The sequence below is a fragment of the Carya illinoinensis genome, chromosome 10, assembly GCF_018687715.1.
Source record: "Carya illinoinensis cultivar Pawnee chromosome 10, C.illinoinensisPawnee_v1, whole genome shotgun sequence".
Lineage (NCBI taxonomy): Eukaryota > Viridiplantae > Streptophyta > Magnoliopsida > Fagales > Juglandaceae > Carya > Carya illinoinensis.
Window position 1 is genome coordinate 9,894,299 of NC_056761.1, and position 142,990 is coordinate 10,037,288.

The following is a 142,990-nucleotide window of genomic DNA, read 5'->3' on the forward strand; positions in this document are numbered from 1 at the left end:
GGGTAATCTGAACCAAGATGGCCACCAACTATTTTGTGATAGTTTTCACAAAAACAATCGGCATTCTTGCTTTTGCAACCATTTTCTTAGTTGGGTTCCAGTCTTACACATTGTTGCCCAGATGACTAACACAAGAGGGGGGGTGAATTGAGTTGTATTAAAAAAATAACAATTATAAATCAAATATATAATATAAAATATAAACAAAATATGAAATAGCAATAAATATAAAGAGTAAGGGTAAGAGAGAAGCAAACTCAGTATGTTAACGAGGTTCGGCCCCACTGCCTACGTCCTCGCCTCAAGCTACCCCTTGAGGATTCCCAAATTCACTATTCAACCTCCTTCAGGTGGAGATAGAAACCTATTACACCTTTGAATAACACCGCTACAAAGGATCCGTGTAGAACACCCTCTACACTTGCAATCACCTTACACATGGTGATTTAACTATTTCTCGTGTAGAACACTTTCTACATGCACAAGGGTTATACACACCATTTTTCTGATACAAGAGCTGATAGTGGGTAGGTTATCAGAAAACACTCCTCAATGAGTGAAATAAGAACAATACAGCGCAAACTATATCTCTCAAAATGAACAAGGATTAAGGCTCAATGCTTAAAGAAAAGAGAATGAAAGCTTTGAATGAATGTTGTATGCTCTGGATGTTGTAAATGTGAAGCTCTCAAATGATCTATTTATAAGCATATGAGACTTCATATTCAAATTTAAAAAGATTCAAATGTCAAAGACAACATCATTCACTTTTTCAATAAATTCAAACCTAATCTTTTACTTTTGGCATATGACAAAAGGAGCACACTTTCATTTTCAAAAAATTCAAACCTAATCTTTTACTTTTTGCAAATGACAAAAGGAGCATACTTTCCTTTTCAAAAAATTCAAACCTAATTTTTTACTTTTTGTATATGACAAAAGGAGTACATTTTACTTTTTAAATATTTCAAACAAAATCATCTACCTTTTGTATAAGTTTAAAAAAGCATCAATCACTTTTGAAAATATTCAAATAAAACATACACATGTGAAAGATGACAATCAATCATTTTTAATATTTTCAAAGTTCAACTCTTTAATCAAGGTATGCACATGTGAAAGATGACAATCAATCATCTTTCAAAAATTTCAAATTTAATTTTCAAAATATTCATGCATATGTAGAAAATGTATTTTAATGCTTTATGATAAAATATTAATTTTGAGCCATAATCCTAATTTCGAATTTTTAAAAGATTTACAACATTACTCTATAACTTTAATGTGAATTTATTCCCTTCTTGCTCATGCTTGTTTCCTTGATGTGTTTGACTCTATTGTATAGACAACTTGAACTTTAGACTTCTTTATTCTTTGAATTCAGTTGTTATCATCAAAATCCATATGTAAATATATAATTACACAAAACTTGAAATTTTGGGTTCAACACACATGATGTAAATAATAAAACTATGTTGAGCCCCACAGAACACATATTCTTTGGGCCTTTCAATGCATTCAAAGACTTTTTTTTTTTGAGCATTGAGCATTGTTGTCTTAGAATTTTCATTCTCTAACAACCTCGGCTATGATGATGACAAAGTCTCATAGAGACATAAGAAATTTGGCACACACCTTTATGGCATGGTAATCCGGACGACCAGTACGTAGTGGCAACTAATTGTTGCATCCATTTTAGGGAGCATGCCAAATTTTTTGTATGCTACCATTCGATTCCTAAGCCAGCTACCAAAATAAGTAGACAAACTTTGTTGGAAATGCTCACTATTTGTCTACAAACAAGAAGCAAAACAAGAGATAATACTACCTAATTCATGGATCAAGTAATAGCACTACCAATATCTCACGTTTAGCAAACAATCATCGCAAATAATACCCAGTATGTTATTGTGATATTAAGGCATGTCAACGATTTGCTCAAACTAAGGATAATGAGAGGCGTCGATTTTTTAGTTGGGAAAACTATGAGGTTATTTTATAAGTTTTGTTGGTAGTCTTATTTGCAATAGATGTAGTTATACTGGTATGCTTACAGATTTCAATACTTGTCAATTGTGCAGGCTGGGCATGCTTGTAGGTAAAACTGTTGGTATGATCCAAAAATACCAACATATGGGCAAAAGACAATTAACTAATTAAAAACCGAATTTCATAAGATACAAGTCTCAATGGACATCCAAATCAGTAGACATTAACTAGAAATTGATTTAAAGAGGCGCAAGTGATAATTGGAGAAAACCATTTCCACTATTCTGATTTCGATGTTGTGGTTATTTGTTTTGGCAATTTATTTCGGAAAACTCTGATTATGGCGACATGCACTAAACTTTTGGATCCAGTATATAGGCATTTCAACAATTGTAATTATAACTCACTTTTATTGTTCACACATGACATTTGTGTTTTAGAACTAGTTTGAAAGGGCAATACTAGTACTTGTACATAGAATTGATAAAATAATATGGATGTATTTTTAAGTTTTCAATTTTGTATTTCTTCATTACAAATAAAAAACCGTTGTGAATATTTATTATTCGTATTAATTTAAAAACTATTTAAGTATCAGGATAAAACATTAGGTTCGTGTTTAAGATTTATGTAGACGCTGAAAATGTTCAATAGAGAAAAAATATAAAAGAGTGAGTAGTTAAAATTATAAATAGAGGTGAGAGAAATAAATAATAAATAAAGAATAGAAAATGATTATTTTAATAAAATAGAAAAATTATAAAAAATAAGATGCATGAGATTTTTTAAATATAAATAAAATTTAATAAAAAGTTATAAAAAAGTGTGATTTCTAAATAAAATTTTTAAAAAATTATAAAAAATGAGATGAAAATGCTTTTAAATGAGATATACTATAGCTAAGTAGGCTGGCCGTTGCATGCATTGAATGCTCTCAACGTGGACATGGACAGCTTGATAGGCTGCTTGTAGGATTTCAATTGGAAGTTTGGGCTCTGCAGCCCAAATTCAATAGTGAGAGAGAGGTCGAGGATGAGGATAGAGCCGTTGCATTATCCTTTTGTTGATCAGGGTAAGATTGAAATCCAAATATCTTAGCCATTACTTTAGTGCTGCGCTGCCTGCACTGCATAAGAATAATATATTCTATTATGGGTACGTACGGAGAGTACATTACTACTGTATCCCAAATAAAAGTAGTGAGCTAGCCCTCCTTGTCCTGTTGTTGGTGGCCTTTTGGAGATTTGGTTGTGTTTGATTGATAAGACTATTTCAATTTATTTTAAATTAATAATTGATGTTATTTATTATTTCGTTAATTTTTTATAAAAAAATTAAATTTAAACATATTTTATTAAAATTTTTAAAATATTACTATTTATAGATCAATTTAAATAATTTAATATCATCTCAACATTTAAGATCAAAAAGCTCTCACTTTTCATGACTTTGTATTGTTTGTTTACCTAAACTTAAGTTATCTCATCTCATTTCATTTTATTATTATAATTTTTTTAAATTTTTATATAAAATATGATAAATAATTCAATTTTTTCAAATCTTAAAACAAAATTAATAAGAAAAAATTATATTATAATAATATTTTATTTAACTTTTAATAAAATATCACATCTCATCTTATTTAAATTGTGTAATCAAACAAGATTGCAACACCACAATCATTCATAAAAAGTGATATTTAAAGCGACTCTCTTTGAATTATCTTTTATATCAATAGGTGTGGATCACTTTATTGATCTTGATTTCAAATTTCCCCCCTTTTTTTTGTATTTCTACTAGCTGTATTGATTATAGTAATGTGTTTGTTGGAGATCTGCACCTTGTTCCTGTTTTTTATTAACGAAAGTTTCCTTGAAAAAAGTTTTGATAAGGAGGATCTTTGTTTTTTTGTTTTTGTATTTTTACGAGGCAAACCTTTTAAGCATCGTCGTTTGCCTCTTAATGTATGAAACGATAAGTTCATAAGCAGAAGATGAGTGGTCCATTCATCAGATCAAAGTAGCGGATTAGGCGTCAAACCAGATGGAGACTCCGTGGAACCATATTAAGCTTAATCACTGTTTAAGAAACACAAAACCTACCTCCCAAATCTAGTAAGGTTAGGTAAGTGACTGAGACATTACCTACAAAGGGTACTGTGGCCTGATGGAGTTATGGTCACAGTTTGCCATGATAATAAGTGTGCACAAACACAAAACCTAACCACTCCCCACCATAAAGAGCAAAAATCATCACCCAAATCACCCATTTTTAAGGCTTTGTTTGGTAAGTGAAGTAGTCTCAAATTATTATTCATAAACAGTATTATTATTTATAAATTATTATTTATTTTTTTATTATTATTCACAAATTATTTGAAATTATCCCAGTATTCAAATATAGCCTAATTATTTTCCCTTTGTTCTTAGTTTTGGATCAAGTTCCCTGTTAGCTTTTACCCCGTTTCAAAATCTTAGGTGAGGGTCTTATAAACTGATAAACTAGATTTTATAATATGTATTAAATATTTAATGTTGTAAAAAAAAAAAATAACTTATAAAATAAGAGTGGTGCATCTTGTCTTCCAAATAGACGTATTGTCATCTTTTTCATTCCTACGTTTTACAGTAGGAACGATTCTCATGGAGTTTATAATATCTTCTTTCCCAATGGCTGTTTTACCTTCGTCATGTATCTCATTTTGTTTTAAGGTATAATTTAAAAAATTGAATACATTAAGATTGTGATACCGTTTTATAAGAGTATATGCAGAAACTTGTATCTTAATTTGAAGGATGAACGTAAGCCAGAACCTTTCCGCCATGGGAAAGAAAAATAGGACATTAATTCCACCGCCGCCTTCATTGATTGGAAGATTCAAGCCTCCTCTCCTCACCTTGTCTTGCTGCTCCTGTTTAGGAAGACATCTCTGCATCGATCTAGTAGTCTCTAAATTTCCAGAAAAGAAAAAAAGAAAAATTGAATAAAACATTCTCAAATGCAGAACCAAATGCGTGAAACTGGTGCCCACCATTAAATGCGCGAAAAAGGATCAAAAAAAAAAAAAAAGCCCCATTAAATGCACTTTAAAGTGGAGGATGAGCCATGAGTACCCTGCGTCTCCTCAAGTCATTCATTACTAGAGTCTTCGGCTTTGACTACTTGGCAGGCAGTAACTGAGCTAAGCTCCACCACCAAATATAAGCTAACTTTTTGTTTTCATTTATTTTTATAATCGAAGCATGAGCGAAGTTAACAAAAAATAAATGATGGAGAGCGAACAGGTTGTCTGTGCATTTAAGTAGTGCAAGTTTCTGCTTGTGGGGTGTTTGTGCACAGAGCTTGGGGGCTTGGTGTGGATGTGAGGGTTTTCTCTTGCGCTTCTGCCTCCTCTCTTCTGATCGTGGGTCTTGGGAAGGATGAGTTACTTGGGTGTTGGCGTCAGTCCAGGGAATGTCCCAGTGTATCATGGCACAAATGGGAGGCTTGTTGATAGGAGGGTTCGGGTGGCAGAGTTGGTACTGAGGTGTATGATTTGTGGTCTAGGAGTACTTGCAGTTGTTCTTGTGGGGACTGATACCCAGGTTAGAGAAATCTTCACGATTCGGAAGAAAGCTAGATTTGTAGACATGAAAGCTCTTGTGTAAGATCTCAAATCCTCCCCCCTTCTCTCTCTCTCTCTCTCTCTCTCTCTCTCTCTCTCTCTCTCTCAGGTTTACCATAATATAGTCCTGATTATCCCATGATTTTATGGAAATTTTTCATTTGGCATCCTCGTGTAGGTTTTTGGTGATAGTCAATGGTATAGCTGCTGCCTACTCGTTGGCCCAGGTACTGAGATGCGTTGTGAACATGGTTAGAGGAAATGCGCTGTTCAGCAAGCCCTTGGCTTGGGCAATCTTCTCTGTTGATCAGGTACATTGCATTCTGGACTTTTTTATTTTTTATTTTTATTTTTATGACCCTTTTTTCTGACCAAAAGAAAAATCTACACTACATGCATTTCTTAATCATTTTCACAAGGCATGTTGAAAACGATATGCCCTCCATTGGTCCATTTTATTTTCACTTGAGACATCCATATGCCTCATATTAAATAAGATTTCAGTAAAGCCATTATCCATGTTGACAAATAGCATATATTGATCTGGGATTTGAACCGTCCAATACGTGTGGACTAATCCGGCCTAATGGAACAACAGTCAATGGCCTTTGGTTGGTTTGATAAGGATATTATCATTAGCTATTTCATTTTCCCCAGTTGAGAGTAGAAGTAAACCCTCTATGATTACATTTGTGCTTTAATCATTATGATGGCAGTGACGTATTGTAATTCAAGATTTTCCAAATTTCATGTTGTGTTTAATGCTGAATCTCACTCAAATATCACCAAAATTACATTTAGCTATTTATCCCAAAAAGTAATATTTATTTTTGGAATGATTTGGAAGATAAATACCGAAACAAAATTGAGTGTGTACTAATATACAGGGTTCCCCTGTTTTCTATAATGTAAAAGGTTGAAAAGGAGCTTTTCTTTTATTTGGCTTCTTATTTTTTGACCCAAATTGAAGATTAATATCTGTAGAAACTTACAAAGGGGAAATACTTCACACTTACACTTATTGCAATTGACGATTATACCCTCACAAGTTACACTTATTACAACCGTGTCCTCTAACGATATCCAAACCAACAATTTATGTAATTGAAAGGTCTTAATCTTCCATATTTTTCCAATGGCTCAAATGTATTTATGACAACAGCACTACTTTCTAATGCAACGCCATAAATAGATTTTGGTCCCTGAATAATTTTTGTCTATATCTGCTGTATGAATGCCATGTTAAGAATGACATAAGAGTAGCTTGCATTCTGACTCAAGAGTCTCAGACCATGTCCCTGCACGTCTCTTCTTGTCACCTTTACAACAGTCCACTAATTCTTACAACCAGGGAGATGTCCATTAGATAAAATATCAGCAAATTTTGGGTCCTTTCATTTGACTCTCGTGAAGGTGCAAATTGGCACAGACGTAATGATCAGGAATGAAGACTCCCTGGCTAGCCAAGCTGCTTCTAACCAATTCAATCCCAACCATGACCGGAACTGATGGCTCTCATTCCCTTGGTAGCATTTAAAATGTGAAATAAATGGAGCCAGGCAATATTGTTAATGATCTCAGTTAGTGTTCTTCTCTGAGAAAAAATTGTTGAGACTGACACTCTGATGGACTTGACTAGGTGTGAGAAGAAGCTGTGGATATTCTATTTTATTGTATAGTTTTCAGACCAATAATTCACAAGTAGAGAATGCGATGTCATAAATACTTGTAGACCTGTTTTGGTTGGGAATCATGACTGCAGATAGAACAGCCAGCATGATATGTGGTCTAGGCTTGTCTGCAATATTTGACTGACCTCCTAATTATTATTTTCTGCTGGGGTCTGCATCAACAAATTTTTCACTGGACAACTGGTGCTGCTAGGTAGAGAAGGGTAATTCATATGTATGTTGAGTCATATAAAAAAAAGTGAGCGTGTGATGAATTTGATGCTAAGGTGTAGTATATCGTACACTTGAAATTGGAGAAAGCACTTCTCTATTCAATTGGCAGAGAGAGAAAATTGCATACTTATTATGTCATTTTGTCAATGTTATCTTGTTCGGGCAGGTAATGGCATACATGACCGTATCTTCAGTGGCCGCTGCTACACAATCTGCAACGCTTGCAAAGTCGGGCCAGCCAGAACTGCAATGGATGAAGATATGCAATATGTATGGGAAGTTCTGTAACCAAGTGGGAGAGGGAGTAGGAAGTGCAATATTAGTTAGCCTTAGCATGGTGGTTCTGTCTTGTATGTCTGCTTTCAGTCTGTTCCGCTTGTATGGTGGCACTAAGGGCAGGAGCAGAGGTGGTAGGTTTTAAAAAATCGTCTGATGTAAGTGTTTGAATTATCACTACTCTTTCAGCCATTGCCCAAATAATTTTGTAACTTGGAGGCAAATTCTGTATGCTATCGATGTAAAGTCTTGTCACTCTCTTCAAATACTACAATAATTTTAGGTTGTTGTTTCCATAAACTCGTTTGTGTTTTGGTTCATTCAAAATCCCAAAAAGGGACCTGTACTGAATTGGGGAAATGGCCAGTTAAGAATATATCTAAGTTGAGTAGAATCTTGTCACTTGTGCTAATATATGAACCAGGAGGAAAGCGATTTAAAAGATCACCAAGAAGACATGAACGGATATGGATGTGAAATGATCTATGTACAATATCAGTTTTTGGGGGTTGAGGTTGCAAAAGCCCAAGGAACCCATCCAAAACTACAAAGCTCCAGATGATGTCCTATATGTTGATGTTCTGGTAGGCTCTTGAATGCCCCCCTCCTCCCCAAACCCTTTGTCCTTCCTAAGAGGGAAATAAGAAGCCCCTCTCTGATTCCTTTCTTCGAAGTCCTCCCCTAGTCCTCACCTGTATTTCTCCCAGAGCTAATGAGCTATCTATCAGGTCGGGTTGGATCAACTCATTTGGGTTCACTCACTTTTTAATCAACCAAAACAGCAAAACTTGACCCCAATAACTAAATGAGTCAATCATCTTGAGTCTTGACCCCAACCGGCATATTTATTTCACAGGTTCATCTGACACCTGCTTGACCCATTAAAAAATAGAGACGCGTTACTGATATAAAATAATTACATAAAAATAAAATTTATTAACTACCGTAATTTTATATGATTTATTATATTTATTTTATAATAAAAATAATTTTATAATTTGATATACTATATCAAATCAAGTCAGTTTGTGAGTTTAGTTTTATATAAAGTATTTAACTAAAAAATAAAAAAGGAATAAAAAAAATTCACAAGTATTTGATCATTCCTATATTGGATAAGAAAGTGAAGTTTGTCAACGCCTAAAAATAGTACATAAATCTGGAATAAGAGAACATTCCTGACCCTGTTGAGGTTGTTTTGGGCCTAAATCGATGTTGTGTGGGCCCTCGACGGTGGTCTAGTTGGCTATACGGTACTCGTGTATACATCCATAACGGTGATTAGTAAATAAATGCAAGGAAATAAACAGAGGGAGATAAATAGATTTACATAATTCGGCATTGGACCTACGTTCATGGGAGTTCGGAGAAAGAAGAATCCATTATAATAAATTTGTTTTATAGTCTCTTATCCTCACCATATAATAGACGAAGGTCCGTCTTCTGGTGGAGATCTCATCACTAGAGCCCCAGTCATGAGGTTGAATAAGCATTCTTGAATAAGTTTGACAAAAAGTCCTTGAAGTTGTATGTGTTCGTACGTTTTATCTCATGCCCCCTTGCTTTAGGTCACATTACTCCTCCTTTATGTCTCCTCTCCTATTTTCCTCCTAACATCTTGACATCTTGCATTCCCTTGTCCATTTTCTGTCTCATTTTCCTTTCTCATCTTTTATTTTATAGTAATGGTCCTTTGAAGGATTGCGTCTTGAGAGTCATTTTGGACCTAGTGTATTTTATCCCTTACAAAGTCTATACGAGAAAATTCTAAAAAATTATTTAAAAAAAACCATATTATTCAATTTTAAACACAATTTGTAGTTAAAAAAAAATTTGGTGAGTCAATTGGGTGGCACTGGCATGTTGACTCAAATGGTTATTATTTTATTTTTTATTAGCTAGTCAGCATTTTAATGATGCAAATTGAGCCGAACCTAATTATGTTCAAGCCTAATTATATATTATAACGTGTTAAATCCACGATTCGGGTCAATTTTTTAAACTCCTAAAACCTTCTCCGTTACTGTTTTCTCCATTTTTTTTTTTTTTAAAAACAAACAAACAACAACCACCATTTAATAGCTCACAATTTTGGGGGGGAGAAACACCAAACAACTCAAGAAACAATACAAATAATTATTTACATATTATATATTCACACTCGATAAATAATATTTACATCGCAGAGGCCACGGATCATTTTTAAAAAAAAAAAAAATATAAAATTTATATAAAAGAAATTAATTTTTTAATAATAAATTTCATTTTTAAAAAAAAAAAAGAGTTCACGACGCTTGTATAATTCATGACTGTATTTAACATTATTCTTCACAATCAGCCTTATTCTGATTCTATGATTTGGTTTATCCATCAAAATATTTAGGTTCTTATTATCCTTATCAAGGCTTATCTTTGTTTGAGAATATAAGTATTCTCATATATTTAATTTCTAAACATCATTTAAAAATAAAATTTTTTTCAATTTTAAAATTTTAATTTTTTCATCTAATTATTATCTAATCATTACAACATTTTGAAACTCTCAAACAAAATAAAAAAATACAAAAAAAATCTAATTTTTTAAAAATTTTAAAACAAAAGTAATGGTCAAATAATTTTTTAAGTTTATAATATTTTTATTTATTTAGTTATTTAAAAATTTTAATAAAATATTTTAATTCAAATTATTTTATTATTATTTATAAATTATTTTACTATTAATATTAATATTATGAGCGTCAAATGGGCATTGAATCCCACGTGTATGGCTACTAATCGATCGCTCAGGTGGAATGTGGTCGACACGTGCCATAGGGGCTGACAAATGTAACAGTATGCTAGTATCTATAACAAGAGTCAAGGACAGCCAATCAACCTCAAATGATTTCTGTAGACTTTCTTTGTCAACAAAAACTCTTTGATTTCATTGGTCAACAGAGTGTCTTTTTTTTACTCTGGTTTACATGTGAACGCTGCCTCTTTCGTCTTCCTTCCTTTATAGCTTACTTTTTATCTCCTGTCTTTCGATTCGAAAGCTCCTCAGTCCTCAGCTTCCGAGCTTTAAAAAAGCCCTAATCTCCGCAAATATTAGACCACTAATAAATCTTTGGTTTTCTATTGAACTCACTGTTGTAGATTGCGATATCTGTACTAGTTAGCCCAGTTTTCAGGAATTCGTTCCTAAGAACAGTTTTGGCTATTAGAAAGGTGTGTGTGAGAGAGACGAACATGTCGGAGAAATTCTCGGCCACGCTTCGGATCGGAGATCTGAGTGATTTCATAGCACCGTCGCAGGCATGCATTGTGTCTCTCAAGGGGCTTAAATCCAACTCAACCAAGCCTGATAAAGCCGAGGTATTTAGCTCCAATTCCATCGATTTTTCAGTTGTCAACTCAAAGGCATGAAGTGGTTAAGGGTTTGCTAAAGTAAACAGGAAAGTTTGAAGTTTCTATTCGTTGGGTTTTATAATTTATTTCGATGTTTGGTGAAGGTTTCGACTTCTAACAAGCAATTGCAAAGAGACCCGGTTAAAATTTCACTCAAGGACTGCTTAGCATGCAGGTAATTTATCTCTCTCTCTCTCTCAATTATTATTTTTCTTTTTGTCATTTTTAGAAGCCCTTAACAAGCTTTATGTAACAAACTAACAATGAAAAGCGCGAAGTATGGGACAAAAAAGGTGTTGAGAACTTCAAATCTGTGAATTGATGTGTATTTACTATCGTTTGTGATCTTTTAATTCACTGTCGTTTCTTACTATAGTGATCTTTGGATGTTCACCAATTGTGGTAGTCGTGACTCATCCAAATGGCATGTTGAGCAATTGTCTCACCTGTTGGGGTTTTTTTTTTTGGGGGGGGGGAGAAGGGGGGGGGGGGGAAGGGGGGGGGGGTCACCTGCAGTATAAAGTAAAAGCAAGTAATAGGATAAAAAAGGTTTAGAAAGTGTTGGGCTTGTTGAGCATGCTGCATGTGTAGTTTCCATAATGCTATTTCTTGAAACTGGAAGGGGACCAAGTGCCACATTGTTCTTAGAAATTAAGAATAACATGCTTGAGATGCGTGTATCTTGTCCTTGCGTCTGCCACAACATTGCCTGTGGTAACCTTCAAGTGAAATGTGTTGTCTTGAAGATGGCAGGTTTGTATGGTTTTATAAAATGCTTAATGTTTATGATTTCATTTGACCATGCAGTGGGTGTGTAACATCAGCCGAGACAGTTATGCTGGAGAAGCAAAGTCTGGATGAATTTCTTTCTAACGTTAGTAAAGGGAAGCCTATCATTATTTCGCTCTCCCCCCAGTCAAGAGCATCTCTTGCTGTTCATTTTGGCATCTCTCCGCTACAGGTGACTGAAACATTGAAAAATTGTTTATTGAGAGTTTTCCGCTTTCCTTGTTTTCTTCTCATGGATGAGAGTAAAGTTAATTTACAAAGTGAGGGTCGCCATTTCTCTTTTTTGTGTTGAGATTCCAGTCTCAAATTTGATCTATGCCTTAAGTTTGAGATAGCGAGCAGTTTAGGAAAGTTCTTGAACTGCTCATCATATGCATTTTCATAAGCACTTTGTGGGTTCACACTGCCACTTCTAACGGCTGAAGTTCTCTTTTAATTTTCAGGTTTTCAAGAAACTCACAACATTTCTTAAGTCCTTGGGAGTGAAGGCAGTCTTTGATACAAGTTGCAGCAGAGACTTAACTCTTATTGAATCTTGTAATGAATTCATCACGAGGTACAGATATAGCCAATCAATGGACGATGAAAGCTGTAAATCATCCCTGCCCATGATTTCATCAGCATGTCCAGGTATATATGGCAGCCTCTAATTGTTCCAAAACCCTATGATAATCTCCCTCCACTCATCCGAAAAATAAAAACCCACCCGATATACAGACGGATTTTTTATTTTTTATTGTGTTTTTTTTTTGGGGGGGGGGGGATTTTGAAAGGGAAGTGCTAGGGACACCGAGAGGCGAGACGTGTCCCGAGAAGTTCTACCGATAAGTGAAAGTACACTTTCTTATTTTGTGTATTTTTTTTCAAACATTCTAAAATCACTTTAAATATTTTTTGAGAAAAGAAAAAAATTCACAAACTCATTTAAAAACACTTCATTAATCATTAAGTAAAAAAAAAAAAAAACACTATTGGTATCCTTCTCAGTGGCTATCCTTGGTGGGATAAGCATTTCCTGTTTTGAAATGGCATGTATGTGTCAGTTATGTCTAGCATGTGTTAGAAATCTCACTAGTTATGAGGTTGTGTAGACAGCTGTGGCGGGATGGAGTCTAGGGCAAAGGGTTTCCAATTTAATGCAGATGGTGATTTAAAACTTATTTAATTGTTGTTAAGATGTGAAATGTTAGGGTCTTCCTATTTACAGGTTGGATATGCTATGCTGAAAAACAACTTGGATCCTATATTCTGCCTTATATTTCTTCAGTGAAGAGCCCTCAGCAGATAATTGGATCTATTGTTAAGCATCATGTATGCCAAGAATTGGGCCTTAGGTAATATATCCATTTAAAAAGTCATCTGATTCCTATATTCAGATAATAATTGTCATTTGGAGCATATCTAATTTTGGAGTTATATGTTTATAGAATTTTTTGTTTTTTCACAAGTTCTATTGCAAGGCTAATTTTAACTATTTTAATTATCACTGGGAATAATTTAGGCTGGTGATAAAATTTTGGCATGTAAAATTAGGAGATACAAAGTCAGTTGTTGTGTGTTTGTAGCATTTTTTTGAGTATCTGATGGAATAGCCATAAGCTAGAGCAGATCTAATATCACCATATTAAGGGGACCGTGCCAACCATCTTCACCAAAGATGATACATATTTTCTGAGCTTCTCCAATCCTTCTCCCCCTCCATACCTTAGCCAAACTTAGAAAGGAGGAAAACTGCAAAGTCCTTATTGTATCCCTCATTGCTCATCTTTGTTTATATATGAAATGCATGAAGATTTATAACTTTTCTGCAAGTGTTCGATAAATTTCATATGCCAAGTCTTCTTCTTTTGGAATTATGGGTTGGTGTGCTAGTTTTTTCGATTGAAACCTTGATTATTATTTGATTGCTTAATAATTCACTCAACAGGCCAGACGAGGTTTACCACGTGACTGTAATGCCCTGTTATGATAAGAAGCTTGAGGCGTCCAGGGACGACTTTGTTTTTCAAGTGGAATCTCGAGACGAAACTTGTGAAAATGGTCTTAGGACTGTGGAGGTAGACTCTGTGTTAACTTCAGGGGAACTTTTAGAACTGATACAGGTAAGATTCTATGTGCACTTTCACAGTCGTTGCGTGTTCTCCTTAACAACAGCCTTCTATATATATTGAGTTTCTGGGTATGTTTGCAGTTAAAAGCAGAGGATTTTAAAGCTCTAGAAGAGTCCCCACTAGATAGAATGTAAGAACACCAGTGTCCTCAAAATTTCTGCTTCTGTCATAGAGTCATTCTGCATATAGTTTATTCTGATCTTCCTGCAGGCTGACAAATGTTAATGAAGAAGGGCATCTTTATGGGGTCAATGGAGGCTCCGGAGGTTATGCAGAAACAATTTTCCGATACGCTGCTAAAACGCTCTTTGGAAGAGATATCAATGGTCCTCTTGACTTCAGAACCGTTCGAAATTCAGATTTCCAAGAAGTGAATCTAGAAGTAAGTCCCGTCCAATCTCGTTTCTCTTTATATAAGCCCTGGAGTATGGACTGGACTGGTCATGCCTATATATTAAAAAGAGGATGGAGAGCTCATTATTAGAAACTAGGCTTTTCAACCACTAGTAAAATGGTAACCATATCCATTTTAACTGGAGATGGGCTTTAGAGTTGCCCTGGAGTAGGAGCTTTTTAATGATATGAACCCAATTGCACTTTGAATTCTTAACAGTCCTGACACTTGTTCTTATGGGCGGGGGTCATTGATTTTAGTGGACAAGGCTTGTTTGGGAAGTGAGATGATCTCATATTATCTCAAAATTTCTCATAATTTATTTTCCAAATATCACTCAAACACAAACATATTTTAATTTCAAATTTTCAACTTTTTCATCTAATCATTACCTAATCATTGCAGCTTTCCCAAACTTCCAAACAAATACAAAAAACAATACAACTTTTTCAAATTTTGAAACAGAAATATATTAAAAAAATGATATTCTAATAATATTTGAACTTTAATGTTTTTTTTCAACGTTTTTTCTCATATCTCAAAACCCAATAAAACATCTTAACTGAAACCATTTCACTACTATTCATAGAATTCTCATCTCATCTCATCTCATTATCCAAACATGCGCTAAATGTCCATGACTTTCTACTTTCGGTTGTAAACCCTAGTTAGGAACTTCTTATGAATATTTCCTGTTTACTTGAGCTATGCCTACTCTTCTTTTGAATAATTTTTTTTTTATTTATTGGCACCGGAAGTTCAGGAATAACGTCTTGACTAATCCCGGGGGTGCACAGACCCTTGGTAAAAAGAAGAGTCTTGACACTTCTACTCTTTAGAATGTCATATATTTCTCAAATTGCTCCTACTGTTTTCACTTTCGATTGCATTTCACCCTTTCTGCTTGTTCTGCATCTTTGTGCGGCCCCACTGGACTAATGCTGCATAGATTTGGAATTCTCTCGTAGAGCGTATTATGCATCTGCATTTTTCTGCTCAGTGGTATGATCATGCCTTTCTTTTAATATAGGTTGAGGGAAAAACTGTTCTGAAATTCGCATTGTGTTATGGATTCCGGAACCTTCAAAATGTTGTCAGGAAAATTAAAAGCGGAAAATGTGATTACCATTTCCTGGAGATCATGGCATGCCCTGCAGGTGTTTTCCATGTTTCCATTGCAAATATATTTTCAGTATTTTGTCTGATTTTGGGCACTACTCATTTTTACGATACTTTTGTGAAATTTGTGATTTGATTTATTTAAACAGGTTGCTTAAATGGTGGTGGTCAAATCAAGTCAAAGGCTGGCCAATCTCCAAAGGAGTTGATCCAGTTATTAGAAGCTGCTTACATGGAGAATGTGAGTGTTTTTGGAGTGTTGGAAGTAATTTCAGATGATTCTGTGGGGCTGTTAGACTCTCCTTGTAAATATGCCTTGGTTTGTTATATGGTGACAGCATCTACTATTGTCTTTGACGCTTACCCAACCAGATTTCATATCCAAGTCTTATCGAGCTGTCAACTTTGCTTATCTGTGATGACTCAGGTGTCAAACATTTTAGTGTCATCACCCCTGAACAAAACTTGAGGCTCGGTCACTAGCTATGAAATTTAAAGATCTCTAAGAGATCCTAAATGGAATCGTTGCATCTCTCTATCTTCAATCCATTCCAAGTACATAAACACATGAGCAATGATGCTCCATCTACTTTTGTGATTAAAATGAACTCACTAACAATGCTATATAAAACATTATGCTTCAAGGTTTTCATTGCATTGCACATGACTGTGCTTCCGTTGTTTTAGATGTTTTTGCTTTAATATCATACAGGTTTTAGTAGCTGATCCGTTCAAGAATCCCCTTGTGAAAAGTTTATATGATGAGTGGCTTGAGCAACCTGGTTCGCAGAAAGCTAAGAGATTCATGCACACAGATTACCACCCTGTGGTTAAAAGCATTACTTCTCAGTTGCACAATTGGTAAAAAGTTTTGCTGTCCTGACTTCTGATTACGGTATACTGTTGAAACTTTCCAACTTTGTCTCTCCACGTGGCCGACGCCTCAGATTGTGTGCCCATCGCCTGTAATGGGGAGGGCATTTGTGGAGTCCAGTTTTGATAGAGTAAACAGATTTGGTTTTCACTAAAATTTTTTCTCATGTATATATATATATACACTTTTTATTTGTGTTGTAGCCAGAGAAAGATTAATATGTGCTTATGTGATACCCCATATTTTGTTTGTGTTGCTGTCTTTTCCCATATTTTTTCATCCTCAAGTTAAGAGGTGCAATAAAAATTGCATCCATTCATGTATGTTTTTGTTCTTTGTTCATTCAACTCTTGTATCTGAATAAGAATGTCAAACGGGCCCGGGAATGATGGTGGCCCTAGTTCTGTAACAAACCTGTTGTCTTTGTATGTACTATTTTTTTTCCCCAAATAAAGTGTATATTGTTAACAATTGTGATGCGAGCATGAATGCCTTTGCCAGGATGGTTGTGAAATGGTATCAAAATCTTAGAGCTTTTAGGAGACCTTTATATTTTAGGTTCAAAAATGATTATATTTTATTAAATATGATACAGATGAGCAAAAAACTTGAAATAGAAAAATTCTATATATCACACTATCATCTTACTTTTATCTCATTATATAAGATGTGATATATTTATTAATATTAGATGATATTTTATTTCACTATGTAAGATGTGATATCATCTAATGGTGATAGATGTGTTACATTTTACATAATGGGATGAAAGTGAGGTGAGAGTGTAATGTATAGCATTATAAAATAAGACCAATGCTGGACAGAAAATACAGATTGATACTATTTAGGAAATGAAATACAATCCTAATAAGAGGTGCCCCTACAGAACAGAGACATTATATAGAAAATGGAATATACAGAAATATGATTCATCAGGATTTGGGCAACGGTATGATTTTGTTTTTACCACACCATAGCATCAAGTTTGGGGAAGGAATTGAATACGTGATTCCCTGCTTAACATTGATTTTATCAACCAGTGCTATCATTCATGGTTACAAATTTACATTCTATTGCAGTATTCATACCAAAGAATTATAAGCCTGTTCGTGATTATATATTGGTGTCCTTGGGGAACTGCCAGGACAGTGGAAACGTGCCCTTTGTGGATGTTTTTCTGCTTTCACCTGCTCAAAAAATCATAACAATCTCTTTTAATATTGAAAATTTGATGAACCTTTACTTTAAATGAAAGCAAACCTTGAGAGCAACACTAGCCATCTTAATTTCTCAACATGAATCTACAATAATACGAGATTCAATAGATAAATCAAATCTGATCATATAGGTGATATAAATAGTGTTCTTCACACCAGCTAATGCGACCAATGACCATGCATTTGTTAAAAATATTACAATAATAACTGTGCAAATTTTAGACTTATAGGCTCGAAATCTATACGTGGCATTATTCAAAATATTAAAAAATTATAATTCTTTAAGCCGAGCTAGTTTATTTGTGCATCTAAAAGGTTTGCTTATTTTATGGGCCTATCTAACAAAACTTTTTATTATGGTTAACGAGTTATGTTACATACAGTTATTTTTATATATTTTTTATGAATTTTATTGATGTGATTGACCAAAACTATTATTTTATACTAAAAATGTGATGCAGCCAATTATATTAATAGAGTGCGTAAGTAATATATAAAAATAACTGTATATAAAATTTTTATAAAGATGTAGTGGATGAAAATATTAAAATAATAATAATAATAATAATAAAGCTTCACTTGTGTTTTCCTAAAAGAAAATCCAGCATTTGTGATACCTTAGCCCTATTATTCAAAACAAAGAGGATAATATAAGCTTATCAGCCGAAGCCCAAATTAACTCCCAACTTTTTCGTGCTGGGCCCATTAGAAAGTTTTCCTGGCTAGTACAATCACTTTCTTCCCAAACAAACATAGTTTTCGTTTTTCTTCCTAGTGCAGTTCAGGTCCAAGAAAACACAAAACAGTTTTGTTAGAGCTTTCTCGCAGTAATATCTATTTATGCAACCACCGAAAAAAGAAAAAAAAAAGAAAAAAAAAAATTCATACGATCATCCAGTATCTGAGCATTTATGAGATGAACCAAATCCAAATCTACGTCAAAATCCAAAATTATCTAAAAGGAGTAATTATGTGCGATTTTGAGCTTTATCCCTGATTACCCATTTTGGAAGTTATCTAAAGGAACTCAGTGCCGGATAAATTTAGGGTTTATATTGGGCCCTTCAATCTGGTCTCCTGCTGATTCTTCCGTGTACCTTTTGATTTGTGCAAGCAGTGTTATATTACACAGGTGTTCGTGAGCTCGCTCAGCTTCAGAATTCAATGGGTCGCTCCCGTGGGAATTTCCACTCTGCCGATGAGGACCCCACCCAAAGGTTCTTATATGCTTTCGAATAATTTCATTCTTTTTTTTTTAAGTTTAGTTCACATCTGAGCTTGCATTGTTAGTGGGTGTTTTCTTTTTAGCTTTTAGGATATGCATTCCGTGTCCTTAGTTCTTACTGTTTCATATTTATAGGCGCAAAATATAAGGGAATCGTAAAAATGCTATATATAATTAGCGATATGTATTAATGTGAAAGTCAAAGAAAGGAATAAACATAAAATGGGTTTATGTCTAATCTCGGATATTACTAGTGGAAGCAGACTTATCAGCTGAAAGGGAACAACAGACGGGGAACAAAAAAGAAGCCTTATTGACAGCGTCTGTATATTTACTAAATAAAATACTCATAAGCTCTCCCTCTCTAGAAAAAAAATCTTGTCCCAGTGGTATGTATTTTGGTATATGCCTATGTAGTATTATCCTCTGTTGTTCTACTAAATTGAAGATTCTGAAGTAGTTTTATTTATTTACTCTGCTATGATTTCTCTGAAGCTTTGTATGTTTGTATGGATGTGTCATATTACTTGGTTCTTGGTTTTAAATTTCACACTGGTGTTGTTTTTATTTTGATACCAATTTTTGGCTTTGCAGATCAAGGAGAAAAAAACCTGCATCCAGTGGTGAAAATTCAGAATCTGCATCTGCAGGTACGTATTTACCATCACATAGCTTCAAACGTAATCTGGAAGTAAATTTATTAATGACTAAGCTGTTGCCCAGATCAGAATACATAGAATCGTTTCAGCTATTTTTCAAACTCAACCCCTACCCCACTTCTTCACGGTCCCGGGACACATACATGCAAACCCTCACCCCTCCTAGCTATGTCATAACATGCAATAAACATTTAATGAGAAGTATTTGTATGTGGCCTGCCCAAAAACCTCAACTATGTTAATGTTAGTTAGGTCATCTGATTGAGGTTTTGCCCTGGCACAGGCTTTTGTAATTTTTTTATTTTGTTGTGTCCTAGCTGATGTTGCCATATTGAGTTTGAGTACTGCCCACTATGGATGTCTTGGCCTCTGGTCTTTGGCTGAAATGGGGGAAGTTGGGAAGCTGGGGTAGACTCTGGTGGATTTGGATGATTGAGGGGTGGGGAAGTTGGCAGTGAGGCTTGTGTGAGGCAGTGGTGGGTGGAAGGCAATGAAACTGGACTATGAACTTGTTTGCAAAAGAGAGAGAGAAAAAAAAAAAAAAAAACAAAGCAAACAAGAAAGGGGTAACTGGAAGAAGGGAGGCCAGTAAGGAGGGGGAGGTGAGGAAGGGGCAGATCTAGCCTCCAAGATAACATTAAAATGAAATATAAAAGGAGAGATGGGAGGGAGAGAGGGAGTGAGGGAGGGGAGGAAAGAGAAGGAAGGAGTTGGGAGGGGGGGTGGATCCTTCCTCTCTCTTCCCGGGCAGCTCACAGAGGGGATGGAGCACACTCACAGTTGGAGAAGTGGGGTGCTCTCGTGGGGAGAGAAAGAGAACAACATGGCATGCTGTTGAAAAATGATATAGGCATCATAAAGTTCTTTGATATAGGATTTTTGAAACATGCGTAATGTAGAAGCTGCCGTAACAATATGATGGTGCTGATGATTTTCTAACGAAATCACATTGCTAGTAGCCTAGTACTTCCTGTTGCTATCTTTATGCTTTTTACCCATTTTTCTCTCCGAACCTTATGGTTATTCTCTTTGCATGTCTGTGTTTTATTTTCTCTTATTTCTTTCGAGTTAGGTCAAGGAGCAAGTGAAGGGAAAAGGGCTTTATACCACTGCAATTATTGCAACAAAGACATTACGGGGAAGATCAGAATCAAATGTGCCGTATGCCCTGATTTTGATCTATGTATAGAGTGTTTTTCTGTTGGAGCTGAGGTGACACCTCATAAGAGCAATCACCCTTACAGGGTTATGGTTAGTACGATCAATAAAATACTTTTCCGCTGGTACCATGTAGACTGAGTTTTACATGGCGTTAAGTTATTAATAGAGGCTGTTATTCAAAGTATTATGATGAGGATGTGACTTCGTGCCTGTTTCAGCATGATGATTGATAATACAGACTCAGGATAAAAGAATGAGAACCCATAAATTGTGCTTATGCTTTTATGTGTGTTCATTTCAACAGGACAATTTATCTTTTCCTCTTATTTGCGCTGACTGGAATGCAGATGATGAAATACTGCTTCTAGAGGTACTTTCCATCCTGGTTTAATCCCTTCACAGAGTTGACGGATCCTAATTATTTTTATCAGCAATATTTGGTACCTGGATTATTTTGCTGGTTTTGAAAACTTTCTTATTTCAGGGAATTGAAATGTATGGCTTGGGCAATTGGGCAGAAATTGCTGAGCATGTGGGGACTAAGAGTAAAGAACAGTGTATAGAGCACTATACAAATGTATATATGAGCTCCCCATACTTCCCTCTCCCGGTATGACATTTCAAACAAAATGAATTCTCTTCTGAATTGCAACTTCTTAGAAGAGTAAGTCGTGGAACATATTTTTTTATTAGGACATGTCTCATGTTGTTGGAAAAAATCGAAAAGAGCTTCTTGCCATGGCTAAAGGACACAGTGAGGACAAGAAAGGTGTGTAACTGTAATCATCTTTATGATAACTCTTTAATTCTTTTTCTTGGGTTATCATATTTATGCAATAGTCAAGAAAAATTATTATCATGTTTCTAGATGTAGGTAGCTGACGCTCTGGATAATTAAGGTATAGCCTTGTGATTATAGGATAATTGTAACTGAAGACCTGAAACGGTTTTCTTGACCTAGTCGACCTATCTGACCCAGTGAAGTAAAAGACTCAATTTGTAGTGAATTGGGAAGAAGAAGTTCACGTGATTGAGGCTATTTTATTCCTTTAGTGATGAGCAATTGCCGGTGACTTTTACAGGATTTCCCATGATCGGGGAGCTTAATTTGAAGGAAGAATCTACGTTTTCTCCTTCAAGAGTCAAGTATGCTATCATTCTCTTCCATGGATGCAATATAAAATTTAGTTGAGATGCCTTCCTGTATGATTTTTATTAATTTACTCAGAGTTGAAGATTCACATAAAGGTGGTTCCTCTGGACGCTTATTGTCTAACTTAACTGCTGGTGAGGCAAAATTTAACCCTGACTACTTTGGCATGTTTTAACTAACAGTTTGTTCAACTAAAAATTGGGCATACGATCCTTGGATTCTGTGCCTTTGTTTTCTTATGCTTCAGAGGTGGAATCTGGGGTTCGCTCTAGTGGCTCAAGTGCAGCATCAACAGCTGCTAACAAGAAGGCATCTAACATGGCCCAGGTTAAAGATGGCAATGGTGTTGTTAAATTGGAAGGTGTGAGACAATCTACAGATGGCAAATGGTTGATAGTTATGTATATCTTTTTGTCAATTTATGATTTCTATTAGTCTTTATGTAGTTAAAGGATTTCTGAGTGTGTGCAGCTGACAACATCGCATTTTGTTGTTTGTTGGCATCTATTACATTCTATGGATATACATTTCATTTACTACAAGGTTGAAAGCTTGGGTGGTGCGTTCATAATCTATATGGTTATGACCTGTGTACCTGGGCTTTGCCTATTTCTATGAATATAACTTCTTGATTACCTATCAAAAAGAAATAATCTATATGGTTATGATAACAACAGGATATTAAAGTACGTTCTTTTATGTTCTTGCCAGATCCCCAAGCAGATAGGAGCTTTGGAGGGAAGAAACCAAATTCTTCTGGGAATAAGGGTCCTTCTTTAGTTGAGTTGAGTGGCTATAACCCCAAAAGACATGAGTTTGATCCTGAGTATGATAATGATGCTGAACAGTTATTGGCTGAGATGGAATTTAAGGATACAGACACAGAAGATGAACGTGAGCTGAAGTTGCGAGTGTTGCGTATCTATTCAAAGAGGTATGTGGCCTTAATAATTTGATTTTCACACTTATCAGAAGATCCGTAAATTGAAACTTGTTAAGTCAAAACTTCAGGTGTCACACCATCCTATCCTAATGTACAGATGAAAAAAAAATTATCTTTAATAAATTCATTATGAGGACAGGATGACGGTATTCTGCAGAATCTCTAGTATACTACAAATCTCTCTCTCCTTCTCTCTCTCTCTCTCTCTCTCTCTCTCTCTCTCTTCTGAAAAGCCATATTCTTCAAATCTTTTGCAAGCTTTCATTCTTTGGACGTTTTATTTACACTATTTAATAATATAGCATATGCCTGCTAGTTCATACTTAAATATTTTTGATAAGTTAGTTCATACTTAAATATGTTTAGTCAGGCACTCACTCTCTCTCTATCTGCATTGCTGTTAAAATAAACTTGTTGGCAGGCTTGATGAGAGAAAGCGTAGGAAGGATTTCATACTAGAAAGAAGTTTGTTATATCCAAATTCTTTCGAGAAGGACTTATCATCTGAAGAGAGGGCAATCTGTCGGCGCTATGATGTCTTCATGCGTTTTCATACCAAAGAAGAGCATGAGGATTTACTTCAGACTGTTATTGCAGAGCATCGGACACTAAAACGAATTCAAGAACTTAAGGTGTGATAAATGGCTAGCCCCATAGGCTTCTAGATGGGTCTATAGAAAATAAGCATGGTTGTGCCTGAAATCATTTATATGCTATTCCCAAATTATTCCTTATTTAACAAGCATACCTCTTGGTCTTTTATTCTTGAAAGTTTCTGTGTTATACTATGGTCGCACACTTGCACACAAATGCTATACACTAATTTGAAGAATGCCTCATTGACTTATCAAAAAAAAAAAAATTTGAAGAATGCCTCATTCTGATATGAACTATGATGATGCTTCGGTTTGACAAAATAGAGTTTTCCGTGCAAGGTTTTTATTTTATTTATTTTGCAGGAAGCCCGAGCTGCTGGTTGCCGCACTTCAGCCGAGGCTAATAGATACCTTGAACTGAAAAGGAAAAGGGAATCTGAAGAAAATGCTCGTAGAACAAAGGAAAGCGCTCAGATTGGTCCAAGCAGTCAGGCTGGTCCAAATACGTTCATGGCTTCAGAGTCTGTTGGCAAGGAGTTGAATTCCAGACCAGTAGGACAGGCTGCGTCAAGCTCTGTGAATGATTTGGATATAGGGGGCTCTCATGGGGCAGATCTATTGTCTGAAAGTGTTAGTATCCGGTCCCAACTTCCTCATTCTTACTCAAGAAAGGGCACCTTTCTGATAGTTTGCCATACTTTAAAATTGACTGCCTACTAAGTAAAATCATTGACATCACCCTGCTTCCATGTGTTGACAGGAGAAACGGCTATGCAGTGAGATTCGGCTACCCCCACCTCTTTATCTTAAGGTGCAAGAAGTGATGTCAATCGAAATAATCAATGGTAATGTTACTAAGAAATCCGATGCCCATCACCTGTTCAAGCTTGAACCTAGCCAAATTGACAGGGTTTATGACGTTCTTGTGAAAAAGGGGATTGCTCAGCCATGAAACCATCTCACGGGTTACATTTCAATAGTAACTTATTCCATTTGTGTAACTTTTTTCTCCAGGAAATTAAAAGCATGCTATATATTTGCGTGGCCTATTCTTAAATGATTAATAGTCAATCGGTGATAGTCAGAAGGATTTCGGAAATGTGTACCTATTCAGATTGAGTTGAGTAGTGTTACAGAAGGGAAGACCCCATTTCTTCACCATAATCTTGCCCAACAGGTACAGATTTTAGGGTTTGCTTGTCTGCGATCTCCTCTCTCTATATTTTAGAGTTGAACTTGTAGTCTTGTACACCCTGCTTCTCCTAGAAAAAATTGCAAACCCCCTAGAGATATAGAACACCTGCATTTTCCTTCAGTTTTTCCTACTCAGTGTGATCTACTGTTTTTACGAGAAGAGTCGTTTATGATAAAACCGTAAGAACGTGCATTTACACTTTTCTTTTTCCTACTTCTGTTATTATCTTCACAAGAATCTAATGGGATAGACCTCTGCAAACAAGGACTGCAAGGAAGTCGGGATTTGTGTTTGTGAACAAGAGTATCTTGAATTGGCAGAGAAATAGGCATATATCAATCCGAATCCTCAGACTAATAACGAATAGAATTGATGAATCTTTGTGAACAACGCCAATGGAAATTGGGATTCTTGGATATTTGAGATACCAAATGCTATATTAACCATACAGGGATTTGAAATGATCTAGTTGTGTTGCAATCTCATGTTTTAGTAGTCAGCTAGGAGCTGGGAACTAGAGGCAGCCGTATCTGAATTGTGACAATTGCATTCTGATCACATTCACTTACTAGAGAGAGGAAGATCAACAATGGTTACAAAGCACGTCCATTCAATTTCTTTAAGAAAATAAAATAACCTTTACAGTTGAAAACTCAAACTATACTTCATAAATTAGAAGTTATGGTGGAAGGGACAAAGCCAGAACTTCCACAATGGTTGCACGCCTGCGAGTGCAATCTGACTGAATAAAAACTACAACTGTCTAACCTGACATACTAGCCTTAAAAGTTTCATTACAGATAAAATTCTCATTTCCATCCGACAATGTTAAAAACCTGCCAGAAAAATTGCTGTACATCTGCCGATTCTCCAGAAGTTATAATACTTGAGATTCTCCTATATCAAAAGTCATGCACCTACTTTACACGAAGAAGGAACCCTACGTTAGGGATCTTTGATTGACGTCAAGACTATTCACCTAAGACATAACACTATGTTAACTGTTCTTGGGCTTCAGCTGCTGACATCTCTGGTTGGCAGAATCAAGATCACCATTAGCATTGTTATTTTCTTTTACATCACCATTGGCATTATTATTACCATTTTCATTCTCACAAAGCCGCCTTGTCAAATCAATACGTTTCATTTTTCCTTGGAGGTCATCCGATATGGCTAAGTCAGGTACTTCTTGTTGGTGTTCTCCAACTGTTTCAAGTTTGGGAATTGTGTAAACTTTGGGCTCCAACAATGTGGTGCCACACCCAGATGCTTCAATCATTGCAGAAGACACTGCGGGCTCCAAGCCAGGACAAACATTTTCACTTAAACAACTGAGTATGTCAGGCTTCCCCTTTATATCAACCCATTTGTTTTCTACCCAATCTCTGGACGTTCGAAAGTCCTCTCTCCTTAGCTTCAGACAATTGTGTTCGCCTAAGATGAAAGTGCAAGTCATATCACCACCCATAACAACTGATGTGCATAACCCAGACACGACATCGTCCATTAACTTATGAGAGCAGCTCATTTAGCCAAGTGCTCTCAATACAATGTAACAAGAATAATTTTAACTTTAGTGCTCAGATACTACCATATTAGAACATACCAGGGATGTAAACATGCAGGGTGTCATTTCCAGATGCGTTGACTCCAATTATAACACCTTCCCACCAGCCATCATTCCACCATGCATCAACTGCTGTACCAACCTCGAACTTACAGTGGATAAAATCTTCAGGAGGGCTTGGCCGAATTGTCAGGCGGCCTGAGCATCTCATGCTGAATTTATCAGGAGCTGCAACTCTAGCAGCAGGGACCCATTCCTAAATATTCGCAAAACTGTCAGAAGTTCTATTTTGTTTCCAGGTTAGTTATTTATAAGAAATGAAACATTAAAGCACATGCACATGGTGAGACAATTTATGGGATCATGGGCCATTTGCTCAGGTTGTAAAGCCCAAGCATTGCCTGCAGTATTGTTTCTACGACTACACAAATTACAGAACCAATCAATATGGCATGCAAGATTAGCAACCTAATTAAATACCATTCAAGTTAAGTAATCAAGCTTCTATGCGATTTATATTGGAGGCAGGGTCCAATAGCAAAAATCTACTGTCCCAGATATTTGTCTCTGCCACAGCCTATTTTTCATTGCCTTTTTTGTTAAAGAGTCAAAGCCATGGAAAATTCAAAAGTTAAATTCCAGCCGCATTTGCATACCTCTAGATTGCCATATCCATCTGCATCCTGTACATCATCATATTGAACTTTGAGATGCTTCTGAGATGCCCGCAAGACCTTACACCTAAACCAGCAGCCTCGAATGCCACTATCTTGACAGAGCAGTTCTATCTTATCATCAACCTTAAAAGAACGAGGACATTGGGATTCAACAATCTTTTTTCCCATTGTTTTCCTTGAAAATCTCAATTTCAACTTGGGGAGCTCTGGTTCACACTTTGTTATCTGATTCCCAGGGAATGAATTTCTGGCACCAGAAGAACCAGTTTCAAGTCCTTGATGCCCATTGTAACTTCTATTCCTCTTAGTAACCATCCTCAAAGGATCATCATGTGCTAACTCTTCCTCATCTTCAATATGCAATTTATGGCGTTTCAGTTTTTGCTTTGAGACAAGGAAACCATCTATAGAAGAGAGGATTGCTTGATTAGAATACCCATGCAATTTAGGAAGAGTGAAGGGCTTGATCATATTGTTCTTAAACTGCCTAAAGCACACATGGATTCCAGATGAAGAACCAGGTGCAATAGCAGCCACACATTTTTCATAATGCTTAGGAGTCAAAACTATTGCAGGACCGTCAACACACTCGGCACTGATCACCTGAACATGGGGTGTGATGAAAACTTCTCTTGGGTGGGGATTCAGTTGAGGAATTACACCCTTGACTTCTTTATTGTGGTGAAACCACCGCACTTTTACCTTTTTGAGTCCTTTTCTGTCTTCATACATATCTTCCAAGTAACCAAGATACTGATTTCCTTCTTCAGCCATAATAAATACAAATGAATGGACCTGAACATAAAGGAAAAAATAAAACAAAAGGATGAAGAAGAAGAATACTTGAGAATATGAACAAAGCAAAACCACTAGAAATGTAGAAGCATCAAGGCATGTGTTGATGCTTACGGCTATAGTAGTTTTGTTCCTGCAAAAAGCTGGGTAGTGCTTTAGCTGTTTGGCACAGATCCAAGCAACACCAGACCATACAATCTCTGAATCTTGAACTCTCAATTTCCTTGCCACCTATATTTTACAATGAAGAATTCAAAATTTTGATACTATAGATTAAACAAATAAAACAACTAAATCTTATAAGCAGATAGCAAACTACAGTAAATGGATACCATACGATCTGGAACGTAAGTTTGACGAGTGCAGAATCCAGTCATCGACACTTCAAAAGATCCTAAAGTTTGCCTTGAGTCAATCATTGGAGAATCTGTTAACAAACATACTAAAATTACTTTTGAAAAATTTGCTTCACAACCAGAAGGCAAGTTTCATTTCGACATAATTCACCTAAGACTTTTGTTTATACAAGTATAATTCACCTTAGACTAATTTTATGACATCCAATTGAGGAATATGTAAACAGAACCTCATGACAAGAAGACCACGCACAAATCTAAATGTGATGCCTGAAAGTAGTGAAAAATTAGGCATATTTCAAGTTAAAAAGGATCAAACCATTGAATGCTAATCCATTAATTACTGGCAAGTGGCAAGGTAAATGAGTCTAGGTGCAACCCAAGATCCAAACGGGCCAATTTGAACCCCTTAATTGTTTTTGGTTTGGTTTCAACAGATTCGAATCATGAATAATGTCTGGCTTAATTGTGCAGGGTAACAATGCCCTTACTCAGGACTAACCCCTGTTAGACAAGCGGGTGTTGCTCAGAACTTTTAAAAGTGATCCTGTCATTCTCATCCCAATTATACACACCTGGGTTAAGAGGGATGGAAACAGACTTTCAGTCCAATAGCCTATAGTGGCCCAATCAATGAAGTGAATTAGAAATATACTGGACTGCTAATTGAATACTTATGAGCATTACCTAATTTCTTTTGGTGACATCCCAAAAGCTTACTGGGCCAATACTGGCTCGATTTAAGACTACCGATGTTAAGTTATTCTATTTGGACCAATCAAAAAAAAAAAAAAAAAAAAGGTTATTCTATTTGGTAATCACTCCTACAAGCAAAACAGGAAATTAGCAAAATTAAAGAAAGGTTTTCCTGTTATGCTCGATCAACAGAAACCTCATACGTCCATACAATGACTATCACACAAATTTAATTTCCTAATTGGTAGTTGCTCATGTTAACCAACATTAAAAGAACAACAGAAGAAAATAAAATTTAATTTATGGGACTAAAAAGTCCAGATATGAATGAAGCATGTTAACCCCATACTAGATCCTAGATATATAGCATTTCACCAAAACTTTTAAATACTGAAATTGCTAAGATTTGACAGGTAGAAAAAATGCCAGCATAATTAGCATGAAGAAAGGTGCAATACAGTTGAGGCTTTAATTGAGAACTCAATAAATACATTGGAATTATAGATTGGGGGGAAAATGGTAGGATCTGCAATAATCACAAAAAATTATAAAGAAATTATGGAAAGCATAAAAATAAAATTGACAGATGAGAGATTTCAGGTTCGATACAGTACTTCTTCATTGTCACTGTCCCAAGATCATATCGAAAAACTCAAAGCATCTCTCAATCAAGTGGACAAATTGGGTTTGTAAATATCAAAGAAGAAGACAAGGATGTGGTGGAAAGAGCCTACGGAAGTACCGAGACACATAACCACAACCTCTCTTATATGGAAAGATGGTGAATAACTGGCTCTCTCTCTCTCTCTCTCTCTCTCTCTCTCTCTCTCTCTCTCTGTAGCTTTAAAAATACAGAGGCATGTAACAACAGCCTCTCTTGTATAGAAAGATGGAGAATCACTGGCTGAGCTCTCTCTCTTTCTCTCTCTCAATAAATACATTTTTTTTATGACGGGGAATTTGGGAGACTGCAAACTTAGCATGTCTTCTTACACATAACCAGCTGAGCTCTCTATCTCTCTCAATAAATATATATTTTTATAGCGAGGAACTTTGGAGACTCTCTCTCTCTCTCTAGCTCATGAAAATATAGAGACACATAACAATAGCCTTTAAATATTGATGAAGTATAAGGAGCGGTCAGAAAGAATTTATGATTGCAACAAAATAGATACATCTTCTCTTGAAAATCAATTTTCTTAGACTTCTAACCCTTGACCCTGAAACGTGACATACAACTTCTCCTAAAATGGAAATTTCCACTGCATGATTTCGCATTATTAATGAAGTTAATTTCAATCTTCTAATCCGAAATCAAATGAATAATAAGAGTCTTGATGAAAAGGAATGCTGAATTACCATATTGGTCTATAACTATAAATTACTTCCAATCTAACTAGCTAACTCAATATAATTATAACCTTGAGACCAACAATGAAACTACTACTGCAAATATTTAGACATGGAACATGAATTACTACTTCTAGAATGTTTACCATGCCAGTAGATAACATAAAACTCCTGTGCACTTGTATATGCACATGAGAAAGGGAAAATCATACATAAATAAAAATAATCTGCTATGGTGGATTTAAAAGAAAAAATCGAATAAAGCGCAAAAGGAGTAATCCAAGTACCCAGGACGTATACAAGTGATTCACCTATCAAGAAAGCTAAACAGAGAGAAGAGAATCCTGTAAATTTGGCGTTTGCTGCGCCAACACTATATGGAATAAGTCTTAATAAATGTATATCTTATTCATTGAACATAGAGTTTAAGAGTAAAGATATAACTGGAACGAATCCCAAAGATGGATAATATTTGACCGACATTAACAAAAGGTCAGTAAGGCAGCAACACATAATCACAACTGCACTATCACAGGAACTTGCTCCCAAACACAAAATCATGAACACGCATGCAATCACTGTCCTAAACACCACATCCTCAATGCCAGTCTTCTTACATGTTGAAATTTATGCTTACACAACATGTTGAGCAATGATTTTTGTCAACTTTCACGCTAAGTTTAGAGCAGATTAAATAATGTATTATACTATCATTTATTTTATTCATTTGCATTGAGTTGAATACATACTTGAAATATCTGAGTACGGCACACGATGCCTTGAGACCAATGATGTGAGCCATTCAACCACCTCTCTTCTCGCCCGCCATTTCGTGCACGCATTGACGGATTTCTCAAATCCGGGCAACGCCATAAACGCATCCGAGACTACATATGTCATGTGCCTAACACTCCTCTCAGTCCCAACAACAGCAAGGACTGAACCCCCCGACACATCCTTTAGATAAAAATGAATTACACGGTTACCACGTTCATGACATTCGATGCGCTCCTCCCATTCCACGAAACTATGATTATCCACAGACATCCTCGTCACCACGAAAGTCCTCAAGGAGCCCCTTTTACCACATTCAGCTGAAAAGGCTCTATTCCAACAACAAGCCCGTCGGCAAACAGTAAAACAACCAAACCCAGTTCACAAAACCCTCAGATGGCACTTAGCTTCTCACAAGAATCAACCCCCAGTAAAGGAAAACCAAAGCCCGACAGATTAGAAGAAACCCAATTGACAAAAGCTGACTGCGTCTCAATATCTACGACAAGAAAACACAATATATTTTCTTAGACTGCCTGTTCTACATCTGAAACGAACGGCCGCTTAGAAGCGGGGTTTAGCCAAGTGAAAAGAACTCGGAGGACTAGGACCGGAGCAGCATTAACTGGAAGAAGGGGGGTCAAAAAGGAAGAAAAGAGTCAGGTTTTTCTACATTTAGTAACGAAGCCGAGAAGGTAAGAAGGTAAACAAGCCGAAAATGGGTTTCAAACGGTTGAAAGAACAGACTCGGAAGGTTACAGTTTGAACTTTGGTTGAAGAGTTTTACCTTGTACCAGTAATGTCTCTATGGAAGTTCACGGAAGAGACCGCGAGAGAGAGAGAGAGAGAGAGAGAGAGAGAGAGAGGCTTTGAGAAGAGTGGGTTTTGCTGCAGAGTTTGTGAGCCGTGGGGAAGCAGGACCTGGGAGGCCGAAACATCTGGTGACGGTGGTAAGAGGAGAGGGCACAAAAGGAATTATGGAAAACACGTAGGGATATCCTTGTACCCTGCCGAGTCCTGCAGAGTCCTGCAGCATAGCTGACTGTACACGTGGTCATGTAATCCATTCATTTAACCTAATTATTATTATTCTGACCCTTAACTAACGACGTCGTATGCCTGTTCTTCTATGTGCATATATCTATATATAGGTGCTGAATAATCCGTCATATTACTATCCCAAGTAACGCTATTTATAACGTCTATTTGTGACATTGTTGATAAAATCGAGACAAATTATATTTACAGTCGTAAGTACGAAAGTACCGTATAATTATTTTAAAATAAGTGAATAAATATGAGATTTACAAAAAATTAATTTTTTAATAGTATACTATACTTTTTTATAAAATGACTGTACGACGCCTGTACACTTAACGACTATATGTAGCATTACTCAAGAGGTAAATCTATGATTTGTCTTTTGTTGAGTTTATGAAGCTTAGTTTTGTCAATGTGTGACTGTGTCGCCGATTTGATGACACAACCAAATAAGGATGAGTTATGGTTTTTTGATAGATTTTTAATAAGGCTTGGCCCCAGCCGAAGTAGTTTTTGACACTATTTGCAATCAGAAAATGTTTACTCAGCTCAAGTTATAGGTAGCTTAAGCAAAGCTCAGATAAAGAGTTTGCTTGAATCTTACTCGACGAGTAGTTTGAGTGAGCATTTCTGACCGTAAACAGTATCAAAAATACGATTTCTTCATATAATAAAATTCTCTGCAGTTGTATGAATGCAGACACATTACCAAATTACGTTAAAATATTGTGTTATGCGATTGATCTATTTGTATTTGCTTTAACTTGTTTGTCATGGTTGTGTTCTTCACATCTTTAACAATAACAAGAATACTTGACAAATTATCCAGCTTTCTTTTAGGGTCATTGGAGATGGATCCAGTTTAGGCCTTGGGTTTGAGACATGATTGAGGCTCGAGTACAGATCAAAGCTAGTTGAGTTGACTTTATAGCAAGAAATTTCAGGTCCAATTCACTTGAGTCCCGTTGCCATAATATTTTATCAGATGCAAGAAATCAAGAAGGTACTGTGCGGATTGTATACATATCAAAGTGCAACCTTGTGCTTCAGCAACAAGAAACAGATGAAACTGAGAGAGGGTAACGGAAAGAAAAAAGTTACTCAACCTCCAGTTTTTCAAATGCACTCAACACTCCTTACGTGGCGAACCCGGTCCGGAGCCACATCACGGTTTTTTCACCCAATTTCAAATCAGTCAAGGAACCCAGCCTCAGACCATCTCCGAACACTTCATTCTCCTCAGACCATCTCCGCAGACCATCTCCAAACGATGCTCTCCCTTAGTCCTCCTCCCTCTCACGACGTTGTTCAGTTCTCCCTCTGTTTGTCCGATCCCTTGCTCAACTCCTCCCTCTCAGTCGACGGCTTCTTCTTCTTCTATTTCACCAGTTCTTTCTCACCCTAACCCTAGAAAATTTCTTCTCCAGCTAGAACCACAAATGCAAGCCGAGAAAATTTCTTCACCACTAACGCACGCCAAGAAAATTTCTTGTCCAGATAGAAAATTTCTTCTTCTTCTCCCTCTCCCTCTCTCACCCCTTCTCTTCTCTCTCACCCAACAAACATCGGTTCGCAGATCCATATCAGGAATAAACATAAAATTAGAGTAATGCTAAAAATGGAGTGATGAAACCAAAATATTCAAATAAAAACCCTTTCCTTTAATTTCTTACCCTTGTAAGACGACAAACGGTGGCTCTCTCCAACTACAATGCCAACGGAAGACTTGAACCCGTGCAGGAATGGAAGCTAGAGAAGCCGTACGGAAATGGACATAGTAGAGGTGATCTTTTCTTACACAGTGCCGAACTCATGACCCATGTTGCTGGCGTCTTGGAGCTACTCGGTTCCAGCGTGAAGGAGCCGCATGGGGCGGCCAGAGGGTGATGCCGGCGAAAGAACAACAGCAGGGCGAGTTTGGAGAGAACGCCGGGAGGATGTTGGGGGGGGGGGAGAGGAAATTGAATCAGAACCCATGACCAAAACGCTGCCGTTTTGAATTTAAAAACAAAAAAACAAAAGCCACGTAGGCTGGAGTGTGGGGGTTGCATGAACAGTGGGTGGTTGTGTAGATGAACTCTAACGGAAACTACTGGCATAGCTGAACGACGTGCTTTCTCCAGGACCAAGACCCTCCCCGTTTATTTAATTATATAAAAGCCAAGTTAAAAACTTACTGACTTGGCATTCTTCACGCACAGTGGCATGGCATTGAAATCAAAGCTCTTGTAAGATCATATATTCTAAAAAAATTAATACACTAATTATACGTACAATAATTGTTCCAAGTTATCGAGTATAATAGATCAATAATATAAAGCTAATGTCTAAAAAATTGCTATTTCCATCTAAAGCTTGGCAAACCAGATTTATCAACGACAAAAAATCTATATAGTTGCCGAGGTAATTGTAAAGTAGGAAAAAAAATAAAGTAATACATATTCACTACAAGAAAATTATTTATTTACGATTAGTTATATCTAGTGAAATGACTATTTATAATTAAAATGAGTCACAAATAATCTTTTAGTTATAAAAGATTAGTCACAAATATCCGTTTTTCTTATAGTAATTGCTTCAAGGTTAGCTAAACCATGTGCCATGCCATTATCTTCTCATAATTTATGAAAAGGAGGATTTAACCAACGAACTAATCTAGACTTATGTGTTCTAATCTTCAATAAAGACATTCTCAAAAGATTTAATATAGAAACATCACTATGCCTGAATATACTCCTTGATGCAACAATTCTAGTTAAAACAAACCAATTAATTATTTTAATTATTTCCCTCTTTTGTCTAAAGTCAACTTGTGTGTTAAATTGAAAAAAAAAAAAAAAAAATTTCTTGTGCTTTTTTACTTTGTCTAACACAAAAATACAAAAAGGAAAAAAAAAATACTTTTAAAATATGTAAAAATTCTATGTCCAATCATTTTTACATATTTTTTGTATACTTCATTAATATAATTGATTATGTATTAAAAAAATTAATATAACTAATTATATTAATAAAATATATAAAAATAATTATACGTGATATTATTCTAAAACACGTCATTTTCTTTTCTTGTCTCGTGGCCTGTCTAGCTTCCCCACAGCCAATTAATATGACAGGTGACTTAAAGCATACTGATAAGTACAAGGACTGAAACATCCTAGAGTTTATATTTACAGATTATTTTACTTGCATAATGATACGCGTTGACGTGTTAATTATTAAAAATAGTAAAAATTTTAAAATTTAAAATTTAAATTAAAAACAAATACTGATAAAATAGATTTATCTCTTCTTGTTTTTAACCATCCTTAAAAGTCTTAAAAAAATAAAGAAAAATATAATTATAAGTATAATTATACACTAATTTGTGCATCAATGTAATATGATTAGTCAAAAAGTAAATTTTATTAAAAATAGTATTAATTTAAATTTTAAATATGAATAAATCAGTATTGATATACAGATTAGTGCGCGATTATATTTATACGTAGTAAAACTCAAAAAATAATTATAATGTTTGCACGAAGTTAAGTACAAGATCAGTTCTTATGGTCTCAATTCCTTTATATCCCTTTTGAAGGGAATGAAGATTTTCTACTAAGTAGTTGGAGTATTCTTTTCTTCTTCTTTAATTAGACAAAAATTAATATTCTTTTTAAACTTTTTTGCACATTTAATTTTGTTTATATAATTTTACTTACGGCTGATACAAATAATCATAACAACAATAATTATTTTTCTTTTGTCTGTACAAATGTGACCGTGATTCAAGTTCTCACACATGTTGAGGTGAGTCCATTACATATATTTATATGTATGAAACTTTCTGCTTATCATCTTGCATATACCATATATTAATATGTGATTTATTTTTTTTATTTTTTATTTAAAAAATATGTTTTAAATAAAAGATAAAAATAATAAATCACATATTGACGTGAGAATAATGAGTAACAATAAGATTGATAAATTTCGTGAACGAAATGGTCGATAATATCCCAAAACCTGATCACCATTAAGACTGGAAATTAAATCTTAATTAGGAAGCCACTCGATCAAGATGATTGAATTATGAGTAATGCTACAGTTACCGAAAACACTCACCGAAAAAGTTACCGAATCAATGCATTTTTTTAAAATTTTTTTATATTTTTAAATATATGTTTTTTTTTTTTTAAATTCACACTATCACTTAAAAAAAATTTACTTAATCACTAAAAAAAAAATTCGTGTTAAATTATATATATATATATATATATATATGATGATGACTAGTCATGGTTCAAGCGGTATCTAAACACGCAACTCAATCAATATATATTATTAATGTTGTGCAAGATGAAAAGAGACTAACAACCACCAGAAAGATAGAGCAACCTATCATGGAGCTCCAAATGGATGACCCTCACCCATGAACACCTAGCAAACAACTTTCAGATCCCACATTATTTAATACTGAATTGAAATATCGTAAAGACTAGATATTCGCTTGTTTTAGTGCGTAATATATTGAAATAATACGCAGTCTTGTGGTTCACGGGTCTGTCTGTTATTATATATGATGATCACTCTGCCTATATAAACAAGTGCATGCAATCTTAAAGAATTAGCTCCAAAAGTTAAAACTGAATCAACCTTTTTGACAATAGAAACTCTCCTCTCTCGAGTCTTAAGATCAGAGAGAGAGAGAGAGAGAGAGAGAGAGAGAGAGAGAGAGAGATCAGACATGGCTTTGAATTGGCTTCTTCATTCTGCATGTCATATTTTAGGGTCACCAAAGGACACAGAGATGCCCTCATGTAACCCTACTGTTGGGCACCCTAATGAAGGAAGCGTGCAAGGAGATCATGTAAACAGTTTAAAGGTCGTCCCTAATGGAGGCCAGGGTGGGAAGGAAATACACCCTGCAGCTCCAGTGTTCCAAATGCCTCTGCACTACCCTCGATACAACAAGGCAGAATACGAGATGATGGAGGAGTGGAAAGTGGACCTTCTTCTCCAGCAATATGGGCTCAACTTTAAGGGCAATCTTGATGAAAAGAGGGCATTTGCCATGGGTGCATTCTTATGGCCTGATCAGTATTAGTTAACCAAGTTTATTTATTCCATGCAGGTTTCTGTTTCATGAAAAATATGAAGGGGACAATATTAATCTTGCTGCTGGTCATCACTGATGCCAATCTCTTATAATCTATTGTACTGGTTTTGTACTATTTTATAACATATGATTGAGGATCATGTATAATATTGTATGATTTGTAATTATAACATATGTTTTGTGTCATATGTGTGCTTCCATAAATGATATCTTGCACTTGTATTGTACTATATATATATAATCTTGTGGTTGTAATTAGTTGTAAGAAAGTTGTGGTTGGTCCAAGGCTCACCCGTTTCTCACATGATATTGCCTCAATCCCAAACTTTCCTTTTCGTTTTCTTTTTGAGGTGCTGAGTTCATGACAGCTTTTCTTTGAGTGACTACTGTCCTAGTAGAGAGAGGGGGGATTGAACCCCAAAGGCCACATGAGCTATAGGCCCCATGGTCTCTAAGGATCAGGACAGGGTGGTGCCGTTCGGCAAGGGCTATTGGCATGAGAACTCTGACGACTCATTCTAGTACTGATTATGATGACCAACTGACTCGATCTAATGACTAAAAGTTATCCCAAGATCAAAATAGCACTAATTAACTTGCGGCTAACAGATCAATTATCTCAATCTCATGCATGGTTTTTCTAGGAATGTTACTTCAAACTCTTGCACTTTAAAATGGATCGTCAAAATTCTTAGTAACCAATCAGATTGATTTACGTGTTATTATTTTGACAATCACAAACATCCCTCACAGGAAAGAAGGATAAATTAATATAATCAAACCGTAAGGTCATTGACAATTTGACATGAAGCTTGATATCACGATAACAAGCAATAGTTGATGAAAATGACATCTAACTAGGCAATTGTTCAGTGAAAGTATTTTTTACAATTATTTTACAACTCATATATATTTTAAATAAAGGGAATATTATTTATAAAGAAAAACATTAATCTTACAACTCTATTTTACAAAAGACCCCTCTATATTTACGATAAAGTTATAAATAATTACAAAAATAGTTATATTTTTATCATATTATTCTAGCTGTGATCAATTGATTATTGCAGGAGAGATTATTTTATTAAATATACAAAAGAATTTCAACTCCATTGCGTAAAACAGGGGATCATGGCCGACTGAAAAAGAGGCGTGATTCACGTAAACGTACATGTTCAATCTTGCGGAGAAAGGTTAGTCCTGAAATTGTGGATGAAAGGATGCATGCATGGCCTTATACAATTTGATTGGGCCACATGTAACGGTTCTGGCAATTTGCATATATATATTGGATTGTGTTAGCCTGTCAGGCATAAAACCAACACATAGAATTAAAAATTCTTCTTATAAAGTATATAAGTAGGTAATATGAATATCTGATAAGTAGGGAGCAGCATATGATGAAAATGCAAGTTTAAATAATATATTGCAAAGTATGGTACAGGAACTCGATCGATCTCATGAAATTCTTGAAAACTTAAGAACTTGATCGATAAGGAAATTTTGATTTACAGATTTGTATGACAACTTGATCATCATCGATTCGAAGCTTGAAAGTAGAACCTCCTAAGTTTGCTCAAACTTTTGGCGCTCTTCATGTGTATGTATTGGAGGGCCTTGAACACAATCTAAGATTTGATCTTCATCTGCTTTTTCACCCTGAGTTTGAGTTGCAAACTGGGAAAGGGAACCAAAGGCTATTATTGCCACCAAGAACACGGTTGTAGAGGCAAAGAGAGGCCAGGATAGCGAGAAGCCGAGGGGCTGCATACAACACCAAGGAGATGACTGCTGAAACAACGACTGCTATGCTGACATGATATCTGTACTGCATAAGCTTCTCTGGGATATCCATAGCCGCTTGAATTATAAATTATATACAACACTACAGGAGAGAGAGAGAGAGAGAGAGAGAGAGAGAGAGAGAGAGAGAGAGAGGTTTTTTTTTTTTAAATGGGTATTTGGGTTAGAAAATTGTAGGAAATCTCCATTATATTGCTTGATTGCTAGGTTTCCTAAGTATTGTACCTTACCAAGTGGTCATTTTTCCGATTGAGATGAAGATTAAGTCTGAAGTACAATACAAATATCGAAACGTCCAAGATTATGTTTTCAGCGTAATACAACAACATATGTTTGGCAATAGAATAAAAACCACATTTTCCATTTCATTTTGTTGTAACTAGTTTTATTCTACGGTGTCTAACTTTTTTTAGAAAGGAATATGCGAAATTTATATTAAAATTATATTTAACGTTATTCTTTTTCCTAAGACGGCCAGGGAGACGTGTTTCTAAGATGTTCTTTTTCCTCGTAACAGTCATAAGCTTAATACGTGCACGAAAGACTTCTATTGAAAGCAGTTTTTAGCTTTCACGAGAACACGTGTCAGTGCCCCTTTTTATTAAAGAGAATTATTACATATATAAAAAAAATTACATATAAATAAACTCACTGCTAACGTAATTTTACATGATACGTTAGATCTATTTTATATTAAAAATAATTTTACAATCTAATGTACTATATTAAATTACATCAATTTATAAATTTATTTTTATATAATCTCTCTAAATTAAAATATTTATCTTTATTAAAATAAAACATAAAAGATTTTTTTTTTTTTTTTCTTTTTCTTTACAATCCTCCAAAACAATATTGCAACTCATTGGAGTGAGGAAAGCCCAAAACAATTGGGCAGTGAATATAACGTGGGCTTCCTTCGTCCATCCACACGTTGAACACACAAATTCCAATGGCTTGTCCATCAATAGTACACTACTTATGATTGAATCCATTATAATTATAAAAGAATTAATCTACGGAGAAGCCACTGTTTCGGTGCATCCATTGCACACATGATGTGGCCTAGTAAATTGACCAATTTGCCCCTACAGCTGTGCGTTCCCACTCAGATTTCATTTCACCCATTTTCTATACGAAACAAAGCTCCATCTGCACTCTCCCCCCACCCCCTCTTCTCGCCTATCCTCTTCCCCACCCCCACCGCGGCACCTAGCCCTCAATCCACCGAATCTCTTAACAGCTTCATCTTCTGATTTCCCACCTTGTCTGTGTTCTCCTCTCTGCCCAGAATCTCTTCACAGCTTCATCTTTCTTCTTCTTGGTTGGGCACCTTCGATTTCGTCTGCAGGTAAATTTCCAGATCTTCTTTCTTATTTTTAGGATTTCTGGTTGGGTACGACCATGTGGAAGGGAGGCTTGGGGTTTTGTGATTCTGTGAGGTGGGTTTTGAAGATATTGGGGCTTAGGGTTGTCTGTTGTGTTGTGTGTTGATGCTTAAGTCTGTTTTGGGTATTGTTGTAGTTCTTAAATAAATAAATAAAACTGCAAAAAATTAATTGAGAAGGATATGATTGTATTTTATTGGTTGTAAATCCGTTTACTAGTTGATTGTATTTTGTTGGTTGTAAATATCTATCAATTTCTTAACAAAGAACGATGGGTTCTATCTCAGAGAATATTTTGAAATGTAAACGTTAGACATTTTGCAAGAATGAGAAAGAATGTACCTACGTTCATATGCCATTTTGATGATCCTGTTTTGGTTTCAGCTTTCAAAGTAACTACCCTTTGGGAACCAAACTATTTCCTACATCTCAATTTTTAATGAATAACTTTGGTTTGAATGTAGACCACTTAGTTGATTGTAGACTGCTCTTCTCGCTAATTTAGTCCTAAATCTGCACTGAAGCTCTTCTGGCATATTGATGCACTTACTATACCTTACATAATTGGCTCATAGCACGTTTAACTTATGTAATTCCAATGGCTTGGCTTGGATAGTGTTTAATTAATGTACTTCCAATGGCTTGGATACTTCTTTTCAGGATACTAGAATTAAAAACTTAAATAAAAAAAGAATTTTAAATTCCAAAATTCCACTTCTTTACATAGATCTTCTTAAATATATCAAGATGGTTGGTTCATGGGTATTTTCTTTATACTTTTGTGCTGATTTTTCCTCTTGTACTTAAATATATCAAGATGGTTTATATGTCCTTAATATGATGTTGGTTTTTCTCTCTGAATAGGGATCTTGGTATAGAGCTTGATGGGAAATAGGGAAGAAAACACATCTGCCAACCTACCAATATGAAAGGCAAAGAAACTCAAGACGAAGCTGGATTGGAAATTATTTTGGTGTGATTTGTGCTGTAATTATTTTGTATTCGAAAAACAATAATGTATGTCAGTCAGTGTTAAGATATGGATATTAGGTCATTTGTAATGTTCATCCAATTAATGTGTTTTTGAAATGTTGTAATGTTGTAATATTTGTAAGACATTTTGGAATGTAACTTTGAATGTTACTTACAAAAACATGTTTATAATGTAATTGTTTACATTGCATTCTGTTGATTGATTGTAATGATAACAATATCTGTCCAAAATTATATTGTAATTTGTCCAAAATCATAGAGTAATCTATACAAAATTAGAACCAAACTCTGCCCAAAAATACACCAACCACCAAAAATAAACTAACAACCAAAATATTTCTAGAATTACAATAACCAATCTGTCCACAGCATTACACTTAACAATATTTGTTCACAACTACAACCAAGATTTGTCCACAATTACAGCCAAGCATTACAACCGAGCATACCAGAATTATACTTTAAAATAGTTGTCCACATTACCACCAAGATCTGATTGGATAAACACAGCAACCATGTTATTTGCTTATGCTCCACATCAAACTGAATGCAAAAGGACTTCAGAGTTTTGATAGCAGTACTGCCTGCTGCTCATCAGACACCTTAACTCCAATAAAAGCTCCCAACGACAAAGCTAGCCTTGCAACTAACTGATGCTTACACTGGAAGAGAGGCAAACAAAAAGAATTCATTATAAGAAGTTTAGTAGAAAATAAAGAAGAGAAAGGAAATGTGTGATAAGCCAGGCTTCAGCTTATCTAATGAAAAAATTTATTTAAAAGTTTAAATTTTTTTAAGACACTCAGCAAACAGATCATGTAGAAATCTTAACTCAAATTAATTGTATTTAAAAATATTGTTTTAGCCAACAGAACTTTCAAGTAAAATTAAATGCCATAGCAGAAAAGAACATACAAACCTCAGTTGTAATAACTTGCCAGAAGACTCAAAACTTAGTAATAACCATAGAGAACAGATACTAAAAAAACCATCAGCTCTTCCATAAGGTCAAAGCTGAATGTAAGCACAGATTAACTGGTACTACAGTATGGGATACAGACCATGTGCACCCACCTGGGCATGCACAACCCAAGCCCAAGCCCCAAAAAAGATCTACCTCCTCGTGCACAACAATCTTGCCATTAAAGGCTGCTTGTAAAGACAGGTTTTCTTCAAGCTTCACATAAGGATGGGATTGCATCAATTTCTAGTATCCTTAATGAAGTTTGTGATCTAAATAAATCACACCATAAGCAACATCATACTCTTCTTATTCTGAAAATCTAGCATTCTCACATCAGAATAAATCCAAATAGTGGCAAACATGCATTAAAAAAAAAAAAAAAATTATATTAGTTCCTATCTCACATACTAAAGCAGATAACATTTCTGAAAATGGATTCAACCACCAAATGCCACAAAACCCAGGCAAAATATATTACAAGTATAAAACCACAAATGTAACACTTTATCAAGGATTGGGGTAAGTTTTTGAGATAAGCTAACATTATGTACTATTGCGATGGAATTCCCATCTGGCATGGCATGCCTTTTTCCCTTGGGTACCAAATGAACAAACTACAATGAACCATTGCTGAAAGAGCACCTATGCAACAGCTGAAAGAACCAAAATGACAACATGATTTCAAATTTTTAATTTGGGTGTTCTTTTCCATGCAGCCAGAACAATTCTATCTAGAATACAAAACACCGCACGCAAACCGCAAGAGCAATACTTCTCCTTGCAACTTCAAGTGAGTACACTACTCTCACACCTTGGGCATCTCTTTTAATTACTCACTAAATTAACGCACAAAATGTTACATAAAAAAGAGAAAATTTCCTCTCACTCTCACACATGCAGACACACTTACCAAAAGAAATTCTCGTTTATGTTGAAACCTTAAAAGAAAAAAACCTAAAAAAGAAAAAAGAGGAAAAAAGAAGAAGAAGAAACGTAACCCGGTTAAGAAACAAGAATTAGGACAGCATTGCCTTGGTACCTCCAAAAATAATAATATAGGAAAATAGAAGAAACCGACAATTGCTATTATTTTTCAAAAAATGTAGATTGATACTTTTCTTTTCTAGGATCTTCTCCGCACCCAAACACGTTCAAACCGGCAGATTCTCTCAAAACAAGTACAGCATTTTCAAAATGGAACCCAAAAAAAAGAGAGCAAAAACAAGGTAAAAAATGGAATAATACGTCGGGGTGGAAGCCAAAAAAAAAAAAAAAAAAACACAGAACTTGCCCAAGAACCTTAGAAATTTCGGAAGCAAAAATCACCCACATCATAACAAGCGTCATTTTCGAAAAGAGTTTATGAACGGATGAAAACAAGAAAAAAAATGAAAAAGCTCGCACTGGTGGACCTGGTGACAGAATCTGGTGGACCGTGGTGATCGTAGACAACGGCCTTGGATGGAGGTAACATGGTGGCCGAGAAAGCTCGCACTCTTATTAGGGCTTGGGCCCGCCGAACAATATGGGGCCATGATTCTTCACTCACAACTTTCAGAGCCATTGATCGCAACATGCTGGCAGCGACGCTGGGCACAACAGGAGGGGTGACGGCGAAACAGGGTGCTGGCAGAGGAGGGGCGACGGCTACGTGGGTACTGGGTTGACACGAGAAGTGTAAATTCGAGGGGCGACAGAGGAGGAACGAGCAGCGTTGCCTGGTTGCGCTGGTGGAATGTGACGCGGGCGAGGGAGGAGGGGTTTCGAGCGAGGCGGGTGGGGGAAATTTAAATCGGGAAAGTAAATTTCCTGCGCAACGTGTGCGTATGGTTAACAAAAAAAAAAAAAAAAAAAGAGCAGCCACGTAGTGGAGTTTTGATTGGCATCAGCCACTGTAGCGGTGTGCAATTTTGCACACCGTACGTGGCAAATGTTTTTTTTTTTTATTATGCGAAACGCACCGTTCGTTACATCAACGCAATCTGAAATACCCATTTCGAATTGAAACCCCCCCCGCGTTGAAATCGAGCCCGCGTAGAATACAGTCCCCGCCCGCGTCGAACGTCATCTCCCCACTCCCACCGGCGACGCCGTCTGCCGTCCAACCATTTTCGCCGGTTGAAAGCATCTGGCGACGTCGTCTGTTTGCAGCCGTGACGCCATTTTCACCGTCGCTCAGCTCAGCACCCGCGACAGCGCCACCCAACCTGAAGCTCACCAGCGCCGAAGAACGAAAATAAAACTGTTTACCCGGCCAGCTGCGAAACAACGAGAGGTAACTCCCGGATGTATTTTTAAGCTCTGTCCGTATTATATATTACTGGGTTGCGTTTGAAAATGTTCAGAATGCATTTTAGGGTTGTATCTGGCACTTAAAATGAAAGAAAGAAAGGAAAAAAAATGTGGTTTGTTGCAGAAGGTGAATTTATTGTAGTTCAGCATTAATATTTGAGTGAAGAAGGCTAAAAAATATATTTTATCGGTTTTGAAGTTCCCTGCATTAACTGTTGTTCTGCTTGTATGGTTTTATTGTTGATGATCCATCTGTTTTCTAGTTCACACAGAAATGCGTGATCATTTTAGTTATTTTATCAGCCTTTTCATGAAGTATGAAAAGGGGTAGTTAGTGTTTTATGACTTATGTTTGAAAAGTTTTTTTTCAAGGACTAAGTATTCCCATTTAGTGGTGAATTTTTATTTTGAAGAGAAAAAGATTGTACTTCCAGTTGTCTCATTTTAGTAGGAACGTAAGAAAAATAAGGCAATTTCAGATTTATCGATCGAGCCGGATCACGAGCCGCATGAAATAAAATAGTTTTGATAGGGACCAAGCATTATAGTGGTGTGCAAAACTCCTACGTGGCATTCGTTTTTATTTAATTATTTTTTATAATACATTGAAACGCACCAATTTTACATAATAAAAGTTGGACATTTGAAACTTTTATTTAATTTTTATTAATGGTTATCAATTATGATTTGTTAAATGTTTGTTTTTCTTCATAGATTTTTGTGATGGGGGAAGAAGATGAAATGACACCCAGGCCATCGACTTCAACTTCGCAGTCGTTAATGACGCCTCAAAATACATGTTCAAATGACTACCAAGTGAGTGTGCAACTTGATGCCTTTTATTGTCTTTAAAAAAGTGTGTTTGACGTGCTCATTATTCTAATTATTTGCATTATTTCAGCAAAATCCTGAATTTAGAGTGTCCCACCCTCCGCCTCCGAGTAATCCGGATAACTTTACTCAAGAATTTTCTCCCTCTACAGAATTTCAAGAAAATGTTGGAAGTACATTTTCTGATGCGGCTGATGGTAGTACACATAATTTTGCTTTGCTTTGACTTTAATGATGCTAATATTGATGTGATGCTAATCCATCGCTATGTTTCCATGTTTAGAAATGTTATTTGATTTAGATGAAGATTTAGAGGGTAACACTGTTAGCCCAGATGGTGATGCCCGGGTTGAAGCACCAAGATCCGGTATGGAATTTCCTAGTGAGAATGAGCTGACGGCGTACTATAAACAATATGCCAAGCAAGAGGGATTTGGTGTAAGGACACAGAGGACTAAAAAAGATGATGATGGGAGGCCCGTTTATGTTACTATTGGATGTGCCCGTGGGGGAAAATACCAACCTAAGAACATTAATCCCTCGAAGCCACGTGCAACAACTAAGACGGATTGTAAAGCCAAGGTCAATGCGACATTGAACAAGAATGAAAAATGGGTTATCACCACAGTTGAACATGTGCACAACCACATTACTATCAGCCCAAAGAAATCAAGACTGTTGCGATCTCACAAACGTCTAGATGAATACAGTCAACGGATTCTCGACCTCAATGATAGAGCAGGTATTCGGTTGAATAAGAATTATTTCTCTCTTGTCGTTGATGCTGGGGGTTTTGAGAATTTAGATTTTCAAGAGAGAGATTGTCGTAATTTCATTGATAAGGCGAGACATTTAAGATTGGGTAAAGGAGGTGGAGATGCCCTTTATGCATACTTCCAGAGAATGAGAATGCAGAATGATGGGTTTGTTTCTGCCATGGATGTGGATGATGACGGAAGGTTACGGAATGTATTTTGGGCTGATGCACGGAGTCGATCGGCGTATGAGTATTTTGGGGACGTTGTGACCTTTGATACGACGTACCTAACAAACCGGTACGGAATGCCTTTCGCTCCATTTGTTGGGGTTAACCATCATGGGCAATCGATACTACTAGGGGCAGGGTTGTTGTCAAGCGAGGACACGCATTCATTTGTTTGGTTGTTCCGCACGTGGTTGGATTGCATGAATGGTCGAGCGCCGAAAGCCATTATAACCGACCAAGACCGGGCAATGAAGAATGCCATTGAGATTGTATTTCCGGGAACCCGCCATAGGTATTGTCTTTGGCATATAATGCGCAAACTTCCAGAGAAGTTAGGATCTCACTCTCATTTCTCTACAGGGTTGAAGACCTCTATTCAGGCTGCATTGTATGATTCACAGACATGCTCGAAATTTGAGAAGAGGTGGTGCCACCTTCTAGATATGTATGATCTCAGAGATAATAATTGGTTGAAGTCCTTATTTGAGGAAAGGACGTTTTGGGTTCCGGTTTATTTGAAGGATGTTTTTTGGGCGGGCATGAGCACGACACAACGGTCAGAAAGCATGAATGCTTTTTTTGACGGATATGTCCATTCCGGTACAACATTGAAGGAATTCGTGGACCAGTTTGATAATGCTTTAAGGAAGAAGGTGGAGCTAGAGACAACGGCTGACTTCAATTCCAGTAACCAAACGATCCCCTGCGTCTCCCCTTTTAACTTCGAGAAGCAGTTTCAGAGCTTATACACAAATGCAAAGTTTAAAGAGTTCCAAAAAGAGCTGATGGGCCTAATGTGTTGTAATTGCACATTGGTGTGCAAACAGGGGTGCATTTCAACCTTTGATATCTTGGATGAAATCTCTATTAATGACTGCAACAAAATAGTCCACTACACACTTTATTTTAACGAAAAGGAGTGTGAGTTGAAGTGCACGTGTGCATTGTTTGAGATGAGGGGAATTTTATGTAGGCATGCACTTAAAGTTTTTCAGCTGTCCCGAATTAATGTGGTGCCAGATAGATATGTCTTGGATCGGTGGAGGAAGGATGAGAAGAGGACATACACATTGATCAAAAGTAGTTATGATGACTTGCGGTCCAGTGGAGATGCACGAAGGTATGAGATGGTGGTTAAAAGATGCATGAAACTAGCAACTAAGATTTCACGAAGTGATGAGCGTGTCAATGCATTCCTACGTGTTGTCGATGACTTTGATTCAAGATGTGATGATGCAACGGTTGGGTCGAGATCAGAATCAACGCATGTTGGTTCAAACGTACATGCGGATAAGGGTAAGAAGATATTAAGCCCTCACGTGGTTCGAGGGAAAGGGAGACCCCCAAGTAAGAGAAAGGTTCCGGCTGTGGAGAAGGTGGCAAGAAAGAGAAAGGTAGTACACTTTCACATTTCTGCATTTACTGTTTTTATGGTCATCTTTCTCTAATTTTCTGGCTTTATTTGTTTCTTAACTTAGGCTTGCAGAAAGATATTGGAAGATGCAATGCCATTGGGTGATTCCCCGGGCCCTCAACAACCTCCATTTGATGATGGGCAAGGTGTTGGGACACAACAGAGCAATGTCACACAATCTATGCCACCGGAGATTTCGAGAGGTCTTAAGATATTGGTTAATTGTGTCTTTGAATATATTTTTATCAACTAAAGATTGATAACATAATGTAACAGTTGTTTACATTATAGTTGTTTTATTTCAGATGTGCCGCCATAGTTGCTGTTTTTGTGTCTATTGGATAATGGTCGTTGCTGTTTTTGTGTCTATTGGATCATGGTCGTTGCTGTTTTTGTGTCTATTGTTTTTGTGTCATGGTGTAGAAAAGATTGTCGATGTGAAGTCATTTGTTGAGTGATTGGTTGAGTGATTGGGTAATACACTCATCGGTATTTGTTTGGTCGTTTTTTATTTTCCCACTTTGTGAAAATGCCAAACATGATGGGTTTTTTGTGGAGTGCAACGACATATTTTTTGATCCTCCGGAAGAGGTGTGGTGATCTCCTTTGAATATGCCGAGATAGTCGAGAAGCAGCTGGTTTTTGGTAGCATAATGAATAAGGTTGGTTTTATGTGACTTGATGATGGGCAACATAAAAATGTTTGGTTTCTTTCCATTCACATTCCATAATTTATTGTCTTTCATGTAAGAGTGAAATAGGGTAAGCACCAAGTACCGGTATCGAGGCTAGTTAGGATTTTGATTAATGATGTTTAATTGAGTTTTATTGATTCTGTCCACAGGTAGCAATGAATGCATTTGAAGGTATGAGATTTTGCACTTGTGGATTGTCTGCATCGGTGAAGTCAGATTTTTGTGGCATGTTACGAGTGCTTTCCTTGGTCGGACAAACATCCCTATTTTTCCCTATTATTATTGCTATTTTTAGGTCCTAGCCTAACCATTTTATTTTCCTACCATGGCTTTTGTTTGTGTTTCTAATTAGTTACAGGGTTGGGAAGTTCCAATAATGGGAACTGTATGGATGAACATCATGGTACCAGAAACACGTCGGTTTAGAAGAAAATGTATTTGTCTCAGGAAAGGTATTCGAGAGCTCGGTATTTGTTTCCATAATTGGCTGAAATGTTTCTGGTAATTGTAGCCCAAAATTTATTCACCACTAGTGTGGAGTATAACTATCCGTAGTCATATTACCTTTGATACGAATACAGTTGAAGGATGTCTATTGACCTGCTACAATGATAAATTTGACAAAATATTATGGTTTCAGTTTAGCTACTTTCAGTCAGGTTCAAATGTAATAATTTTCAAGGGGAATTTGGTGCTCTTGTTAGATTTATTTCAATATATATCTGCAGTTAAAGTTAGGTTGTCATGGATTAGGTGAATTCGTGCAACGGCTGAATTTCCATTTTGTGTCTTTAGACTAAGCACGCTGTATTAAAGGAGTTTCCTATTAGAGAAACCTTAATGCATCCTATTGGAATGGAAGGAAAAAAAAAATTAAAATCCCCACATTTATATCAACTCTCTGTCTCTTTAGGTGACATACACTTAAAACTTTATTACCTACTTAATAGGAAGGGTAATTGGTCAATTGGATAGTGACAGGGGTGCATGAATTTATTTTTTTAAGATTGGCAAGTTACAACTGTGCAGAATATTCAATGTTATTTTCTGCATTTATTTTGTTCCCAAGCCTAACGGATTGTGATTTGCATTAAACAGGAAAAAATAGGTACAACAATTCGGTTTGTGGCATGCACTCAAAACATATCACTTCCAGCGACCTACAGACAACGGCTGCTTATGCAGGCAATTGTACTAGCCGACATTGTATTCATTCTCTATTAAGAATTTTATAATTAACTAGTGTTACGTAAATTCCTTTTGTACGGTTGTTGTCATGGAAAGAGAAGAAATTCCAGTAGCTGGAATTAAGTGGAAACTGCAACAGCCATTTAATGGGCAGTGATTGTGAATATTCGGTTTCTATATGAATGGAGAAGTCGTTGTATGCAAGTTAAGATATTGGGTTTCTTCAGCTACTCGGTTTCTTAGGATAAGGGTAGTAGAAACCTTAATGCTTTTTCAAGTGACTATTTTGAGCATCATGAAAGAGAAACATTTTGGGTATGCCAACGTCAGGACCATGATTCCCTTTATGTATGAAACCTGTTTTTCGACATCTCCTCCAATTAATGTTTCTCCAATTCAGTTTTATACAAGGATTGATACCAACCTAAATGCATGAATGAATGCTAGAAAAGTACATAAATTGTCACACTTGGAACTTCATTGAAGCACATGATAAATTTTCACAACCTAGAAATCCCCTTTTTGTACATCATAACCAAAACATAGGGAGTACGATTACATTAGAACCAATTCAAAATGATGTACTCCATACAACGTGTCTTTGAATACATACAAGGCATTATCCAAACCAAGCAAATAGTATTACAATTGTGAGAGCCCAATACAAACACAATAATTTCCTTCGTTTTTTTTCAAGTGTTCTCTCTCTCTCTCTTACTTTGTCTTCCCTTAAACGAACTTCGCACTCTCGAAGCAGCACGTCATCCCACATCTTCCAAACTTTATTTTCTCTGTTACGAATATTCTGATCTAGCAAATAAAATATATCTGTCCAGACGAAGAATTCACACCTCACATCTCCCTGCACACTTGACGAACTCCCAATTAACGTAAAAATCCACAACCCCCAAGCATAATTCGATAATGAGAATATGACAAAATACATAATTGCTTTACCATATCATACTTTGGGCAGGCATAAAATCTCCTTCCAGGATTAGACTTAGTGTGGGATGTCTTAACTGATGTTTTCAAGCCACACCAACAAGTTGGTGATTCCACCCAATCATCATTAGATAAACATGATGATTGGGATGATGCCATGCGTGATTCTGAATAATGTAGCAGCACGTCAACGATATATATGTGTCATTTACAGCATTGAATACATAGCGATAGAGCCTACTGATCGGAATGTAAATAATAGAACCACAAATTTAAATACATAGTAAAATCCTTATCACGTGTGCATAAAAATGGTAGACAACTGCATGTGAGAAAAATGTATTTCTTTCCAAATATTGTCCAGAATTTTTCCCCCTATGATTTTCAATAGCATTATTTCTTTCCAACTAATAGGTATTCATTTTCAACGAAAATGTTTGAAGATTGACAAACTTGCCTCTTTCCTTATACAGTAAGGGAATACATTGTAATCCCTAATCACGCCTCAATGATTATAATCATAGAAATATAATCATGCACAAGTTATGAACTGATCACCATACCCCTAGCCATACCATTAACAAATTTCAACTCCTTCCAACAGTGAGTCAACTCTGGAAAATTCTATCATAGAAATTTATTCTCATTTCAACTGAATTACCTTGGACTAATTACAGGTCAATTTACATGCATGACTTTCATAGACTCGGTTACACAACATATTTTTTATGCAATCAAAACTCTTACTTTGAATTTTCACTACTCAGCCTACATGACACCATAACTTAAGTGAGATTGAAATTAACGAGTATGACTACGTGATGGAAGCTTACATCAAATGTTTATCTAATTGAACCAGCACACACTTTAAAGCTGAAAACTCCATAACATGCAAAATCCACATAACACAAAAAATCTCACGAAGATTGAATGGGAGTCAATACCTTCGTCCGTGGCTGCAGATCTCCCACCAGAAATTACACTTTTCAATCACCACAATTTTAGGGCGAAACAGACATGGCAACGCGAGGGTGTGGGTGGGTTTACGAATGGGCGTCTCGGGGAGGGAGGGAAGAGGGAGGCGGAGATGGGTCTCGGGGAGGGGGGGAAGAGGGTCCCGGGAGATGGGTCTCGGGGTGGGGGGAGATGGGTCGCGGGGGGAAGAGGGAGGGGGAGATGGGTCTCGGGGTGGGGGGAGATGGGTCGCGGTGGAAGGGGTCGGGGTGGGGGGAAATCGTCGTCGGGAAGGGGAGGAGACGGAGATCTCGGGGGGAAGAGGGAGGTGGAAGGGTCTCGGGGTGGGGAGTTTTGATTGGCAAGTCGTCGTCAGGAAGGGGAGGAGACGGAGACAGTTTTTCAAAATTTGAAATGAAGTGAAATTTACTCGATCGACCAGCAGGGATACAAAAGTAAAATCACCCTATGCCACGTGGGGTGTGCTTCGGCTTCAACAAAACAGGGGCTGACGAGAAGCATTTTCGTTTTCGTAATTATAGAACCAATTTCAATAGAATAAAAAAGGCCTCCCTCGTCCAGATCCCTAAACCATCCATAATTTTTATTTTTGTTTTAATACTGCTGTTTATAATCTTGAGTTGGGTAAGTCTTGTACATTTTTTATAAAAAAAAAAAAGAAAGTAAAGTTTATCATTTAAAATTTAATTTTTTTATATAGATTTTATATTTATTTATTTTTTTAAAAAAATACACCATACTTACATATTCTATAATTTTAAATTTCATTTCTCTCTCTCTCTCTCTCTCTCTCTCTCTCTTTTCCTTCCTTGTTTTGTTTTGTTCATAATATGAAAAGTTGACAAATCACCTCAAATAAATTAACCGTGATCAGTGGCTCATAAGATTAGCAAAATTCCTAACTCTTTATATATATATATATATATATATATATATATATATATATATAAGGAGTTGTACCATACACAGTTACTTTTACATATTAGTTATACACTTCAATAATGTGAATTTGATTAGCCAAAATGGTTATTTTATATTAAAAAAATGACGTAGTCAATCACATTAATAGAGTGCACAAAGAGTATGTAAAATTAAGTAAATTTATATAGAGCTTTTGATATATATATAAAACTAATCCTTCTGCAACTCTTTTAATGATCAATGGCAGCTTCATTCTATAAATTTGTACTAAATCTCTTTGAGAAGAATCTAAACTTATTATATGAATTAATCATATCACTTTGTTTTTGTTTATTTATTTTGATACAGAATCATATGATCACTTTCAAATCCTGCTGTAATCAGAAACTCAGCCAAGAAAACAAAAATTTAATTAACATAGAAACCCCATTTCATCTTATAAATATTATTAATCAAGAAACCTTTTGACTGTTTTGGTTTAAGCTACTAGGGTTTCGTCGTGGTCTTTCACTATTTTAAAGGGGAAGTGGGTGTTGTTGGTGATAACTTCCTTTTGTGATGCACCTAGCTATATATCCACCCAAAATACTCGCACGAACACGTACAACTCAAAATTGGTCAAATGGATGTGTCCATAATCATAGCTGGAGCTTTAAATAATTTTCTAAGATCCAATTAATCATGATGCTTTTAAGCAAAGATTATGATCATGATCACGAATAGGTCCGTTAATTACATATATAATTAGAGTATTGAGATATAATAAAAATGCTACATATAGTAATAAAGTATGTAAGTGACTTGCAATGGTTTTGAAAAAAGAGTAGAGTCTACTATTAAAAAATTAATTTTTTTTCATATGAATTTTATATTTATTCACTTTTTTCAAAATAATTACACGGTACTTGTACACTTATGACTATAAATATCATTTCTTATATTATAATATATAAATCTTTGAAGCCACTTTAATTTGGATGATCCCAATTCTATCCACAGTCATGAATACCTCGTTTCCTTAATTTTGATTCAATATCTTTATGAGCGATTAATTACATCAAGTTGACAAAAAAAAAATCAAGGTTTAATTTTATGGACGGATTTAAGGTTAAGCAATTGAATTACTTCTTTCTAAACAATTATATATAGCTTTCCATCATTTTAATTATGGGAAAAGCTATTTTGCCGCCTGAGGTTGACTGCCCGGGTTGACCGTTGGGCAAAAATATTTTTTTTTTTTTTACTTAGTGATTAAGAAATTGATTTTAAATGTATTTGTGTATTTTTTTTACTTAATGATTAAGAAAGTGATTAAAAAAATGTGAAATGAAAAAAAAAAAAAAAAAAACTTTACACTGGGCGATAAGCCCAGCGGTAAGGGTGAGGCGGCAAAGTAGCCTCAGTACCGTTTAATTATTAGTTCGATTGTGATAAGACATATAGCAGTCTCTTTTTCCCCTGTCATTTGCAAAATTAATGACTACTTCAGCCGTTGATCAGTTGATAAATACATTTTTCTTTAACACAAAACTCATTTTTGAGTTGATAATCAAAATGAATATTAATATATATATATATATACATATATATACATATACATATGACCCATTTCGTACGTCTATATCTTTCTCATTCAAGGCTTTGAATTTTTTATTTTTTCAGTACAATTTTTTACTATATAAGAAATGATATTAGAGTGCGCAAGTGCTAATAAATCATTTTAAAAAAGTAAGTAAATACATAATTTACATGAAAAAAGAACTAATTTTTTAATAATAGATCTTACTATTTTTCAAAATAATTGCATGTGCTTGTGTACTTCACGACTGTATGTAACATTACTCTGTATATATTTCTCTCATGCTTTAGAGTTCGGGTAGGCACTCAGGATGGCCAAAATGGTGTGCAAGTAGCAACAAATGACAATAATAGGAGCTTAGAGATTCTCTTGAATAATATAAATAAGCATGAGCATCGTTGGATGGTCCAAAAGAGATTTGGTGGTAAAGCATTGCACATTTATTTTAAATTAAGTACAATTAATTAAATGCAAATGCAAAAAATTAGAAAGAGCCATCCTGAAATAGTACCGTTGAAAAAGCATGAATTTTGTACCCCACTGCTATATTTTCTGGTAGAGATATTACTTTCTAGATTATCAAGTAGTTCAAGATTGTGACTTTCAAAAATAAATTTTAAACATCATGATAAAGGGGCGAAGTAACCGTTATTGTCATGAGGACGAAAGAGAGAGAGGAGGTAAACCAGCCGGCGGGGCCTGCTTGTGATCTGCACCTTTCATAATTTTGCTTCACAAAAAGGGAAGACAATCCCACCCTTTTCGGTCAATTCCTTGGAAGATAGGACTCTTGATTCATCCTCGCTCAAATAAAAGCAGCTGGCTCCTTTGGGATTCATCATCATCACCCATTAAAACCCAGGACTTGGATTGCTCTTGCTGTTGGACTTGGCGTCTTCCTAGTAGCATTTTTAAAGCACCAGAGAATTATAAGAAGAAACTATAAGAAGATGGCCGGAAGCTTTGTAGGAAGTGAAGATGTCTCTCTTTCCCACTCAGACCCTTTAGTTTTGGAGCTCAATCATCTGCAGAATTTACTCAGAGGTTTCTCTCTTCTTCTCTAACAGTACAGTGCACACACGTTCACATATTTTCTTTGTCTGCAATGTGTTCATTGCTACAGTGAATTGAGTTTGATGTTTAGTTTTCTTGGTTTGATAGAAGTTGAATGTTGTTTCTGCATACGTTCTTAGAAATGAACTCTGTCATCTTAAGTTTGATCAGTATTTCTTTTATTTTACTCTTCCCGTTATAAAGTTTAAATCTTTCTGTTTTGGGATCAAAATAAGGAATTTTTGAATTACTCTATCAAGTTGTTGGTTGAGAATCGAAAGGATGATTCAGGTGTTCATATTCATCGTACTGTAGTGTACGTTTATACGTGTGTACATATGCATCGTCTTCTCGGCAATCCTTGTCTTTTGGAAATGATTTGTTTTTCTGCATAGAATCCATGCATGCGGGCCTATTGCCTAAGAATGCGAATTCCACCCTCCATTGTTTCTCCTAAAACAAAAGCTCCATAAAGGACTAATCCCTCTTAACTCTCGAAAATGTTCAAAAACCAGGCCTCGAATAATTTTGTTTATAAGTATTTACTTTTCCAAAACATTTCTATGAGCCATTTTAAAGGCTTGTTTGGATACTATATTATCTCATAATTATGTGATTAATAATGAAATAGTTGAAGTGATAGTATTTTGTTGAGTTTTAGAAAATGAGAGAGAACAAAATTGAATAAAATATTATAATGTTAAAATATTGTTTGAATATAATTTTTTTATATAATTTTTATTTTGAACTTTATAAAAATTGTATTGATTTTTGTGTTTCATTTTGAAATTTATAAAAGTTGAATTGATTTTTTTGTTTGAATAATAATTATGTAATGATTAGATGAAAACATTAAAAATTAAAAATTAAAAATTAAAAAGTATTTGCTATTTGATTGATGTTTAAGAATGAAATTATGAAAAGTTTTAAAAATTCTGAAAATTCCCATATTGTACAAGCTATACACATACACACAAGGGACAACCAAGAAATCTTTAAGGGGATACACACACATATATATATTTCAAAACTCACGCCTATAATTATTTCTTTATGCATATTTTAAGTGCATGTTTATTAAATGATGCTATGCTTTTTAAAAAAAAAATGTTTAAGAATATAAAAAAAGTGTATTTAAAAAAAAGACCATACACCCCTGGGTAGGTGTAGCACTGTCCTTATCAAATAGTAAAAAAAATTTTAATAGTAAATTTTTTTAATTAAAAGTGTTGCTATGAAAAATTATATTTCCTATCGTAATTCCAAACATGCCATAAATTTATGACCTGATTGGGCATACAATTGTTCTTGAGTATTCTAAGATATTTTCAGATATTTTGTTTCCAAATGTCACTCAAATACAAAATAATTTATCGATTTCAAATTTTCAAAATTTTCATCTAATCAATTTCGATCTAGTTTGTAAGTAGTCCGGTACAGTACATGTTCTTAAAAATCGAAACCAGTCCTAAATTAATGTAGATTTTCATATTACTGAACCGAACGAATATATATTTATAATTTTTTTATATTATATAATAAAATATAAAATTGCTAAATTAGTGTATATATATATTATAACATGAAATTCTAATCTTAAACATAAATATTAATATTAAGTTATTAATATATTGATATATATAAGTTAGAAACTACCCCTGTGCAATGATAAACACGTAGAAATAACTGTTTTTTTTTTTTTTTCCACATTCTTTTAATATTGTTCAGAGAAGGATAGGGAGTTAGGAGTTGCCCAAGGAGAAATCAAGGCTTTGAGAGTGACTCAGGCTTTGAAGGATAAGGCTGTAGAAGAGGTAATCACATGCCAGACATAATCACTCACTATCTGCACACATCAATGCATACTATGTAATTCTAAGTACAATAAAAGTCCTTTGTTGGAAGAAATTGGTTTATATAGAGTTCACCACTAAATTGGTGTTTATATTTATTTTGTTATTTAAACAGCACAGAAATGAAGTTACTAAAACAGAAGAGAAACTCCGAATCAGTGAAAATCTTGTTGAATATAAGGTAAGTCGAGGTTGCTTTACCAAGATTTCTTGGAGCTACAGATACATGTGCTAAATTCTAGAGGCTAACATATTCCAATTATGTCAATGCAGAACCTTGAAATCAAGAAACTAGCAAGTGAGAAGAAAGATGTATTGGCTGCACAACATGCTGCTGAAGCAACCCTTAGGAGGGTGTATGCAAATCAAGAAGACAATGACTCCGTTCCTATTGAGTTAGCTATTGCTCCTCTTGAAGCTGAAATCAAAATGTACAAAAATGAGGTAAGAGATTATGACAGTTTAAACTTCAAAAGGAGCCCTTTTTTTTGAAAGCCAATGCAGTTTATGGACATTTCTTATGGCTCAGACTGCATGCACTTTTCCACTGCTCTTGGCCTTTCAGATTGCAGCATTACAGGAGGATAAGAAGGCTATGGAACGTCTCACCAAGTCAAAAGAATCAGCTCTACTTGAAGCAGAGAAGATCTTGAGAAGTGCATTAGATAGGGCTTTAATGATAGAGGAAGTTCAAAATCATAACTACCAATTGAAGAGACAGATTGAGATTTGCCAGGCATGACTTCATCAAACCCAGTTTTGTTGATGGAAATAACAAGTTTTTGAGTCATTAACCAAGTTTTTGAAATACCACATGCAGGAGGAGAATAGAATCCTTGAGAAAACCAATCGCCAAAAGGTTTTAGAGGTTGAAAAGCTTAGTCAAACGATTCAAGAGCTTGAGGAGGCCATTCTATCTGGTGGGGTTGCAGCAAATTCCATTCGTGACTACAAACGACGGATGGAAGAATTGAATGTATGTGTTATACTTATATAAGGCGGTTACAATATCTTGTACTTTTTCAAATTTCTATAAATGGTTCCAAATTCTCAGGAGGAAAAGAGGACTCTGGAAAGAGAATTAGCAAGAATCAAAGTTTTAGCAAACAGAGTTGCAACGGTGGTGGCTAATGAGTGGAAAGAAGAAAATGATAAGGTCATGCCCGTCAGAAAATGGATGGAAGAGAGAAGACTGCTGCAGGTATTTTCTTTCCCTGCAAAATTACAGGAGCCCAATATTTTACACATTTAACTGTTCAAGTAACTTTAGAATATCAATCATACAACAATAGACAAGACTACTGAGCAATATTAGTGTGACAACTCAAGTAAATATACAAATGAAGACAGTTTTTTCTGTTTCTATTTTGTATGTAGGCAGAGATGCAGCGCTTGAGAGACAAACTAGCCATATCAGAGAGAACAGCTAAGGCAGAAGCACAACTTAAGGTGAACGTGACTCTCAATCTTCTAATTAGTCAGTCTAAACCTCTTACTTTTAATTATTGAGTAAATTTTCTGTACCAATGTAAAATTTTTCAGGATAAATTAAAGCTCAGACTTAAGATTATTGAAGAAGGTTTGAAGGATGTATCGAATTTCTCGGTCAATCCTAACAGGTTTTGTGGGTCCCCAAGAACAGAGAAGTCCAGTAACATTTTTGGCTTTCTAACAAGCAATGGTGGAACGAAAAAGAGGTCTACATCCCAGCCAAGGGCTTCTTCCATCAGTAGAAGCTTATTATTGCAACAACACAGTATGGAAAATGAAACAGCCGATGTTGCTAGAGAGCTAAAACAAGCAAGTAGCTTGAGAAAGAAAAACTCTTCCGGAGAAAATGTGTTGAGAAAAGGAATGTGGGCATCTAGAAGTAAAGTTGTTGATAGCAGTGAAAAAGAGAACATAGAAATAAAGGCAGACACAAACTTGAATATCAATAAGGGCAATAAGGATGAAACAACAGCCTCACTAGAAATCAAACCCAAAAGTTGCAGCAATGTGGATCCACAAAATGAAGGAAATAATGAAGATGTGGTCTCAGGATATCTGTATGATAGACTTCAAAAGGAGGTCATCAACTTAAGGAAACTTTGTGAAGTAAGAGATGGTACTTTAAATGCTAAAGATGAAGAAATAAAGGTATAGACAGCTACTCTCTCTCTCTCTCTCTCTCTCTCTCTCGTAGAGAACTGATTGCATGAGGTTAAATGCTTGCAGATGCTCATGAAGAAGGTTGATGCACTGACAAAAGCCATCGAAGTAGAGTCTACAAAAATCAAGAGAGAAGCGGCAGCTAGAGAAAAGGAAGTTGCATCAATGAAGGTGGATGATAATAGAAAGAGCAGACATGCGTACTTATCTAAAGGTACAAATTTGTTTACTTTTTCCTCTTTTTCACTCAGCTTTCATCGTTCAATAATTTCAACCCAATGCATTGAAAATCCTATAGATGATATGACTTATCTAAAGAGAAGACATATATACTTTATCTAAAGGTACATATTTGTATACTTTTTCTTATGTTTTACTCAGCTTTCATGGCTCAACAATTTCAGCCCAAGGCCTTGAAAATCCTGCATGATATGATATCTCATTGACTTTGTTTCTCATTCGTTAGATTTTTGGTGGTTTACTTTTCGCTTCAGGGTAACGAAATCATCAAGAAGATTCTTTACATTCTAGAAATTCGGAATGAATAGAAAATTAGTGGATTTGTTTGCAACATCGTGTGGCTTTTCAGTGTTCATACACAAAAGAAGTTTGATGATACGGTGACCAAAGAAATAAAGTTCTGATTAGATGAGGGTACTGACTTTGTAACATCCTCAGATGATGTTGATTTCATTTTCCCCTGCTTGAGATTATGTAAATGGTATCCCATACGGTTTCATGGTTTATATTCGTGAATAAATATTAGTCCGATTCAAGAAAGTAAGAATGAAATGGATTTGTAATGAAATGGATTTGTGTTTTTCCTGCCTATTCTTTTAACCAAAATGGACCTGAATCTGTTCACATTAAATCAGAATCATGTGGACTTTAATGGGAAATCTTAATAAGATGTATGAAGAATCTAACACTAAGGTATTATTTGCCCGTAAAACACATCAAGCTGACCATACATTTCTTACAACAGAATACATGTTTCTTGTGATTTTGTAATACGATATTATCCTTTCCCAAATCACAAATTTCCCAAGTTTAAAGGTCATCACATATAAATTATGATACCACGTCATCCTTTTTAAATCATTAAATTTTAGAAGTTAAAGGTTTCACTACATTGGAATTGTATCGACTCTTATCTTATTGTTTTTTAAATTGCATTTGAATTTTGAGTTGAGTTAAATTAAGCTAAGTTCTTTATAAATAGTAGTGAGTTGAGTTAGTGGAGTGAGTTTTGTGGAATCCATCTAAAATAAGTTTAAATGTGTTTGGATGTTAAGATGATTGTAGTACTATTTATGAGAAATTAAAAAAAGTTGTGGATCCTACCTATAAAGATGTCTTGAGTAAAAAAGGTTATGAGTTTCACGTATAAGGAAATTTTGAGTTAAAATGAGTTTAATAATTTAAAAATTGTATATTTGTATATTAGATAGCTTAAAATTACACTAAACTAAATTGAGTTCAATTGAATTCAACAACTAAAGGTGACCTTAATCATGTAGGGATTGTGTTTGTTTTGAGTTTGGTACAGAAAAGACGCAAGAGGAGAGAGAGTTTGCCAAGAGTCACACGAAAGTTGATCAAGCACACAACTTTCAAGCATACCGTTGAAGGATCACTACTCTTGAATTCAAAAGCAATTGATCATTTCGACGATAAAGTCAAGCGATACCAACAATACCATTAACTCAAGCTCATGTGACCTTCGTTTCACTGTTAGGATTAGATAAATTGTATTTCAAGTTTACGTTAATTTTATGTCTATTATATTATACTATTGAGCAACATCATTTTATCAATATTTTCTTTTTTAAAATTTTTACCATTTCTAATAGTTGATATATTAGCATGTATGGTATATAAGTAAAATTATAAGTAAAAATAGTATCTTTATTTTAAATATTGTGAATGGGAAAATACTTAATTATCTCCTCGTTGTAATTCTTTATCTATGAATTTAATACAAGAGAAGTGTTACAAATATAAATGGATCATATAAAAGCAAATCTATATACTAACGTGGGTTCATGTGATCTGTTAGATCAATTTTATAATAAAAGTAATTTTATAATATCACATATCACATCAAGTCACATTAATTTTTAAACTTACTTTTGTGCGTGCTGCTTCAAAGTCTTACGAATTGCCATTAAACACTTTTATCTAATACAGTATCAGAGAAATCCTAAAACTAACATTGTTATGATTTTGAAAGTTAAAGATTTAATCAAATTAGTATTTTAAAGTTATGGGATTTTTGGATCAATGATTGAGTTTTTAATAATTGATATCAGAGCATGAATCACATCACGAGTTTAAGTTATTCAGGGGGTGATCTATAAGTTTGATTAAAATGTCTTTAAATTATATAATGATATAATGTTAAGTTATTGAATATTAATAAATAAATAAATTTATCAAAACTTAAAAAAGAAAAGGTTATTACCATGTCAATATTAATAAAATGTGCCGTTATGGACGTCGAATTCAAAAACGTAATAAAATGTAATGATTTTAAAGATTAAAAAATTAATCAAATTAGTATCTAATATTTTTAGAACTGATGAATGGTTGAGTGTTTAACACTAAAACGTTTCTCACATAATCCTCTGCCACTCAATGACAATCATCCACCTCCTCCCTGTCTAATCTCAACCACACAACTTATGTCAAATTGACCCGCACCAATTGCCTCTTATGGCGCACTCAACTGGTCCCATGCTTCCAAGGCCAATAACTTTTTTGGCTACATTGATGGCACCCTACCTTGCCATCCTTATCAGTTTCAACCTACCGCCTCTACCGACAACAGCTCTGCCAATCTCATCACAAATCCATCCCACCTATACCACCCGGTTTTCATCGGGACAAATTGATCTGCGTGTCTCATTCTCTCGGTCATGTCATTGGTCTTGATCAGACCTCTGGTAATCTTGGCTCGATTTGGAAAGAATGTATTATTTATTCCCTCAATCCAAAGTCTGTGAGGTCACACTTCCTGCCTTATATCTTGTAACTCTAAAGAAACCCATTGTTGACTACATCCACAAAACTAACACATTGAATACGCATAAGCTGCCACTGATGAAACTCTCAAAGATCATTTAGAGCTTCTTTCCTACGTCTTGGCTCTGACTATGACTCTTTAGTCACCTCTGGTATAAATCGAATAGATCCCATATATATCCATTGATAAACTCTATGGACATCTTCTCCCTCATGAACATCGGCTTGAACACACCCTTTCTGTTGATGTCTCTGAACCCATTCATTTTTTCTTCTTGTTTTATTATGAAAACTCTTTGTCATAATAAAAATTTATTTTCTATTTTTTAAACAAATTAAAATTTCTCCGTGACAGTTTAACAAACTGTTATGTATTTTTAGTTAATATAATGAAAAAAAAAAAAATAACAGAATGATTTGTTTCTAATTAGGATGACATCCAATAAAGAGTTTAGTATGTCTTTTATGGGCTTTGCTAAACGCAGTCGGTAAATACAGTCGGCATGCAGTTAGCTGTACGGAATAAATAAATAAAAATTATAAATTTTTTTTTTCATGGTTGTACAAAATGAATAAAAAAAAGTTATAAAAATAATTTTTTTTTCATATACGTCCCATATTAATTTATTTTTTTTAAAACGACTGCACGTCGACTGCATTTACCGACTGTACAAATCATATCTCGTCTTTTATCAACAACTAAATAAAGTTGCACATAAAAGGAAAAGAAATGCTACGTTGGAAGTCGATATATATAGTACCCTTGGTATTATATATTGATGAGATCATGACATGATTAATTAATCGGTAAGAAAAATTGAAAATTAAATTCTCTTATAAATTAAAGAGGAATTATTATTGTAGTAATGAGAATAAATATACTGTATAATTACTTTAAAAAATAAATAAATATGAAATTTATATAAAAAAATTAATTTTTTAATAATAAATTTCATTCTTTTTTAAAATGATTATCTGCCGAAATGTAAATATAATTTTATAATAAAAGAAAGGTAATTAGGGATGTAAAAATAAATCAAAAAATTACAAAATTGACTAGAACCAGACTGTACAGTTTGGTTTAGTCTGACTTTCGATTGGTTTAATTCAGAATTGCTTTTTTAATCTTAAAAATCGGTCAAATTCGATCCAAAATTAATTTTAAGTTTTTCAATACCGGACAAAACCGATTCACAAATTATATATACATTTTATTAATTTTTAATATTATATATAATATATATAATTATATATAAAATAATATATTATAATTTATAACATAATATTTTAATATTAAAAGTATATATATTTTTAATATATTTAAATATTTTAAAAATAAAAAATATATTAATTCACTAAAATTATTTTCTTAATTATTAATTAATAAACAGTCATTTAAAACGATAATATTATTGAGACGGCATGATAAATTTATTCTTAACAAAAACGACACGAATATGAAAGACAAGTAAGAAACGATTCTCCACCGACAGGCACAATCCCACCGACGAATGACACGATCTTATTACTCTTTTCTCTGTCATTTTTTAACTCCACACCACTTAACAGGGAATAAAAAATACAAAACAGAAATATTGCAGCCACGACTTCTGGACCATGAGTTCTGAGTTTGACAGATCACCAACTTATTATAGAGAACTCCAGGATGATGACCATTCATGATACATATAATGTGCATGCATGCTGATGGTAACGTCTCCCGTTAAATTACATGATGATGCATCCTGATTGGTTTTCCTCACTGGAGTAGTAATCATAACGGTTGACGTAACTAGGCGGCCAATAACCACCACCCCCGTAACTATCATACACCGGCCTCCCTATCGCATATTCCTCACATGATGGCAATGGACCCCCACCATACCCTTCATAAAGTGGCCTGCTATACGCACCAGCTACGTAGGTCTGTGGATAATACGGTACAGCGATGAGTGCTGCCGGTTCAGAAGGCTTTGGAACCGGTTCAGGAGGCTTCGCATCATCAGGTTTTCCCTTGGGCTTGGCTTCAGCTTCTTTCGGCTTTTCAGCTGGCTTGGGATTTGCCGCAGGGTTTTCCTTGGGCTTCTGAGCAGCTTCTTTCGGTTTTTCAGCTGGCTTTGGATCCTGAGGTTTTGGTTTCGCCTCCTCAGTTTTGGGCTTTGGAGAAGGTTTGATCTCAATGCTCTGAATAGAATTACCACCTTTGTAGATAATCTTTTGCTTAACTTTTTCAGGAGAGCAGCACACAACTTTGATTAATACTGTGTTTTGCTTCTCATCGAATATCTGGTCTTGTATTTCTCTTGTCCACAAAATTCAAACACATGATCACAAAGAACAGCTCAGTCTTTTTCTTTTGGGTTTTGCACTCACATACGGGAAAAATTAAAGACTTGAGTAGAATTAAAGAGATGGCAAAGATCGAGACGAGACTCACGAGGAAATTTATATAAAACTTTCTTCACCTTCTTGTAGCAGCGATCGCACTGCAGGTCAACCTTCAGCACCATTATTGTAGTAACCTGTCAAGAGTGTTCGAAATGAAAGTAACTAAAAGCGAAAAACAACTTAGATCTGGAAAGCAAATGCTTCAATTGGATCTGTGGACACAAGAATAATCAAATGATCAGATAAAGTTCTGACACAAAAGACGGGATACGTATGTGAAATTAATGAAGACTGCATAGATCATATAATTATAAAATGGGTATTAATTAAGAAGAGATAGAGATCTGATTCGTACAGTGTATTCGCAAACCTTTTCCCCCATGGCTGTCACTTCAGATCTGAATCGAAGGCCAAGTTTTTAATCAGAGTAAAGGTGTGCAACAGATCCTCACCAGTCGTACAGAAGCGGCCAGACGTAAAGTGAGAGATCGAATGAGGATAGGCCAAAAGGCATCTTATAAAGAAGATGCGTGGGGTAAGGCTGGTAAGCATCATTTGGTACGCCGCCCAAAAAATAAAAAAAATAAAAAATAAAAAGATTTTGTAAGCGCGCTTCGGTCGATAAGTTTCGAGCCAACGGATTGTAACCACGTATGAAAGTTTCTCACCTTAAATGCCATTCTAATTTGTAACACAACAGCCAGGGTGGTTGGTGGTGGCTCTTTGATTGCTAACTGCTCTCCAATCTAGCATTTGCATGTGCTGGCTTGGATTAATCGATGAACCACCTCGCACGTCGAACCTTCCAATATTAATCGAAACAACAGTATATTCGAAGCTATATAGTTTAGTCGGTTTAATTAATTAATTATGGCCTTGGGAACCGTAAACGTGCCTCTAGTCCAAGTACCGACAACCATGCATTTTGCAGATCAGTGGATTGAGTTAGGCTAGGCTTTACTTGCATATATAATGCATAACACATGATTGAACTAGCTAGTAACATTAGTTACTTTTCTATGTGGTTGAAAAAAACCATCCTTAAATAGTACTGAAAAAACTTCAACACTTGAGAATATTCATGTACGTGACGATCTTTAAGAAAAGTATGTGCATTGTTCTTCCTCAATACATCCACCGAGTGGGATTCATGTGTAGGCAGCTTGCACACGGATTTAAATACAATGGGTCTAGAGTCGATCCGACTCAACCAGGCCACAAAAATGGAGCCAAATTGGTCCGATCCAACCCGAATCATTCGGGTCTGATTCGGCCCGAATATATACAAAAACTATCTATTACTTCAACTTCTAAATAATAAAATATCAAGACTTTTATAAAGATGATCAATAATTGTAAAAAAATAAAGACAAAAATTTTGAATTAATTACAACTTATTAATCCATTCAGACCCATCAATGAAGCTAAGTGAAATAAAAGGCTTGGCTTCCTTGTTAGTAAGTTCCCCGGATCATGACACTCTCCCTGCTAAAGCTAGCTCCTGGTCCTGTGCACATGTACTACCCATAAAACACAGTACTGCATTCGCACAAGAAAACCCACAAGACATAAAAATCAGCATAAACCAACCTTCATGCATGCGCTTGTTTGCTTTTCTATTCTAGTCAAAATGAAACTTCCAACATGAACCAACCGACTTGGAGTAAATTTTGCAGTAGCAAAGGAGGAAAAGGACAATAACAATATGATGGATTAGGTCATATAAAATAAAAATGAATACAAAGATGTAGTTTTGGTATATAAAATAAATGGCTAAGTCAAGTAGTTTTGGATGGATGAACATGAATGACAGGGGAAAAGATGAGCACTTGGGTTCTTGAATCTGCAGGCTGCAGCACCCATGTACTACAGCAGACTATGTAAACTGGACAGCTCAGTCCCACTTCCTCTAGGGCAATATGGGTAAGCAAAATATTTGAAATAAAAAAATTAAGAAAAAAGAAAGAAAATCCATTGAGGCAAAATGGGCCCAAACTATATATATAATAGTTGAGAAAATCGCATAATCATTGTATTAAAACTTGTTGCTCTGGCTCCTTACTTCAGATATAATATCAACACTTCAACATAGCGCCTTTTAGCATATATAAAGACCACTCACATGCCAAAGACTTATTGATCCAGAACACAAAACAATATATAAAGTTTCTACAACAAATGAGTGAAAATGAAAATCATACCTACTGAAGTTTCATAACAAAGGGGCTACTGCATACCAGTTTCCACCGTTGAAATTTCATACATTCGATTGTTCATGAATCATTAGAATGACTTTTACAAGCATAAGGATAAAAAATCTTAGCTCCTGGCAACCTTGCTGGTTTACCCCTTTTACAACATGTTTGATCTCAAGTGTTTATAATTAGAAGAGCATTTAGAATGTGCTTCAACTTACAAAGCAATGCAATGTAAGATAAAAAATAAAAAATAAAAATGAAAAAAGCCTGTATGGAAGTGAGAAAGACTACATGACCATGAATGTCTTTTAATTCCCTTTTTTTTTTTTTTTTTTTAATCAGTCGGCAGAAACTGCCATAATCAACATGGGTCAGGGCCACTTACCCTTTTTGGTTGCAAACAGAGAAAAAATGACCTTCTTGTGAGAATAATATTTCTATGGGAAGGAAGATATATTTTTTTCTTTTCTATATACAAAGAAGCTAAAAACACTAACAGAAGCGAAAAAGACTAAGGAAAGAAAGAAGTACAAAAATAACTAAAATAAAAAAGAGCAAAGGGCTAGTTATATTGAAAAGCTTCGCTTGTTCTTTGGGTTGCTTAACTCGCAAATCAGAATGTAAAAATTAGAAAACCGTAGATAAAAGAAAAAGACAAAAAATAAAAAATTGCTACAAACTCGCAAAGGTTGATGATCGGTGAAAAAGAAATAACGGGAAGAGAGAGTAACAGAGGAGAGAAGTACCAGAGGGGAGAAGTACCAGTGAGAGCGTGTAGATCTGGACGCAAGGTGGAGCAGCAATAGATGGGAGCAGCAACGAAAGGTCGACGACGAACAGAAATGACGATGTTTAACGGAGGGGAGGAATGGAGTGGGTGGATATGGTTTGAGGAGAAGAGACTAGAGAGCTGGGGTGTTTTCGGTGATCGGTTTTGACTGATAATGTGGTGTTTAAACCCGTATTGGAGTTTGACCCGATGAAACCAACTTTGTTCGAGTTGACCATATCGGGAATTACGGACAGATCGGACCCAAGGCCTTTTATGCACAGCCGAATCATGTGCATATAATTTTATAATCAAAATTTCTATATGCAGTTATTTTTGCGCACTCTTTTGTGCACTTCAGTAATATGATTGGTTGGATATTAAAAAAAAATTAATCCAGCCAATCATATCAATGGAGTGCGCAAGGAGTACACAAAAATGACTGTATGTAGAATTGCTCTTTTATAATTGTACAAGTTAACTTTAAGAATTTTTTTTATTAAAAAAAAATAGATAAATTTAGAATTCATATAAAAAGAATTCACTTTTTAAAATTGAACTCCAGTCCTATTTTTCAAGAAGAGTTTGCAAAACTTTTATATCCTAAAAAATTAAAATTCGAGTGAGAACTTATCTGAATAAAATTAATTGAGAAACATTTCATAAATTCACAAAAATTGTGACGCTCCTAACTCCTACGTATGGACACAGAGAAATTGAGGCGTCGAAATGATGACAACAAGAGTTACACATCCCATCGTCAAGTGCCAAGTGTTTGTACATGCAACACGTGTATGATAAAAATAATGCAGCGGTAATAAAAATCATTTAACTAAGTATCAGAATTTTGTTTAAATATAAACTCGTTTAAAACAAGCATAATAAAATACTACAACTTTTAACATCCAAAATACATAAAATAAAGGCAAGGGAAAATAATTTCCAACAATACAACTCCAAATCAGTACACTAGCGAAGCTGCCTCCTCCTCCTCATCTGCATCAAAGTCTTCGGTACCAAAGACAGTACGACAGGTAAGTAATAATCCAACCAAATCTCATGATAAAATTATATCCATACCACAACAATATGCATGAACATGATGCTATATGCATATGTCCAAAAAATCATCATTTTTTCAACGCACGTCAAAATCCCATTTTGGCCTAAAACATTTCTTTTTAAAATATTTCCTCCCCATTATCCTAGATAATGGCCCAAAAATTCAAACTCGTTATTTTTCCAGAAAATGGTCTATTAATTAAACCATTAGAGCACTGTAGGCGGGAGTCACAGGCCAACGTCCCTACTTACCACCATCCCTACGCCGTGTGCACCGTAGGCGGGAATCTCAGGCGGGACTTTATCACTGTCTCTGCTTATCACTATCGCTACAGTACATTTGACTCAAACTAGTCAATCAAATAATTCAAATATACCCAAAAATCATTTCTCGCTTGAAAACCCAGTTTTCAAGTTCCAACACATGAATATGCATGCAATTACACGAAAACTTAGTTTTCCTTTTTCAACACATGTACATGCATGCACTATGCAATGCAAATGACAAGACATAAATATATCCAACAATTCTCAACATCAACCAACATACAAATAACTCCGTCCTCCAATCCATCCGATCTCTGACTCCTCAGACTCAGTTCGACATAACTAACCAATCACAATTTATTTTTAAAATAAAAATATATTTAAATCTAAAAGGAAGTTTGAAAAATACTTACAGTGCTACAAAATAATTTTTTGAGGATCAACGAGCTGCAAAAGGCAGAGGAAAAACAACATAACAGTGTAAAAACATTGTGGCCGTGGGTTGTAAAAATACCAACTTTTGAATGTGGACGAACCAATGCTTGAGATTGATAGGGAATGACTTAGAGGTGTTTATGAAACTAGTGGAAGTGAGAGTTGGCAGTGGGTGGTGGCGAAAATGGCGGTGGAAGTGAAAAAAAGGCCAAAACGGAGTTGAGCTCGTGAGGGTTGCTCCAGTGACGGATCAGAGCTGGAAATGGGTGGTTTAGGTCGGCAAGAGGTCAGTGATGCAGTGATGAAGAAGTGGTGGTCGGACATGGAACGACGATGGCTGAAGAGCAACATAACCATGCGGGCTAATGGCGGCGAGGGAGGAGCTGAAAACGGGTGGGGCAGCTCGCTGGCCGGAGGGGAAGAGGAAGGGCCGGGCGTTGATGGCCATGCCGGCGCGACGACGGCGCTACGGTGGGATGAAAAACAGATGAAGAGGGAGGGGGGAATGGTCGTGCACGGGAGGGAGAAAGAGCAGGGAAGAAAGAAGAAGAAAAAAAGAAAGAAAAAGGGAAAAGAAAAAGAGGAGGAAAAATAAAAAGGAAAAAAGAAAAATGAAGGGAAAGAAAGTGAGGTCCAGTCTTTTCAACTGGGGATCACAAACTGATCCAACGAAAATGAATTTTAAAACGACGAATTAAATGAAATAATTTAAACACAGCAACTTTATAAAATAAAATATTAGAATTCAACAATAAACTATTTTAAAATAAAGAGCATAATAAAATAAATAAAATCCAAATAAAAATACTACAATTCAATATTAATAACATAAAATAGTTAAAGCCCAACAATAAAATAATTCAAGGTAGAGAGTAATTTAAATGCGAAGTAATTATTAATATCAAGAAAACACATTATTTGAATCTCACAACTTAAAAATCATAAAACAATACAACGAAAACACATTTAATTTAAAATAAGAGAACCACTTATTATAATAATTTTAAATAATCTTTCAATAAAAATACACGTAAATACGGGGTATCATATCCTCCCCCCTTAAAATAAATTTCGTTCTCAAAATTTGTGAGGTCAAACATCAGTGCTAAGCAGGATATAAGGTACAACTCATAACACTTGAGAAAACATACCATCAACTATTCACATACAAGCATGAGTAAAGCTCTCCCAAATTTACTGCTATAGACGATTTCATCATACATTCACTAGTCTCCCAGTGGCATATCACACCTAGTACTCCTAGGGTGGCTATGTAATTCAAAATCTCAATTTCTATAAGAACCTTAATACAACACCCATAGAATCTCAATGATTATTATTTCCTATAATAGGTTGTACTAACCTCAATCGAATCTTATGCTATAACCTCCAAACCTTCATTGTACACTACACCTTGGTAACCGAGTAGCCACTTTCAAATTTAACCATCCATAAACAAATTTGCACAACCAAATTATTAATCTCCAATTATAAGCATCTTCTCAAAATTTCAAGTCACCACTAATTTCTTAAATCAACACAAAATTTAAATACCTAGTTATCTCCAAAAATCACGCTTTCGCGCGCATTCTGATAACTCGTCAAAATGCAAAATGCCCTTATAAATTAACACTATTGAGTACAATCTAACTCCACACCTGTAAACAAGAAAATCATTTACCACATTTTGATAGAAAATATTGTCTCCTAAAATCATAAAGTATCATCGTCCATTCCTCAGTTGGCTCTAGTTACCTTAATCATGTCAAAATCCCGTAATAACACCCATCATCATTGACAAAAACCAATATTAATCAATCTCAACGTCTCCTAACTGAAATAAGTAATTTCACTCCAAAATACACCCGTCTCATCTAAGATAAAGAACATTAGGCTCGAATCCATCCCGACCAACTAATAAAGCACCTATAACTTCTACCCGACAACTTACACTTTCAAGTTCATCACCTAAATTTTGAATATCGTCTAATTTAGAGATGATTAAACTCACTACGAACCACTATTGAATTCACCATAACCTTAATGAACCCTTCCTGGAAACTCGCTTACCTACTTCTATTCTCATAACCCTGGTATTAGCACGACTATTTCCTTCAATTGCACAACACAAATAAACCTCAAGGCAGGCTATACTGTTTAAATCTTTAATCTACCAAAAACTATTGGACAGCACTCATGGATCCTAATGTTTTATTACCTCATAAATGTGGTTATGCTACCCACCGTCAATGCCTAAGTTTCAACTTCTAAGATTTTATCATACACCACACATGACAACCCAACAATATCTTTTTAAATTAATAACAATGTTCATAATTCTTCCAACTGGACACTCAATCTCCAAAGGAAAGTATAGTCTCAAAATTTAAATTCCTATGTGACCTCAAGTCACAATTAATTCCTAAAGATAATCACTACAATCACTTCATTGGGTATCACACTTCGACTAAACACTCCGATCGACTTGCCAAACATCCCAAGCTAAGATCTCTTGAATTTAAGACTATCGTATCAAATCCATTTCAATTCCTAACAAAACCACTTCTTTGAAATAAAAAGGCAACATAGACCTGTATTCTCCAAAGTCCATACGCACTCACCACTACTACTAATTGATTCCATGCACCCTTAGCTAAAACAAATCATCATTCAAATGTGCAAGTGACCCATTACTACCATTTCCACCATCTGGAATTATATTATCAAATCAATATAAATCATTCCTGAATCTGCTCAACTTAAACCCTTAAAATAAGCAAACATCTATTGCTTAAAGTTTTGTACTGAGATTGACCTTAAACTTGCTAAGAATCCATTCCCAAAAGTCTGCAGAACATATAGCCTCAAATCCAATCGCATCCAATACCAACGTATAGTTTACTATTCCCAACACCTTGATGGACTTATAACCTTTAAATAGATAAAAACCATTTTCTAGATATGCACCATCTATTATCCTTAAAATTGATATGGATCAAATTTTAAACCTGCCATTACAACCTCGAGTTAAAATCATTTTTCAAAATAGATCGATATTTTCAATCCTCATAAAAACACACGAACTAGATCAACACCTTCAATCCTAAAAAAAAAAAAAAAATACACAAGCTAGATCATTACCTTTAATCCTCAAGATATACTCTCCAGAAATTTCCCATATCAAAAACTCAACTTATATCAACCTAATTTTAATGGTTACAAACTAATTACTCTCCAGAATAGATCAAGCTAGCATGCAATTACACGAAAACCCAGTTTTCTTTTTTAAACACATGTACATGCATGCACTATGCAATGCAAATGACAAGATATAAATATATCCAACAATTCTCAACATCAACCAACATACAAATAACTTCGTCCTCCAATCTATCTGACCCCCGACTCCTCGAACTCAGTCTGGCATAACTAACCAATTACAATTTATTGTTAAAGTAAAAATATATTTAAATCTAAAAGGAAGTTTAAAAAATACTTACAGTGCTACAAAATAATTTTTGGAGGATCAATGAGCTACAAAAGGTGGAGGAAAAGTAACGTAACAGTGTAAAAACACTGTTGCTAAAAATACCCACTTTTGAATGGGGACGAATCAAGACTTAGGATTGATAGAGAATGACTTAGAGGTTTTTATGAAGCTAGTGGAGGTGAGAGTTGGCCGTGGGTGGCGGCGAAAACGGCAGTGGAAGTGAAAAAAGGCCAAAACCAAGTTGAGCTCGTGGGGGTTGCTCCGGCGACGGATCGGAGTTGAAAATGGGTGGTTTAGGTCAGCAAGAGGTCGGTGATAAAGTGATGACCGGAGGTGGAAAGATAGCGGTGAAACAGCAACATAACCGTATGGCTTGGAGAGGGGCGTGCGGGCTAATGCTGGTGAGGGAGGAGCTGAAAACGGATGGGGGAAGCTTGCCGGCCTGAGGGGAAGAGGAAGGGACGGGTAGTGATGGCGACGCTAGCACTAAGACGGAATGAAAAACGGACGGAGAGTGAGGGAGGGCTGGTCGCGCGCAGGAGGGAGAAAGAGTAGCGAAGAAAGAACAAAAAAAAAAGAAAAGAAAGAAAAAGGGAATAGAAAAAGAGGAGGAAAAAGAAAAAGGAAAAAAGAAAAAGGAAGTGAAAGAAAGTGAGGTCTGGTCTTTTCAATTGGGGATTACAAACTGATCCAACGAAAATGAATTTTAAAATGACGAATTAAATGAAATAATTTAAACACAGTGACTTTATAAAATAAAATATTAGAATTCAATAATAAACTATTTTAAAATAAAGAGCACAATAAAATAAATTGAATCCAAATAAAAACACTGCAATTCAATATTAATAACATAAAATAGTTAAAGCCCAATAATAAAATAATTCAAACTAGAGAGTAATTTAAATGCGAAGTAATTATTAATATAAAAAAACATATTATTTAAATCTCACAACTTAAAAATCATAAAACAATACAACGAAAACACATTTAATTTAAAATAAGAGAACCACTTATTATAATAATGTTAAATAATCATTCAATAAAAATACACGTAAATACGAGATATCACAAAAATACCCAATAGATATGAATTTATCAAGTGCATGAAAAATCCGCAACAATTCTGTAAATTCTGAGGCATGCAAAGCACTATAAACTTGAACAAATATAATATCTAAAAGGTTTAGATATAAATATGTAAGAGAATATATAGTAAAGATAATCATAGGCATGCAGTTTCAGCCTGCATGCATTATATTAAAAATTGCCTTCATTCAAGTCATTAAATGGACATACAAGATTTCATGAGTATGTATCTTAGATTATTTGACATACGTACGTGAGATCACATTAATTATTTTAATATTGTAAGAGACATAATCGATGATCTTACGTTTACATGATTGTGCATCCTGTGAAATCTTCTTCACTACAGTACTCATAACTGTTCATGTTACAAGGCCTATAACAATCATTAGGACACTTGCAGCCTCAACCACCATGGGGTTATCCCTCATTGACAATTGTAACTGGAACCCCAATTGCAACTACAACAACATCCTTCGACTGGATAAACGTCAGCTGGTGGATAACATATTGTTACAAAAATGGGATGCTTTGGTTCACGTGGACGACATGGTACTGGCTTTAGTCTAGGAGGGCCTGGGGGCCCTGGTGGCCCAAGTGGTCCCACATGACCAACCCTAGGAGGCCCCTTAGGCCCAACTGGTCCCTCAGCCCCGCGAGGCCCCACTGGCCCAGGTCATCCGGCAGGCTCCACAGGCTCATGAGGCCTTGGAGGCCCCTGTGGGGGAGGTGGAGGTGGAGGTGGTTTCTCAACAAACTGATTGCAGCCTCCACCCTTGCAGATAATCTTTTGCTTAATCTTTTCCGGACAATAGGATACAACTTTGGCTGTGACCAAGTTTTTCTTCTCGTCGAATATCTAATCTTGTATTTCTGTTGTTCAATAACGGATAATAACTCAGTTCTTTTGTTTTTGGTTTTCTTGCTTAATTATAAGACAACAAGCAAGCTCATATATATATATATATATAGAGAGAGAGAGAGAGAGAGAGAGAGAGAGAGAGAGAGAGAGAGAGAGAGAGAGAGAGAGAGAGAGAGAGAGAGTGATCAGGATTTTTACATATGCATCGTCTTCTCGGCAATCCTTGTCTTTTGGAAATGATTTGTTTTTCTGCATTGAATCCATGCATGTGGTCTATTGCCTAAGAGTGTGAATTCCACCATCCATTGTTTCACCTAAAACAAAAGCTCCATAAAGTACTAGTCCAGTCCCTTAAATCTTGAACTTTCAAGAATGTTTAAAACCAGGACCCGAATAATTTTGTTTATAAGTATTTACTATTCGAAAACATTTCTATGAGCCATTTTAAAGGCTTGTTTGGATACTTCAATATCTCATAACTATGTGAATAGTAACAAAATAGTTGAAGTAATAATGTTTTGTTAAGTTTTGGATTATGAGAGAATAAAAATTGAATAAAATATTATAACGTTAAAATATTGTTTGAATATGATTTTTTAACGTAATTTTTATTTTGAAGTTTATAAAAATTATATTGATTTTTGTGTTTCATTTTGAAATTTATAAAAGTTGAATTGATTTTTTTTACTTGAATAATAATTAAGTAATAATTAGATGAAAACGTTGAAAATTTGTAATTAAAAAGTATTTTATATTTGATTGATGTTTAAGAATGAAATTATGAGAAATTTTAAGAATTCTAAAAATTCTTATAGCGTACAAGCTTTCCCTAAGTGTCTTCTAATACACATGCTAACGGTTGTGGAGGTTGACATTGTTAACATCGTGTTTCATATGCCCTTGGCCCAGGTTGTTCAGCGGCGCAGATCTTCACTCGTACCGGATCCTGAGGCGGGATAGAGGTGGCCCTGGGAACCTTCGATGCCAAAATTAGTATAGAGTAGAAATCAAAATGCTTTAAAGAAGAAAACAACAGTTTTGTATAATTGACAACGGACTTGAATTCGTCATCTCTTTACCTCGCAGTTCTGGGCGACCTTTATACATGGTCTTTCAGGTCAGGAGGGCCATGCCCTGTGTTCTAGGGCAGATGGACGCCTCTCCTTGGAGTCTCCATCGCCATACTGCATTTAATACGGTGTGGTTTTCTTGGTGTTAGTCATTTAATGTAGCATGGGTTTTTGGCAGAATTGCCTGATGTTGTCTCTTCCCTTTTTCTCGATTATAGTTTCATGTGCCCTTCTGCAACGTCCCATCTCAATGTTGATGATTACCCATGACCTGTACGGGTCTAGAACCCGCCTTGGGCTACTAAGGGGGTCCTTTCTGAGCTCAGGCCAGCATTCCTGGGGCTCATGGGCAAAGTTTTGAAATCCGTTCCGGTGACCATTCCGGTTGAGGCACTGGAATGGAATATTTCGATACCGGTACGTTTCAGTGTACCGTTTCAGGATAGATATTATATAGATAAATTATATATAATAACTATATTCCAAAATAAAATCAATACAATTCTTAAAAGTATACATACCTGATAACTTAATAATATTTCTCCATAGTGAATACAAGTCTTAAACACACATTTATAAAACTAAATAAAATATCATAAGTTCTCAATCCAACTGTAATCATTCATTTTCATCAATAAGACAAAAAGGATCAACATTAGCAAAGCTACTCAAAATATTTTCGTCAATGTCATTGTCACCACCATCATCATCAATATCAAGACCAACATTAACACCTTCTTCCAAATTTTGTGAGGCTAATGGCTCCTCAATACTTCCCCAATCCAAGTCTTCTCCATCAATAAGCTCTGATTCTTCACCTACCCATTCCTCCATCAAGTCAATATTCTCAAGATTGATTGGATCCAAAGCATCTCTTCCCCTCTTTATGTTTCTGCCAAAATAAAAGTCACACGTAAGTGAAAATATTACATATTTTTCAACAATTAAAAACATTATTTTTGAAAAAGTTTACCTTTCACGAAGCTTCAAGTTATAATGAACAAATACTAAATCATTCAAACGTTTATGCTCTAATCTATTCCTCTTCTTTGAATGAATAAATTCAAATGTACTCCAATTTCTTTCACAGCCAGTTGCACTACAACATTGACTTAATATGCGGATTGCAAACGTTTGAAGAGCTGGAAACTCATTTCCAAAAGTACCCCACCATGCAACTACAACAAAAGTGCAATTATAAATTATTACTTAAAATTAAATAAAAGAATTAAAATATAGATTCACACTATTTAACAAAGGATATTGAGATTACCTGGATTACTTTTTTCACGCTGGCGTATTGCTATAGGTTGTCCAAAATCACCGTTTGCATTCTTATACATGTCAATTTGTTGAATGATCTCATCTTGCTTATCAATATCAGGTTCCATCTTTACAACGCAAGTCATAAACCCTCTAGAAACATCATTTTTACTTTTAAAGCAAGGGTTAAAGTAAATTCCAGGATTAAGAAGACAACCTGCTGCATGTAATGGACTATGAAGCTGCTTATCCCACCTAGCATCAATGACCCTGATGAATGGCATAAATGCAGAAACTTTGTTCTTCAATCTTGCTTTTATATTCTCTTTGGCTTTCTCCATTGCATTATACAAGTATCCTATTGCAGGCTTCTCATCCCCATCGACAAGTCGTAGTACTCGAATCAAAGGCTCACTGATTGTTACAATAAACTGACATTGAGCCCAAAACTCTCTATCTTCTAGAACAATCCCAACTATCTCCTTCCCTATGTTGCTTTTAGAATAACTTGATACAATCCACTTATCACAAGTGAACATTTGTCGAAGCTCTTTCTTAAACAACAGTAAGCATTGGATACTTAAAAAATTTGTAGCAAACCTTGTGACTGCAGGGCGACATAAATGCATGACCTTTGGTGAAGTCCTTTCTCATCAAAGCCAAAACCCAAGCATGGTTATAAATGAATTTCGTTATCTTCCTTGCCTTCTTTATAGTTTCATCAATAATAGGAAAATGTCTGGGATCACAAAAATTCTCTAACATCAAATATATACAATGAGCTGCACAAGGGGACCAAAAGAAAGAGCCATACTTTTGTTGTAACTTTTTTCCTGCAGCCTTATAACTCGCATCATTGTCTGTTATGAATTGCACAATATTCTCCACCCCAACTTCTTGAACAACTTCATCAAAAATTTTAAATAATGTTTCAGCATCTTTTCTAAGGCCCGATGTATCAATAGACTTCAAAAATATTGTACCTTTTGGGCAATAAACCAAAAAGTTAATTATTGGTTGTTGCCTCTGATTTGTCCAACCATCTGCCATTAGTGAACAACCACTATCCCTCCAAGATGTTTTAATATCTAAGAGATAATTCTGAACCTCAGTCACAGAATTCTTCAAGAAATTTCCTCTCAACTCATATAAAGAAGGACCCTTGAATCCTAGCCCGATGGCAGCTATAGCATCTATAGCTGGTTGATAAAATTTAGATTGAGATGCATTGAAAGGTAAATTAGCATCATACCACCAATTTGCTATAGCCATTTTTGCTTTGTCAATCATTTCCTTTGAACACATAGCACTCTTAATAGAAGGTTGAGAGCCAGGACTTGTTCTTGGAGCAAAAAATCTACTAAATGGCCCCGTTGACTTTCCACCTACTTTCTCCTTCCCCTTCCCCTTTGAATCATGAACGGGTCCTTGACTCCCTCCCTCATACTCATCATCGCCAACATCAACATCATCATATGTTAAATCTACAGGGCTTCCACATCCAATCTCTAAGCTTAGTTTTCTTTTCTTCTCTTTGTTTTTTTTCATTTCATTGACCAACTCTTTCATTTGCCATTTTATATCATCAGGGACTTTTTTACATGCTTCTACATCACCTGAAATCCCACCTAGATGATGCTTCAACCTCGTGACTCCACCACCTCTAATGATTTTGCTACAATAAAGACATTGAGTACTATTTCTTGCTCCTGGCACTACACGTGCATGGGACCATGCTGGATCCTCTGATCTAGCAGGAGCAAATGCCGTAGAGGTAGCACTATTTAATTGACAACTAGACATTTATAATTTATATACCCCTACATTATGAAAAAAAAAAAAAAGAATCAACTCATTTAGAAATGCACATATATTTGGAAAGACTTAAATGAAAAATTGTACAAATTATCAACTAATAACAGCAACTTGTACAAATAATTCTAAAATATTGGAAAGACTTAAACAAAAAATTGTACAAGTTTAGTGAACACCGTGCAAGAGCAATACTTCTAAAATAAGTTCCATAAAAATAACTCTAATTTTTTTCAAAATTTTGCAATCCTTCATCTCCTGTTGGTATGTTTGAGTCTTTGACAGTTTTATTTTATGAGTTCTTGACTCTAGGAGTCTAAAATCACTAATTAACAGCATCTAAAATAATCACATAAAATAATTTTAACTTCCATATTGAATCCATAAAAGATCACTACATAACTTAAAACACCCACAATTATTATAAATTCTCCCCACCCTTCAAATGGGAGCATTTCAGCTTAAAAATTTAAGAAAATGGGCTTGCACGATAATATCAAACACTGGGAGTTCATCAAGTTGTACCAGCTGAGATCAGGATCAACTTAATTACATAAATATTATGTAAGAGTAGAGATCTTAAGCTACAAGGATGCCAATTTATTTGTCAATATCTAATGGGAAAATTAAAGAAATTAACTGATTTTGAGAGCTACATGTATATATATCCCACTTCATACAAAAAATTAAAATCTACTTACAATATATAATTTTAAGTTAGCATCATTTGACGAAATCGGAAGGGAAAATGAAATACGGTAATCGGTATACCTGCACAGATCGGACGGACGAAATCAGAGGCCAAAACCAGAGCTGTCGGCTGCGGGCGACGGCGACGGAGCTTCTGGCTGCAACGGGGAGGTGGCGTCGTCAGAGTGCTCCTAGAGTCCTGAGGAGATCAGATCTGGATTTTCGGCCGGTAATGGGAAAGGAAGAAAATATAAATGGAAGAGAAAATAGAAATGGAAGAGAAACTTGAAACCTGAAAGTTAGAAGCGGAGAAATGAGGAATCGGGACTGGGAGAAGAGGTTCAGAGTCTTCAGACGGCGCACGGACTCACGAAGAAGAAGTGAAGAACAAATTCAACAAAAGAAAGAAAGTAAGAAACCGGGGGAAAAAAAAAACCAAAGGAAAAATGAAGAAAAAATGTAAATTACGAAAATGGTGTGAAGTTAACCTTAATTACAAAAATGCCACCGTTTGTTAAATTCCGGACCGGAAAGTGTATTCCGGCCGGAATGCCAGAATTCGGCCGGAATGGACTGGAACATGGCAAAACGGCCGGAATTTGTAGCGGAACGAAATATATAGCGTTCCGGTTTCGGCTATTGTTCCGGAACGGAAAATTTCGGCAATTCCGGCCGGAACGGAACGAATTTCAAAACTTTGCTCATGGGGCCTGATGAAGTAATGGGCCTGGGGTAGTATTATGAGCTTTAGGCCCTGAATAAAATACGCCCTAACAGTTACCCCATCAATTCTCATCGGGTTGACCTGATGGGAAGTCTCATAGCTTCTTACTTATCATAGTTGACCGCTCTTCTTGTCACTGAATGGCGGCATGGGCTGATCAATGGCCGTTCCACGTGTCCAATGTCGATTCCTCATATACTACTACCGAGGTGCTGATACCGTTCACGTCGCTTCACATACTCTACAAGTTAGGCTATCAAATGCTACCCATTTTTCGTGACTGTGAGACCATTTCTTTAAATCCGCTCCCTCTTTTGTCCACATTGCTACCTTCCTTTTGCCTTTGGTATTTTCGTTGTGCCCACTGCCCCATTTTTTTCTGTAACTTCCACCCTTCCTTACTTAACTTAGCTTTTCTAGCCTCGATGGCTTCCCAGAAATCCACTAACTTGACTAGCTTCGTGCACCTCTCTAAGGCTAGCTTGTTAGATCCAGGGTTCTTGGGTTGCCACTGGTACTCTGGGGCCACCCCAGCTTTTCTTCAATCTATGGTGCTGACCTACCACATTTCGGATTCAGTTACTCTGGAAGTTCCTAGTCCACATGAAGGGGCCATGAGTGTAGATGGCTCGGCGACCGGGTCACCCTTTTTCCCAACATGTTTTTCTACTGGCTAAGACTGCTTCCTGTCCTGTATTGCTTGGGGCTGGCGCCCACTTAGCTTTATCCGAATGCTTGGCAGATTCTGATGTGATGTTGTGTGCTATGGCGGCAGGCTCTATTGAGGTCTGACCCAAAGAATGCTGATCTTACTTATCGTGAGTTCCTCCTGACTCACCATGTACAAAGAGGAATAGGAGAGATCTGAAGTTTCAGGGGAATAGCGCCTGTGTTGGTTGTGCTGGAGTCCAGATACAAGAAAGTCTTGGACTGGACATGTAGATTCTTCTTTGTGGGTGGTCGAGGATGGGAATTCCCAGTGGGATAAGTTTCCCAGGCTGAGTTGGGCATAAAGGCGGCCTGTGGAGTTAGGCCGGGCGACAAGGCAGTGCGCCTTGTGGCCATGTCAAATGAGGTGCATTGCAGCCTGATTGTACGAGACTAGGCAACTTGACACCCGCTCCTGGTTCACTCCGAGGTCCTCTTTGGGGAAGACAGTCTGGCTGCTTTCCTTCTCCCGTTGGGTCATGTCTTTCCCTCTACTTGGGGTGTGGTGGTTGATCCTTTGCAGCACTCTTTGAGGAAACGAGCAGCTGAATGCTCTCTCAAAGACAAGAGGAAAAGGATCTGTCTGGAGCCAAGGGGGGAGGTCTAGATGTCTCCAAAGGCCTTGGCTCCCTAGATGATTAGTGCGACTCGTCCCGTCTCTGCATAGATGGTTGGCCTCTTTCCTCTTCTGTAATGCCTTCCCAGCATCGGTGGGTTGGGGAGTTACGGGGTCCGAGTGCAACTTCTAAGTCCCTTCCTCTTGTTGTCCCTACGAAAGATTCCGTCTGTATGAACCCATGTATCTCGGTGGATGCATCTGGCATTTTGCGAAGGGCAAAAGTGGCCAATATGTACTTTTTGAGCGCTCTTCTGGATAGGACACCTAAGTAAACTCGAATGATGGAACCCTTTCTAGAGCTAAATGTTGAGATGTCTCCCTCTCCATCGTATGTTGCTCGGTCCTTGATTGAAGCCTTTGATCCTGATGAGGCTTCCGATCCCCTCCAGGTAGATCTCGAGGATGAATGATTCTCTGATCCTAGACGCCTTTGTGCCGTGGGTGAAAGCCCAGTTGCTACCGCTTAGGTTGGGTCAGTGACTGGTAGAGTTGTTGGTGGGTTTGGAGAAGGGAGGCCAGGAAACACATGGGACTCTTCCACCCCACAGAGCCTTGGAAGGAATGTGCCGGATGCCCCTTTAGTTCGCACCCCGCTGAGCCCTGAGGCTATTTGTAGTGTAACCAGCTTGTGATCTTGCACATAAGTTCCCCATCTTACTTGAATTACACTACATGGTTGAAGCCATGATGGAAATTCCCTCAATGCGCTGTCTTGCTGACTTGATATTTTTTCAGTAGATGGCCGGCGCGAAAGCCAAACCCGACCAAGTTTGCTGCAAAAGTTAATACGCATGTGTATATATGTAATTTAACTTGACCATTAGGGACTTGTCTTGCCGACTCAGCATTGTGGGACTTCAGGGCCTCTGCGGGCTTGAGCTGGTCTCTGGACTGCCCTTATTCCTCTGAGGGAAGGGCATTTTCACTCCCTCAAGGAACTTTCTCATGCAGGGGAGCCTTCGTTCATTCCCTTAAGGGAGCTTTCCCACTTGAGGTGATTTTCTCGGGGGAGGTCCGTCGTTCCCTCAGGGCAACCTTTGTTCATTCCCTTATGGGAGCATTCCCTCTAGAAGAGGATTGTCATCCTCTCAGGGGAGTTTTCCTTGACAGGAGCTTTCCCGCGCCCAAGAGGTTTCCCATGAGGGGAGGTTCATTCCATCCCTCAGGAGAGCCTTGGTTCATTCCCTTGCAGGAGCTTTCCCGCCTGAGGTGGTTCCTTGGGGGAGGTCCATCATTCCTTTAGGGGAGCCTTTGTTCATTCTCTCAAGGGAGCATTCCCTCGTGGGAGCTTTCCCGCGCAAGGTGCATCCTCGGGAGAGCTTTCGTTCATTCCCTCGGGGCAGCTTTCCTGCGTGAGGTATTCTTCGAGGGAGGTTCGTCATTCCCTCAGGGGAGCTTTCGTTCATTCCTCATGTGAACATTCCCTCATGAGAGCTTTCCCACGCGAGGTGGATCCTCGAGGGAGCATTCGTTCATTCCCTCGGGGGAGCTTTCCTGCGCAAGGTGGTTCCTCAGGGGAGGTTTTTCATTCCCTTAGGAGCATTCCCTTAGGGGAACACTCCCTCGTGGGAGCTTTCCCACACAAGGTGGATGCTCAGGGGAGCCTTCGTTCATTTCCTCAGGGGAGCTTTCTTGAGCAAGGTGGTTTCTCAAGTGAGGTTCATCATTCTCTTAGGGGAGCATTCCCTTGTGGGAACTTTCCCATGCAAGGAGTATTTTCTCGGTGGAGGCTCGTTCCTTCCCTTAGCAGAGCCTTGGTTCATTCCCTCAAGGGAGCATTCACTCAGGGGAGCTTTCTCACGCGCGCGTGGTGCGTGGCCTTGGGGGAGCTTCATCATTCCCTCAGGGGAGCATTCCCTTACAGGAGCTTCCCGTGCGAGGTGGTTCCTCTGGGGAGATCCGTCATTCCCTCAGGGGAGCCTTCATTCATTGACTAAGAATCATAATCATTTACAGTTTGGGACTGGTTTTGCAAGTTTCTTGGAAGAGATCCAGCATTTTCACTACTCTACCATAAGTTCATATTTACAAAGCAAGTAGACAAAAAATAAAAATGTGAGAAAATGGGAAGGGCCCCGGTTGTCCTTTCTACTTGGCATACACCCCTTCTCCTCCCTCCTAGTCAGGATAGTTGCGTCCTAATGAGAGCCTGTCAGGACTTCAAGATTGGCGCATGCCTACAAAGTGTGTCCCTTCCCCCTGGTGGACTTCAGCTCCTGCATACGACATTTCCACGCCGAGGCCTACTTTCCCCGGATCTCACAGATTCCCCGAACCGTAGGGAAGTTGATTTTTCGATGGTAGGTGGAAGTGATGGCTCGTAGATGGTTGAGTGTCGGGCGACCGATGATGGCGTTCTAGGAGGAAGGAACCTTCACTACCAGAAATTCGACCATAACCAAGGTGACGTGGGACCCACCAAAACTGAAAGGACAATAGTCTGCACGGCTGGACCGTTTCTCCCGAAAAGCCTTTGAGCGGCATTGGGACTGGTTGGAGCTGAGCCATGTTTATCCACATGAGGATGAACTCATCCTAGAGCAAGATGTTTGCTGAACTGCCATTGTCGATGGGGATTTTTTTGGTTATGAAGTTGGCGATCTGCATGGTGACCACCAATGCATCGACGTGCGGATAGAATACCCATTCCTCATTAGCTTCCCCAAAGAAGATTACAGAAGTGGACTCGGTTCGGGGGTGCTTCACGGGTCGGTAGGAGGCTGGTACACTTCTTGCCTCTCCATTGACGAAACTCTCTATCATGGACTTTTCTCCCGGATGAGGTTGCCCTCCACTGACAAAACCTCTCGCAATGGTGCGAATCTCCCCTGTAGGGGGAATCGTCTGGTACACCTGTTGAGAGGGTGAGGGTGGTTCGTGCTGTGTGTGTGACGCCCCCAAATTCTGTTTGGGATCGGACGGACATTTGAAGCGTCGAGACATGCAACACAAGGTTACCTACCCCCGTTCATGACATATAAGATGCAATGTTCCTAACATGCATCTAACATTATGCAATATTCGCAGCGGATAATTTTTTTCTTTAGCAATACTATGCACCAAATTGAAAATATCTCAAATGCTTAAAACATACTTCATACATAAAGACCCATTGAGTAGATCACAACACTAGTCCAAAATGGTTATGATCCAAAAAATACTAAAGATGCAACTCTATTGTACAAGTAGTAATTTACGTTAACTACTATATTAACATTGACGTCGCACCATCGCTTAGTCAACTGTGTCTAGTTGATCAGCTCCTGATTCTCCTTCAGGTCCTGTAACAAGATCTACCATTCGGGGGGAATGGTAGTTGGGACTACCAAAGTGAGATTTGATTACAAATCTCAGTAAGTTAACAAAAAACTTCCACACAAGCTAATGATGCATGCATGACAGTAAAAGCATAAATGCATAATCAAATTCATAAGTAATTAAAGCATAACTTGGCGTACAACATAACATAATTGACATAACTTAAATTGAAACATGAACTGAACTTGACTTGACATGAACTTGATCTGAAACTTGACTTAACATGAAAAATACATACTCCACAGTTGTTGTGCCCCATGTATTCTACGTGTAAATACATACTCCACAGTTGTTGTGGCCCCATGTATTCTACACAAACTTGACTTAACATGAAAAATACATACTCCACAGTTGTTGTGGCCCCATGTATTCTACGTGTAAATACATACTCCACAGTTGTTGTAGCCCCATGTATTCTGCGTGTAAATACATACTCCACAGTTGTTGTGGCCCCATGTATTCTACGTGTAAATACATACTCCACAGTTATTGTGGCCCCATGTATTCTACACATACTGAATGTACTCAAGATGAAACGTGACTGGAAAACGAAAGGACTGGAGCCCTGACGTAACATAACGTGATTTGAACATAACTTAAAATACATGACCAACTTGAGATAGAAACATTTCGTAACATGGCATAACATATAATAGACAACATATTTAACATGACATACTTGTAATGTACAGTAATACATGACAGAATATATTATGTAACAGATAAAAATTGATGACAGAATAAATTCTGTATAATAGACAATTACGTGATAACTTGGTATGGCATGACATATATGATAACATACATACATACATTGTAGTTCCTTTACTTAGCACACATACACAGTAGACTGCTAGTAAGTTAAAAGCTAACTTACCTCGATCTCCGCGTTTCTTATAAAACTTCAAGTGCGACCACGAGGAACTGTAATTAGTGATTCTAAAAGTTAGAACCAAATCACTAAATATTTGAAATATGGAAAATACTAACTTAAAGAGTAAAATTTTCATTTTATTCTCTACATGTGGAAAAATGACCGTTTTACCCATAACTTAAGGATTTTGCATACTAACTCCAAAAGTTTCTAAAATTTACATTCCTCATGTAAATTTTGTCCTAAACTTAAATATCAACTCAGAAAAATTTAAAACAAAACACAACTATGAAGAACACACTATGGTCGAAACATCCATAGGCCATTTCCCTTTATTTTTGTTGCAATTCCTTCCAACTTCAAAACTCATGCTTAAACCAAAATTTTGCAACAAACATCTTCCAATCCTAAGTTCAAAACCATACTTAAAACATCCATTTAGAAAAAGCTAATAATCAACACCAAACTTTTTTGTAAAAAGATCCAAGCACTTGAATCACAAGTTTTGACCTTAAATCAAAACATCTCTAAGAATTTCAAAAATCAAATCTTACTTCTAACATATTCATAATATCATCCTAACATCAACAATGCTTTAAATCATCAAACTAAAGTCACCAAAATCACAAAATAACATTTGGAGTTTTTGGTTTTACACTTAGTCCAAAAACAGAAACTTTTTCCTCAACTAGTTTTGATAAATCTCTTGATCTATGACTTATAAATATATGATCTTCAAACCAAACCATTACATGATTTAAAAAGATGTCCTAAAACATATACAAGCTTCTAATTCAAGATCACATGGTTAGAAATTAACCAAAACATAAATTTAGCCAAGAATATCCACACTTTGGCTTATCTGAATATCTCTTTGCATAAAATTTCATATCTTTGAAACTAACACCAAATATTTTCAAAATAATAATATGACATGTATATAAGATGCTTAGGATCCTCCAATAAAATTATCAAAGTCATTAGAATAGGTTTAGACCACCAAAGAGTTAAACTTTCTCAAAACATAAACTGTTTTTCCTCTTCCAGTTTCTAAGTTTCTAAATCTAAGAATATCTTTCATCAAAACCTTTAATCATGAAAAAATCCTCAACCAATAGTCATATATACATGTTAACAATACTCCATAAAAATTTCGGACCAATATCTATCCATTAGCTTGGTCAAAAACTCCAAACTATAACATATTCTCCAGTTTACTTCCCAGAATGACCTTTCTATAGTTTATATAATATTTGACTGACCAAATGATCTTCAAATGGGGCAAATAAGATATCCATGTAAACTAGACTAAAAAAGGAACAACTTATATGAAGAAGACTTTATGATAAAACACTTATAACAGCTTCGAAATTGGCGTGCAAAATACCTCCTAAAAGCTGTCCGAGAGAGAGTGTTTGATATTCTTTCAATGGAAAGTGTAAATGAAGATAATTTCGTGGGGAGAGGTGGCTGGAGATAATTATGGATGAGATATGAAAGAGATGAGGCTGGAGTTGAGAGTTGAGTGTAGTTTTCTCCTACCCAAAATATCTATAAAAGATTATCTCATAATATTATATCCAATAGTATCTACAAAAAATCAACTTAAGATATTTTTATCTAATAATATCTATAAAAATCAACTCAAAATATTTTTATCCAATAATATTCATGAAAATTACCTCAAGATATTTCTTTTTATCCAATAATATCTACAGTTTTGAACAGACGTTTTGTCCGAAAATATGAAAAAATGTTATTGCGCCATAAGATTTTAAATAACCCTCCGAGTCTAATGGCACAAACCATAATACATTTTGACACTTCTAACTATCTCCAATAATAAAAAATACACTTCTGATACCATAGTAAATAATAACACTAACTATATAGTTAGACAAAAACCTATACGATTAATGGATTCGTGAAAACTTATGGGGTTTTCACGAGGTTCCTAAAGTTAATAGAAATTTCATAATTGAATTTCTAGCGGGCTGTTACAGTGTGTCTCTTCTTCTCAGGCTCTCCCGCCTCCTCTGTTGGTACTCCCGAGTGGGACTCCTCTACCTGGTTTGTCCTCTCCATGACTACTCCCTCTGCTAGAAGGGTGGATACCACGGTGGACGGTAGTCTGTTGGAGGTGATCAACACTCCCCGGTGTTGTGGGAAGTGGTTCAATGGTGGGTGCAGTAGCGATGTTCCCCCGAGGTGTGCTACTTCTCTTCCTTCGCGATGGTGAAAGTCGAACGGTCAGACCTTGTCGCATGCCTCTAATAGCGGGATCCTCCTTTCTTGACTCCCGCTATTTGTGTTCCATCTTCTCCTGAGTGGAGCCTTTGGTCAAGGCCTTTTCCCTTTTGTGCTTTTCCTCCACCTCTTTCTGCTGGGGCTCAGTCAAGGTGTGGAGGGTATCCTCTACATTGATGAATTTGTCGGCCTGATCCATGAACTCTTAGAGAGTGGTAGGGGTCTTTTTTGCCAGCTCTACCTTGAACATCGATCGGGGCCAGACCCCTCCAAGCAATGCCGCTAGTGTGATCTTCTCATCTTGGTCTTCTGCGGTCATCTGCTCCTTGTTGAACCTGGCCAGGTAAGTCTTCAGGCCCTTTTCTTCCCTCTGCTTGATGGTGAGGAGGTAAGTGGCCGGACGTCTTCATCTTCAGCTGTCCATGAAGTGAGTGAGGAATAGGAGGGCCAGCTCGTTGAAGTTCTCAATGGATCTAGGTGCCAAGGAGCCAAACCACATTCTTTCAAGTCCCTTCAAGGTCAGCGGGAAGGCTTTGCATGCGACCTCCCTGGGAAACCCATGCAGCATCTTGTGGGTCTTGAAGGTCTCGAAGTGCTCCACCGGGTCTCAGGTCCCATCATACGCTTCCATGGGTGGGACTTGAAACTTTGGTGGCAATGGGATCTCCATTACCCATTGCGGGCCCGTGCTGACCAATAGTTGGTCTACTGAGGATGAGCTACCAATTTTTCCCAATACCTCCTCATACTTTCCCTGAAGGTTACGCAGGTCTTGCGGCATGCATTTCCTTTCGTTATGAGCATTGTTGCCCTCTTCCTCTTTTCTTGAATGGTGTTCGCTGACACTTGGCTCGTCCTGGAGTACCGAGTCGCGAAAGTTATCCTTGAGGGCTTGGTTTTCCTCCCGAAGGTCCTTCACTTCGTTATTGAGCCTTCCGATGAGTTGCTCCATAGAGGCCAACCCTGCTTCCGTGCCGTTTGCCATGCCTTCGTCCTGCTCCCATGCCCGCTGAGAACGGGTCCTTGCAGGCATATGAAGGACACGCTCGACCGTAAGATTAGTCGAATCCCATAGACGGTGCCAAATCTTAACATCATGTTTCTTACGCTCTTGGGCCAGGTTGCTCAGCAACACAGGTCTTCACTCGTGCCGGATCCTGAGGCGGGAGAGGGGTGGCCCTGCGGTGGCCCAGGGAACCTACGATGCCAAAGTTAGTAAAGAGTAGAGATCAAAATGCTTTAAAAAAGAAGACAACAGTTGTGTATAATTGACAACAGACTTGAATTCGTCCTCTCTTTATCTCGTAGTTCTCGGCGACCTTTATACTTTGCCTTTCAGGTCATGAGGGCTATGCCTTGTGTTCTAGGGTAGAGGGACACCTCTCCTTAGAGTCTTCACTACCATACTGCATTTAATACGGCGTTGTTTTCTTAGTGTCAGTCATTTAATGCGGCGTGGGTTTCTGGTAGAATTGCCTGATGTCGTTTCTACCATTTTCCTCGATCATGGTTTCCCACGCCTTTCTACAACGTCTCATCTTAATGTTGATGATTACCCTTGACCCAGATGGGTCTGGAGCACGCTCGACTAGCATGAGTCTAGGACTCGCCCTGGGCTACCAAGGGAGGCCTTTTTGGGGCCTAGCGAAGTAATGGGCTTGGGTTAATATTATGGGCTTTAGGCCTTGACGAAAATACCCCCAAGCAAACACCATTCTAGCTTAGAGTCATGTGTTGCAAACAAGGACAATACCCCTTGAAAGAACGTAGAAAATAATAGTAATGTTAAATATAGTAATCTTAGAGTTTATAAAATTCGTTTACTTTGAAAAAAGTGAGGTTTGCTATAATAACCTTTTTTTTTTAAGATATCAAATTTACCTATTTTTTTAAAATAGAAGTGCATGGGATTTGCACTCTAAAACTGTATAAGTTATTTCTCATAATATATATATATATATATATATATATAAAGGACAACCAAGAAATCTTGAGGGGATTCACACACATATATATTTCAAAACTCATGCTTATAATTATTACTTCATGCATATTTTAAGTGCATGTTTATTAAATGATGTTATGATTTTTTTTTTTATTTAAAGTTTAAGGATATAAAAAAAATGTACGAAAAAAGGACCAAATGCCCCTAGATGGGTATACCACCGTCCTTATTAAATAGTAAAAAAAAAAACTTTAATAGTAATTTTTTTTTAATTAAAAGTGTTGTTATGAAAAGTTCTATTTCTTACCGCAATTTCAAATATGCCATAACTTTATGGCTTGTTTGGGCACACAATTGTTCTTGAGTATTTAAAGATATTTTTAGATACTTTGTTTTCAAATATCACTCAAATACAAAATACTTTATCGATTTCAAATTTTTAATTTTTTTCGTTTAATCATCACTTAACTTTTTCATCTAATCAATTTTGGTCCAGTTTGTAAATAGTCCGGTGCAAGATAGGTTCTTAAAAATCAAAACTGGACCCAAATTAGTGTGGGATTTCATATTACCAAACTGTACATATATATATATATATTTATAATTTTTTATATAATATAATATAATATAATATTTCTAATTATATACTAAATTGCTAATTGATATAACATGAAATTCTAATCTTAAACATAAACATTAATATTAAGTTGTTAATATATTTATATATATAAGTTAGAAACTCCCCCTGTCCAATGATAAACGCATATTTGAAACTGAAGTTGAAATCAATATATTAATATATTAACATTGCTCCTTGTAAAGGTAAAAATTGGCTAGGATTAGATAACTAAATGATAAGGTTTATCTTATCATTATTTGATTAAATTTGAATGAATGATATGGTTTATCTTATTATTATTTGATTAAATTTTGATGAATGTAAAATAAGTATTGATTTGTATCTAAACAACGTTGAATCTATCTAGAAATCTTAGGTGTTGTTTAGATAAGTTTTTGAGATTAAAATCGAGTTCTGGAATATTTGTATTTATCCAGAAGAAAACTGAACAGAGTTTAGTCAATAACAGAAGATGTTATCGCGAAATGTTAGCAGTTCGTCGGAACACGTTTTCGCGACTATTGCTAACCGTCAGCAGAGTCCTACTGTGACTAGAACTCTTTCTAGACTTTCTATTTAAAGGGATTCGGTTTTGTATCTTTTCAAGGATTTTGAGCCACGAATTTCAGAGAGGATACTCTGAGCATTCATGAGAGAAAATTCACTTGAGAATTTTCATGAAATTTTCCATATCTTCTTGAGTGTGATCATGCTTTGAGTGTGAAGGAACATCGATTGGATTTCAGCTTCTGGAGTTCCAGAAGGGAAGTCAACATTTGAAGATCGCCAGAGGTTCTGGCTGCTATTGCAATAGAAGACAAACGGGTCGTTTTGTCTAGGCAAGTAAGAGAGTGGAATTGCAAATGTTTTGTAATTGATTATTGCTTGTAATTGTTCTTCAAATAATAAGATTGACTTTCCTGGATTTGGCTGTCCCGTAGGGTTTTACCTTTAAAGAGTTATTTAAAAGATTTCCCTTCGTAACCAATCATTGTATCTTGTAAGTTTGATTATTTATTTTAAAGTATTTGATTCGTTTCATAATCTTGATGATTGAGATCTAACTTATTTGTTCAAGGAAGTTGGTAGACAATTTCGTAGTTTTATAGGGATACGTTGGAAATTTCACTCCTCTTGAAGCTGAAATAAAAATGTACAGAAATGAGGTAAGAGATGATAGTTTAAACTTCAAAAGGACCTTTTTCTTTTTTTTTTCTTTTTTTAAAGCCAATGCAATTTATGGACATTTTTTACGGCTCACACTACATGCACTTTTCCACTACTCTTGGCCTTCCAGATTGCAGGCATTACAAGAGGATAAGAAGACTATGGAACGTCTCACCAAGTCGAAAGAATCAGCTCTACTTGAAGCAGAGAAGATCTTGAGAAGTGCTTTAGATAGGGCTTTAATGATAGAGGAAGTTCAAAATCATAACTTCCAATTGAAGAGACAGATTGAGATTTGCCAGGCATGACTTCATCAAACCCAGTTTTGTTGATGGAAATAACAAGCTTTTGAGTCATTAACCAAGTTTTTTAAATACCACATGCAGGAGGAGAATAAAATCCTGGAGAAAACCAATCGCCAAAAGGTTTTAGAGGTTGGAAAGCTTAGTCAAACGATTCAAGAGCTTCAGGAGGCCATTCTATCTAGTGGGGCTGCAACAAATTCCATTCGTGACTACAAATGGCGGATGGAAGAATTGAATGTATGTGTCATGCTTATATAAGGTGGTCACAGTATCTTGTACTTTTTCAAATTTCTATAAATGGTTACAAATTCTTAGGAGGAAAAGAGGACTTTGGAAAGAGAACAAGCAAGAATCAAAGTTTTAGCAAACAGAATTGCAACTGTGGTGGCTAATGAGTGGAAAGAAGAAATGATAAGGTCATGCCCGTCAAAAAATGGATGGAAGAGAGAAGACTGCTGCAGGTATTTTCTTTCACTGCAAAATTACAAGAGCCCAAATTTTACACATTTAACGGTTCAAGTAACTTTAGAAGATCGATCATACAACAATAGATAAGACTACTGAGCAATTTTAGTGTGACAACTCAAGTAAATATACAAATCAAGACAATTTTTTCCGTTTCTATTTTGTGTGTAGGCAGAGATGCAGCGCTTAAGAGACAAACTAGCCATATAAGAGAGAACAACTAAGGCAGAAGCACAACTTAAGGTGAACATATGACTCTCAATCTTCTAGTGAGTCAATCTAAACCTTTTGCTTTTAATTATTGAGTAAATTTTCTGTACCAATGTAAACTTTTTCAGGATAAATTAAAGCTCAAACTCAAGATTATTGAAGAAGGTTTGAAGGATGTCTCAAATTTCTCGGTCAATCCTAATAGGTTTTGTGGGTCCCCAAGAACAGAGAAGTCTAGTAACATTTTTGGCTTTCTAACAAGCAATGATAGAACAAAAAAGAGGTCTACATGCCAGCCAAGGGCTTCTTCCATCAGTAAAAGCTTATTATTGCAACAACCCAATATGGAAAATGAAACAGCCAATGTTGTTGAAGAGCTAAAACAAGCAAGCAACTTGAGAAAGAAAAACTCTTCTCGAGAAAATGTACTGAGAAAAGGCATGTGGGCATCTAGAAGTAAAGTTGTTGATAGCAGTGAAAAAGAGAACACAGAAATAAGGGCAGAGACAGACTTGAATATCAATAAGGGCAATAAGGATGAAACAACAGCCTCACCAGAAATCAAACCTAAAAGTTGCAGCAATGTGGATCCACAAAGCGAAGGAAATAATGAAGATGCGGTCTCAAGATATCTATATGATAGACTTCAAAAGGAGGTCATCAACTTAAGGAAACTTTGTGAAGTAAGTGATAGTACTTTAAATGCTAAAGATGAAGAAATAAAGGTATAGACAGCTACTTGTTGGAAATTTAGACCTTCAAAATTCACCCTCTAGAATCTACCTTTTGCAAGAATAACAAGAAAAATAGAGAAATAATAAGAACACGAGATATTTACGTGAAAACTCCTAAACATGAGAAAAACCACCAGACCCAAAGAACAAAATCCATTATGTGAAAAATTATTACAATCACACAATTTTTCTCCTCACCTTAAACACACTCACAAAACTTCTCCACTAGCAAAACTTTAACTTTACACCTCTTCATCTTTTACAAAAAGGCCAATAGAGGAATTTAACTATAGTCAAAAGTTACCAGATAAGGTTTCAACTGGTATATTTAACCATGAGGCTAAACCTCCTTTCTATAGAACATGAGCCTTACCTCTTCCTCACTTTCCACCGATGTGGGACTCCAAAGAGCAACACTCAACAATCTCCACCTTGCGACTTTGGCTGGTCCTACAGCCATACTTTACAGCAATGTAAATCTTCATAACTTCCGCTATCATACTCCACCATAAAAGTATATCTACTTAGAATAACTAATTCCAAGTATTTTATTTTGGCCCTTGTCAAGAAACAATCTTGCTGAAAATTATAGTGTAACTTCCATATTTGGCTTTTCTAGAAGTTCATCAGCCATCGACCTGAATTTCTACCACACATCCTGCATCAATGCCAAATCAATGCTTGTGTGCAAACTTGTGGACCCGCTAATATTAATACATCCTCTATTATGATAAATTTTGAAAATTAACGACATGCCATGAGGACTTATATGTCCCTTTTTAAAAATTAAAGTCTTCCATGGAGAGAGACACAACGTTAGCATCATTTTCAATATCTCCATTTACTGATTTGGAGCTATTTGCTGAACCTGCTTTAACTCTTGGACAATTTTTCTTAACGTGTCCAAATTGTCCACATCCCCAGCAGACTACATTTTTCTTCATGGAGTTCTTCATCTTCTCATTTTCAGCTGCTACCATTTCTAAGTTCTCAAGTGGAACATTACTTCCACTACCTAGTCTTTTCTCTTCAGAAAATATTTTACTGGTAACTTCTGAAAAAATTATTTTCTCATTCTCATGTGTCAAAATAGGTTTCATGTGCTCATAGGAAAGTGGAAGAGACCAGATGAGTCTTAAGGCTTGATCCTCATTATCAATTTTAACTCTAATAGATTCTAACTCAGTGACAATGCCATTGAGAACGCTTAAATGATCTGAAATAGTTGTACCTTCATTCGTCCGCAGTGTATGAAACTGCTCCTTCAGGTATATACGATTTGAGACGCCATTCATCTGATACAACTCTTCAAGTTTTTCTCAGAATTCCTTTGCCATAGATATTTCATGCACATTTACAAAAAAAATTTTGGTCAGACACATATGTATTGCATTTGGTATTCTCAAATTCAGATCCTCCCAATCTTTATTGCTTATTTTAGATTTGCTCTTTTCCCTAGTTACACTAGTACTAATGCTGACTTTAAGTGTTGGTCTGCCCTTCAATGCCTTGTGTAATCCTAATTGAATCAAAACATCCTTAACTTGTACTTGCCACAAGTCAAAATTGATTTTCCCATCCAATTTCTCCACATCAAGTCTGAAAGGATTTGACCTACTTCCTGACATTGTTTGGATGAATTTACTATAGAAATGAATAGTACCTCACTAAGTAAGTTCCCAAGAAAGATTAAAGGGTCACAATGGATACTCTTAAAATTTTCAATCTCACAAAAAGAACCTAGTGGATATGATAACAATTGTTGGAAATTCGGACCTCCCAAATTCACCCCTCTAAGATCTACTATTTGCATGAATAGTAAGAAAAATAGAGAAATAATAACAACATAAGATACTTACGTAGAAACTTCTAAACAGGAGAAAAACCACCAGACTCAAAGAAGAAAATCCATTATGTGAAAAATTATTACAATAATACAAATTTTCTCCTCACCTCAAACACACCCACAAATCTTCTACACTAGCAAAACTTTAACTTTATGTCTCTTTACTTTTTATAAAAAGGCCAACAGAGAAATTTAATTAAAATTAAAAGTTACTAGATAAACTTTTAATTGGTGTATTTAACCATAAGACTAAACCTACTTTTTATAAGCTATGAGCTTTGCCTCTCTCTCACTTTCTATCGATGTGGGACTCTAAAAAGTAACACTCAACAAATCTCTCTCTCGTATATAAATGATTGCATGAGGTTAAATGCTTGCAGATGCTCATAAAGAAGATTGATGCACTGACAAAAGCCATCGAAATAGAGTCTAAAAAAATCAAGAAAGAAGCCGCAGCAGAGAAAAGGAAGTTGCATCAATGAATGTGGATGATAATAGAAAGAGCAGACATGCTACTTATCTAAAGGTACAAATTTATCTACTTTTTCCTCTTTTTAACTCAGCTTTGATGGTTAATAATTTCAATCTAAGGCATTGAAAATCCTAGATGATATGACTTATCTAAAGAGAAGACATACATACTTATCTAAAGGTACAAATTTGTCTACTTTTTCTTCTGTTTTACTCACAGCTTTCATGGCTCAACAATTTTAGCCCAAGGCCTTGAAAATGCTACGTGATATGACATCTCATTGACTTTATTTCTCATTCCTTAGATTTTGGGTGGTTTGCTAATTTTAAAAGTTTTACCATTTTTTTAGAGCTGATACATTAGCACGTATGATTATTATATAAGTAAAATTATAAGTAGAAATAATATCTTCATTTCAAATATTAATATAAATGGAAAAAAACTTTATTATCTCCTCATTGTAATTCTTTATCTATAAATTTAATATAAGAGAAATGATATAAATATAAAAGAATTACATGAAAGTAAATTTACAAATTGACGTAAATTTATATGATCTGTTAGATTTACTTTACAATAAAATTAATTTTATAATCTCATATATTACATCAAACCACATTAATTTATAAACTTACTTTTGTGTGAGCTGCTTCAAAGTCTTGCAAATTGCCATCAAACACTTTTATCTAATATGGTATCAAAGAAATCCTAAAACTAACGTTGTTATGATTATCAAGGTTAAAGATTTAACCAAATTAGTATTCAATAATCATAAGACTTTTAGATTAATGATTGAGGGCTTATTTGGGGTTACGGTAGGAGTCTTAAAAATTATTTAAATATTCTTAAATGAAAAAATTAGGTCGTTTGGGTGTTACATATTAAAGTACTTTTAATATCAAATAAACTAAAAAGTATATTTAAGGAAAAGTATTAAACGTGCTTTTCTAGATAATGCAGAACGTAATTTGAATTTCAAAAAGACTGTCAATGGATAAAAATATTTATACAACTTTAAGATAATAAAAATTTTATATGCAGTCAATTTTACGGACTCTTTTGTACATTCCAATAATATGATTGGTTGTGTATTAAAAAAAATTAATCCAGTCAATCATATCAGTGGAGTGCGCAGAGAGTATGTAAAATTAACTGTATGTAATATTATTCGAAAGATAATTATAACTTTCACACTTTTAAAGATATAATGATAATTTTTAAAAATTTAAATAATCATCATTTTTATTTTAGAAAAAACTTTTTTAATTTGTTTCTAAATAAAAATAATATATTTAAAAGTATTTTAAATATATGTGTCTTAATTTCTATGCCGCCAAGGCCAAGGAAAGAAAATTAAAAAAAGAACAAGAAAATAGGATTTTGTACGTTTCGATCGAGAAGTTTCGAGCCAACGGCTTGTAAACACATGTGAAGGTTTCCCACGTTGAATGTCATTCTAAATTTGTACACAAACTGGGCCAGGGTGGCGGCTCTTTGATTGCTAACTGATCTTCAATCTAGCATTTGCATGTGCTGTCTTGGATTAATTGAACCACCTAGTATGTCCAACCTTCCAATACTAATCAAAACCAAGATTATCTTCTAAGCTACATAGTTTAGTCGGTTTAATTATTAATTAATTATGGCCTTCGGAACCGTACACGTGTTTCTAGTCAAGTACCGGCAGCCATGCAATTTCAGATGGAAAATGATAAAGTTACTTCTAATTAGTAGCATCAGCATGTATACAACTATGTAACAAAAAATTAATATTTTAAATTTTATTTTGAATTTTCTTTTGATTTGATATATTAAAATATAATAAAAAATATTATTATATTTAAAATTATTTATAAGTTTTGAATACATTGTCAGTCTATCACTACTCTTTAGAGATCAGGGGATTGAGTTAGGCTTGGCTTTACTTGCATATATATGAATAATTATATATATATATATATATATATATATATATATATATATATATATATAATGCATAGCACATGAGAAATTATCTGAATAAAATTGATTGAGAAACATTTCATAAATTCACAATTAAATACCCAATTACAAGTATTAATTTATATAATCATGTGTACGAAAAATCCGCAACAATTCCGCAACAATTCTGTAAATTCTGAGGCATGCAAAGCGCTGTAAACTTGAGCAAATACATCTAAAAGGTTTAGATATAAATACGCAAGAGAATATATGGTAAAGATAATCATAGGCATGCAGTTGCAGCCTGCATGCATTTTATTAAAAATTGCCTTCATTCAAATCATTAAATGGACATACAAGATTTCATGAGTATGTATCTTAGATTATACGACATACGTACGCGAGATCACATTAATTATTTTAATATTGTAAAAGACATAATCGATTGATGATCTTACGTTTACATGGTTGTGCATCCTGTGGAATCTCCTTCATTGCAGTACTCATAACGGTTCACATTACAAGGCCTATAACAATCATTAGGACACGGTTGCGGCCTTAAGCACCATGGGGGTATCCCTCCTTGACAATTGCAACTAGAACCCCAACCGCAACATCCTCCGACTGGAAAAACGGGCGGTGGATAACATATTGGTACAACATTAGGATGCTCTGGTTCACGTGGACGACATGGTAATGGCTTTGGTCCAGGAGGGCCTGGAGGCCCGATTGGTCCTGGTGGCCCAGGTGTTCCCACCCCAGGAGGCCCCACAGGCCCAGGTGGCCCCACGGGCCCGTGAGGCCCCACAGGCCCAGGTGGCCCTACTGGCCCAGGTGGTCCCACTGGCCCAGGAGGTCCCACGGGCCCCGGAGGTCCGGGAGGCCCTGGAGGCCCCGGTGGGGGTGGTGGAGGTGGTTTCTCAACAAACTGAATGCAGCCTCTACCCTTGCAGATAATCTTATGCTTAATCATTTCCGGATTGTGGGATACAACTGTGATGGTGACCAAGTTTTTCTTCTCGTCGAATTTCTGATCCTGTATTTCTGTTGTTCATGACAAATAAAAGTTCAACAACGCATAATAACTCAGCCCTCTTGTTTTTGGTTTTCTTGCTTAATTACAAGACAGCAAGCAAGCTAGATGAGACTTCAAAAGCAAGCACAAGTGCACACACCCACATATATACACACGTGTGTGTGTATATATATATATAGAGAGAGAGAGAGAGAGAGAGAGAGAGAGAGACTGACCAGGAAATTTACATAAAATTTTCTTCACCTTCTTGTAGCAGTAATAGCACTGCAGGTCAGCCTTCAGCATCATTGTTACAGTGACCTGTAAGATCAGTACGGAATTTCTAAATATATATATATATATAAATATATATTCCCAGCCAAGAAAAACATAGAACAGCACTTTCTGGCGAAAAAAAAGAAAAAGAAAGTTGTTGATGATCATCTGCCGACAAAATGAAATCAGGTATAGAAACCCAAAAAAGAAACGATCGCGAAGAATAATAACGATCAGATCATATTATGAATGAAATGGGCAAACGAAACATGTCTCTGAATTTACAAACCTTGTCCCCCATTGCTGTCTGTAATTCGGATTTGATCAACCTGCAGATCGAAACCAATGGGTTGGAAGAACGATACTACTCCTTTTAAATGCCAAACAGGATGCTCAGATATTGCCAATATAAAGCTGGATGGAAAACAAAACGACACACAGGTTTCCCACGTTGTATTTCGGTGGCATGCTATCACGAAGAGACCTTCGGCATTTTATCGTGAGTGTGCGGTACCTGGCTGTTTGGCCTACAAGAAAAGTAGATATGTTTATAAATTTTTGCAATTGTGACTGTGCCGCTAGCTTTGATTGACCCCCGTCACCTTCCATCTTAGTCATTAACATGTACCGGTGACATCAGATTTTACATTATTAAAGTTACCATAGTACATTTATTGGATTCAATTACAATGCTACTTTATTAAAGGAAAAATCCTAGGTAGGCCAATCCTTGCATTTGTACGGTGGGTGATTTTTTTTTTCCTTAAATATTAAAAAATCTTTGGATTATACAAATTATCTCATCAATTCATCTCATCTTATCTTATTTAATAATTATAATTTTTTTAAAATTTTTTATAATAAATATAATAAACAAATCAAATTTTTTAAATATCAAAATAAAAATTATATTTTAATAATATTTTATTCAATTTTTAAGTTTCATCTCGTCTCATATATAGATTATAGTGTATAATACATTTAGAATTTACAAGAGTTTGATTAGGATGTGGAGAGTTAAGTTTATGTACTAAGTTCAAGCAGGGTGCTATTAGAAAATTAGATTTTTAAAGTCATGATTACAGCATGAGCTGGTGGTCTTTCCTCTCAACATGCCCAAAGATTTATTTATTTTTTATAAGTACCTTACGAATTAAAATTAATATGACATGTATATATGGTGGTGGCTATCTTAGTTAGTTGGATTTCATAGAGTTGAACAAGTTACTGCTGTTATCCAAATGGTTTTTGTAAAGACAATCTTATATTGATGATGTTGGAAATTCTATACTAGTATATATTTGATTCCATTTCTAGACATTTTAATGATTCTCTAGGACCTAAAGGTATTCGGAAATCAATGTTGAAGGGTTGACTTTATCCCCTTGCTCTGTTTTTGCACCTGGTAAAAAAACCATACATTACTAGAGATGACTTGATTGTGCTGGCCAAGTTCGATCGTAGTAATAAAGGTAGAATATGTGCAAACACTTATAGGAATTGTAGGATTGCTGGCATGTTGAAATAGCAAGTATTCATGTATGGTGGGAAAATGTAAAAAACTTACGAATGTTTGAATCTTGTTCCTGAACTTACTATATACATGTATGACAAGCACTAAGTTTATAAATACTCTACACGTAAATTTGTTGACCTAGACAAGTGTTATTATTAGTCATTGAATGCTAAGCATAACCTTTATATAGTTTATTAGTGCGTATAGGATAAAAAAGTGTATCATTATAACAAATGTCATACAAGAAAAATATATGGAAAAAAAAATGATAATTTAGTGAAAACCCAATAAAATTTTGAGAGATATATTGAACAATTTCATCAAGTTTTTTTGAAATGAAAGTGAGAAAAACATACGAGTAAAAACCCAACAGGTTGTTGCCACATGCATAGAAAAAATGCCCCAAATTGATGCTCTTCAAATTTGAGATTGGCTGCTTCTAATTTGTTGCAAATGGACAAGATCGATGAGTAGTTAGTGCAAATGGAATTAATTCCTAAAATATTTGTTCACAGCGTCCAGCTTATGCAAAAATTCATCCAGATTTATCACGAATCCATTGTGGCTACAAAACACCTTGCCATAGATCAAATAATTGTAATCCTCGCGGGTAATTGCTTGATGGAATGTACATGGGTGAAATTGGTATTTTCCCCCAACAATGTTTGACAATCAGCAGTGATTACAAACTGCCAAAACTTTTTCCCACGAATCTAGAAGCATCGGAAATGATGTTCTTCACGATGGAATCAACCATCAGAAAATAGGGTTGTTTGCGACGATTCAACCCCGCTGCTGGTACGGAGCTGTTTCCAACGATTCAATTCCGCAGGGTCACAATTATTGTTTGCTATGGTTTTCACAACGAGATAAACTCCGTTTGTGGCAAAGTGCTTAAGTGCTATTCTTGGCGTCTCAATCGCCATGAAAACATGATCAATTTTGTGGCGTAACCATTGTGGCGGTTCACAGAGCAACTGTGACACTTTTACATCGACGATTTGTCGGCGATCGTAAACCATGGCGCACGAATTTTTGACACGGTTTTTAACCTTTACACGGCGGTTGGATATCGCTGGAGAGGGGACTTATCTTGTAGTGACCATGCTGTAGGGTTGTGAAAAAGTGGTGGCGATATGATCTTCACGTACTTTTTCTTTTAGTCGGGGACTTCACTTAATAAGTCATTCTTTGTATATATATAAAACTATAACTATTCCTTAAAATATATTCTTCTAGGTATGAAATTATCTATTCCTTATAATATAAAAATATACTAATACAATATAATTTTTTTATTAATTTATATTTTTAGAATAAATAATAATTTAACATAATATCTTAAAATATAGAAGTTTAGAATTTGATTCTGACAATCTAAGAAAATAAATTCGAATATTAATTACAAGAAGAGATAAATTTAATTAATTTATGAAATATTTTTGTTGCTAGATACATTAATAGGTTAAAAATGCAAGCATCATGTATTCTTTTTAAAAAAGAATAGGATCTACTATTTAAAAATTAATTTTTTTCATATAAATTCTATATTTATTTTTTTTTTAAAAGAATACACGGTGATTTGTGCATTCTCATTTTTCATTTATTAATTCAAATTAAAGTACCCTACTTGTTGCTTGTAGCTATTGCCTTGTGGGTGCAATTATTCCATGGATAGCCACCCCGAATTAAAACAGGGATGGTAGGTTAGATGCATGATCTCGAATATAAATACGTTTTGTCAGTTTTGTCATCTTATCTAAAGTATAAGACATTTTAGGTTACATCTTTGATATTCGTAGGTTTTGTCATTTTCTGTTATCTTATTTCTTAATTTTGTTGGAAAGCCATGAAGCTGATGAAGATGATCACCACACGATATTTATCAACAAATTAACTATATATCTATTGCAATTTATAATGAATATTGTGCTAATTGAATAGTTTTGTAGGAAGTCTCATCCTCCTTAGCCCCTTATATATATATACAAGTCTTCATAAATTTTTTAAAAACAAAATCCCCCAAAAATTATTTAAAATTAGCCCCTAAATACCCAGCTAGAGAGTTTAAAATAATAATAATAATAATAATAATAATAATAATAATAACTCCCCATATTTAGTTCAAAAATTTGTTTTTGTTTGTTTTCTTTTCTTTCAGTTAAAGAAATAAAAACTCATAATCTTTTCCAAAACCTTAAGAAATGGGTGGTGTAGTGTTGCTTTCAGATGAAGTTTTTGTGCAAGTAGTTATGTTTGGTTCTGGCCGGGTGGTGCATTATCTTTTCTAGCTAGCTGCTGTTGGTTCTGGGTGGTTTCTAATGCAATGAGCAATATTAATTGAAACTTTGTGATGAAGTTTTGTGAAGACGTTGGTTCTGGAATATTATGGGCAACTTTGAAACTTTTTTCATCAGTTTGTGATGTTGCTTTCTAATGAAGCTGCTGCATGCTTTATGGTATTCTTTTGCTCTTGAAGTTTCATGCCTGTCATAGTCACATATACAAAAGAAGGTGGGGACCCCCATATGACTAATCAGTCATTAACCAACAACTAGCTAGTACTTAATATTCAATCCAAATCGTTGCTTCTAATTACAAATTAATAAGATAGTGATTGCCTTAGTTATTCCATTGTTTCATTATTAAATTATTTTCTTGTTAAGACAAAATATATACAAAATATATTAAAATTTATCTCTTCTAATTATTGATCGATCGGTTTAAATTTATGAGATAAGTTGTAATTTTATATGACGTTAGAGTAAAAATTTTGAATTCAAACCCTGACCATATTCATATATTACTTATTTAATTAAATACGATCTATTTGTTGAGTCTACTTATAAAAAAATATTATTCTATATTTCGTAATTTTTAACTAGGGCGGAATAGTTGTGCATGGGGAAAAAGATAGAGATCAATACCAACTATTAAATTAAAACCCATGAACAAATTGAATTTTACATATTCATATATAATACCTCGCAATTTCTTACAGAAAAAGAAAATCAAACGTACTCGATCGTCCATAGCTCAATCTTACCCAAAAGTTTTCAAGTGTGCTTGCACGTACCTTGACATGAATATATACATACATACATATATATATATATATATATATATATATATATATAAATTAGATAAGGATCATGCTTATAGTTTCTGGCCACGACGTTGCGCGCCCGCGATGATCAGAACAAGCTGTCTCTATCACCATTTGAAGATGAGGTGCTTCGGCCACTCGTTTTGAAGGTATCATGTGCAAGTATATAATATGACATGACTAATCATTGTCTTTATACACACACATATACATATATATATATATATATATATATATATATAGTAGTATAATAGGGGTTGCTAGCAGTAACGCCGCTCAAGTTTAGCAGTGCTTAATTATACTATTAAAAATACAGATTTATCAAAAAAGATAAAGCTGTACTTTTTTGATAAATCTGTACTCATGTTAAATAAGAAGAGAAGATACCTCTTCCATGCAATCTCCTACTACACCTTCTGACTTTGCTACTCTTATTATTTACAACCAATTATCTATAATAAATAAAACTTTTGAAATTGATTTAATTTCTTTGTATAACAAGTATAGTTTTGATAAAAACAAAGAAAAAAGAAAATACAATCAGGCTTCTTTTGATTAAAAAGAAAAATTACATGGTAAAAGAAAATGAAAAGAAAAAATGCATGATATGCAAAAGCATATACTATTTTTTTTAAATTATGTTGAAAACTATTACGTTTCAAAGAACATTTCCCAAAATAGTTTAAATATGGTAAAAAAAAGAAAATCAAATCTTGTTAGTAACTACAAGAAAAATGGTTTTTTATGACTAATATTTTAGTTGCAAATAGTCTTTTCGTTGTAATAAATTGGTTACAAAAACTTATTTTTATTGTAGTGTACTGAAAACAAATATAAATATATATATATATATATATATATATATATATATTATTCGGTCACTTTCTTGGTACTTTTTAGCGGTTGACGTAATATCTTTTGATCATTACACATGTTGATACTAAGTTTCTTAATAGTATTGACTGGTGAAATTATCATATTTAATCAGGCCAATAGCATCAATAAGTTTGTTATAAATACATAAAAATATATAAATGCTTTAATCACAAAGAGATTTAATAAAAATAAATTTGCAAACCGATATATTTTAATATAATACATTAGATTTAAAATTTACTTTTATTGTGAAGTTGATTTAATATATCACATTAAATTAAATTAGTTTGTGAGATTTTTTTATGACTGTAGCACTTCTTAATTATATGTATATATATAACTAAAAAGTACACTAAAAATTATATACATGAGACCCTCTTCTGGGCATGCTCTCAATTCTCAAACTCAACAAAAAGAACAAATGCCTCCAAACCAAAGGAAAACGTGAGTTTTTATATTTCACTCTCTTGTTATTTTTTCTTTCCGTTTCCTCACATTTTCAAGGAAAACGTGAGTTTTTCAGTATTATTTTTCACTCCCATAAAATGTATGTCATGCACCTTATAAGGTCAATGAGTAATTGGATAATATTTATACTTTATCTCAATCCATTATATAAAACAAATTAAAAAAATAAACATAATTGACATGATATTAATTCAACCCTCTCAACATCAAGAATTTCTCTACTCATCAACCATATATACCACACACACCTACTCAATTAAGAAAAAAATAAAAAGATAAAAAGTAAAACCAAGTATATAGGATAAAGCTGTTCCAATAAAATTTTTCAAACAATAAACCCTAAACCGAACATGAGAGCCTATAAAATATGTTTTGGATTATGCATGGTGCTTGGTGAAGTATTGCATTATAGCTCCTATATATATATATATATATATATATTGAGGTCTTGGACTGGGCTTCGAAAGTAGGCACCAAGTTGGAGGCTACACTTGATCTAACTAATGTGAACAGTGGCCAATGTTCAACCTCGGCCAACAGGCCATTCATGCACCCAACTCATGTGAACAGTGGCCACAACCTATGAACAGTATGAACAACAAAAGATTTGGCTTTCGTAATTCGTGGACTGACCCAATCTTGGTCCAAGTTTTGTTTTGATTCCTTAGGGAATTGGGGCTTTGTAATTAGCTTTAGAAATATCGCCAATTTTAAGAATGAATCGAGCAATGCAATGGATAAGGGCTAGGGTTTGGGCTAGGGTTTAGGGTTTTTTACTAGCTTGCCCATCACTGATCATTTCGTGTTCAGCCAGGGGTACCAGCTCTTTGTTTCTGCCTTTTGAAGGAGCACAAGTAGAAAGCTTTTTGCTCTTGCTGCTACTTAGCGTTTAATCGATCCAAAGGTATATACTACATATACAAGAAGTACTCTCAAACACTTGTATCCTTGCAATAATCCTCTTCCCTTGATGTTTTCTAATTAGGATATGATAGATCATGATACAGAAGTATTTGAAACTCTTTTAATGAAATCGTATTATCTTTTAAATCCAAATCCATCAAAATCAAATAAATCCGTTTAAAAAAAAAATGAGTAAATACATAGCTCAGTACATGAAAAGAAAACTAATATTTTAATAGTAGATTTTACTTATTTTCAAAATAATTACATGTACTTGTACACTCCACAACTGTATATAATATTATTTTGTATGTATTTTTCTCATGTTCTAGAGTTCAGGTAGGAACTTAGGATATCCAAAATGGTGTGCAATTAGCAACACCTGGCAATAATAGGAGCTTAGAGATTCTCTTGAATAATATAAATAAGCATGACCATCGTTGGATGGTCCAATAGAGATTAGGTGGTAAAGCATTTCACATTTATTTTAAATTAAGTACAATTAATTAAATGCAAATGCAATAAATTAGAAAGAGTCATCCTGAAATAGTACCGTTGAAAAAGTATGAATTTTGTACCCCACTATATTTTCTGGTAGAGATATTACTTTCTAGATTATCAAGTAGTTCAAGATTGTGACTTTCAAAAATAAATTTTAAACATCATGATAAAGGCGAAGTAACCGTTACTGTCATGAGGACGGAAGAGAGAGAGGAGGTAACCAGCAGGCGAGGCCGGCTTGTGATCTGCACCTTTCATAATTTTGCTTCACAAAAAGGGAAGACAATCCCACCCTTTCCTGTCAATTCCTTGAAAGATAGGACTCTTGAATCATCCTCGCTCAAATAAAAGCAGCTGGCTCCTTTGAGATTCAGCATCATCACCCATTAAAACCCAGGACTTGTAGCATTTTTAAAGCACCAGAGAATTAGAAGAAACTAAAAGAAGATGGGAAGCTTTGTAGGAAGTGAAGATGTCTCTCTTTCCCACTCAGACCCTTTAGTTTTGGAGCTCAATCGTCTGCAGAATTTACTCACAGGTTTCTCTCTTCTTCTCTAACAGTACAATACACACGATCACACATTTTCTTTTTGTCTGCAATGTGTTCATTGCTACAGTGAATTGAGTTTGATGTTTAGTTTTCTTGGTTCGATAGAAGTTGAATGTTGTTTCTTCAAAAGTTCTTAGAAACGAACTCTGTCATCTTAAGTTTGATCAGTATTTATTTTATTTTACTCTTCCCGTTATAAATTTTGAACCTTTCTGTTTTGGGATCAAAATAAGGAATTCTTAAAGTACTCTATCAGGTTGTTGGTTGAGAATTGAAAGGATGATCATTCAGGTGTTCATATTCATCGTACTGTAGTGTACGTATATACGTGTACATATGCATCGTCTTCTCGGCAATCCTTGTCTTTTGGAAATGATTTGTTTTTCTGCATAGAATCCATGCATGCGGCCTATTGCCTAAGAATGCGAATTCCACCCTCCATTGTTTCTCCTTAAACAAAAGCTCCATAAAGTACTAGTCCCCCTCAAATCTTGAACTCTCGAAAATGTTCAAAAACCAGGCCTCGAATAATTTTGTTTATAAGTATTTACTTTTCCAAAACATTTCTATGAGCCATTTTAAAGGCTTGTTTGGATACTATAGTATCTTATAATTATGTGAATAGTAATAAAATAGTTAAAGTGATAGTATTTTGTTGAGTTTTGTAAAAGGAGAAAAAAAAATTGAATAAAATATTATAACGTTAAAATATTGTTTGAATATAATTTTTTAATATAATTTTTATTTTGAAGTTTATAAAAATTATATTAATTTTTGTGTTTCATTTTGAAATTTATAAAAGTTGAATTGATTTTTTTGTTTGAATAATAATTATTTAATGATTAGATAAAAGCATTAAAAATTAAAAATTAAAAAGTATTTGCTATTTGATTGATGTTTAAGAATGAAATTATGAAAAGTTTTAAAAATTCTGAAAATTCCCATATTGTACAGGCTATACACATACACACAAGGGACAACCAAGAAATCTCGAGGGGATAGACATACACACATAAACACAAATATATATATATATATATATATATATATATATATATATATATATATCAAAACTCGCTTATAATTATTTCTTTATGCATATTTTAAGTGCATGTTTATTAAATGATGTTGTGAAAAAAATGTTTAAGAACATAAATAAAATGTATTGAAAAAAAAAACGACTAGACAACCCTAGGTAGGTGAAGCACTGTCCTTATTAAATAGTAAACAATTTTTTAAAAGTATTTTTTTTTTAATTAAAAGCGTTGTTGTGAAAAGTTCTATTTCCTATCACAATTCCAAAAGAACTTTCCTATCGCAATCCCGAACATGCCATAAATTTATGGCTTGGGCACACGATTGTTCTCGAGTATTCTAAGATATTTTCAGGTATTTTGTTCCCAAATATTATTCAAATATAAAATACTTTATCGATTTCAAATTTTCAAATTTTTTATCTAACCATCACTCAAATTTTTCATCTAATCAATGTCGGTCCAGTTTGTAAGTAATCCGGTGCGGTATAGGTTCTCAAAAATTGAAATCAGTTCAAAATTAGTGTGGATTTTCATATTACAGAACTGGACGGATATATATTTATAAGTTTTTTATATTATATAATATAATATAAAATTGTTAATTATATATATATATATATTAATATTAAGATATTAATATATTGATATATATATATATATATATATATATATATATATATATATATATATATATATATAAGTTAGAAACTACCCCTGTGGAATGATAAACACATTTTGGGTAGAAATAACTATTCTTTTTCCACCTTTTAATATTGTTATGAGAAGGATAGGGAGTTAGGAGTTGACAGGAGAAATCAAGGCTTTGCGAGCGATTGAGGCTTTGAAGGATAAGCTAGGCTGTAGGAGAGGTAATCACATGCCAGACATAATCACTCACAGTTTGCACACATCAATGCAGACTAGGTAATTCTAAGTACAGTAAAAGTCCTTTGTTGGAAGAAATTTGTTTATATAAAGTTCACCACTAAATTGGTGTTTATATTTATTTTGTTATTTAAATAGCACAAAAATGAAGTTACTAAAACGGAAGAGAAACTCCGAATCAGTGAAAATCTTATTGAATATAAGGTAAGTTGAGGTTGCTTTACCAAGATTTCTTGGAGCTACAGATATATGTGCTAAATTCTAGAGGCTATGATATTCCAATTATGTCAATACAGAACCTTGAAATCAAGAAACTTGCAAGTGAGAAGAAAGATGCATTGGCTGCACAACATGCTGTTGAAGCAACCCTTAGGAGGGTGTATGCAAATCAAAAAGACAATGACTCCGTTCCTATTGAGTTATTTTTTCCTCCTCTTGAAGCTGAAATCAAAATGTACAAAAATGAGGTAAGAGATGATGACAGTTTAAAGCCAATGCAGTTTATGGACATTTTTTATGGCTCACACTGCGTGCACTTTTCCACTACTCTTGGCCGTTCAGATTGTAGCATTACAGGAGGATAAGAAGGCTATGGAACGTCTCACCAAGTCAAAAGAATCAGCTCTACTTGAAGCAGAGAAGATCTTGAGAAGTGCTTTAGATAGGGCTTTAATGATAGAGGAAGTTCAAAATCATAACTACCAATTGAAGAGACAGATTGAGATTTGCCAGGCATGACTTCATCAAACCCAGTTTTATTGATGGAAATAACAAGCTTTTGAGTCATTAACCAAGTTTTTGAAATACCACATGCAGGAGGAGAACAGAAACCTTGAGAAAACCAATCGCTAAAAGGTATTAGAGGTTGAAAAGCTTAGTCAAACGATTCAAGAGCTTGAGGAGGCTATTCTATCTGGTGGGGCTGCAGCAAATTCCATTCATGACTACAAACGGTGGATGGAAGAATTGAATGTATGTGTCATGCTTATATAAGGTGGTTACAGTATCTTGCACTTTTTCTGTGATGACCCGCTTTTACGTGTATTTTCACTGAAGGGTTATTTTTAATTTAATTAATATATTGGTTTAATTATTTTAAATTATTGTATTTTAAATTGGTTTTAATTTATTTGATGCGGTGTTTAATTTATTTAGTCGTTTTACGGTTTTTAATATCGTTTTAGGCGGATCAGTTTTTAGTTTCCGGAGTGAGGACTGGACCTTATTTCTTTTCTTTTCTGTTTTTCTTTTTCCCATTTTCCTTTTCTTTTTCTTCTTTTCTTTTCTTTCTTTCTTTTTCTTCTTCTTTTCCTCCCCGTTTTCTCTCTCCCCGCGAGCTGCCTCTTCTTTTTCTCCTTACCATCGCCACCCCTTTGACCGTCTGATGCGCCGCCGTCTGGCTGCCGTGTAGTACACCACCCCCACCATTCTCTTCCCCTCCCACCAGAGATCATTCTCACCAATTTTTAGAGCCATCGGACCAGCCGTTAGCCACCACGCACGGCTGGAAGTCACGGCACCATCCCTATTTTTCCCCCCTGTTGCCGGTTGCCTTCGTAGCCTAGAACTGCCGCTCGCCGGTGGCGTGGCCTATACCACCCACCCAGTTTTCTTCCCCTCTCACTGATGAACATCCCCACCAAGTTTCACCTCCATCCGAGCCACCATTACCTCCTCTAAGCCACACGGTTTTTCACCGATTTCGGCGCCGTTGCACCACCTCCGGCCACCACCTCTTCATAGATTCATCCCCTACCTCTTACCGTCCTAACCCACCCAATTCCAGCCTCGATCCGTTGCCGGAGCAACTCCCACGAGCTCAACTCCGTTCAGCCCCTTTAAGCTCCTCCACCGCCATTTCCACCACCACCCACGGCTAAAACTCGTTTCCTTTAGCTTCATAAACATCTCAAGACCATTCCCTATCAATTTCGTGCCTTGGTTTGTCCCCGTTCAAAAGTGGGTAATTTATTACCCACGGCCACAGTGTAAATTACACTGTTATGTTGCTTTTCCTCCGCCGTTTACAACGCCGCGAGCTTTCAAAAAATACCGTATAGTGCTGTAAGTATTTTTCAAACTCTACTTTAGAATTTAAATGGGTTTGCTTTGTATGGTGCACGCATGTTCATGTTTAAAAAGGGAAAAACAGAGTTTTTCGTGTAGTTGCATGCATGTACATATGTTTGAAAAATGAAAGCTGGGCTTGTAAGCAAGAAATAATTTATGGTATATGTGAACGGTTGTACTGACTGGTTTGAGTCAGAGGCACGTGTAGGGATGGTGGTAAGCAGGGACGGTGGTAGAATCCTGCCTGTGATTCCCGCCTACGGTGCTCGCGTAGGGACAGTGGTGAGCAGGGATGGTGGTAGAGTCCCGCCTGTGATTCCCGCCTACGGTGTTCGTGTAGGGACGGTGGTGAGCAGGGATGGTGGTAGAGTCCCGCCTGTGATTCCTCCCTACAATGCTCTGACTGTCTGGTTTTTAGGCCATTATCGGGGATAATGGCGAGCTTATGTTTAAAGGATAATTTTTGGGTCAAATGAGACTTTTGGCGTGAGTTGGTGAGAAATACGTTTTTGGGGCCAAATGGGATTTTGGCGTGCATGAAAAAATGTGATTTTATGGGATGTGAGCATTTGCATTCTTTCCTGCATATTGTGGAGTTTATTATGTTTTTATCTAGTGGTGTTTGGATCTTACTTACCTACGGCACCATATTTGGTTCCGTAGATTTTGGTGCAGGGTTCGAGGAGGAGGAGGAGGCTGAGCCCGAGGATGCGGCTCCGCCGAAGTTTTGAGTTGGGTTATATTTTGTATTTGGCTTTGAAACTATATTTGTGTTTTGTAATATTTTATTATGTATGTTTTGAACAGTTTTGTATTAAACAATGAAAATTCTGGTACTTAGTTTATGACTTTGCTATCCGCTGCATGTTTCTTCGTGCATATTTGTTGTTTATACACACACTTGGCACTCGTCGATAGGGTGGTGACCCGTGATGTCATCATCCGGACGTCTCGATTTCTCCGTTTCCGTGTGTGGGGATTTGGGGGCTTCACAGGTGGTATCAAAGCGGTTTGGCTCTGGGTAAAACCACATGTCACGTAGGGAGTACCAAAATGTTTTTAAATTTGTGTTTTAAAATTTATTTTAAATAAAGTTGTTATTTGATTTGTTTTTTTTTGTTTGATGCTTGTTGCTTGTTTTATTTATTTAATTATTTTGTTGTATGCTGGTTTCTTTTTGTTTCTTGTTATGTGGTTTTTAGTTTTATGTTGTTGGTTTTTATTTGTTTTTCTTAAAGGGGGGTCAAAGGTTGTGTTGTGGCAGGAAGATGGTGAGACTAAGAAAATCTACTCAAGGGCCTCGAGACGATACACCGAGAGATGATTCTATAGCCCAAACGATACGGCAGATGACTGAGTTTATGTAATAGAATTTTAGACCACAACAAGGAGGGCATTGGCGACAACAAGGAGGTTCTTGGCCACAACAAGAAGGGCCTTGGCAACAAGAAGGGCCTTGGCAACAAGGAGGACCATGGCTACTACCTGGAGGGCCTAGTGGAGGGGTGCAAGCTGGGTGCACCTATGAGCGCTTTCTGGCGCATAGAACTCCACACTTCACTGTAGAAGAGGATCCACTTCAAGCTGGAAAGTAGGTCAGAGACTTGGAAAGAACTTTTGAGGTGTGTGGTTGCACTGAGGTGCAACAAGTACTCTACACCAGCTATCTATTGCAAGGCACCGTTTCTGAGTGGTGGGATACAAAGAGAGTAATGCTGGAATTAGAGTTGGGATCTTTTGCCGCTGTAACCTGGCAGTGCTTCAAGAAAGAGTTTAATGATCGGTTCTTTCCCGCTTCCGTGAGGAGGCAAAAAGCAAGAGAGTTCTCAAGTTTGGTCAAAGGGAGCATGACCGTGGAACAGTACACCCGAAGATTTATAGAACTTGAGCGATTTGCTCCCCACCTCATCGCCACAGAGGAAATGCGAGCCGAGCGTTTCCAGGAGGGTCTATGTCCTGATATACGCCATATAGTGGTCAGCCACCGGATATCCACTTTTCAGAATTTAGTGGATGTGGCTACTCTTGTGGAGCGAGAGAATAATTTGAGAATGGGCTCCCCTCCAGGACATAAGAGGCGGAGTTTTTCTGGTGAAGGAAGTAGTTCGGGTTTGCCTCAGAAGTTTGTTCAACGGACCGGGAGTCGACCATTAGCAACTTCGGGAGTGCGTATGGGAGGACGAGTGCCAGTTTGTGGAAGATGTAATAGAGCTCACGGAGGCGAGTGTCGTCTGGGTAGTAACCAATGTTTTGAATGCGGTCAGACAGGGCATCTTGCTCGTGAATGCCCTAGTCGAGTTCAAGAAAGCAGTGGAGCTCGTTGCAGTGGTAGAGCTAACCAGAGGCAATTGGCTCAGACTCGAATGTACGCAGTGACTCCTGGTACCATTGGAGGTGAAGTTACGGAGACTCAGAATGCTGGAGTCATGGCAGGTATGGGTCTAATCTAATCCTTCATGATGAATGCCTTGTGTGGTTTTGTTTTCTTTTAAATATATATATATATTTATATTATCGAAGCTTGGAGAGAATGACATGATCTGGGTGATCTTTTAGGGAAGTAGAATAATTGAGTTCTTTAGTTCTGTGGAGTTTATGAAATGGTCTATAACGTAGTAGATTGTAAGTTCAACAAATTTCAAGGATAGATTTTATGAAGTTTCATTAAAGTTTTAAAGTTTGGGGCCTTATAGATTTTAGGAAAATAAGTTTATGATAATTAAGGTGTTAGGTTCGACAAGCTTTGGGGGGGAGTAATTAAATTTCGACTTGTAGATTTCGTGATTCGGATGAATAAATTGGTGACAATTGGGGCTTTAGATTTTACAAGCTGTTAAGGTGAATGTTTTGGATTAAAGCCACCAATCTTGAGAATTTCAGAAAATGATTTATTATCTATTAATGTTTGAGAATTTGAAAGATTCGAGATTCGATTTTTCTATTGTGTGATGTGAGTTCATTGATATTAGAAGTTCCGAAAGATGATTCTTATTTGATTTAAGGTTTTAGAGTTGCAGAGTTGAAGGACTGATTTATTATAAGAATTGAGTTCTTAGTTTTACAGACTTAGTGCTGTAACTTGATCTACTCTAATGAGTGATTAGTTTGTAACCATTAAAATGGAGATGATTAGAGTTGAGTTATTGATATGAAAATTTTCTAGAGTAGATTCCTTTGAGGATTGGAGGTAATGATCTAGTTCGTGTATTTTTTTGAGGATTGAAGATATCGAGCTAGTTTAGAAAATAATTATTGTTAACTCGAGGTTGTAGTGGTAGATTTTAGGAAATGATTCTATTGATTCGAAAGATATAGGTCCATCAGGGTGTTGGAAATAGTAGATTTTGTGTTGGTATTGAATATGATTGAATTTGAGGCTATATGATCTGTAGACTTTTGGGAATGGATTCTTAGCAGGTTTAAGGTCATTCTCGATACCAAACTTTAAGCAATGACTAGTTGCTGATTTAAGGATACAAGTTGAGTAGAATCAAGAATGATTCTTGTTGAGTTGAGGATATAAGTCCAGATGATGGAAATGTGATAATGGATCACTTGTACATTTGGATGATTTTTGGTGTTGGCTAAGAGTACATGAGATCGATGAGTAGTAATGGTAAGTGCGTATGGATTCCGGGGAGTGCGGGTCCTAGTCTCATCTATTTTGGCTTGGTAGGAGTTGAAGAGGAATCTGTGTGGTAATATTAAATTCAAGAGATTTTGGCTTTGAATTGTTTGGTAAGTTGAACGGAATGTGCAGTCGAAGTGGGTTATCCTTTGGGATGATGGTTTGAAACGACTGTTGTGTTTATCTTGAGAAGTAATTGCAACTTGAAGTCATAGGAATTTAAATTGGTGAGGCTATACTTTTCTTTGGAGATCAAGTATCCAGTTGGGAGAATTGGGGATATGGTTATTTAACTTGAAAAGAGATGTTAGGTCATCATGTGTGGTAAGTAATCTTGGAAGTTGAAACTTACGCACCAACGGTGGGTAGCATAATCTTATGTGTGAAGTAATAAAGTATTAGAATCCATGAGTGTTGTTTAATAGTTTTGATGGATTGAAGATTTAAATAGTATGGCCTGTCTTGAGATGTTTTTGTGAAGTGCTATTGAAGGAATTAGTTATCCTAAAACTAAAGTTTTTGAGAGTACAAGTAGGTGGGTGAGTTACCAAGAGCGTTTCGATTATGTCTAGGTGAAGTCAATGGTAGTTTATAGTGAGTTAGTTAATGCAAGATTAGATGTTATTCAAAATATAGGTAATGAGCTTGAAGTGTGGGATATCGGATAGAGGTTATAGGCGCTCTCATTGGTTGGCTAGGAAGGACTTGGGCTTTTGGAGATGTTCCTTATCTTCAGAAGAGACAGGTGTATTTTGGGATGATATTATGTGTTTTCAAATTGGGGCCTAGAGGTTGATTAGTACTGGTTTCCGTCATCAATCAATGGATGTATTTTTGCGGAATGTTGGTTTTCGTTTAGGGCAGCGATGGCCAACTGAGGAATGAGTGGAGATTTGTGGTTTTTGGAGGTATATGATTTTCTATGGAAAGGTGGTAAAGCTTTTCTTGTGATTAGGTGTGGATTGAGCTTATACTTCATGATATTAATTTTTGAGGACATAGCCTTTATGCATTTTGGTGAGTTATCAGAGTGCGCGCGAAAGCATGATTTTTGGAGATTCTTAGAAGTTCAAATTTTGTGTTGATTTTGAGGAATTAGTAATGATTCGAAGTTTTAATGGGAGATTAATCTTTTGGTCGTACAATTTGGTTTATGGATGGTTAACTTTGGAAGTGGCTATTAGGTTAACAAAGCTTGAATGGAATGGAAGTTTGGAAGGTAAAGCAGAGACGTCGTTGATATTAGTAATTTATGATGTGAAAATAATAACCTTTGGATTTGTTGGGAGTTGTCGATGATATGTATCTCTCAATTAGGTTCAGAGTTGTATCTTGTATCTTTTTGGCACTGATGGTTAATCTTGCAAATTTCGAGGACGAAATTTGTTTTTAAGGGGGGGAGGATGTGATCACCCGCTTTTACATGTATTTTCACTGAAGGGTTGTTTTTAATTCAATTAATATATTGGTTTATTTATTTTAAATTATTGTATTTTAAATTGGTTTTAATTTATTTGATGCGGTGTTTAATTTATTTAGTCGTTTTACGGTTTTTAATATCGTTTTCGGCGGATCAGTTTTTAGTTTCCGGAGTGAGGACTGGACCTCATTTCATTTCATTTCTCTTTTTCTTTTTCCCTTTTTTCCTTTTCTTTTTCTTCTTTTCTTTCCTTTCTTTATTTTTCTTCTTCTTTTCCTCCCCGTTTTCTCTCTCCCCACGAGCTGCCTCGTTTCTTTCTCCTTACCGTCGCCACCCCTTTGACCGTCTGGTGCGCTGCCGTTCAGCCGCCATGTAGTACACCACCCCTACCATTCTCTTCCCCTCCCACCAGAGCCATCGGACTAGCCGTTAACCGCCACGCACGGCTAGAAGTCATGGCACCAGCCCTGTTTTTTTCCCCTATCGTTGGTTGCTTTCGCAGCCCAGAACTGCCGCTCGCCAGCAGCGTGGCCTATACCACCCACCCAGTTTTCTTCCCCTCTCACCGATGAACATCCCCACCAAGTTTCACCTCCATCCGAACCACCGTTAGCCACCACGAGCTCCTCCAAGCCACACGGTTTTTCACCGATTCCGGCGCTGTCGCACCACCTCCGGCCACCACCTCTTCACAGCTTTATCTCCTACCTCTTGCCGTCCTAACCCACCCAATTATGGCCTCGATCCGTTGCCGGAGCAGCTCCCATGAGCTCAACTTCGTTCAGCCCCTTTAGACTCCTCCACCGCCGTTTTCACCACCACCCACGGCCAAAACTCGTTTCCTTTAACTTCATAAACATCTCAAGACCATTCCCTATCAATTTCGTGCCTTGGTTTGTCCCTGTTCGAAAGTGGGTAATTTATTACCCACGGCCACAGTGTAAATTACACTGTTACGTTGCTTTTCCTTCGCCGTTTACAACGCCGCGAGCTTTCGAAAAATACCGTATAGCGCTGTAAATATTTTCAAAACTCTACTTTTAGATTTAAATATATTTTACTCTTACAATAATTATTGGATTGGTTGGTTGATTCCGGATTGAGTCCGATGAGTTCGGGGATCGGATGGATTGAGGACAGAGTTGTTGGGTTGATGTTGATGTTTGTTTGAGATATTTGTACCTTGATGTTTGCTTTGTATAGTGCACGCATGTTCATGTTTAAAAAGGGAAAAACTGGATTTTTCGTGTAGTTGCATGCATGTACATGTGTTTGAAAAATGAAAGCTGGGCTTGTAAGCGAGAAATGATTTATGGTATATGTGAATGGTTGTACTAACTGGTTTGAGTCAGAGGCACATGTAGTGATGGTGGTAAGCAGGGACGGTGGTAGAATCCCACCTGTGATTCCCGCCTATGGTGCTCGCGTAGGTGGTGAGTAGAGATGGTGGTAGAGTCCCGCCTATGATTCCCGCCTACGGTGCTCGGGTAGGGACGGTGGTGAGCAGGGACGGTGGTAGAATCCCACCTGTGATTCCTGCCTACGGTGCTCGCGTAGGGACGGTGGTGAGTAGGGACGGTGGTAGAGTCCCGCCTGTGATTCCCGCCTACAGTGTTCGTGTAGGGACAGTGGTGAGCAGGGATGGTGGTAGAGTCCCGCTTACAGTGCTCTGACGATCTGGTTTTTGGGCCATTATCGGGGATAATGGCGAGCTTATGTTTAAAGGATAAGTTTTGGGCCAAATGAGACTTTTGGCTTGAGTTGGTGAGGAATACGTTTTTGGGGCCAAATGGGATTTTGGCGTGCGTGGAAAAATGTAATTTTATGAGATGTGAGCATTTGCATTCTTTCCTGCATATTGTGGAGTTTATTATGTTTTTATCTAGTGGTGTTTGGATCTTACTTACCTATAGCATCATTTTTGGTTTCGTAGATTTTGGTGCAGGGTTCGAGGAGGAGGAGGAGGCTGGGCCCGAGGATGCGGCTCCTCCGAAGTTCTGAATTGGGTTATGTTTTGTATTTGGCTTTGAAACTATATTTGTGTTTTGTAATATTTTATTATGTATATTTTAAACAGCTTTGTATTAAACAATGAAAATTCTGGTACTTAGTTTATGACTTTGCTATCCGCCGCGTGTTCTTCGTGCACATTTGTGGTTTATACACACACTTGGCACTCGTCGATAGGGTGGTGACCTGTGATGTCATCATCTGGACGTCTCGATTTCTCCGTGTCCGTGCGTGAGAATTTGGGGGCGTCACATTTTCAAATTTCTATAAATGGTTCCAAATTCTCAGGAGGAAAAGAGGACTCTGGAAAGACAACTAGCAAGAATCAAAGTTTTAGCAAACAGAGTTGCAACTATGGTGGCTAATGAGTGGAAAGAAGAAAATGATAAGGTCATGCCCGTCAGAAAGTGGAGGACTACTTCAGGTATTGTCTTTTCCTACAAAATTACAGGAGCCCAATATTTTACACATTTAACAGTTCAAGTAACTTTAGAGGATCGATCATGCAACAATAGACAAGACTACTGAGCAATATTAGTGGGACAACTCAAGTAAATATACAAATGAAAACTGTTTTTTTTTTGTTTCTATTTTGTATGTAGGCAGAGATGCAGCGCTTGAGAGACAAACTAGCCATATCAAAGAGAACATCTAAGGCAGAAGCACAACTTAAGGTGAATATATGACTCTCAATCTTCTAGTTAGTCAATCTAAACCTCTTGCTTTTAATTATTGAGTAAATTCTTTGTACGAATGTAAACTTTTTCAGGATAAATTAAAGCTTAGACTTAAGATTACTGAAGAAGGTTTGAAGGATGTCTCGAATTTTTATGTCAATCCTAATAGCTTTTGTGGGTCCTCAAGAACAGAGAAGTCCAGTAACATTTTTGGCTTTCAAACAAGCAATGGTGGAACAAAAAAGAAGTCTACTTCCCAGCCAAGGGCTTCTTCCATCAGTAGAAGCTTATTATTGCAACAACCCAATATGGAAAATGAAACAACAAATGTTGATGGAGAGCTCAAAAAAGCAAGTAGCTTGAGAAGGAAAAACTCTTCCGGAGAAAATCTACTAAGAAAAGGCATGTGGGCATCTAGAAGTAAAGTTGTTGATAGTAGTGAAAAAGAGAACACAGAAATAAGGGCAGACACAGACTTGAATATCTATAAGGGCAACAAGGATAAAACAGTAGCCTCACCAGAAATCAAACCCAAAAGTTGTAGCAATGTGGATCCACAAAACAAAGGAAATAATGAAGATGTGGTCTCACGATATCTGTATAATAGACTTCAAAAGGAGGTCATCAACTTAAGCAAACTTTGCGAAGTAAGAGACAGTACTTTAAATGCTAAAGATGAAGAAATAAAGGTATAGATAGCTACTCTCTCTCTCTCTCTCTCTCTCTCTCTCTCTCTCTCGTAGAGAACTGATTACATGAGGTTAAATGCTTGCAGATGCTCATGAAGAAGGTTGATGCACTGACAAAAGCCATCGAAGTAGAGTCTAAAAATCAAGAGAGAAGCAGTAGCTAGAGAAAAGGATGTTGCATCATTGAAGGTGGATGATAATAGAAAGAGCATATATGCATATTTATCTAATGGTACAAATTTGTCTACTTTTTCCTCTTTTTTGCTTAGCTTTCATGTCTCAACAATTTCAACCCAAGGCCCTGAAAATCCTGCACGATATGACATCTCATTGACTTTGTTTCTCATTCCTTAGATTTTTGGTGGTTTGCTTTTCGCTGCAGGGTAACGAAACTATCATGAAGATTCTTTACCTTCAAGAAATTCGGAATGAATAGAAAATTAGTGGATTTGTTTGCAACATCATGTGGCTTTTCCGTGTATATACACAGAAGAAGTTTGATGATACAGTGACCGAAGAAATAAACTTCTGATTAGACGAGGGTACTGACTTTGTAACATCCTCAGATGATGTTGATTTGCTTTTCCTCTGCTTGAGATTATGTAAATGGTATCCAATACGGTTTCATGGTTTATATTCGTGAATAAATATTAGTCTGATTTAGGAAAGTAAGAATGAAATGGATTTCTATTTTTCTTGCCTATTCTTTTAACCAAAATGGACCAGAATCTATTCACATTAAACCATAATCATCTGAACTTTAATGAAAAATCTTAATAAGATGTATGAAGAATCTAACACCAAGGTATTATTTGCCCATAAAACACATCAAGCTGAAGCCCATCTCTTTTAACATTTCTTACGACAGAACACATGTTTCTTGTGATTTTGTAATACAATATTATCTTTTACCAAATCACAAATTTCCAAAATTTCAAGGTTTCATCACGTATAAATTATGATGCCACGTCATCCTTTCTTAATCATTAAATTTTTGAAGTTAAAGGTTTCGTTACATTGGTGTATACAATCACTTTTGCATATTTTTATGTACTCAACTGATATGATTTGTCAAAATAATTATTTTATATTAAAAAAAAGTGAGGCATCCAATCATATTAGTAGAGTGTCTAAAGAGTACTCAAAAGTAACTATGCATAAAATTTTTGAATAAGATAAATGTAAAATATTTTAACATACCTATGAATAACATTTGAAATTAAAAAAAAAACATTTAAATTAAAGATAATAGATTATAAAGGTTAATCATGTAGGGGTTTGTGTTTGTTTGAGTTTGGTCCAAAAAAGACGCAAGAGGAGAGTTTGCCAAGAGTTCACACGAAGAAAATATCTATTCATCATCTATTTTATCATCATCCTCTCATCATCCCATAACTTGGCATTAGATGATTGGTTTACAAGTAAGATATGTGTACGTGGATTATGTGTAGGCAATGCATGACTTCAAGTGTCAATGTCGAGAAAGGTGGGTTGCATGTAAATCGTAAGATCATCGAGTCTAAAACTAGCATGGCAAAGCATCTGGTAATTGCACTTGTATTATTTGTCGTAGTTTTATGGTTCAATACTAGGAGGTCAATCTTACAAAACACATTTTCAACCAAGATCATACTGAAACTAAGTATGAATTAATATGTTTTTGAAAACAATGCATTATGCATATTTGGTTTGGGTAAACCATCATTGTGTTGTTAGAGAACTATATGCCAACTTGTAAAGTTTCACTATTGTACAAATTTTCATTGGTTGCCCATCAACTTATAGTTGTAATAAAATTGGGAATGGTTGGTAATAGATTTTGTTTTGCAAATAGTGGTAGAATTAACTTGGGGTATATGTACCCCAAGCTATATGATTATTAGAAGATGGTTCTCAATGGGCCAAATCATAGTTAGCACATTTGTATGTCAACTAGAGTAAGAAGAAAAGTAGTTACCCTAATTATTATAATGTTCAAGGGTATGAAATGGATACTATCATACATGCACTCACTCATCGTCAAGCCTAATGAGTTTAGATGGGACTTGATTCCAAGTTGTTACTAGATGGGCAAATTTTATAGAAAGCTGTATAAGAAGTTGACATTACATTTTGGACATTATACACGTGCCTATAAAATATACGTGATATGGATGAAGTTTGGGAAATGTTGATTGGCTTAACTAGTACTTAAGAAATTGATAAATATTGTTAGTTTGTGAAATTTAACATTGTGTGCAGATTTATGGCCATCACTTTAAAGCTAACATTGTGATTGGTCCACCAAACTAGAATGTCGAGGGAAGGAGATTGTCACAGTGAAATTTCAGTTACACCTGCATATCAATTGCCCGCTAGGGGGTGAAAGTTGAATGTTGCGCCTATATTTTATGTAATGAAGGTCAATCTCACAAATTAGCCACCATTGTGTAAACCATTTAACTGAAATCCAAGCTAGCATATTCAGATTTGTATGCATGATGGATAATTTTATCGGATAAATTGCATGGACGAATTGAATAGGGTATAAATACATACCCATGGAGGAGTATTGGATGGTAGCAATGGAGTTATGACAATTGAGTCATGGAGCCACTACAACATATAATGCCTTTTGCTGCTTTTTTTTTTTTTAAGGCGAACAACAAATCGGCGCAGCAACTAATATCGCAGCAAAATCACTAGTTGTTGCGTCACTTTCATTCACTTCAACAAATAAGATTTTACATGCAGCGACTTTCTTTTTTAATTCCCATGCTTTCGACAAAGAAGGGATCTCTGCATTCTATTTTCCCCAATATTTCACTACTCTACTTCAGCGACGAAACAGGGCATTTCGAAGACTGTAGGTAGCCGCCGGTCTTGATCCTATTAGCCTCCACGAAAGTCGTCGTCTCCTCTTCGGTAACTAACTCTCCGACCATTTCTCTCCTCTTTGATCTGGTGATTGATGGTCATTGATCAAGTTCTATCTACTACTCTGAGTCGGGGAGAGGGGGGGGGGCTTAATCCTCTGTTCTGTAGGTTGCCCCACCATGATTCGGCTGCCCCATCGTGATTCGGCAGCCCCACCATGATTCGGCAGCCCACCGTATAGTACTGTTGGAAAATATTGTGGTTAATCTAGAATATTGCTTCCGCCACTTCGATTCACAAACACAGTTAGTGGTGGTTCCATTTCTGCCGTGGAATGAATCATATTCTAATAACATAATTAGAATGTAGATATATCTCTTTTATAGCAATTATCTCTTTTTTGTAAATAATACTTGAAGTAAACCATTTGTATTGCCTAAAAGAGATCCATGGATATTTGATATCTGGATTGGTGATTAAGATTGGTAGAAAGCTTAATTAGAGCACGTTGAATGATTTTTGGGTGACCTAGGGCTCTGATCAAACTAGCTAAAATATTACATATCACCCAAGAAACCATTATTTGAGATAATTTAGAAAGTTTTTATACTAATATTTTTTTATGAGGCATATTGATTGTATGGTAGATCTATACTCCAGCAATGACATTATATCAAAATATAGTATATATCCCTAGATAATTTGTCATTTTTTTGATGCTGATTTCATGATTTTAACATGTGACTTATGAAGATTGAAGGATTTCTCTTGTCTAATTCATTCAAGAGATATGTTCATTGTTTATATCCTCTTAACATAAAGTGTCTTATGTGACGTGTCTATAAATTTCTCTCAAGTTCTATGCTTCTTATATGTTTTTTGTTTGTTAGTAATATACCAAATTATTAGTGACATACGACCAAATGCCAATGAGTTAAGGTGTTTGGAACCATTGACTTCCTTGATTAATTAATCATTTTTACCAACCTATCTAAATTATTTCATCGATGTGTGCAAGGTTTTATTCATTTCGCTTAATCGGGATTGTCCTAAGAAATGGACAAGAATTGGATGCACGTGCCAAATAGGTTTACTTCACGTGAATATTGCAAAAGGATTAATAATCTCCTCACCATGGCAAAAGCCCATGCACCTGGAAGAACTACCATAAGGTGTCCATATAGGAGATGTCGTAATATCCTATTCCTACCATTCAATGAAGTCGAAGATCATCTATTTATGATAGATATTGATCCAAGGTATACACATTGGATATTTCATGGGGAGGGTGAAAATTGGAGTGTCAATTCGTCATCTTCTGATGATGATACAATGTTCAATCTCATAATTTTATTGATGATTGAGGACACCCAAGCTGCATCATTCATTGACCCTGCGTTCGGTGATAGTGGTACTACTTTACAGCCGCCCATGAGTGATTGGCAATCGAAAACATTTGACCAGTTGTTTGAGGATGCGAGACTTCCTCTTTATCCAACTTGTGAGAAGTTTTCTAAACTCTTATTTATAGTCAAGTTGCTTCATATCAAAAGTGTTGGTGGGTGGACTATCAAGTCATTTCACATGGTTTTAGAATTTTTAAAGGCTGCATTTCCAGACATCCAAATACCTAACTCATACCACGAGGCTCGACACTTAGAGCATGGTTTGGGTTTTAGTGATATGAAGATAGATGCCTGCACAAATGACTGCATACTATTTTGGAAACATGATGCAGATAAAGAAGCTTGTTCTAAATGCGAGGAGCCAAGGTGGATGTCAACTAGAGGAAAAAAATGGAAGATTCTTCAGAAGGTTTTGCGATACTTTCCTCTTAAGCCGAGGTTACAAAGACTTTTTATGTCTAAGAATATAGCAAAGTCCATGAAATGGCATAAAGAAGAACGAGTTGATGACCATAGTACCTTAAGGCATCCTGCTGATTCTAAGATGTGGAGACAATTTGATAAACACCACACTTGGTTCACCCAAGATTCTCGCAATGTCAGACTGGGGCTAACTAGTGATAGGTTTAACCCGTTCATTAATATGAGCAAACCTTATAGCATATGGTCAGTCATACTCATGCCATATAACTTGCCCCCTTGGTTATGCATGAAAGAGCCGTACTTAATGCTCTCCTTGCTCATTCCTGGCCCCAAATCATCAAGAAATGACATTGATATTTATTTGCAACTTTTAGTGAATGAACTGAAAGAGTTATGGGAGGATGGTGTAGATAGCTACGATGCATCAAAGTCTGAACACTTTCGCTTACATGCTACACTATTGTGGACTATTAATGACTTTTCTGCATATGTCAATCTTTCTAGGTGGAGCACAAAGGGAAAGATGGCTTGCCCGTCATGCAATAAGGATACAGATTCCATGTGGTTGAAACATGACAAAAAATACTGTTACATGCGTCATTGTCGCTTCTAACCATCCGCCCACCCTTGGAGAAAGAAAAAGGCTGCATTCAATGGAAAGGAGGAGAATCGGTTGCCTCCACAAGAGCTCAATGTTTCCTTGCTCATCGAGCAACTACGGTAGGTTGGTAATGTGGAATTTGGCAAATGTGCTCGAAAGAGAAAACGCTTACCAATTAAATTGAATTGGACTACAAAAAGTATATTCTTCGAACTACCTTACTGGTCAACATTACCTTTACGACACAATCTTGATGTTATGCACATTGATAAAAGCATCTGCGACAATGTGTTTGGAACCATGATGGATATTGAATGAAAAAATGAAGACATGGTTAATGCAAGTAAGGACTTGCAAGAGCTTGGATTAAGAAAGGAATTACATTTACAACCTACCACTAGTGGGTACTCCATGGTGCTTGGGCCCTACACGTTGGATTTAGATCAAATGAGACGTTTCTGTGAATGGCTGGCATTTGTTAAATTCCCAGATGGTTTTGCCTCAAACATTTCTATATGTGTTTCAATTGATGATGGAAAAATATCAGGAATGAAAAGTCATGATTGTCATGTGTTTATGCAAAGATTACTGCCAGTTGCAATCAGTGGGTTTTTCCAACCTAATATACGACTTGCATTGACTGAGTTAAATTCTTTCTTCAAAGCTTTGTGTGCATGCACATTAACTTTGGAAGTATTGAAAAAACTACAATTGGACATTGCAATCATCCTCTGCAAGCTTGAGATGATTTTCCCACCTGGCTTCTTTGTTGTAATGGTACACCTCGCCATCCATTTACCCCACGAGGCTTTTCTTGCAGGGTCAGTTCAATATAGATGGATGTATTCTTTTGAGCGATATTTGAGGAAATACAAGCATTATGTTAGAAATAAGACTCGTCCAAAAGGCTCAATTGTAGAAGCCTATATTCACATTGAATGCTTAACTTTCTGCTCCTTGTATATCCATGATGTTGAGACTATATATAATCGGGAGGAACGAAACAAGGATATAGATAAAGATACTATAGGTGAAGATGGCTTCTTTGTTTTCTCACAAAAGCTACGTCCTTTGGGATCCCCTACCTCTAATCGATTGGATCAAACTGTACTTCATAAGGCAAGGTGGTATGTGCTTAATAATTGTGCAAAAATTAGTCAGTATGTAGAGTAAGTATTTTGTTATTTCTTTCAAATTCTTCTACTTAATATAGATAGTTGAATTTGAATATGGTCGGAATAACCTAATTGTTTGTTTATCTGTACTTTTAGTGAGCACTATATGAAGACGTTTGGAATTTCTCTAGATAATGTAGAGCGTAGACATCAAAATGAATTCCACACTTGGTTTTGCACACGAGTATGTTTATTTGAGTAATTAACCCTCACATCTAAATTAGAACTACCTTGGTTAATGTTATTTCTAAACTTTGCTGAATTCATTTGACAAATTCAAGAAATGCGTTTAGCAAATCCTGATGACGTATCTGATGATATGTATGGACTCGCTTGTGGACCAGACTCATGGCTTGCATCATTTTCCACTTGCATCATGAATGGGGCCAGATTCCACATACTATGTAGAGGAGAAAATCGCCAAACCCAGAATAGTGGTGTGGTTGTTAAAGGAGAACACAATGGTAATCCTATTGATTTCTACGGAGTTTTGACTGATATCTTGCAATGACGCTACATGGGGTGGCGTAATGTATATTTGTTTAAATGTGAATGGTTTGATGTCGGTGATATGAGGAGAGGAATAGTCATTGGGGAGCACATAACTAGCATCAACATGTCTCAAAAATGGTATAGGAATGAGCCATTCGTCCTTGCCTGTCAAGCATGCCAAGTGTTTTATCTTAAAGACAATAGTAGACGTGATAATTGGTCTGTCGTGCAAGAGGTGATCAATAGGAACATATATGATGTTCCAACTATACCATTGATCAATGATGATGATGATGATGAGACATATGATTAGAATGTTGATTTTACTGCTTTCCAAGAGAACAAACCCTCGTATGCAAATGTAGAACATGAATATGATGATAGTGGCATCAGGAATCCCTTGCATAGGTCAGACGTAGAACCAATCCATGTTGTTGTTAATACAACATTGCAACATGCAAGATCCATTGCAGATGATGAAGACTTCATTGATGACGATATAGAGAGAACCGATGATGAAGAAATTGGTCAAAGTGAAGAAGTTGAATCTAGTTGTGGAACTTCGTCTGAGAATGATATGCATTCATGTAATAAGTTAACAATCTCCCCCCCCCTCCCCCCCGGCTTAACTATTAATTTCGATGCATTTAACATAGTAATGCATACTTGAACCTATCTCAATTCTTACTTAACCTTCCATGCTTTTTATTTTTATAGGTGATTGAGGGAGACTCATGTGATTTTTGTATGGCTACGTATTTCCAACTGGTATCTCTCTTTGCTCATTCAAGCGTAATGTTTATATCAATGCATAAGGGTCAACCGTTCCTACTTGTTGAATGCATATTAGTATTATTGTATATACTATGTATTTGACGTATACAGAGTTTTAACCATTTTAAAATCAAGAGAAGCTTGCACAAGCCATGCTAGTTTTCAAGTATAGTACTAGATTGCTCATTACTAGGAGGCTAGATTTTGATATAATGCTAGATACAGAATGCATTCTGTATTCATATTTAATTTGATTTAATTTACAATGTATTAACATCAGTTAACCCACCTAGATTAGAAATTAAACTGAAAATGCTTTCACTCTTCCTCTTTATTTAATATACCAACAAGCTTCTTGAGGAAGTTTTGGTAATGTAGGTTCCAATCTGAAAAATATAGGAAGGACAAGGTAGAAACTGAAACTCTTGGTAGTTTTAGGTGCAAAGAGAAAAATAAGTGTAATTTGTGGGCAAAAAACTAAAACTCTCTATAGTTTTAGGTGCAAAGGGAAAAATGATTAGTAAGTTGTGGGCAAAAAACTAAAACTCTTGGTAGTTTTGTATCCCATTGATAGTTAGATTTGGATCTGTTTTATTTTTTCTTGCTTGATGTGTTTTTCTTGCATTAAAGTTACTTTTGTCATACATGCATGTGAGAAATACATTGCCATTAGGCTATTAGGAACATGTTTGGATATTATATATTTCGGTGGAAACAACAAAACAAATTCAATAGTTCATGGGATTAATCTAGTTTTTTACATTACCATGCCCGACAGATTTTGAGATGAACTACTTAATATACTAAGATCCTGATCTAATGAATAAAACTTCTGGATTACCTATAAAAAAAGTATGACAAAGATCCTGTTACCCCAGCCTTGATATTGAATTGTCTACAAGATTTACTGCTGTAAAATTTTCTTTTACTGGACTAATGTTAGGTTGCTTAGGCATTTGTGTTTCATCTACAGCTCCATGTCTCTTATGTCATGTTTTTTATTCGATAAAGCTACATTTTCAATAATTTTATTTTTATGTTGTTGCTAGTTTTCAGTTTCCAAGTTTAGTGCCACGTAGAGACTACCTCTTTTATTTTATGTTTTGCTGAAGCTATTCTTGGTTCATTATTCTCTTTGTATCAAAAAGTGTATTAATTGATGCAAAAGATGACTCTTAGTTGGAAAGATGTCGTCACAGTACCCCATTCTTGGCAATCGGCTCAATTGATCAATGGAAGGTTACAAAGCCAAAAGAGAAACTTAAGAGAAGGAAATTGACAATCAAGGGGTTGCTGGAAATTATGTGGATAATGTTCTTAATAGTGACCCCGACCTTTAGTTGGTACAAAAGATGCACAGTCAGTGCCTATTGCTGCAGAAACAGCTAAATACCTTGTTGGTCATGGTGGCAAAAAGAAAAAGGAGCCAAATAAGGTTGTGGTTCAAGTTGACAGAATTGACTGTGTGGTAGCCTTGGATCAAGAAGAAGTCGAGGAAGCTAGCTTCAGTGGTACTAATTCTGACTGGGTAGGATCCTGAGAGTGTCAATCTCGACTGTTCTACCCCGGACAATTAGGTATCATCTGAGGTTAGCCCATATTTTTAGGTCTCAAGTAAAAACTAATTCTATTTCTACTGATTCTGTGTCAATTGATGAAAACAATGAACTAAAGGATAATGTAATTACTGATCATGTCAAATTAGAACTAGATGTTGTTAAGCCTGATATGGTGGAACCATCATTTTTGATGTAGTCCCTGTTGGTGGTGAATCAATCTGATGCATGTTGAAGAGCCAATTCAAACACGGCATCGGATGCAGAGAAAGATGACAACAATGCTACAGATGCAGACATAAGCAAGAAAATTGATGGTACATATGTAGGGTACTCAAATTGTCAACTTGAACTAAAACCTTAATTAACATTTGCTTTTTACACATAGGATTGATGAAAAATATGTGCAGTCCTTGTAAAGGGACTGCTAGAAATGGAAGGGATATCTAATTAACATCTAAACTTCACCAATCTCATGTATCAACTTTTATAATGGCAGCATCATGATTATCACAATTATTTTGTGTGGTGATATAGAAGCAACTAAAATTTCATATTTGTAATATGTGATGCTGCTTTAGCTAAATTCCAGTGTAATCTGAAGGTGACTAAAAGTCTAAGTGAAGTGGGTGGGTGAAGGTGCAAGTGAAGATGTAGCCAGTAATGGCACCAGAACTCTACATGCTGGGAATTTAATTACAGAATTTTTGTTGTAACTTGCTAGTATAAACAATTTTGTGTGCCTCATGAGGGCATTGTGTATATTGAGTAATTGATTATGTATAGTGGTTTTGATTTCCCCAAGATGATATTACTTTTCTTTAGATTTATAATAGTTCAAGAGGCCTACGACAATATATATGGAGCATGCAGGAATGTATTTTTGGAGGATTTATCTCATTGCTTCATCGAGAGAGAAGAAATAGAGAAGACTTTTTCTATCTATGTTTTGCAATTTATGATTTCAGTAATTTAAAGTAAGAAAGAAATTCATGGTTGACTGCATCCTATTGTTTTGTTTGGATTTTAGCGAGGACGAATCTAAAAATAAACACAGGTGAACGCTGAAAATTATTTATTGAGGATTTCAAGTGCATAGGTCATGACGAATTTTATTTAATTTGTGACATTGGAATTAAGGAATTCAATTACTTTTTGTTGTAACCAAAAGGGATCATGCATTTAGATGTTATTTTTAAGAGATTTTTTAAGAACCATGCTAAAATGGAAGAACTGTTCCTGAGGAGAATTTAGTGGAATCGAGAGAGAAGCATAGAGAGGAGGGATCTGAGGATAGAGGAAAACAAAACGGTGCAGAGAGAGGGCTAACGAAACGGTGCATTAGGAATTAATCAACGTCAACAGGCGATAATATTTGTTTACCCCCAACGACTGCATCCAAGATTTAATCAACGTTTTTTTAATCAGGTTTGGCGTGGATATATATCTATTTATCCGAATAATTTCTCTTCCCCATCAGAAAATCCTAATCTACTTGATCCGAGTAGTGTTTTTCCCCTTTCGACATGTCAATATTTGAATAACTTATCAAAAAGACACAAATTCGAATAACTAGAAATCTCACAAATTCCCCTACCCTTGGGGGATGCCCTCTCTGATAAGGAACATGTACTAGGATGTATGTATGACTCGTTCAGTTAATATTTTTTCACTATTAGAAGTATTTTTTTGAGTACTACTTGTGCGGTAATTGCACAAGCGTGAAATGAAAAGAGGAAATCATTTTGAGAATATTTGATTTTTTTTCTTGAATTCCATAGTTTAGCATGAATTAAACTATGGACTCCCAAAAGTTTACCATGGTGGATATTATAAAACAAAATAGGTGATGAAATCATGAAGTACAACAACACCTATATATAAAAGGTGACATATATATATATATATATATATATATATATATATATATATATCACATGACTATATATTCTTTGATTAATAATCATTATTTAGTGTGAATAACTTTTGTATACATATCACTTTGGTGATATCCAATGCACGCATGTGATAAACGATCAATTCATACTGATTTAAGGTTAGATAACTGGACTGATCGAGGACAAAGTATGCACATTTTTATACCCAAGGTGGTTTAATATACTTGTTAGAATACACATGTGATGACATGAATTAAAGTTGGAAGCTAGGACCTACATTATCACTGCAAGTCTGGAATATCTACTTCTGTTCATTACAGCTGGTCAACATCAAATCACGTCTCTTCATAACGGAAGGCGCGGGAGAGGGAAATGTTTTAAGCAGGATTTTGTTATTTTCATCACCGTGTTGCTAGGAAATCATCTATTACTAGCTACAAGACAGCAGCACAATTTTGCTGGGTGGGTCTTATTACTAGCTAGAAGACAACAAAACACTTTTGCTGGTTGGGTCTTGCTCCTCCATTTCTGCTAGACATCTCATAACTAGCTACGAGAGTATAACTCTCTATTTTCTCTACTCATTTCTGCTGGCCATCTTGCCATACTTAGCAGTAGCCTACTTCCAGTTACCATCTTCTTTCGCTCCAACAACTTTTCAATAACTTCAAAGTATGAACCTAACTTGGTTGCCAAACTCTAGAGAGCAGACTATAGTAGTATATACTAAAATGATTTTATGGGCTGTTGCACAACTCCATGCAATACTTTTATCATTTACTTGACACACTTGGTAGTTTACAGCTTCATTTACTTGCTTTGACATTGTTGGTTTTGCGTGTAGTAGAAATGAGTCAGTCAAAAAGAGGGAGAGGGCGAGGAGCTTCTGGACCAAGGCGTGGTGGGTTTCCTCATATTATACGAAGCCCACAGCATGAACCAACAGGTTGGACTTTGAGAGATGAAGAAGGGGTAGACTCTGATGATTCCACTCAAGGGCTAGCTGAGTTACATCGATCAGTTTTGCCTCCATGTATTCCTATAGAGGTGAATACAACATCCCTTGGTAAGTATATAATGTATACATCATCAGCTCCTAGCCTTATGGTATTTCATAGACTATATATAAGCAACCAGTTTATATTGATAGCCATCATGGTTTATATGTGGTGTAATTAACAATATGTTTATGTTTGTGGGGCTGTCTTAGTTCCAAACACTATTAAATGTGGTAGGGGTGTGGCCAAAGGTACGGAGTTTGAAAGGATGCGAAAATATGGCAGGATACCACTTGAGATCAAAGAGGGGAAGATAGGTCCATCATGCAACAACATAACTATCTACACAATGAGAGTAACATGGATCGTGAAGCACTATGCATAAATGAGGCATGTTAGTTGGAGTGTTGTTCTCGAAAAGGAGAAAGAGGAACTTATTGATCGTGTTCAAGTATGGCTTTAAACTTGAACTCTGTATTTGATTGTAGTGTTGAGTAATAGCTTGAGATGATTTTCAATGAGTCATTTGATGGTAGAGGCAAACTATAAGCATGTTGTATGTGTAATGAATCTTTAGTTTCTAGAAATCAATTTCCCTACTTATAAGAATTGAGATAGCAAAATAAAGTAGGGACATTCCAATGTGAAGTAAGTGAATGAAGCCATGAGTTAAAACTGAGTAGCTTATGACCATTACTCCGTGCATTTTGTTATTTAAAACACTTTCCTGAGTATTTGACCGAATTGTGCAAAGTATTCTAGATATTTAAATTTTTTTTTTAACTCAATGACATTGATCACAGGCTGACTTTGTCTTGGATTGGACCAAGATAAATCATCGTCGGATTGTCACAAGTCAGCTGTCTCGTGCATATAATGTTTTTCATTACAAACTACACCTTAAGTACTTGAGTTATGCAACACATGAAGAGGCAACAAAAGCTAATGGAGGGTCATTGGTAGAGCAGCCAGTTTGGGAGTGGTTATGCACTCGGTGGGGGAGTGATTCATTCAAGGTACGCACATGATTTATACACGTCATTCATGGGTAAAATATGTGGCTACTTAGGGAAAGTTGACAATTTATTTTTTTACATGCTGTGATGTCCACTTAGAAAATATACTTAAGTACTTGGTTTTTATTTTTATTTTTATATAGTAAATTATTAGAGTTATTTAGAAAGTCTAAATAACATGGCTGATATAGAAAGAATAACACAGGTGGATAGTATTTATATGATTAGTTGTTATAAAATAGAATAGATAATTTGAACTCCAAGTGTAATTATATAGGAATATCAAGAACACAATGGTAATCTTTTTAAATGATGGGTTTGGAGAAGTGACTTTATAATTCCCCAAAATGAGATAACTAGTTTAAGGTTAAACTTTCTCCTACTGGCATATATCTTTATAACAACTTAATAAATTGCAATCGTCCTCTGTTTTATTGCAGAAAATGTCCAGCCAAAACAAGGAAAATAGCGGTAAACAGATGGTCAACCACACAAGCGGAAGGACACCATTGGTTGTACTAATGGAGAGAATGATATTGACATCTAAATTCTATGTCCTAGTTGCTGTATCTAGATCTAGTTAAAATATTATTTGGTAAAGTAATATCTGAGACTGGAACTCTTATGTTCAAGTAGAAGGAAAAAAATCTGATTGATTTCTATAAATATGTGCATTGGTCAAACAAAAAAGGGAGATTTATCACACCAACTACAGAAGACAATTATGTGAGTAGCCTGTTTCATTAAACTTTTATTCCTACCCTATCCTATTTTTTATAGCTTAGTATATGCCAGTTTAACTATTTTAGTGTAGGAAATAAGTACATATGTAGTAGCATTTTGTTCTAAGCTGTTAGTTATATGAATATGATGATGGTGGATCTGATCTCATTCAATAAAAGCAGATGGTTGACAAGATGAATGCAAAAGAGCTAGATGCTCTCTCAGGCAAGCCGCAACGACTAAATTTAGAGAGGTACTGGGATATAGACCAGGAAATTCTAGAGGGATGGGTGATTGAACTGAAATATTGTATATTTTAGCTATTTAAAACCAATGTACTTTAAATTTTTCGTAACATTATTATTGGTTTTAGATGAAAAAATGGTTAGTTGTGATTTTTAAATAATTAATATCATGTTTATGCTTAATTTTACAATTATGACATAATTATGCAATAATTCTTGACATGCACATTCATCACCATACCTCTCTTCATGTTGTATCAAGGTTCCACTTCAAAATTAGCAATACGTGGGGAGGACAGCACATTCACATTGACTAAGCAACATGTGGGGACATTGGTGTTTTCTATTGACAAAAGATGAAATGGTGGGAAACATATGGACCCATTGTATTACTTCTTTTGGACAATAGAAATGCATTTTCAAGAGGAAAGCACATTCACATGGACTAAGCAACATGTGGGGACATTGGTATTTTCTATTGACAAAAGATAAAATGGTGGGAAATATATGGACCCATTGTATTAATTCTTTTGGACAATAGAATTGCATCTTCAAGAGGAAAGGCACGCACTAAGTCATTTGGTGAGGGAAGGAAAGTCGATTGTGATGTGCATGATGATCATTAATGAGAAGTGATCCCTTTCCCCACCACCTCTTCCATTCACACTCCCACCTACTCAACCCAATAAGTGGTCCCTTTCTCCACTCAAATAAATCCACCGATTCCCTTCCAATAGCTCATAAAAAAGTACCTCTTTTGGAAAGAAATTGTCTTCCAAGTGGCTGCATATCACATGAATTTAATCCATTCACACAGCAACAACCTCACATGGCAAGCTGGATCCCACGGAAGAAAAAGAGGGAAAATGTTCTGATTGTGATGTGCACGGTGATCCAAATGAAGAGGAAGTTGATGCATATGAGTTGGCTGAAACATGTGCAAGGTTGGAAGCTGAGAAATCGGCATAATTAAAGGGAAGTTGTTGGTTGAAACATGATCCCATTAAAGTGAAGAGAACCGGTGCATTTGAGCTGCATAAACATGTGCAAAGCTGGAAAGTGGTCCGGTTATTAAATGAAGAAAAAGATGGTCCATTTGAGCTGCATAATCACGTGGGAGAGGCTAGAAATCAATGAGTTGAAAGTCATTGAAGGTTGCTGCCTCTCCACCGAATTTGACATTGAAGAAGTAGGCTGCTTCTCCACCGAATTTGAGATGGAAGTCATTAAAGGCTGCTGCCTTTCCACCGAATTGCACAATATTGGAGAAGGAAGACAGCTGGATGGTTAAGGCACACGGCTATAAAAAGACCTTAGAGAACAAAGAAAAGGAAGGAAGGAAGGGGGCTGAAATGCTTTGGTGCATGTTCGGCAGTTTTTTTTTTTGCTGCAATGCTTTGTTGTTTTAGAGTTTTTATTAAGTGTGCTAAGAATTGTTCTAGAATTTTATTTCATTAAGTGTAATACCTTAATTTCTTACAAGTGTGCTAGTTGGTTTCATGCAACAAAAGAATTGTTTTAGAAGTTTTCATTAAGTGTGCTAGTTTGTTTCATGAAACAAAAGAATTGTTTTAGAAGTTTTAATTAAGTGTGCTAGTTTGTTTCATGAAACAAAAGAATTGTTTTAGAAATTTTCATTAAGTGTGTTACCTTAATTTATTGCAAGAAGGGTTCGATTGAAAGGTTTTGTTTTTGTTTTTTTTTTTTTTTTTTTTTCTGAAACATCATACGTGGGGAGTAGAGGAATTATTCTAGAGTTTTCATTAAAGGTTTGGAGATTAATTTTCAAGAGTGATACGTGAGAAGTTGGTTCTTTTTGCTTTGGATTTCAATTGAACGGTGAAGGGGAGTTTTCGTCTAGACTTTTCATTCTCTATTTTTATTTAACTTCAGTTTAAAGTTTATGAAATAATTTTGAGATTTTTTGGCTTAGAAGTTTGGACAATTTATTTGCTATTTTCTTATTTCGTGTTATTTATTTTTCTCACTTCTTTAAGCTTTCATTTAATAGTATTGATTACAATTGTTATAAATTAATTTTGATAATTTGTGATTTGAATACAAGGATGAATTCTAGAATCTTGGTTTTGGGACTTTTCAATTTTCAGTTTGTATTTTATTAATTGCTTTCTAATCTAGTTTAATCTTAGCTTAGTTTTATTAATTTCTTAGTACAATTGCATATTAGATTGATTAAAGTTTAAATAGGACTTAAATAATTTCAGTTTCATTGTTTAATTGATAGATTAATTAAGATTGTTTAGTTTAGTTGACTCTTTGATTAATAATTTCAATTTTGTTAGTCTTTTACATTTCATTTCGACACTCAAAAATCTAAAAATATGAATTTAGTCCATGACTAGTGCCCTTTTTCATTCTTGTTGCACTCTTCCATCCATTGTACATACCATCATTTTTATTTTTCTCTTTGTGAATATTTCCACCATTTTAAACGAGTTTGATTTTAAGTAACTTTCCCTGAGGAGACGATTTAGGAATTTATTTCTAATTATTACACGACATCCTCCTGTACTTGGGATAGCCTTTGTGCTACTCATTTTTGAGTGAGTCAAGTTTTTGGCGCCGTTGCCGGGGAAAAGTTGTTTAACTTAAATTTAAACTTGTTATTTTTTTATTTCTACCATATTATCTCCGGTTACTCATCTCATTTGCATCAACCACTCAATCACTTGGATCTTATTTATACTATTTAGATTGATGTTTCATGTCATGGGTGAGAGACAGTTCAAATAGGTTGCTCAGACTCATATCAAATGTTGAGAGTGATATACATAACTCAGAGATAGATAGCTCTTCTGTCTCTTCTGTGAGTGAGGATATTGAAATTGAACAAAACATGGCTGCACCTGCACCACGCACTCTTAAGGATTATCTGCAACCCGCTCGCACAACTACACCTTCATGCATTGTTTTACCTAATGATGCACCTAATTTTTCTATTAAGCATGGTATAATGTTAGTGATACCTCAGTTCCACGGGATGGATTCTGAGAGTCCTTACCAGCACTTGACAGATTTTGAATTGGCTTGCACTACTTTTATTACAAGGACCATTACTGATGAATTTATTAGACTTCGTTTATTTCCTTTCTCTTTAAAGGATAAAGCGAAGATTTGGTTTAATTCTTTGAGACCTAATTCTATCTCTAGTTGGTCTGATATGCAGTGTGAATTCTTACAAAAAAATTTTCCTTTTCAGAGAACACAGTTTTTGCAAGAACAAATCAGTCAATTCAATCAGAAACCTGATCAGACTTTTCAGGCTAGTTGGGAAAAATTTAAAGATTTGATAAATATCTGTCCACATCATGGTTTCGAATCTTGGAGGTTGGTGAGCTATTTTTACACTGGTCTCACTCCAGAATGCAAGCAGTTTGTTCAGACGATGTGCAATGGAGAATTCTTTAGCAAGGAACCTGATGAAGCACTATCATTTTTTGACTATCTTGCTGAGAGCGCACAACAGTGGAACACTCGTACTGATCGAGTGTCGTTAACAGCACAACTAATAAGGGCTATTTCTGGAGGAGGTAGATGTGAGTTTAAGGAAGACACCGATGTTCAAGTTCGAATAACTGCTTTAACCAGAAGACTGGAGGTCATGGAACTGGAAAAAGTGAAGGCTGTGAAAGTAGTAGAGGCATGTTCTAAATGTGCTGATTCAAACCATAAGACCCCAGACTGCCCAATTATGCCAGTCTTTCAAGAAAGTGGGTCTGAGCAGATGCAATCAGCTAACTGGATTAACAGAGCACATAATCAACCTTTCTCCAACACATATAATCCGGGGTGGAGGAATCACCCAAATTTTTCATGGAGAAATGATCAACCTGGCCGGTCTCCACCATCTCAACAGCATCCATTTCATCAGGGTGCTCCTCAGCACCAATATCAGCCATATTAGAGTTCTCAGAGCTATCCTTTTGTGGTTCTTCCTGGATTTCAGACTCATGTATCTGCTCAGAGTTCTCAGCATCAATCATCTGCAAAGAAGTCTCTAGATGATAGTATGGCACAGATGGCCAATACACTTCAGCAATTCATGCAGATTCAAGCTACCACAAACAATCAGAACATTCAGGCCATAAATGAGTTGCGTGGCACTGTTAATAAGATGGGCATGACCTTGAGCACTCTAGAGAAGGGAAAATTTCCAGCACAGCCTCAGCCTAATCCCCAAGTATACAAACAACAACAACATCAAGTGCATAATGTCTCAGGAGACGTTATTGAGACAGCGAAAGCTGTTCTTACTTTGAGAAGTGGGAAGGAAGTTCCCCTACCTAAGATGACTATAGACACAGAGGTAGTTGCTCCTACACCTAAAGATGCAGCAGAGACGGATGAAGTTGAAAAAGAACCAGAAGTAGTGAGTCCAGAACTGAAGAAGCCTATGAGTGCAGATGCTGAAACTAGTAAGGGGTACCAACCTGTGGTTCCCTATCCTCAGAGATTGGCAGCTGGCCAAAAGAACAAATACCACACTGAGATTCAGGAGATTTTCAAGCAAGTAAAGATTAATATTCCACTTTTGGATGCCATACAAAAAGTGCCTTCGTATGCAAAATTTTTGAAGGACTTGTGCACAGTGAAGAGGAAGCTGAATGTTAAGAAGAAAGCTTTCCTAACGGAACAAGTCAGTGCATTGATTTTGAGCGAGACTCCTCAGAAGTTTGGAGATCCCAACTCTCCCAACATTTCCATTATGATCGGCGAGTCACACATTGGGAGAGTTTTACTTGATTTGGAGAGTAGTGTGAACTTGCTACCTTTCTCAGTATATGAGCAGTTGGGATTGGGTGAGCTGAAAAAGACCTCCATCATGCTACAGTTGGCTGACAGATCAGTTAAGGTACCGAGGGGTATTATAGAGGACGTGTTGGTCCAGGTGGACAAATTCTACTACCAGTGGATTTTGTGGTTCTTGACATGCAGCAGTCGGTCTCCACTATTTACCAAGCTTCTGTCATCCTAGGAAGACCATTTCTAGCTACATTAAATGCTTTGATCAATTGTAGAAGTGGAGTTTTGAAACTTACCTTTGGAAACATGGCACTTGAGTTGAACGTTTTCAACGCTTGCAAGATGCCAGCACATTTTGATGACACAAGTGATTTGAATGCTGTGGAGAGTTTGACACCAACAGATTTTATTTGCTCAACTTCTACCTTATCTGATGATGATTATATTTTTCAGACACCTGAATTTTTACTTGATGAGAAAATTGATCATATCAATGAAGATGACTTTGATTGTTTTGATTGTTTTGCAGATTCTTCTTTACCACTTGAAATACAATTTGCGGGAGCAAGATGGAAACCCCAGTTTGAAGCTCTACCACCACCAGACATGCTTAAATCTTCAGAGGAAGAAGTTTCCCAGTTGGAGCTGAAGCCACTTCCTCATGATTTAAAGTATGTGTTTCTTGATCCTGAAGAAGGCACTTTTCCGGTGGTGATTTCCTCAAAGCTAAATCAGAAGGATGAAGCCCAGTTGATTGAAGTATTAAGGAAGCATCGAGGCGCAATTGGTTGGATAATAGCCGACATCAAAGGCATTGATGCCGCTGTATGTACCCACAGAATCCATCTTGAAGATGATGCTAGACTGGTTCGTGATGCTCAACGTAGGATCAATCCTACCATGAAGGAAGTTGTGAAAGAGGAAGTACTTAAGCTACTCGCAGTAGGTAAAAGAGGAAGTGCTTAAGCTACTCGCAGTAGGTATCATTTACCCTATCTCAGACAGTAAGTGGGTAAGTCCAACTCAAGTGGTACCAAAAAAATCTAGTTTGACTGTCATAAAAAATGATAAAAATGAGTAGATTCCAATTAGAATGGTTACTGGTTGGAGAATATGCATTGACTATAGAAAACTTAATTCAGCTAGTAGGAAGGATCATTTTCCTTTACCATTTTTGGATCAAATTTTAGAAAGAGTGGCTGGTAATGCATATTATTGTTTCTTGGATGGATATTCTGGTTATTATCAAATTACTGTAGCGCCTGAGGATCAGGAGAAAACCACTTTCACCTGTCCTTTTAGCACTTTTGCTTTTACTAGAATGCCTTTTGGTTTGTGTAATGCTCCAGCTACTTTTCAGATATGCATGATGTGTATTTTTTCTGACATGATTGATGATATTTGTGAAATATTCATGGATGATTTATCTGTTTTTGAAAAATCCTTTGATAGCTGTTTGCATAATTGGCACGTATTCTCCAGAGATGTGAGGAAAAAAATCTTTTACTTAATTGTGAGAAATGCCAATTTATGGTCACTCAGGGCATTGTCTTGGGACATATTGTTTCTTCTAAGGGTATAAAGGTCGACAAGGCAGAGATTGAATTAATATCTAAACTTCCTATTTCTAGGACAGTTAGGAATATTCGTTCTTTTCTTGGTCATGCTGGCTTTTATAAGCGGTTTATTCAAAGGTTTAGTTCCATTGCAAACCCTTTGTACACTCTTTTACAAAATGATATTGAATTTGTTTGGACTGATGAGTACCAAAAATCTTTTGATACCCTTAAGAAATCGCTTACCACTGCACCTATTGTGCAACCTCCGCAGTGGGACCTTCCCTTTGAAATCATGACATATGCAAGTGATTATGCCTTAGGAGCTGTTTTGGGGCAACGTGTGGAAAACAGACCTTTTGTGATTTATTATGCTAGTAGAACCTTGAATGATGCCCAGAAAAATTATACCACTACTGAAAAAGAATTGCTTGCAGTGGTTTTTACACTTGATAAATTTCGGACTTACATTCTTGGTTCTCCTGTTACTTTTTCATTGACCACTCTGCTCTAAAGTATTTGTTGGCTAAGAAAGATGCAAAACCACGCTTGATTCGCTGGATTCTACTACTTCAAGAGTTCAACATCAACATTAAGGACAAGAAAGGAGTTGAAAACGTGGTAGCTGACTACCTATCTAGATTGACATCATCCTCCTCTTCAAATGTCAGCCTTCCTCTTGATGATAGTTTCCCGGATGAGCAGCTGTTTGTGATCAATAGAGCTCCCTGGTATGCTAATATAGTCAATTATCTGATGACTGAGCAAATGCCTTCTGAATGGTCAACCCAAGATAAGCGTCGGTTTTTATCTGAGGTAAAACATTTCTACTTTGATGACCCTTATCTTTTCAAATATCGTTCGGACCAATTGATTCGGGATGCATTCCTGATGATGAGTTTTCTTCAGTATTGAGATTTTGTCATATGGGTGCATGTGGTGGTCATTTTTCAGCAAAGAAAACAGTGGCAAAAATTTTGCAAAGCGGTTTTTATTGGCCTTCCATGTTTAAGGATGCTTACAATTTTTGTAAAGCATGTCAGTCTTGTCAAAAGTTGGGAGCTATTAGCAAAAGAAACATGATGCCCCTTTCCTCCATTCTTACTTTAGAAATCTTTGATTGTTGGGGAATAAACTTCATGGGACCTTTTCCAGTTTCATTTGGAAACACATATATTTTATTGGTTGTGGACTATGTTTCAAAGTGGGTTAAGGCCATCGCTTGCAAAACCAATGACCATCATGTTGTACTAAAATTTTTACAATCTTTGTTTGCTCGATTTGGCATGCCCAAGGTTATCATTAGTGACGGGGGTTCTCATTTTTGCAATAAACCATTTTCTACACTTGTAAAAAAATATGGTATCACACATCGAGTCTCCACCCCCTATCACCCCCAAACAAATGGGCAAGCTGAATTGGCAAATAGAGAAATAAAAATCGTTATGGAGAAAACGGTAAATCCTAATAGGAAAGATTGGTCGATTAAGTTTCTTGATGCTTTGTGGGCCTATAGGACAGCTTTTAAAACTAATCTAGGAATGTCTCCTTATCGATTAGTTTGTGATAAAACTTGTCATTTACCTGTTGATATTCAACATCGAGCTTTGTGGGCCATAAAGCATGTTAACTTGTCACTTGATGAAGCTTTAGGGTTGAGAAAATTGCAGATCAATGAATTGGATGAACCTCGACGGAATGCTTATGACAATGCTCAGCTGGCAAAGGAACACATGAAAATTTTACATGATCAAAAAATTCATTCAAAGGATTTTACACATGGCCAGGAAGTTCTTCTTTACAACTCTCGCTTACATATTTTTCCTGATAAATTGAAATCCCGATGGAGTGGTCCGTACATTATAAAGAATGTTTATCCTCATGGCGTGGTAGACATTGTCAAACCGAAGAATGGAAATTGCTTCACTGTCAACGGACAACGTCTAAAGTCATTTATGAAAGTTTTTGATCCACATGAAGAGATCTTACTTTTGCAAGATTCCAGGGAAGTGTTTTGATTTTTTTCTCTTTACAGTTTTCTTTACTTTCAATTTTCTATTATTATTTTTTTATCTGCTTATTTGCTTTGATTTTATATTTCATGTTGATTTTGTTGTTTTTTTGCTTGCTAATTTCTGTGCACTTTGTTTTCTTTCGTTCGATTCATCGATGACCATGTCTCTCACTAGTTGGGGAGTAGCGTGTGTGCACAGATAATAATTAAAAATAATAATAATAAATAAATAAGATTTGTGAAATTTGAGCATCTTGATGGAGTAGTTGAGCAGGATCATTTGTGAAGAATTTTTTCAAGCTTAAACATAGAGCATGACTTTTATTGCATCATATTTTGTTGATATGTGGCTTGAAACACCGGGATGTTATGCTTATTGAGATGAAACTTGTTAAAATTTTTGTAGAACGAAAGACAAATTTTGAAGGACATTTTGCACATGCTTACGCTTGTAGTGTTCCTTATTTACCATTCATTGATTTAACACTGGAGAAGTAAACTGTAGGACTACCGAGCCATGCCAAAAAGAAAAAGAAAAAAAAAAGGAAAAGGATTTGAAAAGATTAGAATGAAAAGAAAAAAAAAACAAAAAGAAGAGAAAAAAAGAGAGAGAGAGAAAATGAATAAAGGCGAGTTAGTGAACTTTCCTAAGTAAAAAGGGCTAGAAACAGTTACCCAAAACTTTGGGGGTTGAGTGTCCAACCTTTAAAAACAGAGCTGGCGTGAAACTGCTAGTCCCTTGGGCTTTGAGGTAGTTAGAATCAGCAATGATTAATCTTAAGGTTGAAAAATCCTATGACAAATCATGGCTAGTAATAAGGAATGCACAGCCAGTTTAGCTCCACACACACATTTGAGTTCTGAGAAGTTTGCCTCAATTCTATGTGAAAGATTGTTGAGATAGTCTTGATGGGTATAACCCCTGGGGGTTGAGTGGTAACATGTCACTTTTGTGAGAATTCAGAATTATGTTTGATTGCCTTTGTTTGAATCTCGAGCTTTATGCAATGTTCATCTCAATTAATTTTCACTATTTTGCTCAAGGATTAGCAAAAAGCTAGTTGGGGGGTGTGATTGAGCTGAAATATTGCATATTTTAGCTATTTAAAACCAATGTATTTTAAATTCTTCGTGACATTATTATTGATTTTAGATGAAAAAATGGTTGATAAGAATAAATACGAGTTGTGATTTTTAAATAATTAATATCATGTTTATGCTTAATTTTACAATTATGACATAATTATGCAATAATTCTTGACATGCACATTCA

General features: G+C 36.0%; 12 protein-coding genes, 4 long non-coding RNA genes and 2 pseudogenes across 23 annotated transcripts; 11 read left to right on the forward strand and 7 right to left on the reverse strand.

Annotated features, from left to right (window-relative positions):
• The first annotated feature begins 5,126 nt into the window (after positions 1–5,126).
• On the forward strand, positions 5,127–8,185 carry LOC122278170 (CASP-like protein 2B1). Its single transcript, XM_043088277.1, has 3 exons — positions 5,127–5,632; positions 5,772–5,904; positions 7,664–8,185. Exons 1-3 carry the CDS (start codon positions 5,409–5,411, stop codon positions 7,916–7,918), a joined length of 612 nt encoding a protein of 203 aa, XP_042944211.1. The 5' UTR covers positions 5,127–5,408; the 3' UTR covers positions 7,919–8,185.
• Positions 8,186–10,748: 2,563 nt separating this feature from the next.
• On the forward strand, positions 10,749–16,918 carry LOC122278228 (protein NAR1-like). The gene is made up of 11 exons (XM_043088376.1): positions 10,749–11,127; positions 11,265–11,335; positions 11,968–12,121; positions 12,393–12,579; positions 13,157–13,283; positions 13,877–14,051; positions 14,141–14,190; positions 14,271–14,442; positions 15,485–15,611; positions 15,723–15,814; positions 16,286–16,918. The coding sequence occupies exons 1-11, from the start codon at positions 11,002–11,004 to the stop codon at positions 16,436–16,438; spliced, it is 1,434 nt and encodes a 477-aa protein (XP_042944310.1). The 5' UTR covers positions 10,749–11,001; the 3' UTR covers positions 16,439–16,918.
• Positions 16,919–18,335: 1,417 nt separating this feature from the next.
• LOC122278230 (transcriptional adapter ADA2b-like) lies at positions 18,336–24,565 on the forward strand. Of its 2 annotated transcripts, XM_043088379.1 has the most exons (14): positions 18,336–18,636; positions 18,797–18,881; positions 19,484–19,539; positions 20,621–20,799; positions 21,014–21,079; positions 21,194–21,319; positions 21,403–21,478; positions 21,792–21,855; positions 21,938–21,996; positions 22,110–22,259; positions 22,574–22,796; positions 23,227–23,437; positions 23,765–24,031; positions 24,162–24,565. In XM_043088379.1, exons 2-14 carry the CDS (start codon positions 18,829–18,831, stop codon positions 24,351–24,353), a joined length of 1,722 nt encoding a protein of 573 aa, XP_042944313.1. In that variant the 5' UTR covers positions 18,336–18,636; positions 18,797–18,828; the 3' UTR covers positions 24,354–24,565. The 2 variants fall into 2 exon arrangements, with proteins under 2 accessions (XP_042944313.1, XP_042944314.1); XM_043088380.1 differs by having other exon boundaries at positions 18,339–18,881; positions 22,110–22,223.
• Positions 24,566–25,186: 621 nt separating this feature from the next.
• LOC122278229 lies at positions 25,187–31,794 on the reverse strand. 2 transcript variants are annotated; one of them, XM_043088378.1, is made up of 7 exons: positions 31,599–31,794; positions 30,787–31,436; positions 27,968–28,062; positions 27,750–27,866; positions 26,820–27,635; positions 26,203–26,419; positions 25,187–26,030 (listed from the first exon to the last, which is right to left on the reverse strand). In XM_043088378.1, the coding sequence occupies exons 2-7, from the start codon at positions 31,082–31,084 to the stop codon at positions 25,594–25,596; spliced, it is 1,980 nt and encodes a 659-aa protein (XP_042944312.1). In that variant the 5' UTR covers positions 31,085–31,436; positions 31,599–31,794; the 3' UTR covers positions 25,187–25,593. The 2 variants fall into 2 exon arrangements, with proteins under 2 accessions (XP_042944312.1, XP_042944311.1); XM_043088377.1 differs by having other exon boundaries at positions 30,787–31,794.
• A 4,652-nt stretch (positions 31,795–36,446) lies between these two features.
• Positions 36,447–37,252, forward strand: LOC122278319. Its single transcript, XM_043088508.1, has one exon. It carries the CDS (start codon positions 36,579–36,581, stop codon positions 36,936–36,938), a length of 360 nt encoding a protein of 119 aa, XP_042944442.1. The 5' UTR covers positions 36,447–36,578; the 3' UTR covers positions 36,939–37,252.
• Positions 37,253–39,672: 2,420 nt separating this feature from the next.
• On the forward strand, positions 39,673–41,327 carry LOC122279518. The gene is made up of 2 exons (XR_006229616.1): positions 39,673–40,104; positions 41,006–41,327. It is a non-coding gene; the product is annotated as an uncharacterized LOC122279518 (long non-coding RNA).
• A 124-nt stretch (positions 41,328–41,451) lies between these two features.
• Positions 41,452–43,966, reverse strand: LOC122279519. Its single transcript, XR_006229617.1, has 2 exons — positions 43,511–43,966; positions 41,452–41,796 (listed from the first exon to the last, which is right to left on the reverse strand). It is a non-coding gene; the product is annotated as an uncharacterized LOC122279519 (long non-coding RNA).
• Positions 43,967–43,969: 3 nt separating this feature from the next.
• LOC122279517 (protein FAR1-RELATED SEQUENCE 5-like) lies at positions 43,970–48,310 on the forward strand. The gene is made up of 5 exons (XM_043090204.1): positions 43,970–44,373; positions 45,105–45,206; positions 45,292–45,418; positions 45,505–47,600; positions 47,685–48,310. Exons 2-5 carry the CDS (start codon positions 45,114–45,116, stop codon positions 47,871–47,873), a joined length of 2,505 nt encoding a protein of 834 aa, XP_042946138.1. The 5' UTR covers positions 43,970–44,373; positions 45,105–45,113; the 3' UTR covers positions 47,874–48,310.
• Positions 48,311–48,331: 21 nt separating this feature from the next.
• Positions 48,332–49,707, forward strand: LOC122279521. Its single transcript, XR_006229618.1, has 3 exons — positions 48,332–48,563; positions 48,674–48,767; positions 49,414–49,707. It is a non-coding gene; the product is annotated as an uncharacterized LOC122279521 (long non-coding RNA).
• Positions 49,708–49,963: 256 nt separating this feature from the next.
• On the reverse strand, positions 49,964–51,569 carry LOC122279522. Of its 2 annotated transcripts, XR_006229620.1 has the most exons (3): positions 51,393–51,569; positions 50,461–50,615; positions 49,964–50,365 (listed from the first exon to the last, which is right to left on the reverse strand). It is a non-coding gene; the product is annotated as an uncharacterized LOC122279522 (long non-coding RNA). The 2 variants fall into 2 exon arrangements; XR_006229619.1 differs by having other exon boundaries at positions 50,461–51,569.
• A 2,989-nt stretch (positions 51,570–54,558) lies between these two features.
• Positions 54,559–60,830, forward strand: LOC122279520 (microtubule-associated protein 70-5-like). 3 transcript variants are annotated; one of them, XM_043090205.1, is made up of 11 exons: positions 54,559–54,967; positions 56,705–56,790; positions 56,945–57,010; positions 57,103–57,273; positions 57,395–57,565; positions 57,650–57,805; positions 57,884–58,030; positions 58,207–58,278; positions 58,372–58,968; positions 59,047–59,194; positions 60,501–60,830. In XM_043090205.1, exons 1-11 carry the CDS (start codon positions 54,874–54,876, stop codon positions 60,683–60,685), a joined length of 1,893 nt encoding a protein of 630 aa, XP_042946139.1. In that variant the 5' UTR covers positions 54,559–54,873; the 3' UTR covers positions 60,686–60,830. The 3 variants fall into 3 exon arrangements, with proteins under 3 accessions (XP_042946139.1, XP_042946140.1, XP_042946142.1); XM_043090206.1 differs by having other exon boundaries at positions 54,560–54,967; positions 60,530–60,830; XM_043090208.1 differs by lacking the exon at positions 60,501–60,830 and adding an exon at positions 59,475–59,788 and having other exon boundaries at positions 54,562–54,967.
• Positions 60,831–63,398: 2,568 nt separating this feature from the next.
• LOC122279335 (transcriptional regulatory protein AlgP-like) lies at positions 63,399–64,916 on the reverse strand. Of its 3 annotated transcripts, none has more exons than XM_043089922.1 (3): positions 64,763–64,916; positions 64,442–64,526; positions 63,399–64,304 (listed from the first exon to the last, which is right to left on the reverse strand). In XM_043089922.1, the coding sequence occupies exons 1-3, from the start codon at positions 64,772–64,774 to the stop codon at positions 63,733–63,735; spliced, it is 669 nt and encodes a 222-aa protein (XP_042945856.1). In that variant the 5' UTR covers positions 64,775–64,916; the 3' UTR covers positions 63,399–63,732. The 3 variants fall into 3 exon arrangements, with proteins under 3 accessions (XP_042945856.1, XP_042945855.1, XP_042945858.1); XM_043089921.1 differs by having other exon boundaries at positions 64,748–64,909; XM_043089924.1 differs by having other exon boundaries at positions 64,442–64,604; positions 64,748–64,895.
• Positions 64,917–76,165: 11,249 nt separating this feature from the next.
• On the reverse strand, positions 76,166–77,506 carry LOC122280058. The gene is made up of 2 exons (XM_043091007.1): positions 76,908–77,506; positions 76,166–76,812 (listed from the first exon to the last, which is right to left on the reverse strand). Exons 1-2 carry the CDS (start codon positions 77,434–77,436, stop codon positions 76,604–76,606), a joined length of 738 nt encoding a protein of 245 aa, XP_042946941.1. The 5' UTR covers positions 77,437–77,506; the 3' UTR covers positions 76,166–76,603.
• LOC122278399 lies at positions 77,453–78,700 on the reverse strand. The gene has a single exon (XM_043088592.1). It carries the CDS (start codon positions 78,698–78,700, stop codon positions 77,453–77,455), a length of 1,248 nt encoding a protein of 415 aa, XP_042944526.1.
• A 12,889-nt stretch (positions 78,701–91,589) lies between these two features.
• On the forward strand, positions 91,590–95,907 carry LOC122278400 (annotated as a pseudogene).
• Positions 95,908–97,864: 1,957 nt separating this feature from the next.
• On the reverse strand, positions 97,865–99,420 carry LOC122278214 (collagen alpha-1(XVII) chain-like). Its single transcript, XM_043088350.1, has 3 exons — positions 99,174–99,420; positions 98,845–98,929; positions 97,865–98,637 (listed from the first exon to the last, which is right to left on the reverse strand). Exons 1-3 carry the CDS (start codon positions 99,183–99,185, stop codon positions 98,054–98,056), a joined length of 681 nt encoding a protein of 226 aa, XP_042944284.1. The 5' UTR covers positions 99,186–99,420; the 3' UTR covers positions 97,865–98,053.
• Positions 99,421–108,292: 8,872 nt separating this feature from the next.
• LOC122278401 lies at positions 108,293–119,574 on the forward strand (annotated as a pseudogene).
• Positions 119,575–123,132: 3,558 nt separating this feature from the next.
• On the forward strand, positions 123,133–124,518 carry LOC122278402. Its single transcript, XM_043088594.1, has one exon. The coding sequence runs from the start codon at positions 123,133–123,135 to the stop codon at positions 124,516–124,518; it is 1,386 nt and encodes a 461-aa protein (XP_042944528.1).
• Positions 124,519–142,990: the final 18,472 nt, after the last annotated feature.

Bases quoted from the DNA above. Each gene is read 5' to 3' on its own strand.
- LOC122278170 (XM_043088277.1), top strand. From the start codon at position 5,409: ATGAGTTACTTGGGTGTTGGCGTCAGTCCAGGGAATGTCCCAGTGTAT. The intron at 5,633-5,771 runs GTAAGATCTCAA...ATCCTCGTGTAG, and splicing joins GTAGACATGAAAGCTCTTGT to GTTTTTGGTGATAGTCAATG. The intron at 5,905-7,663 runs GTACATTGCATT...TTGTTCGGGCAG, and splicing joins CAATCTTCTCTGTTGATCAG to GTAATGGCATACATGACCGT.
- LOC122278228 (XM_043088376.1), top strand. From the start codon at position 11,002: ATGTCGGAGAAATTCTCGGCCACGCTTCGGATCGGAGATCTGAGTGAT. The intron at 12,122-12,392 runs GTGACTGAAACA...TTTAATTTTCAG, and splicing joins TTGGCATCTCTCCGCTACAG to GTTTTCAAGAAACTCACAAC. The intron at 13,284-13,876 runs GTAATATATCCA...TTCACTCAACAG, and splicing joins TGCCAAGAATTGGGCCTTAG to GCCAGACGAGGTTTACCACG.
- LOC122278230 (XM_043088379.1), top strand. From the start codon at position 18,829: ATGGGTCGCTCCCGTGGGAATTTCCACTCTGCCGATGAGGACCCCACC. The intron at 21,320-21,402 runs GTATGACATTTC...TTTTTTTATTAG, and splicing joins CCCCATACTTCCCTCTCCCG to GACATGTCTCATGTTGTTGG. The intron at 21,856-21,937 runs GTATGCTATCAT...TAATTTACTCAG, and splicing joins TTTTCTCCTTCAAGAGTCAA to AGTTGAAGATTCACATAAAG.
- LOC122278229 (XM_043088378.1), bottom strand. From the start codon at position 31,084: ATGTCTGTGGATAATCATAGTTTCGTGGAATGGGAGGAGCGCATCGAA. The intron at 28,063-30,786 runs GTATGTATTCAA...GTTTGTTAACAG, and splicing joins GCCGTACTCAGATATTTCAA to ATTCTCCAATGATTGACTCA. The intron at 26,420-26,819 runs GTATGCAAATGC...GCGAATATTTAG, and splicing joins ATGGATATGGCAATCTAGAG to GAATGGGTCCCTGCTGCTAG.
- LOC122278319 (XM_043088508.1), top strand. From the start codon at position 36,579: ATGGCTTTGAATTGGCTTCTTCATTCTGCATGTCATATTTTAGGGTCA.
- LOC122279517 (XM_043090204.1), top strand. From the start codon at position 45,114: ATGGGGGAAGAAGATGAAATGACACCCAGGCCATCGACTTCAACTTCG. The intron at 45,419-45,504 runs GTAGTACACATA...TTCCATGTTTAG, and splicing joins ATTTTCTGATGCGGCTGATG to AAATGTTATTTGATTTAGAT. The intron at 47,601-47,684 runs GTAGTACACTTT...TTCTTAACTTAG, and splicing joins AGGTGGCAAGAAAGAGAAAG to GCTTGCAGAAAGATATTGGA.
- LOC122279520 (XM_043090205.1), top strand. From the start codon at position 54,874: ATGGCCGGAAGCTTTGTAGGAAGTGAAGATGTCTCTCTTTCCCACTCA. The intron at 54,968-56,704 runs GTTTCTCTCTTC...AATATTGTTCAG, and splicing joins TCTGCAGAATTTACTCAGAG to AGAAGGATAGGGAGTTAGGA. The intron at 57,566-57,649 runs GCATGACTTCAT...TACCACATGCAG, and splicing joins GACAGATTGAGATTTGCCAG to GAGGAGAATAGAATCCTTGA.
- LOC122279335 (XM_043089921.1), bottom strand. From the start codon at position 64,774: ATGGGGGAAAAGGTTTGCGAATACACT. The intron at 64,527-64,747 runs GTACGAATCAGA...CACTCTTGACAG, and splicing joins AAAAGGTTTGCGAATACACT to GTTACTACAATAATGGTGCT. The intron at 64,305-64,441 runs GTGAGTCTCGTC...TGTGGACAAGAG, and splicing joins AGTTTTATATAAATTTCCTC to AAATACAAGACCAGATATTC.
- LOC122280058 (XM_043091007.1), bottom strand. From the start codon at position 77,436: ATGTTCACTTGTGATAAGTGGATTGTATCAAGTTATTCTAAAAGCAAC. The intron at 76,813-76,907 runs GTAATCTCAATA...CTTTTGTTGTAG, and splicing joins GCGTGAAAAAAGTAATCCAG to TTGCATGGTGGGGTACTTTT.
- LOC122278399 (XM_043088592.1), bottom strand. From the start codon at position 78,700: ATGTCTAGTTGTCAATTAAATAGTGCTACCTCTACGGCATTTGCTCCT.
- LOC122278214 (XM_043088350.1), bottom strand. The intron at 98,638-98,844 runs GTCAGTCTCTCT...CATGAACAACAG, and splicing joins AATTTTATGTAAATTTCCTG to AAATACAGGATCAGAAATTC.
- LOC122278402 (XM_043088594.1), top strand. From the start codon at position 123,133: ATGGACAAGAATTGGATGCACGTGCCAAATAGGTTTACTTCACGTGAA.